General features: G+C 44.2%; 4 protein-coding genes and 2 long non-coding RNA genes across 11 annotated transcripts; 2 read left to right on the forward strand and 4 right to left on the reverse strand.

The window, feature by feature from the left end:
• Positions 1-9009: 9009 nt before the first annotated feature.
• On the forward strand, positions 9010-14395 carry kcnn1b (potassium intermediate/small conductance calcium-activated channel, subfamily N, member 1b). Its single transcript, XM_029695219.1, has 8 exons — positions 9010-9414; positions 9521-9616; positions 9729-10147; positions 10778-10919; positions 12072-12182; positions 13472-13599; positions 13734-13803; positions 13890-14395. The coding sequence occupies exons 1-8, from the start codon at positions 9010-9012 to the stop codon at positions 14169-14171; spliced, it is 1653 nt and encodes a 550-aa protein (XP_029551079.1). The 3' UTR covers positions 14172-14395.
• A 9880-nt stretch (positions 14396-24275) lies between these two features.
• Positions 24276-92178, reverse strand: LOC115151712 (probable cation-transporting ATPase 13A3). 6 transcript variants are annotated; one of them, XM_029695879.1, is made up of 32 exons: positions 91279-91353; positions 91136-91191; positions 56996-57080; positions 56592-56765; positions 55816-55995; positions 55567-55637; positions 55323-55406; positions 44122-44191; positions 42670-42804; positions 42101-42173; positions 41621-41752; positions 41295-41471; positions 40993-41150; positions 40592-40780; positions 40222-40434; positions 39819-39938; positions 39542-39559; positions 39286-39439; positions 35902-36147; positions 34421-34593; positions 33868-33990; positions 33695-33774; positions 33528-33570; positions 33309-33418; positions 32235-32331; positions 32033-32105; positions 31707-31884; positions 31187-31371; positions 30917-31005; positions 30672-30752; positions 27449-27541; positions 24276-26596 (listed from the first exon to the last, which is right to left on the reverse strand). In XM_029695879.1, exons 3-32 carry the CDS (start codon positions 57044-57046, stop codon positions 26384-26386), a joined length of 3783 nt encoding a protein of 1260 aa, XP_029551739.1. In that variant the 5' UTR covers positions 57047-57080; positions 91136-91191; positions 91279-91353; the 3' UTR covers positions 24276-26383. The 6 variants fall into 6 exon arrangements, with proteins under 6 accessions (XP_029551739.1, XP_029551741.1, XP_029551742.1 ...); XM_029695881.1 differs by lacking the exons at positions 91136-91191; positions 91279-91353 and adding an exon at positions 91852-92178; XM_029695882.1 differs by lacking the exons at positions 91136-91191; positions 91279-91353 and adding an exon at positions 91783-91840.
• Positions 92179-104601: 12423 nt separating this feature from the next.
• LOC115151713 (uncharacterized) lies at positions 104602-107618 on the reverse strand. The gene is made up of 2 exons (XR_003867344.1): positions 107092-107618; positions 104602-107048 (listed from the first exon to the last, which is right to left on the reverse strand). It is a non-coding gene; the product is annotated as an uncharacterized LOC115151713 (long non-coding RNA).
• Positions 107619-108969: 1351 nt separating this feature from the next.
• Positions 108970-111180, reverse strand: LOC115151716 (uncharacterized). The gene is made up of 2 exons (XR_003867345.1): positions 109698-111180; positions 108970-109118 (listed from the first exon to the last, which is right to left on the reverse strand). It is a non-coding gene; the product is annotated as an uncharacterized LOC115151716 (long non-coding RNA).
• A 556-nt stretch (positions 111181-111736) lies between these two features.
• Positions 111737-118918, reverse strand: LOC115151714 (large subunit GTPase 1 homolog). Its single transcript, XM_029695884.1, has 14 exons — positions 118706-118918; positions 118326-118452; positions 117787-117907; positions 117399-117485; positions 117163-117249; positions 117005-117065; positions 116596-116772; positions 116039-116407; positions 115541-115642; positions 115284-115427; positions 114873-114996; positions 114674-114753; positions 113723-113893; positions 111737-113573 (listed from the first exon to the last, which is right to left on the reverse strand). The coding sequence occupies exons 1-14, from the start codon at positions 118796-118798 to the stop codon at positions 113382-113384; spliced, it is 1935 nt and encodes a 644-aa protein (XP_029551744.1). The 5' UTR covers positions 118799-118918; the 3' UTR covers positions 111737-113381.
• Positions 118919-121187: 2269 nt separating this feature from the next.
• Positions 121188-123189, forward strand: LOC115151717 (protein FAM43A). The gene has a single exon (XM_029695885.1). The coding sequence runs from the start codon at positions 121430-121432 to the stop codon at positions 122468-122470; it is 1041 nt and encodes a 346-aa protein (XP_029551745.1). The 5' UTR covers positions 121188-121429; the 3' UTR covers positions 122471-123189.
• Positions 123190-144179: the final 20990 nt, after the last annotated feature.

Below are 144179 nucleotides of genomic sequence, written 5' to 3' on the forward strand. Positions count from 1 at the left end.
CCCACCCAAAATTCTAATCTTTACAGGAAAATGCCACGGGCACTATCTGATGTATGGAGACATTTCACTGCAGCTAATGTAGAAAGAAAAGCTGTGTACATTTGCAAATACTGTGCCAAATCATATGTGAAGAATGCAACAAAGATGCAGAATCATCTGGCCAAGTGCATAAAGTTCCCTCAGCGCTCACAACAAGCAAACTCTGACCAAAGTCCCTCTACTTCTATTCGAGGTGAAAATGATGAATCAGACACCTTATCGATAGCAACAGCTCATGGTCCTCCTGGAATCAAGTGTTTTTGACACAATGGAGGAACGTAGTCAGAAATGCTGATGAATGTCTTGCTCAAGCTGTGTATGCAACTGGTTCATCTCTGATGCTCACAAGCCATGTGTATTTGAAGAGATTTCTGAGTGTTCTTCGCCCAGCATACACCCCTCCAACCAGACAGGCTTTATCTACTCATTTGATGGATACAGAGTTCAAGTGAAGGTCAAGCAAATCATAGAGAAAGCAGATGGTATTGTAATCATCTCTGATGGGTGGTCGAATGTTCGTGGGCAAGGAATAATTAACTACATCTCCACCCCTCAACCAGTATTCTACAAGAGCACAGACACAAGGGACAACAGACACACCGGTCTCTACATTGCAGATGAGCTGAAGGCAGTCATCAATGACCTTGGACCACAGAAGGTATTTGCACTGGTGACAGACAATGCTGTGAACATGAATGCTGCTTGGTCTAAAATGGAAGAGTCCTACCCTCACATCACACCCATTGGCTGTGCTGCTCATGCATTGAATCTGCTCCTCAAGGACATCATGGCACTGAAAAGAATGGATACACTCTACAAGAGAGCCAAGGAAATGGTTAGGTATGTGAAGAGTCATCAAGTTATAGCAGCAATCTACCTCACCAAGTAAAGTGAGAAGAATAAGAGCACCACATTGAAGCTTCCCAGCAACACCCGTTGGGGTGGTGTTGTCATCATGTTTGACAGTCTCCTGGAGGGGAAGGAGTCTCTCCAAGAAATGGCCATATCAGTCTGCCATATTGGACAGCCCCATCAAGAGGATCCTCCTGGATGATGTATTTTGGGAGAGAGTGGTAAGCAGCCTGAAACCTATAGCAGTAGCCATTGCATGGATTGAGGGAGACAATGCCATCCTGTCTAATGTTCAGACTCTGCTTGCAGATGTAAGAGAAGAAATCCGTACTGCCCTGCCCACTTCACTGTTGCTCCAAGCAGAGGAAACTGCAGTTCTGAAATGCATCAAAAAGCGTGAAGACTTCTGCCTGAGGCCCATACAAGCCGCAGCGTACATGTTGGACCCTAAGTATGCTGGCAAGTGCATCCTGTCTGGTGCAGAGATCAACAAGGCCTATGGTGTCATCACTACTGTGTCTCGCCACCTTGGGCCTGGATGAGGGCAAGGTTCTCGGCAGTCTGGCAAAGTACACTTCCAAGCAAGGGCTTTGGGATGGAGATGCAATATGGCAGTCGTGCCAGCATATCTCATCAGCCACCTGGTGGAAGGGACTTTGTGGATCTGAGGCTCTTTCCCTTGTTGCCTCCATCCTCCAAATCCCACCAATATCAGCCGCCTCAGAGCGCAACTGGTCCTTGTTTGGGAACACACACACCAAAGCACACAACAGGCTGACCAATACAAGGGTTGAAAAATTGGTGGCCATCCTGGCAAATTTGAGGCTTTTTGAGCCTGACAACGAGCCATCCTCAACAATGTTTTAAAGTGACAGTGAAGATGAGGCATCAAGAGTCTGATGTTCAAGAGGTGGACATTGAGGAGGTCCGGGGAGAAGACATGGAACCCTGAGAGGAAGACAACCAAAGCTTTTGTTTCTAGACTATCATTGAAAATGTTTTTGGGAGATGCAATGGATCATTGGGGTTCATTCAATATTCCCTTTTGTTCAGTGAAACCATCACATGTGAAGTCAATTGTTTGTTTTTTTTCTACTGGAAGGATTTCATCATTTGAAATTGTCTACTTATGACAAACATTTTACCCTGTCTCCATATGATATGCAAAAAAACATCCACATTTAAATGGTATTAATTCCCACAGAAAGATTCTACCTCTGAATTTTCCCCACAATGTGCAACCCTAGGTGTACCTGATCAATACTGTTGTTCCTAATCCTGGTAGCATGCTAAATTAGGTCTGAATTCTGCATCTGCTTGCAGGTTACAGCAAGTAAAGACTTAATATAGACTGAATTGTATGGAGATTGCTTTTCATAAGTGAGATTTGAATAGACTACAAAAAAAGATCTTTCAACTCCAGTGGTCTGTCTAAATTCAAATACCAAGAACATTTTAAATGCTGGTTTACGTACCATTTTCTCACCTTTTTGTTTTCAAGAGACTCCTGTACGGAGTTCCTATTTAGAAAGGCCATCTCATTTATGGAGGCTTAAAGCTCAACACCTCTCTTGTCAGTTGTTTTAGTAGCTGCTGGTAAGTGTCTCTCAAACCCACCACTGTTATGTATCAACAACATGATTCATTTAGCACAAATGGGTATTTAAAATGCACCAATCTAGTGCTTTTAAATGCATGACGGAGTCAATTTATGGGAAAAGGAGAATTGGAACTCATCCATGTGACACCTATCGCTCTGTTCATCTTTGTTTCCCAGTGGCTCCTGAATGTGACACTCATGCTCTAACACTGGATGACAGTCATCTGACTACATTCACATCCTCTCCATTTATACTGAGCAAAAATAAAGTATTGGTTTCATGAGCTGAAATAAAAGATCCCAGAAATGTTTCTTATGCACAAAAAGCTTATTTCTTTCACAGTTTGTGCACAAATGTGTTTTCATCCATGTTAGTGAGCATTTCTCCTTGCCAAGATAATCCATCTACCTGACAGGTGTGGCATATCAAGAATCTGATTAAACAGCATGATCATTAACAGTGCAGTTGTGGCACAACACAATGCCACAGATGTATCAAGTTTTAAGGGAGTGTGCAATTGGCATGCTAACTGCAGGAATGTCCACCAGTTGAATATTCATTTCTTTACCCTAAGCCACCTCCAATGTAATTTGAGTTAATTTGGCAGTGTATCCACGTCAGCCCAGGACCTCCACATCTGGCTTCTTCACCTGCAGGATCTTCTTAGACAAGCCACCCGGACAGCTGATCAAACTGAGGATTATTTCTCTCTTTAATAAAGCCCTTTTGTCGGAAAAAAAACTCATTCTGATTGGCTGGGTCTGGCTCCCCAGTGGGTGGGCCTCTGCCCTCCCAGGCCCACCCAAGGCTGCGCCCCTTCCCAGTCATGTGAAATCCATAGATTAGACCCTAATGAATTTATTTCAATTGACTGATTTCCTTGTATGAACTGTTACTCAGTGAAATTGTTGTATGTTGTTTTTATATTTTTATTCAGCATAGTTAATGAATTGCTTATCTAGAAGACGTCAATGTCATAAATATAAGGTTGTATCGGCTGTTCACGTTTACAGTATTGTTGTAGCCATGCCTTTTACTCTGCTACAGTACTGTTATACATGCCAATATCATACAGGTGTAAGAAAATACTGTTACTGTACAATATAATAGTCAAAACCCTCTGATCCAAATAATTATGCATAGGTAGTGCTCCTTCTTAGTTTCAATGAACGTTGTAACTGAGTCTGACCAATACATTTTCTGTGAAATCAACTGCCTTTTGATGTTATTTATTTGTGTCACAATATTACATTTCACTTGGAACACAATAGACATTAAGCTTTGATGAAGCTTGGCAATTATTTATTTGGCTTATGACAGTGTCCTGTGCTGCCTTTCTCTATAACGTTTTTTTTTACAGCACAGCTACATTCAAATGGTAGCCTGTTGACCAAACACACCAGTCTTTGTAACGTTGCCTGCCACCAGTTTGAAAGTGTGACCACAACGTATTACTAAAAGGAAATGTTTGTAGCTTCATCTCACTGGCTTCTTGAAAGTAGAATTTATTATGATCGTTTAATTATAATAGTGAATATGATTGTTCATTCAAATGTCATAACTCCATGCATGATTTTGAACCTTCAGAGTCTCTTTTGATTGGTGAGAGACTATCACTGGTATCCATTGTGTTAAAGCCCTCAACTCTATAACTACATTAAGCATAATATAACACTTATATTAAGCCCATAGGTGTAATAATGTATACATTAGTCAATGACTGCATTAAGCAGTGTGCATGTTATCAAATGCTTTACAAAAATATAAATGCAACATGCAGCAATTTCAACGATTTTACTGAGTTACAGTTTATATAAGGAAATCAGTAAAAAAAAAAGTGTTTTATTAGGCCCTAATCTATGGATTTCACATGACTGGGTAGGGGCGCAGCCATGGGTGGGCCTAGCTCCCAAGTGGGTGGGCCTATGCCCTCCCTGGCCCACACATGGCCCAGTCATATGGAGGTCCGAGGCTGGCATGGTTACACTTCTTCTGCGTTTGTGAGGCCGGTTGGACGCACTGCCAAATTCTCTAAAATGACATTGGAGGCAGCTTATGGTAGAGAAATTAACATTCAATTCTCTGGCAACAGCTCTGGTGGACATTCCTGCAGTCAGCATGCCAATTGCGTGCTCCCTCAAAACTTGACACATCTGTGGCATTGTGTTGTGTGACAGAAATGCACATTTTAGTGTTACCTTTTATTGTCTCCAGCACAAGGTGCACCTGTGTAATGATCATGCTGTTTAATCAACTTCTTGATATGTCACACCTGTCATGTGGATGGATTCTCTTGGCAAAGGAGAAATGCTCACTAAGATGGATGTAAACAATGTGTGCACAAAATATGAGAGAAATAAGCTTTTTGTGTTTATGGAACATTTCTGGGATCTTTTATTTCAGCCCATGAAACATGGGACCTACACTTTACATGTTACGTTTCTATTTTTGTTCAGTATAGATCAGATGTTTAATGATGACTTGCTGTGGTAAAAGCCAATTTCACTTTTAGACAGTCTGATGCAAGAGCCTTCATTTATCACAGCTGTATATGTGAACAACACATAAGGAAGTAATAGCTGTGTATAGGCTATTCTTACATGAAACAATGCCAGGTAGAGAGAGCTGGGTAAGGGAACCTTCCCCCCCCCATTTTTTATTTATTTATTTAACCTTTATTTAACTAGGCAAGTCAGTTAATAACAAATTCTTATTTACAATGGCGGCCTACCCCGGCCAAACCCTCCCCTAACCTGGACGACGCTGGGCCAATTGATCACGGCCGGTTGTGATATAGCCCAGGATCGAACCAGGGTCTGTAGTGACACCTCTAGCACTGTGATGCAGTGCCTTAGTCTGCTGCGCCACTCGGAAGCTCGATGTGGCCCGACGTATCCGTAAATTATTACGTTGGATTGGAGCAGATAGCTTGGATTATTATTACAAACATACAATCTTCACTGTTTATGATTCAATAATTAATGTTAAACTGTGTTTCTGGAGGATATATAACGTGTCACAGATTTTAGATTTATTATGATGTTCCGGTGGTCTCAATTCGTGTGCAGATAAGACACTGACCCCATTTCAATTTGTCAAGAACAAGATCCTAACCCTGAGTCCTTTTTTCCCAATGTGCTTTGAGAAGGAGAGAGAATGTGAGGAATTGAGGAAAGATGAATAAGAAAAAGGCTTTGTATGGTCTGTCCTTGAGGGAGGAGATAAGAGGCTCTGTGTTGGCCTTTGAACTACAAAGCATCAATGACAAGTTTCTCTGACCGCTAATTGACAATTCTGCTTTGAAGAACCAACAGTTCTTTTAGCTATTTATGGGCCTGCTTTGAGTCCATGTATGTGTGATCTGTGATGTGGTCCTTATTGCTTAGATCCGATGTCACACTCTTTTCTGTATCCTTTTGCTTTGTCCCCATTCTATTTGCATGCCAAGCCTTTAATAAGCCCAGCAGCTGCCCTTTCTTCAATTTGAATCCTAATGATCACTTTCAAAGGAAAGCGGCCCTATCTCAAGTGTAGGAAGAGCCTGTCTAAGAAGAGCCTGTTGTCTGGCTCCCACTTCAGATGCCTTTCGAGCGGTGCCTTTCCCTGGCACTGGCCAAGATTACCTCCAAGTTGTGTCTGGATTTCTACAAGGACAGGGAGAGAAATGTATCTGAAGGAATAAGGTAAGTCTCCAGGCTATGGGGTATGACTACTGGTCTGGTCAGTTGTCTCATGCTATGGGTCGATAGAGCAGAGAAAATGACAAACATGCAATAGTTTTTCTTTTTCCTAAAGGGTCACACGATTGGGTCCATTTTTTTGAGCTAGCAAAGAGAGGGTCGATAATGGTTCAGTTTAAAGGCAATAACTTAAAATGCATTTAACCAGTTCCTTGTGGAGTTTTGAATATTGTGTAGTTGGTTGATAAATTAGACTAGGTTTCTTGTCCTGAAATGCTTTCAAAGGTTATCAGTTATATGTGGAGGGCAAGTATTTGTGGTGCAGTTGTTAAAAGAATGGAAAGCTCACTAAATCAGGAGATGGAAATTATGAAACATGAATAATCTGTGATCTTGATTCTAATCATTTTCTTAAATAAATAGTACTGTGGATGTTTTAGCACAGTTGGCAAATACATAAGCCTACATAACGACAAAAAAGATTAGAGTACAAACAAAACAAAAAGCAATGTAAAAATGTGTAAATAGTGTATTCAACATTGATGCGCCAGTTATTGTTGACAATTTAGGTTTATTTTATTCAAGCCAGCCCTACCTCCTTTCAGTAGCAATGGTGATATCCCTGTTGGAGGAGGATTCATATCAGAGGGGCTCTCATCTGGTTTTGACAGGGGCTCTCCAGTCTCACAAAATGTCTCTGTTAGAAGTCCTATGTTTACTTTAGATCTTTGTTAGCTTTTGCCCTCAACTGTAGTGCACACTACTTTAATTCACTTTAAAAGCCTTTAGAAAATTGTCTTTATGATCAGATATGACACTTTACAACTTTGAGGGAGTTGAGTCAATGTCTTTGTATCGTATTCGTTCATGTTTTCTCTGCTTTCTTGCAGATTATTCTTGTGTTAACGCAACACCCTTTTAGCTGGATGACTGTAATACACCATGCATTGGCAAGTGCACATGGCTACACCAAAATAAGAGGTTGCTTTGGGAAACATTTTTATTAGAATCTGGATTCCTTCCTAGCAAACTCTTTGCAGTTCATCACTGTAAACAGTGTTAAAAGTGACAAGATTTTCCCAACTGACTTTCCAGCACCACAGTATTGAAAAACCTGGACAAAATCACGGGATTATTAATACATTCTTAGTTAACTAACAAAAAGTTGAATAAAAAGACTAAATATGAATCAAATATTCAAAATGTACAGGAGCCAGTAAGTTAAGCTTCAAGCGGATCTGGGGCATCACCCAACTGGGTGCTACACATTAGTAGTGTAGAGGAGTAGTTAGCCAGCTAGCTACAGAGTCCATAAGGAGAGGCTGAGGACAATGAGGTGTGCTAAAGGTTCCGGACCTGTCTCTGACTGACTCTGATATGACCACTGACCTCCCTCGCTGTAACCAAGAGGCTCCCCCCTCCCTCCACCGCTTGGATTGTTCTACTTCCATTCTTGCCTCAACTCCCTGACTTTTACATTTTCTTGAATCACATTTTATTAATTGAAATGTGGTTCCTTGTATGTATTACTGCAATTTAGCTTTTAGCTGCCATAGTACACATGAAATTAAATAAACCATCATCATCATACATTAATTATGAGGCTGGTTCTAGTTAAACCCACCAATGCAACACGTCGGCTTGATTCAACAGGAGACGCTTGCAATGACCGAGACCCCGATCACTGCAACTCAAGATGGCAGTCCCTACCACACAAAGCCCCTGAGGTCATGCAGGATCGCAACTCTGGAACTGCCCTCCACCACCAAACGTTAGTACCAGAGCAGAGCACTAACAGCATGTCCCCTTCCACTTCTTTGCCACTGGCTACTCCGAATGGAGTCGCTCCACCAAGGAAATCTCCACCATTACAAACTACACTTTCACAACTGAGCAATCAAGATCTCCTTCGTTTTTGTAGCCAGGTGGGTGGTACTCTTGAACTGCAGCGCGGAAGCCCACTCATGGCCGAGTGGCATGGGACCACGGTGGAACGTCCTGATGACGACTGTGGCTCTGTTTGCTATTCTCCTAGTACAAAACATGGTTCAGGGGTGGCAGGTTTCCAGCCACGATCAAAGCAGGGCTTCCTGAAGGACTGCCTTTCCACATTTTCCAAGAAGGGAACTCCTTCTTCTCTGCAAGATACTCACTCCTATCCTCAGAACACCCTAGCCTCATCGTCATCCCAGGTTTTCAGGCAGAAACCAAATCAAGCAGATCCCTCAACAGAGACCATTGATCACCAGCAGGATAATTTCAAATCCCGATGCAGAGGAAAAGACTGGCTGAAGGAGTATAGTCAATGGCAGCAGACCTATAATCATTTCAAGCTTAAAGAGCATAACCTACCACCAGTCTTGACTACTGAAAAACCAGAACCTTCACTCAATATACCTATGAATGGCAATGAGTCAAGTGAAGTTAGGCAGCTCTTGGTTTTGTCTCAACCTCAGAACCAGCAGCAACCTCCCATAGAAACGCAACACCAATGGATGTTAAGGAATGGTTTACCTAGCTGCTGTGCGAATGAGGGTGGAGTACATTGTGGGAGCCAACAACCTTCCTTACACCAGCATCTACATCGAGACCCTGAATGGCAGCATTGTTGTGACCATTTTAGCACCCTAAAATGCCATCAGTTTTCTCTCTACCCATCCAGCAGCAGCAGCCCACGAGTGAGGAATTCGTCCGCGGCTACTAGCAACAAAAGCAGTGTTCACTCCTCTTCCGGTTGCCATCGGTGGCCTGAGAATCATAATCTAGTGGGAAAAAGGCAACGACAAAGAGAGCAGCAGGTACATCCTCATACCAAAAAGGTTGGCCATGTTGGATCAATGCCTTCCTTGTCCAAGAGCAGTAGCCCACTCCTTCCCGATACAGTTGTGACCAGCGCTAAATATAGTGGGGATGTTGGGAGACCCCTGAGCAGCCTTGGAGCTTCACCACCAAATCTTTCAGAGCTGGACTCAGAGAGACAAGAGCCCCTTCAGACACTCCAAAGGTCTGTCTTGGAGGAGGTGTTCTCAAAAGGCTTCAGCGAGAACAACAGTAAGGCAAACAGTGAAGGAGGAAGAGACACGCCACAGAAGAGGACCAAGGACATTGGCTATAGATTGAGCCAGCGTAGGGCGCTCTTTGGAAAGCGCAAACAGTTGAGCGACTATGCCTTGATCTTTGGGATGCTTGGGATCGTCATCATGGTGATGGAGACGGAATTGTCCTGGGGGGTTTACACAAAGGTAAGAAATGTCTCTATTGTAGTGGATTAACCTCAAATAATGTAAGCTAGCATTGGTAAGACAAGACGTATTCAAAAGATATCTTAATTGTCTGTCTTCTCTGCAGGAATCCTCATACTCATTCTCTCTGAAATGCCTTATCAGCCTCTCAACTGCTATATTGCTTGGACTAATCGTGATGTACCATGCACGGGAAATACAGGTGATATGCATCCCCATCTCTACAATAATACTATAATGTTCCCACTTGCTCTTATTTCCCCATTGAATAAATCCCCTTGTTCGCCCTACTCTCCTTACACCTACACACATAGCTCTTCATGGTGGATAATGCAGCTGATGACTGGAGGATTGCCATGACGTATGAGCGGATCTTCCTAGTTCTGCTGGAGCTGCTGGTCTGTGCCATCCACCCCATCCCGGGCCAGTATGTCTTCACCTGGACGGCCCGGCTGGCCTTCACCTACATGCCCTCGGTAACTGATGCCGACGTGGATATCGTCCTCTCCATCCCCATGTTCCTCAGGCTCTACCTGATCAGTCGCGTCATGCTGCTGCACAGCAAGCTCTTCACAGACGCCTCGTCGCGCAGCATCGGCGCAATCAACAAGATCAACTTCAACACGCGCTTCGTCATGAAGACTCTCATGACCATCTGCCCCGGCACCGTGCTGCTGGTCTTCAGTGTCTCCTGTTGGATCATCGCGTCATGGACAGTGCGCGTCTGTGAGAGGTACAGGCCCCGCCCCCAACACAGTAGGCTGTTCCACCAGCACTGCATCATTCGTACCCAGTACATTTCACACTGAAGAAGATCTGTATTTGAGATCATGAGAGATTACAGCCTCAAGTTTGATTATGGCTCTACTTTGCCTCTCTGCTTGATATAGTTCATACATTTCTTTATGTTTAATTATATAAGATGTTAATATACTGTAGGAAAAACCCACTGAGCACAGACATCAATTCAATGTCTAGTTTTGATTTTCATTTGGTTGTTATCAATTAACACTACTCAGTACTGGCATCTAAACAGCAACAAAATCACATAGCATTTTGCACTTATAAACACACACACGAAGACACCTTTAACTATGCACTAACCAGGAATTCGTCATGAAATCAACAACAAGAAAAACTTCACCCTGTCATTGGATTTCGGTTAAAGTTGGGTGGAAAAAAGACAAAATTCCATTACGTCAGTGACTTTTTGCAAGTCCAATCAGTTTTCCACGTTGATTTTACGTCATCACACAGGTTTTTTTGGGGGGGGGGAATGAAATGGAAACAACACTGATTCAACCAGTTTTTGCCCAGTGGGTAGATGTGTTTATTACAACAGGTATGTTTCTTGTTCCTCCAGATATCATGACACACAGGAAGTGACCAGTAACTTCCCTGGGGCCATGTGGCTCATCTCTGTCACCTTTCTCTCCATTGGTTATGGAGACATGGTCCCTCACACTTACTGTGGAAAGGGTGTGTGTCTACTGACTGGAATCATGGTATGTTTCCAACACATTCCCCATTGACAAGTGCCAAAAGAGATCTTTGACATTCATGATGAGGTAGCTCTAGGGCAGGGTAATTTTTATTTTATATTGTTGGACAAAAGACTAAAAACACCATCAAATTAGCTCCAATTGACTTTCATTTTGGAAGTCTGTTCCAAAGTAATCCAAATCAAATAAAAAAAAATTAATATACATGTGTTTAGCAGATGTTATTGCGGATGTAGCTCCAACAGTGCAGTAATATCTAAAAATACACACAATCTAAAGTAAAGGAATGGAATTACGCATATATCAATATTTGGACGAGCAATGTCAGAGCGGCATAGACTAAGATACAGTAGAGTAGGATAGAATACAGTATACATGAGATGAGTAATGCAAAATATGTAAACATTATTAAAGTGCCGAATGTTCCATTATTACAGTGGGCAGTGATTTCAAGTCTATGTATATAGGCCAGCAGCTTCTAATGTGCTAGTGATGGCAATATAACAGTCTGAGATAGAAGCTGTTTTTCAGTCTCTCGGTCCCAGCTTTGATGCACCTGTACTGACCTCGCCTTCTGTATGATAGCGGGGTGAACAGGCAGTGGCTTGGGTGGTTGTTGTCCTTGATGATCTTTTTGGCCTTCCTGTGACATTGGGTGCTGTCGGTGTCCTGGAGGGCAGGTAGCTTGCCCCCTGCGTTGGGCAGACCACATCACCCTCTGGAGAGCCCTGCGGTTGCGGACGGTGCAGTTGGTGTACCACGCGGTGATGCAGCCAGACAGGATGCTCTCAATTGTGCATCTGTAAAAGTTTGTGAGGTTTTTAGGTGCCAAAACAAATTTCTTCAGCCTCCTGAGGTTGAAGAGCCGCTGTTGCACCTTCTTCACCACACTGTCTGTGTGGGTGGACCATTTCAGTTTGTCAGCTTTCCACCTTCTCCACTGCTGTCTCATCGATATGGATAGGGGGGTGCTCCCTCTGCTATTTCCTGAATTCCACGATCAGCTCCTTAGTTTTGTTGACTAAAAGAAATGTAAAAATAAATATTTTGTCATACCCAATCAGCTTTCAGGGCTCGAACCACCCAGTTTATGATATTGAATAAATCATATATAACGACTCTTGAAAGTATTAGTGCCTGTGTCTTTCTCTCCAGGGGGCCGGCTGCACTGCCCTGGTGGTTGCTGTAGTTGCCAGGAAGTCAGAGTTGACCAGAGCTGAGAAGCACGTTCACAACTTCATGATGGACACTCAGCTCTACAAACGAGTAAGTGGACATTAGAGGTCTTCATGGCTTTAAAAAATTGTGCCTGACCTGAACCCGTGGATTATTTTATTTGAGTAATTTTACCCCCTTTTTCTCCCCAATTGCGATCTTGTCTCATCGCTGCAACTCCCCAATGGGCTCGGGAGAGTCATGCGTCCTCCAAAACATGACCCGCCAAGCCACGCTTCTTAACACCCGCTCGCTTAACCCAGAAGCCAGCTGCACCAATGTGTCAGAGGAAACACTGTTCAACTGATGACCGAAGTCAGATTGCAGGCGCCCGGCCCGCCACAAGTCGTCGCTAGAGCGCGATGAGCCAAGTAAAGCCCCCCCGCCAAACCCTCCCTTAACCCGGACGACGCTGGGCCAATTGTGCATCGCCCTATGGGACTCCCAGTCATGGCAGGTTGTGACTGGGATCGAACCCCAGGCTGTAGTGACGCGGCAACACTGCGATGCAGTGCCTTCAACCACAGCGCCACTCGGGAGGCGGACCCGTGGATTTACTACCCAAACCTGATACATACCAGATATTTTTTTTTATAAATAGACATTCTAAAAAAATATAATGCCCCCAATCAGCAACCCAATAAGCAAAATGTTGTTGAAAAGGTGTATTTCTCTAATGTTGAAAGCATGTTTAAAGGCCCATTGCAGTCAAAAACGTGATTTTCCTGTGTTTTATATATATTTTCACACTATGAGGTTGGAATAATACTGGGAAATTGTCAAAATGATAATGCCCTTTTAGTGTAAGTGCTGTTTGAAAAGAACGGCTGAAATTTCAGTCTGTTTTGGTGGGATGGAGTATTGGCCTAAATATATTATAATAATCATTCTATTAAATTTAAGTTACTATCCAATTAGTTGAAGGCTTTCAAAGTAGTCAATTTTCTTCTACTACTTCTATGAGTTGGCAAACAAACTGAAAGGGTGCACACTGCCACCAAGAGTGCGTTGTTTGAACAGGTATAAAGCCAAGGTTGGTGATTTACTTCCACCTGCAGTTATGGAATGTTTCCTCACAAGTATAATTAATTGGCTGATCTCTCCCGGTGACCTGGATGGACTTATTTAGTCATCCATTAACCCATAGGAAGCCCCACCCAGTTGCCTACTTCAAAATGGTGAAAGTCCTCAATGGCACTGCCCATGCTAACAGGCTTTTGGGCGTTAGAGTCCATCTATCTCTATGGGCAAGACAAACTCCACTGCTAGGGCAGTCCATTGTGACAGTCTGCCATGTCAGTCAGTCTGTCATGTCTCTGTTTTCTGGAATGTTCCCAAAGGTGAAAAACACAGCTGCCAATGTACTCAGGGAGACATGGCTGATCTACAAACACACGAAATTAGTCAAGAACATCGATCATGCCAGGGTACGGAAACATCAGCGGAAATTCCTGCAAGCCATTCACCAGTAAGTAGTGTGCCTTTTCAAACCGTTGTTAAATAAAGATGAGTTTATTTGTGTGTATCGGTGTATGTTATGCTGCCTAAGTTAACCCTTCCCTTTTTCCCTCCATAAATCTCTCCCTCTCCCACTTCATCTAGATTGCGCAGAGTCAAAATGGAACAGAGGAAACTCATCGACCAGGCTAATACACTTGTGGATCTAGCCAAGGTGACTAAGCACCTTCATCATCTCTAATTGATAGATTTTTTTCTAAACACTGATTATGAAAGTTTGATACCGTTTTTGCTCCACAGACTCAGAACATGATGTACGACCTGGTGTCTGATCTGCAGCGGTGCAGCAAGGAGCTGGATAGGAGGATCGGTAGTCTGGACGACAAACTGGACTCCATCCTAGTCAGTCTGCAGACCCTACCCAGCCTGGTCTCCCAGGCCATCACACAGCAGCACAGGGACTTCCTGGATGGCTTGGCCCCCTGTGTTCAGACAGCCTCGAAGGGCTCCGAGGACAATTGGGTTCCCGACAGGCACAAACGGTCCCCCTACACTAAACCACAGACCATACCTTACAGCTGACAGCCTGCCAGTGCCATCTCCACTGTTGTGACCTCAAATTATGTATTTATTTAATATTGTATTTGATACTAGCCAGGGACATTCTAGCCTCTGTATGAATTTGAGACTGGTTAGATCTCTCCAGCACCACCCCGCAGCTGTTTACCAAAACAACTAACAGGGTGGCCGATTTAAAGGTTTTCAGAATCCCAAATTCCTGCCTGTGTACCTGGGTCATTCTTGAATTGCGGTGGAATTTGGGCATGGCATTTTGGAAAACAATTTACTTAATTTTAGGTTATTTTTTATTTGTATTTATTTGGGTGTCATTGGTGTTATATCTTTTGTAACACCAATGACACCAAATGATCAATGGAATTCTCAAACATAGGATGTGATACTAAAGTGTGATTAGCTAATAATTGTCTTTAACCCCCTAAAGTCTAATTAGTATAGTAAAAACATCCCAATAAAAAAATCTGTCAGTTTAAGCTAGAGATGTGTTTTTGCATTGGATGCGGCTCAATCCACCGCATCCGCCTATGTGGCAATTCCGCATCTGCGGTGAAAGGTAACAGAGCTAGGGCGGTGTTTGTCCAGACCATGAGACGCCCCAAAAATTGGTCATCTCACAAAATAGGTGTTCTCCGTTTTGCTCTACAAGCGTCTTGGGACTTGTCTGAAGTCGATATACAACCGATCTGCCAACTTCTGTCTGTAGTGTCCAAACAGTTTGGGCTACACACTAATATGACTCCTCTGTGGAAACGAACACGTTTTACTCTAGGACGTCCACAGGCCTCACAAGACTTGTCTGAAGATCCCCCGGTACCAGTTGAAATAATGAATGGAAGTACAGTTTGGACACACCTACTCATTCAAGGGTTTTTCTTTATTTGAACTATTTTCTACATTGTAGAATAATAGTGAAAACATCAAAACTATGAAATAACACATATGAAATCATGTAAACAAATCAAAATATATTTTATATTTGAGATTCTTCAAAGTAGCCACCTTTTGCCTTGATGACAGCTTTATTCTTTCAACCAGTTTCACCTGGAATGCTTTTCCAACAGTCGGAGTTTCCACATACACTCAGCACTTGTTGGCTGCTTTTTCTTCACACCGCAGTGCAAATAATCTCAATTGGGTTTAGGTCAGGTGATTGTGGAGGCCAGGTCATCTGAAGCAGCACTCCATCACTCTCCTTCTTGGTCAAATAGCCCTTACACAGCCTGGAAGTGTGTTGGGTCATTGTCCTGTTGAAAAACAAATAAAGAAAAACCCTGTAGACGTCAAATTTTTTATCATAGGTACACTTCAACTGTGAGAGACGGAATCTAAAACAAAAATCCAGAAAATCACATTGTATGATTTTTAAGTAATTCATTTGCATTTTATTGCATGACATAAGTATTTGATCACCGACCAACCAGTAAGAATTCCGGCTCTCACAGACCTGTTAGTTTTTCTTTAAGAAGCCCTCCTGTTCTCCACTCATTACCTGTATTAACTGCACCTGTTGGAACTTGTTACCTGTATAAAAGACACCTGTCCACACACTCAATCAAACAGACTCCAACCTCTCCACAATTGCCAAGACCAGAGAGCTGTGTAAGGACATCAGGGATAAAATTGTAGACCTGCACAAGGCTGGGATGGGCTACAGGACAATAGGCAAGCAGCTTGGTGAGAAGGCAACAACTGTTGGCGCAATTATTAGAAAATGGAAGAAGTTCAAGATGACGGTCAATCACCCTCGGTCTGGGGCTCCATGCAAGATCTCACCTCGTGGGGCATCAATGATCATGAGGAAGGTGAGGGATCAGCCCAGAACTACACGGCAGGACCTGGTCAATGACCTGAAGAGAACTGGGACCACAGTCTCAAAGAAAACCATTAGTAAACACACTATGCCGTCATGGATTAAAATCCTGCAGCGCACGCAAGGTCCCCCTGCTCAAGCCAGCACATGTCCAGGCCTGTCTGAAGTTTGCCAATGACCATCTGGATGATCCAGAGGAGGAATGGGAGAAGGTCATGTGGTCTGATGAGACAAAAATAGAGCTTTTTGGTCTAAACTCCACTCGCCGTGTTTGGAGGAAGAAGGATGAGTACAACCCCAAGAACACCATCCCAACCGTGAAGCATGGAGGTGGAAACATCATTCTTTGGGGATGCTTTTGTGCAAAGGGGACAGGACGACTGTACCGTATTGAGGGGAGGATGGATGGGGCCATGTATCGCGAGATCTTTGCCAACAACCTCCTTCCCTCAGTAAGAGCATTGAAGATGGGTCGTGACTGGGTCTTCCAGCATGACAACGACTCGAAACACACAGCCAGGGCAACTAAGGAGTGGCTCCGTAAGAAGCATCTCAAGGTCCTGGAGTGGCCTAGCCAGTCTCCAGACCTGAACCAAAAAGAAAATCTTTGGAGGGAGCTGAAAGTCCGTATTGCCCAGCGACAGCCCCGAAACCTGAAGGATCTGGAGAAGGTCTGTATGGAGGAGTGGGCCAAAATCCCTGCTGCAGTGTGTGCAAACCTGGTCAAGAACTACAGGAAACGTATGATCTCTGTAATTGCAAACAAAGGTTTCTGTACCAAATATTAAGTTCTGCTTTTCTGATGTATCAAATACTTATGTCATGCAATGAAATGCAAATTAATTACTTAAAAATCATACAATGTGATTTTCTGGATTTTTGTTTTAGATTCCGTCTCCCACCGTTGAAGTGTACCTATGATAAAAATTACAGCCCTCTACATGCTTTGTAAGTTGGAAAACCTGCAAAATCGGCAGTGTATCAAATACTTGTTCTCCCCACTGTATAGGAGACACTTCAGATCAAACTTCCTTTTAATATATTTTTTGGGACTGTTGTTTCATGTAGTGAATTTGTTATTCACCGTGTCTATATGGGCTAATAATAGCAGTAAGGCCAAATAAAACATTTGATCAAATATTTGTTTATATATATTTTTTGTACTTCAAGGGGTCTTAAAATTCCAAATTAAAATAGGAAAATGTTTCTTGGTATGACCTTCTTAAAAAAATTCCCCCTCCCCCAGCTTAGATTTATGGGTTAAGGCCAGGATTCAATCAGATTAGTGGTAACCATGTTAGCCAACAAACGCATAGCTTTCATTGCCTTTGTTTAGATGATATTGGTGGTGTAACTCCATCAGAGACGGTAAAGAAAGCGAGACACCCCACTCCCTAATTTTTTTCATGTCGGGTCGCCACTATGGTCTACCTATTGGCCCCGGGAAGGGTGTGGCAGGGCCGGTGTAATGGGCGGGCCTTAGGGGGCCTGGCCTGCCCTACCGTACCTCCTTGCCCATCCAAATAAAATATTGATCATTTATTTGACCGAGACGCACGCCGACAGAAAGACACATCTCAGTTAAAGCATCTGAGCGAGTAAAACAGCGCCCCTTTGTCTCAGTATGTGTAGAACATGTATCTGATGCTGCCTGGACCAAAAGAGTATGGCATGTCATACTATTTCTGGCCAGACAGCATCAGATACATGGGCTACATATAGAGGGGCGCTGTTTCGCTCGCTCAGATGCTTTCTCCAGTGATATACTGTAGTTTCGGCAGAGAGGAGGAGACGAAGGGAGAGGGCTAACTCTCGTCAAAATCTGTCCAGAATAAGCCCAATGCATTTATATGGGAATAAAATGCAGCCCTAAACTTGTCACCTGCCTTCCCGCCTTTAGGACAAAGACTCCCATTGTTAGGGCAGACATGAGCATCTTGTCATTATAAACAGATCTCTGGATTAAGCCTCTTGCAAATTGGAAAGGAAAGTTGGCCGGGATTCAATCCAATCACGTTTTGTTTCCAAAATGCACCTTTTAAAAAGGCAATGTTAACACATTCACAGAGTCTGCATTCATGGTAAAGGCTGCATGCCTGCTCAATCAGAAATTAACTTTGTCAACAAAGCGTGATTGGATTGAATCCCGGCCTAAAGTTGAAGCGTTAAAGATTCCACGATAGAAATGTAAAGGTAATTTCCAATTAATGCCGAAATATGCAGCATTTACCGTGCAGTCTCCACTAAAACAGGAACATTGTAATTTAAATTTCAGTCACCGATGATGCGGATTGAATAGAGCTCTACATTTCTGCTCTGTTTTTATGGGATGTGCTATTTTCCAGAATTTTGACTACATAATGTAGCCTACTGTTCTCAGCAACTAGGCTAAAATGAATAATATTGATAACATTTAAATATTTTTAGCTCCTGATGTGTTAAATTATTCACTTTGTATTACTAAATCAGACAATATAGCACCAGGGAATTTATGGAAATGTATATTAATACCATAATCCCGCTTGGTTTATCAATGTTAAATCCATGCGAGATATGGTTCTGGGTGCCAACATTATAGTGTGCAACATGCTATGCTGAAAAGAGGTTCCCAACTTTGGCCTCACCCCTGACAGTTTTGTCTGTATGCGTAGCAATTGCCAAAATGGATCTGGGACAATGGCTTGAACAGGCACCTCGACAAGTTCATCATATAGTACTATAGAGAAAGGTGCTTTACACTGTACAAAAATATAAATGCAACAATTTCAAAGATTTTTCTGATGTAACAGTGTTGCTTCCGTCCCTCTCCTCGCCCCAACCTGGGTCTCTCTGAACACATCAACAACTGTCTCCCACGAAGCATCGTTACCTATCGCTCCACAAAATCCTCAGCCCTTGCAGAGTAAGGGAAACAACTACTTCAAGGTCTTAGAGCGAGTGACGTCGTCACTAGCTAGCCATTTCACAGCGGTTACACAGAGTTACACAGTTAAGATGGAAATAAATTCATTAGGCCCTAATCTATTGATTTCACAACTGGGAATACAGATATGCATCTGTTGGTCACAACTTTTTATTTTAAGTAGGGGCATGGGTCAGAAAACCAGTCAGTCTGGTGTGACCACCGCATAGAGTTCATCAGGCCGTTGATTGTGGCCTCTTCAATGGAATTTTGTCCCACTCCTTTTCAATGGCTATGCGAAGTTTCTGGATTTTGACGGGAACTGGAACACACTGACGTACACGTTGATCCAGAGCATCCCAAACGTGTTCGATGGGTGATATGTCTGGTGAGTATGCAGGCCATGGAAGAACTGGGACATTTTCAGCTTCCAGGAATTATGTACAGGTCTGTGTGACACGGGGCCGTGCATTATCATGTTGAACCATGAGGTGATGGCGGCGGATGAACGGCACGACAATGGGCCTCAGGATCTCATCACAGTATCTCTGTGCATTCAAATTGCCATCGATAAAATGCAATTGTGTTCGTAGCTTATACCTGCCCATACCATAACCCCAACACCACAGGGCACTCTGTTCACAACGTTGACATCAGCAAACCGCTCGTCCATAGGATGCCATACACGCGGTCTGTTGAAACCGGGATTTATCCATGAAAAGCACACTTCTCCGGCATGCCAGTGGCCATTTGTCCACTGAAGTCGGTTACGAAGCCAAACTGCAGTCGGATCAAGACCCTGGTGAGGATGACGAGCACGCAGATGAGCTTCCCTGAGACGGTTTCTGACAGTTTGTGCAGAAATTCTTCAGTTGTGCAAACCCACAATTTCATCAGCTGTCCGGGTGACGAGTCTCAGATGATCCCGCAGGTGATGAAGCCGGATGTGGAGGTCCTGGGCTGGCGTGGTTACACATGGTCTGTGGTTGTGAGGCCGGTGGGACGTACTGCCAAATTCTCTAAAACGAAAGAGAAATGTACATTCAATTCTGTTGTAACAGCTCTGGTGGACATTCCTGCAGTCGGCATGCCAATTGCACGCACCCTAAAAACTTGCAACATCTGTGGTACTGTGTTGTGTGACAAAACTGCACATTTTAGTGTGGCCTTTTACTGTCCCCAGCACAAGGTGCATCTGTGTAATGATCATGCTGTTTAATCAGCTTCTTAATATGCCACGCCTGTCAGGTGGATGGATTATCTTGGCAAAGGAGAAATGCTCACGAACAGGGATGTAAACAAATTTGTTAACACAATTTGAGAGAAATAAGCTTTTTGTGCGTTCGCAAAAATGTATGGGATCGTTTATTTAAGCTCATGAAAGATGAGACCAACACTTTACTTTATATTTTTGTTCAGTATACTTTAACCTGAAAAAGTAGTCAAAAAATATGTATTTGACAACCACATTTATTGAAAAGAAAACGAAAGAAATTAGAAACACAATCCTAAGTAAAGAAATACAAATAAATACAAATAAATTACAAGTACAAAAATTTGCTAAGTAATTTACGTTTACAAAAGTTTTTTTTTTTCTTTTCAGAGAAGCCTCTTAGGGGTTGGGAGATTGGATTTGGTAGCACAACAAGCAATCTACATACAATAGAACTGTAATAAAATGTTTACCAACAGGATTGTTTTTAATTCAGTTAGGTAATTAACTTCATTGTATTTCTTGATTCGTTACAAATACACATTTCCCTGAGGAAACAATTCCACTGGAAGTTCAACAGACTCAGTGTCTGATATGTTCTAAATGCCTCTTAATGGTTTGTTTCAAACACTTAAATAAAAAGCAGGTGATTAGAGATGTCAACAGGTGGTATAATGTACCTTAATAACAAAAAAAAAGAATTTCAGCATACACTTAATCGCTTTGATTTATCCAATTCTTTGTAAGTGGAGGGGGAAAAGAGGAAGCATAATAACTACTTGCAGGTTTTAGGGTTATCATTATTGATTGAAAGTTGAAGCATTAAGGTTAGTCTGAATCATTCCCCTAGCAGCAAAATTATCCCTTCTAGACGAGAGAGAGAATACCGGTTGCAATATCCACAGCAATGCACATTCTTCAGCCTGTAACATTGAGATTTTACAAAAAAGTCAGACAGCGTATATAAAACTCAAAGCATGGTTTACATGTTTTAGGTGACAGGTGCTAGTGAAAACGAACATTGAGCTAAAAGGTCAGAATTTTTCTGACCAGAAACAGTGTTTGTGGAGCTGAGGTGCCAATATATTAATAGAATCCCTTATGGTAACCGTTTACAGACAGTACTGAGAAGATATTTCTCACCACTAGATATTGGTCGTAGAGCACAGGCGTCAAAACTCATTTCATGGAGGGCTGAGTGTCTGCATGTTTTCACTCCTTCCTTGTACTTGATTGCTAAATTAAAGTCATTGATTAGTTGGGAACTTCCCTCACCTGGTTGCCTAGGTCTTAATTGGACACAAATTGAAAGGAAAAAACAAAAACCAGAAGACCCTCGGCCCTACATGGAGTGAGTTTGACACCCCTGCTTTAGAGATATAACTAGGTCCCAGTTTTTCCCTGGTTAGGTCACTAGCCCTATAGCAGGGGTATTTAACTTTCACCCTATGACACGTGTCCAACTCATTTCACAGAGGGACGATTGTTTGCAGGTTTTCGCTCCTCCCTTGTACTCGATTTATGAATTAAGGTCACTAACTAATAAAACTCCCCATCACCTGGTTGTCTAGGCCTTAATTGAAAGGAAAAAAACTAAAACCTGCAGACACTAGGCCCTGCATAGACAGTTTGACACCCCTTTCCTATGAGGTCCGGCACCTACTGGTTCTGTTCTACCTGATAATTCATTGCACACACCTAAAATCAGTCCCTGATTAGAGGGGAACAATGGAGAGAAAGAAAGAAAGGGTAACTGGCTTCGAGGTCCAAACTTTAGTTTGAGGGCCCTAGTAGTATCAGACAATTGCACCTCAACATCATTGGCTTAAATAATTATGGAAATGCCCAATGGACTCATGTCTGATTCAGGAAGATAAACACATAGCATCGCTTGTTCCATAACATTGATAGTGACAAAACACTGGAAAGAAATCCAAACATTACAACAAAAACAGTACCGAGAGTAGAAAGCACCACTACAGCCCTTCGATATAAACGCATTATCCATATTTCAAGCACATCTCTAAACAATGTTTTTGAAGGTACATTTAAAAACACATACTGTAAATGCACATTTAAAAAAATACAGCTAGTCCAATTTTCTTTGTATTATTAACATTAAGTCAATAATGTTCCAGTCTGATTTGGAGGTGGGCTTTTTTGAACTTTCTGGAAACATGACTTGTTTACAACCATTTAAAATGTTTTTACTCTATAATCATTCAACAAAAATGACATTTTTTATTTAAATAACTAAATGTAAAATTGAACATTTTGTTCTGAAAATAAAAATCTGCATCTTGTACAGATATTTAGGAAAGATCCCCTCAACATAATTAAACACCAATGTAAATCATTCTTCAGAAACATTCAGTAAATATACCTTTACTAAAAGCAGAACTCTCATGGATTCAATCTAGAGTTGGTTTGCAGAAACAGGTTAATTGTCACAGGAGGATGTACTCTTGTTCCTGGTCATATATTGTCAATGACCAATATTGCTGGATATTCCTGGAGAATGTGCTCTCTAATGTGCATTCTTTATACACCTGTGTCATATTACCAACACTCCAAAATCACCTGTGTCATATTACCAACACTCCAAATATCAGAAACAATATACATTACCGTTCAAAAGTTGAGTCACTTAGAAATGTCCTTGTTTTGAAAGAAAAGCACATTTTTTGTCCATTAAAATAATAGAACAGCGCAAACTCTCTAACCAGAATAGAAAGAGGAGTGGGAGGCCACAACTGAGAAAGAGAACAAGTACATTAGAGTATCTAGTTTGAGAAAGACGCCTCACAAGTCCTCAACTGGCAGCTTCATTAAATAGTATCCGCAAAACACCAGTCTCAATGTCAACAGCGAAGGGGCGACTCCGGGATGCTGACCTTCTAGGCAGAGCTGCAAAGAAAAAGCCATCTCAGACTGGCCAATAAAAAGAAAAGATTAAGATGGGCAAAAGAACACAGAGGAACTCTGCCTAGAAGGCCAGCATCCCGGAGTCGCCTCTTCACTGTTGACGTTGAGACTTGTTTTGCGGGTACTATTTAATGAAGCTGCCAGTTGAAGACTTGTTTGAGAAACGGACGCCTCACAAGACACTAATGTACTTGTCCTCTCGCTCAGTTGTGTACCGGGGCCTCCTACTCTTTCTATTCTGGTTAGAGCCAGTTTGCGCTGTTCTGTGATGGGAGTAGTACACAGCGTTGTACGGGATCTTCAGTTTCTTGGCAATTTATCGCATGGAATATCCTTACGAGTTTCAGAAGAAAGGTTTGTTTCTAGCCATTTTGAGCCTGTAATCGAACCCACAAATGCTGATGCTCCAGATACTTAACTAGTCTAAAGGCCAGTTTAAACGCTAATTTAAAATCAGCACAAGTTTTCAACTGTGCTAACATAATTGCAAAAGGGTTTTCTAATGATCAATTAGCCTTCTAAAATGATAAAAACTTGGATTAGCTAACAATGTGCCATTGGAACACAGGAGTGATAGTCGCTGAAAATGGGCCTCTGTCGATATTCCATTTTTTTTTTTTAAATCAGCTGTTTCCAGCAACAATAGTCATTTACAACATTAACAATGTCTACACTGTGTTTCTGATCAATTTTATGTTATTTTAATGGACAAAAAAAACATGCTTTTCTTTCAAAAACAAGGACATTTCTAAGTGACCCCACACCTTTGAACGGTAGTGTATGTCTAGTAGAGATCTGGAAGGTTTGATCATGTAAATCTAGGACATCTGTTGTTGTCATTCCTGAAATTGAAATGTGAATCTGAAAAATAAAACAAGTAATTTATGCAGAAAAAAATAATAATTTGTTAACACTTTGCCTTAATGGCCCAGTGAAGTCCAAAAGTGATTTTTCTGTGTTTTATATTTTCACACTGAGGTTGGAATAATACTGTGAACTTGTGGAAATGATGACCACTTAGTGTAAGAGCTGTTGGGGTGGAGTTTTGGCGTGCCTGGTGACTCCACCAGGTGGTGAATTAGTTAATAGACCAATAAGAAAGAGGTCAAAACCTCTGCCAATAATAGCCAATTCTCAGTTTTTCCCGCTCCACTCGGACCACTCCCAAACAGTCCCAGCAAAATTGCTATTTGCTTAGAGCTCACATATAGCCTACATGAGATTATTATTATGGACAAAAGAGCAAGACTATTTTTGTCAAACTGCTGTCAAGCATGTATTATGTCACCAAAATAAGACCCTCGAATTAAGCGCATCTACTTGCACTTTCACCACCCTTTGAAGTTCATCATCAATTATTTAGATCTGTAACCTAATAAACTGCATGCTTTCCTGATGAGTATTAGTGGGAGGACCACACATCGCGTGACTCCAAGTTCACTTCGATATGATGGTTACTATATCATAAAAGCTTTTCCCCCGCATAATTCATTTTACCGACAAAAAGATCCCACCTTACCTAGTAGATTTTGTTTTGTCGACATTTGGAAAGTTTACCGAAAAAAATGGTTTCCATCAGGCCTGTTATGACATTTTTTATCCGACATGTACTTTACTCGCATAAAAAGGTTGGATGTAATTGTTACCCAGAAATGATTTGATATTGAGATAAAAACAGCTGCATTGGACCTTTAACACCAAGTAAATACATCATTTTTAAAGATTTGAACTTGCATTCTAGCGATACCTCTCAGTATTGTTTCCGGTAATTCTGACACACATTTTCAATGTCATCAAATAAAATATTTACATCAGATGAACACAAACTAGGATCTCTGACGATATGTGACGACCTGCTACTATGAGGAGAAAGACTGGCTTATGACTGACTGGCAGAAAATATGACATGTACAAGACTGTCAACACATCATGAGGCTGGACAGCAATGCACAATGTACATTTTCTGTAATGAAATAAACTGTTGAGAAAATATATACAGTGACAGAGTGTGTATTGTATCTTTGAGAATTTGGATAACAGTGGTGGCTGGTGGGCGGAGATATAGGAGGACGGACTTGTAGCGGTTGGAATGAAATTAATTCATCTATTCCAGCCATTACAATGAGCACGTCATCCTATATCTCTACACAGCAGCCTCCTCTGATGGACAATGAGTTTTAAGCCCTTTGATTTCTCTTTTGACTGTGCAGTGAGCAATGCTAATACAATACATTCATGCTACTATGGCTTTAGCGGAGTATACATTGGTAGTACAGTATCTTGCCAGTTGCATGGCTGTATGGAGAGAGAGAGAGCGCACGCATACGGCTAGGTAACGAATTTCACAATGCCTCGCCTTTCACCATTATCATACCTCGATTCTTCTTCTAATACAGATAGGATCACATTTTTTTTTCTTTTTTTAAAGACAGACCTTCTCCATGCGGAGCAACGCTAGCCTATGTGAGGCCAGTTTGACATGATTTTGCAAGTCTATTCGCCTTTGGATGGTTTCTACATGCAGGGGGGTGGGTTGCTGCTACCCGTGATTCCAAGCCGTTTGCATGCTGCCTCTTGTTATGCCTTGTTACATAATACAAAAAGGTTCTGGTCCCTGTTCAGCAATATTAATACTACAGTACTGTTGGGTAAGCAGCAGTAGTATTCCAACCACCATATAACAATGGCTATACGGAGCTGGGTTCATGCACATCCATGCTTCAAGTCCCCTGTATGATAACCATGTTAGTGGAGATGGCTGGTGGCTGCTTACAAACAAAAGCAAAAATGAAAGAAGGTCTGGAGCTCCTGGAGGAATCACGGCAACACCAATTACAATTGTAGAAATCATTACCATTTTAAGACTAAGATTGGAGTTTGTCAGTTCGCTGCATAGTTCTGCAAGGGTTAAAAAGCAGTGAGGCAATGATTAAAGTCATAATGACACAGGGGTCTGACTCTGCCACAGGACCCAGCCTGTGGACAACATGGACTCTTGGACTGCAGGTAGACCAGCTGAAGGCGGGGTGGATATAGAGTAGACCATACTGGGGGGTGTATTTGTGTAGTAGACCAACCATTGTATACCAGGGGGTGGTGGCAGGTTGAGGGGTTTGGTTGGTGAGGGTTACGTAGACCAGCCAGGGTCTGAACAGTGTGCTGGATCTGAGCAGCAAAGAGCATGGAGAGATCCACACTACCATTTCTTCACCTCAAAAAATCCTTTTCTACCATCACCCCATCTGTCGCCTTGTTCTTTCCATGCACCACTGTTTCTTTTTGTCCTTTTGGTCTGAGTGTGTGTGTGTGTGTATGTGTGTGTGTGTGTGTGTGTTTGCTTTAGCCAAGTGTGGGGCGAGGGGGTGCTAGGAGTCAGCCATTATCTGGTAGGAGGAGCCATTTTCAGGGGGGTTGCCGGGCAGTGGGGGCTTGGCCTCGGTGGTGGTGGTGGGTTTGGGGGGCCAGTCGGGGTCCACGCTAAGCTCCTGGGCCAGGTGCATGTAGCGCGCCTTGGGTACCTTCCTCTGCCGGCAGCACAGCCACGACAGACACTTGGCTCCCCAGAGGTCGAAGCCCCCCTGGAAACAGCACAATAACAACAACGAGAAAAGGGCAAAGGAAACAGCAAAGAAAACAATTAATATTTCCCCATTCATTCTCTTTCCAATTGATCTCTTTAAATTATATATTTTTCTTTTCATGCCTTTAGACAGTAGAATGACATCACATGCTTATGTCACCACATGCACTATATAACCAAAAGAAGGTAGCGATGGGATTCAGATTGGTTCACTTTATTGCAGAATGCACATTGTTTTATAATGGTTAATAATTGAGACAATTAAATCATTTCCTGGGGAACTTTCCCCTCAACAGAAAATGTTCTTAGGCCATTCAAATTAATGTCCAGCATTGCAATACGTTTTGGGGATTGAAGTTTTTCTGCCAGAGAATTACCTCAAAACAAGCAGACAAGCTAAGATGCTGCAGTTCAGCAAAAAAGGTAATTGTGACTATTTGCAATTGGAAATGGGGGCACATTTTACCTGCTACATATAAAAGGAGGCCAAGAGTGACCATGTGTGGGACATACCAGCTAACCTGCAGTGTAGACATACCTGATCTGCTATTTCCACTCTTAACGGCTTACAGGGAAGCTGTGAGGTACATGCAACGGGGGGGGGGGGGAGCTTACTGGAGCAATATCTGTACTACTGCTGGAGCTTTAGATAGGAGGGAAGACTGGGGTAATCTTGTTCCCAGAGGAGAGTAATAACACAGGAGACCCACCAGGGGGCGAAAGAGGGGCCAGAGCGGAAACAGGTCTGCACATGCAAGGTCTGGGGAGGGTATACAGAAGGAAGGAAAGAAAGGGTGGGCATAGGGGGAGGTGAAAAGCGACGGTGGAAGAGAGTGTCAGATTTCCCAACCTGTGTTGTTGGAGCGGCATGGGTGGTGCCATAGCCGCCCTGCTTGTCTCGGCTGAAGACAAGCTTCCATAAGACGACGTCAAGGACGAGGGTCTATGGAATAATAGGCGCAGTGGGCAGGAAAGAATTACAAAGAGCAGCGTGGCTACTTGATCACACAGCTTCTCCCAAGAAGATTTTGTACATTAGTTTTTTTTGAATAGTCAAACTATTGAAAGGACATTTAGGGTGATTTCAGGGCTGTGCCTTAGTCGTGATAAATGAAAACAAATAAAGTGAGAGAGTGTTAACTTCATCTACAACAGAAGAACGGTGCTTTTTAAAGTGGATTTTGTTGTGATGATTTTGTTTTATGACAGATCCGTTGCTGGTGATTATCCATTGAGCGTCATTGGTTGGGGAGTGAGAGGTTGGCAGCTTTGGAGAGAGCACCATCTTGTCACTGCTTAGCTGTTCTTGGGCTTGTGAGGCTCAAGAGGGGGGATAAGAGCAACACAGTAATATAGAGTGTCTTCTGAAAGTATTCACACCCCTGGACTTATTCCACATGCGTTACAGCCTGAATTTAAAATTGTTTTTTTTTCTCACCCATCTACACACAATACCAAAGTAAAGATATGTTTTTAGAAAATGTTGCACATTTATTGAAAAAGACACACAGAAATATCTATTTTACTTAAGTATTCACACCCTTGAGTCAATACATGTTAGAATCCCCTTTGGCAGTGATTTCAGCTGTGAGTCTTTCTGGGTAGGTCCAAGAGCTGTGCACACCTGGATTGTACAATATTTGCCCATTATTCTTTTCTAAATTCTTCAAGCTCTCCAGTTGTTTTTGATCATGGCTAGACATCCATTTCAGGTCCTGCCATAGATTGTCAAGCAGATTTAAGTCAAAACTGTAACTCGGCCACTCAGGAACATTCACTGTCTTCTTGGTAAGCAACTCCAGTGTAGATTTGGCCTTGTGTTTTATGTTATTGTCCTGCTGAAAGGTGAATTCACCTCCCAGTGTCTGGTGGGAAGCAGACAACCAGGTTTTTGCCTGTGCTTAGTGCCATTCTGGGTTTTTTTATGGTTTTTTTTCTTTCCTTCTTTTACTCCAGTCCTTAACGATTACAAGTATACCCACAAGATGCATCCACCACTATGGTTGGAAAAATGGAGAGTGTATTAGTTTGCCCCAAACATAACACTTTGTATTCAGGACCAAAAGTGAATCGCTTTGCCTCATATTTTGCAGTATTACTTTAGTGCCTTGTTGCAAACAGGATGCATGTTTTGGAATATTCTGTACAAGCTTCCTTTTCACTTTGTCTTTAGTTAGTATTGTGGGGTAAATAAAATGTTGATCCATCCTCAATTTTCTATCACAGCCATTAAATGCAAACTGTTTCAAAGTGACCATTGGCCTAATGGTGAAATCCCTGAGCAGTTTTCTTCCTCCCCTGTAACTGAGTTAGGAAGGACACCTGTATCGTTGTATTGATACACCATCAAAAGTGTAATGAATAACTTCACCATGCTCAAAGGGATATTCAATATCTACTTTTTGTATTTTTACCCATCTACAAATTGGTGCCCTTCTTAGCGAGGCATTGGACAACTGTGGTTAAATCAGTGTTTGAAATGCACTGCTCGACTGAGGGACCTTACAGATACTTGTATGTGTGGGTAGTCATTCAAAAATCATATTAACACAAGTACTACACACAGTGCACTTATTAAACACATTTTTACTCCTGAACTTATTTAGGCTTGCCATAACAAAGACACTGAATACTTATTGACTCAAGACATTTCAGCTTTTCATTTTGGATTAATTAGTAAAAATAAACATAATTCCACTTTGACGTTATGGGGTATTGTGTGTAGGCCAGTGAAATGTTCTCTCTTCTATTTTAAATTCAGACTGTAACAACGTGGAAAAAGTCAAGGGGCGTAAATACTTCCTGAAGGCACTGTAGTGCTACTGTTCTACTGTGCAGGGTAAGCCAGGGGCATTTTCTAAATCACTGGTGAGCCATTATCATTGGGCCACAAAGCTTTAGGTCATCATTTTCTGACAGAGAGAGAAAATGAACTAGGTGTGTAACCAACCACCTATTAGATTGAATGAGTCGTCTACAGTATGGCAGTCACTGTGGTGATTGCAGGTTGTATTTACAGGTAGGAATGATGTGATGAAGGCGATTAAGCCAAAATGTTAAGCCTGTTTTTGTATGTCCCGTCAATGAATGTCAAATCTAGGCAGAAATAGAGTGTTCCTTCTTCCTTATGTTCTTGGATAGTCACCCGTTGAAGTCCTGGGGTAAGGAATGTTTTTTGGGAGGAATTGTGTGTATGTGTTCGCTAAAGGTAGAGTTTCATTGGGTTACATCAATGAAAGACAAGGCCGAATGTCTGGCTTTTTCCATAATGAAAAGGTAGTCAAATGGTATGTCAGACAGACAGACACTGGCTCAACCCTCAGCTTCATCTGTTAATGTTCTGCCACAGTCACTCTCCAGTCGGTCAGTAGGCCACAGTCACTCTCCAGTCGGTCAGTAGGCCACAGTCACTCTCCAGTCGGTCAGTAGGCCACAGTCACTCTCCAGTCGGTCAGTAGGCCACAGTCACTCTCCAGTCGGTCAGTAGGCCACAGTCACTCTCCAGTCGGTCAGTAGGCCACAGTCACTCTCCAGTCGGTCAGTAGGCCACAGTCACTCTCCAGTCGGTCAGTAGGCCACAGTCACTCTCCAGTCGGTCAGTAGGCCACAGTCACTCTCCAGTCGGTCAGTAGGCCACAGTCACTCTCCAGTCGGTCAGTAGGCCACAGTCACTCTCCAGTCGGTCAGTAGGCCACAGTCACTCTCCAGTCGGTCAGTAGGCCACAGTCACTCTCCAGTCGGTCAGTAGGCCACAGTCACTCTCCAGTTGGTCAGTAGGCCACAGTCACTCTCCAGTTGGTCAGTAGGCCACAGTCACTCTCCAGTTGGTCAGTAGGCCACAGTCACTCTCCAGTTGGTCAGTAGGCCACAGTCACTCTCCAGTTGGTCAGTAGGCCACAGTCAACACACAATCCAGCACCACCTGACTGAACCGAAGCGCCACTAACGAAAACATCGCATGACAAAACAAAAATTGTATATGAGAAAATGACCTAAAGAAAGCTCAGAATAATGCAAAATGGACAGCGCACATCTCACTTTGATGTGCGTGCGTTTGTGTGTGTGTGTCTTACCTCCACCAATACAGACACGGCTGCATTGACTATGATGATGAAGAACAGAGTGATTCTCCATTCAAACGGAACACACACAATCTATATAAAAAATATAAAGAGAAACAGGTTCAAAGAGTACATTTAACAGACAGTGGAGCAGTGCCATGTTCAGTCACAATATCACTATTGTAGGACTCAATTCAACCAAAGCTTGAGGCTAATATCTGTATAAAGCTTGTCTCTCATGGTTGACGTCCACTCACCTCTAGGAATTCATCGATAGCAGACACAGGGTAGAACATGATGAAGAACAGAAATATGTACAGGCCAATACATGACACCACAAAAGGCCCTGAAGAAACCGGAAGAGACGATAAAACCAACATGTCAGTCACACAGCAAAAGATACTCACCCCAATGTTGCACTTTCAACAAATCTCAAACCGTCAACTGATTTTTAGAAGCAACACTTAAACCGTTATCTGATTTTCAGGTCGGTATGTGGGAACATTGGTGTAAGTAGTGGTCCTCACAGTTTTTGTAGCTTGGCTGTCTGAAGGGCTTCCCCTTGGAGAAGATGATGGCCACGATGAGGTACTGGAAGGAGGAGACGTAGAACAGGGAGGTGTTCTCGTAGTTCTTGATGTTGTGGTCGTCCCTCTCCTCTGAGGAGTTGTGTTCCGGCCCCAAGTTGGCACGGAGGGACGAGTTGCAGGCACTGGGAGAGGAGAGATACACGGGGCGCACACACACACACACACACACACACACACACAGAGATGTTTAGCAGGAAGCAGCTTTACAAGTCAAAAGCTTACTGGCGACGTCCCTACTCTTTGCGGTAATGACATACAGGAAGACATTCACGGGTAATGTTACTGTGTTTACAGTTGGCTTATTGGTTTGTTTTGGGTCTGGTACAGTTGTCTCATTGGGCCATTGGTGTTTTGTTACAGCTGTCTTATTGGTGATTTTAGATTGATACAGCTATCCTCCAAATAGTGTGTTTTGAATAGGTCCAGTAGTCATCGTGGGGGTTGAACTTGGACTCACTCGGACTGTGGCGTCCAGATGTGGTACCAGGCCTGGTGTCGGACCCAGAGGAAGGCGATGGTCTGGAAGCCCAGACAGATGAGGATCTGAGTCAGCACGGAGAACAGCAGTGGGCCTGAGATCAGACCTGAGGGGGGACGCCTCGACACCAGCTCCTTCCACGCTGGGTTCAGAGACACTGGACAGAGAAGGTGGGAGAGAAAGAGAGAAGTAAGGAACCAGAAGATAGAAAGTTGGTAGTAGATCAAACAAGTAATGTCTGCAGCATCAAAAAAGGGAATTTTGCAATAACATAACGCTCCATCTAACTGATGTTGTTTACTTACTGGTGAAGACTACGAGGAGGATGATTGCGATGTCGATGAAGAGGAACTGGAAGTCTCCCAGGTTACTGAGGATCTGACAAGGTTAGAGGTCAGCTACTGTATACACCAGAGAGTAATATCCATAGAATGACATATTTAATCGGATCTCTGAGGTAATCTCCTGACAGGAGTGCAGAGACTAAGGGAGGGGTACTGTACTCACAGAGTAGAGCAGGGTGACACTGATGTACTGGATGATGCTGTACAGGGCCATGAACTTGAACACACAGAAGGAGGTGATCAGAGCTGCTCGCCCTTCTCTGTGGAGAAAGAGTCATTTTTTTATTGCGGCGCAAACAAGTGAGTCAGCATGCAAGTTCATAAGGCTGACTGATTAGCCATGTTCAGCTTGGCAGTAGGGTGGTGTTAGTTTGTTAGCCATGTTCAGCTTGGCAGTAGGATGGTGTTAGTTTGTTAGCCATGTTCAGCTTGGCAGTAGGGTGGTGTTAGTTTGTTAGCCATGTTCAGCTTGGCAGTAGGATGGTGTTAGTTTGTTTGCCATGCTCTGCTTGGCAGTAGGATGGTGTTAGTTTGTTAGCCATGTTCAGCTTGGCAGTAGGGTGGTGTTAGTTTGTTAGCCATGCTCAGCTTGGCAGTAGGGTGGTGTTAGTTTGTTAGCCATGTTCAGCTTGGCAGTAGGATGGTGTTAGTTTGTTAGCCATGTTCAGCTTGGCAGTAGGGTGGTGTTAGTTTGTTAGCCATGTTCAGCTTGGCAGTAGGATGGTGTTAGTTTGTTTGCCATGCTCTGCTTGGCAGTAGGATGGTGTTAGTTTGTTAGCCATGTTCAGCTTGGCAGTAGGGTGGTGTTAGTTTGTTAGCCATGTTCAACTTGGCAGTAGGATGGTGTTAGTTTGTTAGCCATGTTCAGCTTGGCAGTAGGATGGTGTTAGTTTGTTAGCCATGTTCAGCTTGGCAGTAGGGTGGTGTTAGTTTGTTAGCCATGTTCAGCTTGGCAGTAGGATGGTGTTAGTTTGTTAGCCATGTTCAGCTTGGCAGTAGGGTGGTGTTAGTTTGTTAGCCATGTTCAGCTTGGCAGTAGGGTGGTGTTAGTTTGTTAGCCATGTTCAGCTTGGCAGTAGGGTGGTGTTAGTTTGTTAGCCATGTTCAGCTTGGCAGTAGGGTGGTGTTAGTTTGTTAGCCATGTTCAGCTTGGCAGTAGGGTGGTGTTAGTTTGTTAGCCATGTTCAGCTTGGCAGTAGGGTAGTATTGTGGTGCTGGAGGCCCAGGGCAGGCCTACCTGATGAGGCTAGGCACACAGGAGATGTTGGGGGTCCTGGAGGTGAAGGGAGAGGCTACAGAGGCCTCCAGCTCAGAGAGAGAGATCCCACCGTGAGCCCTCTTCAAAGCCTGGAGAGCGAGGGTGGAGGAGACGGTAGAAAGTCGTCAGAAACAAGAACATTTAAAAGAATGACAGTCTTTACTTCTATTTGCATGCTTTCAAAGAGTCTGTACTTACACCACAATCGTTTGCACCGTCTCCACACATGCCCACAAAATAACTGCAGATGGGGAAAGAGAAGATCATTTGACTGTTGTAAATGTAATTAATGAAATGTTTTTAAAATATTTGAACAGATCTATGAAGAGGGTGAGAGTGTGTACTGAGTCAGTGTTTCTACTCACTCCACACTCTGCAGTGCCTCAATGAGCTCGGTCTTCTGGTCGGGGGCCATTCTGGCAAACACGGTGCCATGCAGCACCAACTACACCAGATAGGTCAACAACAATGCATTAGACACAACCACATCCCAACAGCAGTAGCTATGTGTTTATAGGGGAATGGAGGGGTGGTGGACCTTCTGCAGCAGGTCCTGAAAGTGCTCGGTGATGACAGCAAAGGACTTGCCACTCATAGCAAAGTGGTACTGGTCCTGAGGCTTGTGAGTGTGACGCACATCCTCTAGATTGATCTCTACTTCCTGTTGGGACAGGAAGGGGTGGGGAAAAGCAGGTGCAGGTAAGCAAGGGAAGAGTGACATCTTGTAAATGATTGAATGGTACAACATGGCTTATGTAGATTAACAATCGTTCAAGCTAGAGACAAATAACTTCAGTTTCCATATAAACTGATGTGGAGACCTCGAGGTCTGCCACTAAATATACATATCCCTGATAGCATCTAGACAATCTGACACAATGACTGGCTGGCTGGCTGACCTCTGTGTGTGCCAGTGTCATGAACACAGAACACACACATTCATTTATCCATTCCTGCTGCGTGTGCTCACCGGGCAATTTCTGAGTTCTGATGTTGTCCTGCATGGATCTGAGGAGGATCAGTGTGTGTGTGTGTCTGTGTCTGTCTGTCAGAGCTGTAATGAGCCACACCCACCACCAGGGGTCCCTCACCTCCAGATGCGGGGCTTTGCCCACGTGTTTGCTGGGGTTGTCTGCGTAGCGCCAAGTGATCTTGGCCGCCTGGCCATCTTTAGGGGGCAGCGCGTCGGCGATGATGACCTGGTCCTGAGGGGGAATCATGCCACAGTCCCTAGCCACCGAGATGGCTGTCAACATGTTGTCACCTGGAGGAGAGATGTTTTACACTGAGTATACAAACCATTAAAACACACTGACCAGATTCATCCAGGTGAAAACTATGATCCACTTCAATCAGTGTACATGAAGGGGAGGAGACAGGTTACAGAAGGATTTTTAAGGCATGAGGCTACTGAGACATGGATTGTGTTTGTGTGCCATTGAGGCTGAATGGGAAAGACAGAAGACTTAAGTGCCTTTGAACAGAGTATGGTAATAGGCGCCAGGCGCACCAGTTCGAATGTGTCAAGAATTGCAATGCTGCTGGGTATTTTCACGCTCAACAGTTTCCTGTGTGCTTCAGTAATGGACCACCACCCAATAGATATCCAGCCAACTTGACACAACTGTGGAAAGCATTGGAGTCAACATGGGCCAGCATCCCTGTGGAACGCTTTTAACACTTTGTAGAGTCCATGCCCTGATGAGTTGAGGTTGTTTAACACTTTGTAGAGTCCACGCCCTGATGAGTTGAGGTTGTTTAACACTTTGTAGAGTCCACGCCCTGATGAGTTGAGGTTGTTTAACACTTTGTAGAGTCCACGCCCTGATGAGTTGAGGTTGTTTAACACTTTGTAGAGTCCACACCCTGATGAGTTGAGGTTGTTTAACACTTTGTAGAGTCCATGCCCTGATGAGTTGAGGTTGTTTAACACTTTGTAGAGTCCATGCCCTGATGAGTTGAGGTTGTTTAACACTTTGTAGAGTCCATGCCCTGACGAATTGAGTCTGTTCTGAGGGTGAGGTGTTTCCTAATGTTTGGTATACTCAGTGTGTTGCCCTTAAGCACAAACCTACTCAAAACCATGAGGGGGAACACCAAACAGATCACAAATCATTTCCTAAGAGGGGACTGCATTCTATTCTCTGGAGTGTGAGACAGGGGAATTGTCCTGGCGCTATCCCCATTGTGACACTCCAAACCTGGGTAGGGGTTGTGTGTGGGATCGGGTGGCCTGCGGGTACTGGCTCTGGACCAGCGACCCGCATGAAAGGACTTGGCGGGCGCTCAAATTCTGTCTGATAGTTTGATTACATTTACACTGCTGAAAGCAAGAGAGAAAGAGAGAGCGAAAGAGAGAGCGAGAGAAAGAGAGGGACGGGCTGGACTTGAGCTTTCTGCCCGTTAAGCTGCAAGACCCAGAACTTTCTTCGTCAGGATTCCAGGAATACCTCCATCAAACTTTGAAAACGACAACAAAAAGTAAAGTCTACTGCAGGGAGGAAGGATAGATTTAGTGTGTTACTGAATGTCTGTTAATATGTTAAACATGTTGGTGTGCCAGCTTTCTCACCAGTGACCATGACGGTGCGGATGTGTGCCCTGTGGAGGTCCTGCAGTACCCCGGAGGTCTCAGCCTTCAGCTTGTTCTGCATGATGATCAGCCCCAGGAACTCCATGTTGGCCTCCATCTGATCCCTGTTGACATTCTGGACTTTGTGCCAGGTGAGTTTGGACTCAAGACGGCGGTGGGCCAGGGCGATGACCCGGAAGCCCTGCTTGGTGTAGTCCTCCAGAACCTCTGCAAAGTCTTCTGGAACTATACACACAGAGACAGAGATACAGACACACAGAGAGAGAGAGAGAGAGAGAGAGAGAGAGAGAGAGAGAGAGAGAGAGAGAGAGAAAGACAGACAGACACAGACAGAGAGAGAGAGAGAGAGACAGACACAGACAGAGAGAGAGACAGACAGACACAGACAGACAGAGAGAGAGACAGACACAGACAGACAGAGAGAGAGAGAGACACAGACAGACAGAGAGAGAAAGAGAGAGAAAGACAGACACAGACAGACAGAGAGAGAGACACAGACAGAGAGAGAGAGAGAGAGAGAGAGAGACACAGACAGAGAGAGAGAGAGAGAGAGAGAGAGACAGACAGAGAGACAGACAGACAGAGAGAGACAGAGAGAGAGAGAGAGAGAGAGAGAGAGACACAGACAGAGAGAGAGACAGACACAGACAGACAGAGAGAGAGAGAGACAGACAGACAGACACAGACAGAGAGAGAGACAGACAGACACAGACAGACAGAGAGAGAGACAGACACAGACAGACAGAGAGAGAGACAGACACAGACAGACAGAGAGAGAGAGAGACACAGACAGACAGAGAGAGAAAGAGAGAGAAAGACAGACACAGACAGACAGAGAGAGAGAGAGAGAGAGAGACACACAGACACACAGACAGACAGACAGACAGACAGACAGACAGAATTAGACCCAACCAAATCATGAGAAAACAAAAAGATAATTACTTGACACATTGGAAAGAATTTACCAAAAAACAGAGCAAACTAGAATGCTATTTGGCCCTAAACAGAGAGTACACAGTGGCAGAATACCTGACCACTGTGACTCACCCAAACATAAGGAAAGCTTTGACTATGTACAGACTCAGTGAGCATAGCCTTGCTATTGAGAAAGGCCGCCGAAGGCAGACCTGGCTCTCAAGAGAAGACAGGCTCTGTGCACACTGCCCACAAAATTAGGTGGAAACCTCCTGCCAAATGTATGACCATATTAGAGACACATATTTCCCTCAGATTACACAGACCCACAAAGAATTAAAGAACAAATCCAATTTTGATAAACTCCCATATCTATTGGGTGAAATACCACAGTGTGCCATCACAGCAGATTTGTGACCCATTGCCACAAGAAAAAGGGCAACCAGTGAAGAACAAACACCATTGTAAATACAACCTATATTTATGTTTATTAATTTTCGCTTTTGTACTTTAACTATTTGCACATCATTACAACACTGAATAAACTCAGCAAAAAAAATGAAACGTCCCTTTTTCAGGACACAGTCTTTCAAAAGACAATTCGTAAAAATCCAAATAACTTCACAGATCTTCATTGTAAAGGGTTTAAACACGGTTCCCCATGCTTGTTCAATGAATCATAAACAATTAATGAACATGCACCTGTGGAACGGTCGTTAAGACACTAACAGCTTACAGACGGTAGACAATTAAGGTCAGTTATGAAAACTTAGGACACTAAAGAGGCCTTTCTACTGACTCTGAAAAACCGCAAAAGAAAGATGCCCAGGGTCCCTGCTCATCTGCGTGAACGTGCCTTAGGCATGCTGCAAGGAGGCATGAGGACTGCAGATGTGGCCAGGGCAATAAATTGCAATGTCCGTACTGTGAGACACCTAAGACAGCGCTACAGGGAGACAGGACAGACCACGTGTAACAACACCTGCACAGGATCGGTACATCTGAACATCACACCTGCGGGACAGGTACAGGAAGGCAACAACAACTGCCCGAGTTACACCAGGAACGCACAATCCCTCCATCAGTGGTCAGACTGTCCACAATAGGCTGAGAGAGGCTGGACTGAGGGCTTGTAGGCCTGTTGTAAGGCAGGTCCTCACCAGACATCACCGGCAACAACGTCACCTATGGGCACAAGCCCACGGTTGCTGGACCAGACAGGACTGGCAAAAAGTGCTCTTCACTGACGAGTTGCGGTTTTGTCTCACCAGGGGTGATGGTCGGATTTGTATTTATCGTTGAAGGAATGAGCGTTATACTGAGGCCTGTACTCTGGAGCGGGATCGATTTGGAGGTGGAGGGTCCGTCATGGTCTGGGGCGGTGTGTCACAGCATCATCGGACTGAGCTTGTTGTCATTGCAGGCAATCTCAACGCTGTGCGTTACAGGGAAGACATCCTCCTCCCTCATGTGGTACCCTTCCTGCAGGCTCATCCTGACATGACCCTCCAGCATGACAATGCCACCAGCCATACTGCTCGTTCTGTGCGTGATTTCCTGCAAGACAGGAATGTCAGTGTTCTGCCATGGCCAGCGAAGAGCCCGGATCTCAATCCCATTGAGCACGTCTGGAACCTGTTAGATCGGAGGGTGAGGGCCAGGGCCATTCCCCCCCCAGAAATGTCCGGGAACTTGCAGGTGCCTTGGTGGAAGAGTGGGGTAACATCTCACAGCTAGAACTGGAAAATCTGGTGCAGTCCATGAGGAGGAGATGCACTGCAATACTTAATGCAGCTGGTGGCCACACCAGATACTGACTGTTACTTTTGATTTTGACCCCCCTTTGTTCAGGGACACATTATTCAATTTCTGTTAGTCACATGTCTGTGGAACTTGTTCAGTTTGTCTCAGTTGTTGAATCTTGTTATGGTCATACAAATACTTACACATGTTAAGTTTGCTGAAAATAAACAGTTGACAGAAAATAAACACAGTTGACAGAGGACATTTCTTTTTTTGCTGAGTTTAGACATATGACATTGAAATGTCTATTATTTTGAAACTTTTGTAAGTGTAATGTTCACAGTAAATGTTTTATAGTTTATTATCCATTTCACTTGCTTTGGCAAAGTAAACATTGGTTTCCCATGCCGATAAAGCCCTTAAATAGAAATGTTTTGTGTATGTGAGAGTGAGTGAGAGATGGGTTCCCAAACGTATTGGAACTGAAGGAAAAGACAAGATTCCAGGCAGTAAACCTGCTGGTCTTTGTGATCATGCCACGACACCGCTGACATCAAAGCGGTCGATTATCTCACATGGTTAGACCAAGGGACTAACATTTCAGTAGCAGAGCATTCGTTCGTTACTATACTGACTAACTTCTTCTCAATAGGAGCGTCTGCAAAGTGTATAGGCAAATTATGAGTAAACAGTTAAGAGACCAACCAGTGTCTTTCTTGCAGAGGCTGGCCACCACCTCTGGCGCCCCCTTGAGGTAGGCGTCCATACGCTTCTCCCCCAGCAGACGGGCCACCACACACATCCTCTGCAGTGCCGAGGAGAAGGGGAATTGACGCACGATACCAATCTCATAGGCCGACTGCATGAGGACACAACACACAGAATGACCTTTAACCTCCAGATCTTTCACCTCTACGTAAAGGTACAATAAATATTCAAAACTTGAGATTGCACGACTTACCGACAACTCATACAGCTCCTACAATGTGAAAGAGAAGAAAATAGAGTGAATGTACAATCAAACAGTGCATTTCAAAGAATGCGAGAGGAACATAGAATGTGAACATAGAAAACCCAGATACTATGATTAACATGAACTTAAAGTTTACACATGACCAAGAGCTAACAGCAACAGACCAAATCAACATGTGATGAGGGAGACATGATCAATGCTGAGGGTGGGTGTCCATTGGGGGCAGCACTGAGCCTTGCTCTCAGGAGGGGTAACCTGTTCGTACCATGTCCTGTTCAGGTGACATGACGGGCTCGGGGGGCATCAGTTGCTTGGGGGGCCGCACCACGGTGGGCATGATGCGGTTGTGGAGGGAGGTCTCCTCCTCAGTGGCCTCCTCCAGGATCTGACAGGGAGAGGGAGAGGAGGTAGGAGAGAGGACACCGTCAGGAGAGGAGTCAACATTACAAAATCTAAAGTCAAGATTTCAGCTGACCAGCATCTCAAAATGGATACCGTAAGTGTGATCGGAACAACATTGAAAGTCAGGGAGAAGCAAATATATGTCTGAAAATCTCTCAAAGCAACATATTGAGTCAACATTTCTGAGCATGAAACACATTGTTTGGGTAAAGAAAGAGTGAAGGACACACAGGTCAGAGATTAAGGGTAAAGTTTCAGTCACTCACCCAGCCTGTGGCCTCGAACATCTTCAGATCCAGAGGGTCTCCGGACAGCTTGCCATCGATATTGGTAAGAGAGTGGCAGGTGGCCATGCAGGCTACAAACTGGGACTTAACCAGAGTGTCCTTGTAGGCATTCTCCTCTGACAGGTGGAAAGTCCCCTTCTCCACTCTCTGGACTCCCCACAGGTCTAATCCATCCTCTGTGAGTGTACCTGTCTGAGGACAGAGGCACAAAGTGAATAGGGGAGATATATAGAACTAACTGTTGAGCAGGGCGATTACCATGCCGGATCACCAGACCATGACTAGTTTCCCCAGCACAGCCTCTCCTCTACCAGTGTGTGTGTGTGTGTGTGTGTGTGTGTGTCTCCACCTTGTCGAAGCAGACCAGGTTGAGCTGGCCACAGATGTTGATCCTCTGGGGGCTGATGCAGAAGATGCCGATGCGTTTGAGGCGGCGCTGGGCGTACACGATGCCCGCCGTCATGGCAGCGGGCAGCGCGGGGGGCACGGTGATGGTGATGATGTCCAGGGACTCAATGATGATGGTCTTGGCTGGTACCTGGGTTACAGCAGAGAAGGTAAGGACAAAAATGACAATACAGCAGGGGTTAATGTAGGGATTGAATTGGTTGTGAAGCTAACTAGCCATAATAGTCCACTGTGACATAGAAACCTTCTACAGCCTCTATAGGACTCGTCACTCTCCCTCCCACTCCCTCCCCAGCCCAGCAGTAGCCCAGCCAGAGTATAGTGTACTGTGTGGCCCAGTACCTTGTTCATGACGCTGAGGACGATGGAGTAGACAAAGCCGATGCCAGCTATAGCCACCAGGCACAGCAGGAAGAGGTAGGCGTCGCGGTACAGCTTGAAGTCGGTGGGCTTGGGGTACAGGATGGAGCGCACCAGCTGGCCCTTAGCCGTGCTGAAACCTGGGGGATGGAGGAGGAGCTACAATCACAATATGGTAAACGCTCCTTATTTTCTTATCCAAAATCAGATCATGATCGTACAACAACTTGGAAAGGTATACTGTGTGTGCTGTGAGAACACGAACGGACACACAGACGGCTAACCTGTGCGGACCACCACTGCCTTGACCAGCTCCCCTGAGTAGAAGCGGGTCTGTATGACGTGCGTGCCACAGAAGAGGGTGTGTCTCTTGTGCTCCTCCATGCTGTAAGCCACGTCACCCTCCTTGTCCCCTTCGCCCGGGTTGGGGAGGTTGGTCTTGGTGACTGGCACACTCTCGCCTTGGGGGAGGACGAAGAGCCAGGTATTTACAGAGTGTAGTGTTGTGTGAGGCTTTGCACAAATGTCAAATAAATATATTTTAGAATTTTGTATTTGGCAAGTGACCAGCAGTGACAGAGAGCGAGAAGGCAGAATCTCAAAGTCTCACCTGTCAGCATGCTCTCGTTGACGATGCATGTACCGCTGACCAGCACCGCGTCGCAGGGCATAATGGTCCCGTTGCTAGGGATGACCATGACGTCGCCGGGCACCAGGTCAGTGGACAGGGCCTCCTCGATGTCTATTAGGATTCAACACAGAGGGGAGAGCAGGTGTGGAGAGAAGGGAGAGGGGGAGAGAGGAGGGGAATGCAGGGAAAGTACAGAGGGAGTGAGGAGTGGAAGGAAGGGACGAGGATAAAAGAGGAATTCTGTGCGTCAGAGCCCCAGTCTTGTTCAGAACATCATACATTACTCACACCCTTCTGGGCAGCAGGGGGAAAATGCTGAGGCATCACATGCACAGCCTGAGCCCGCTGTAGGAGCGTGCACACACACACACACACACACACGGATAAGTGTGCCGTTCTACTGGTGAATTGAACACTAGTCAAAGTGCATGAAATCTTAGTGAGGTATATTAGACAAACCGTTACTGGCTCTGCAGACTGAAACTCGGACAATACTGTGTGCTGACACCATGTCATGAAGCGTGACGTATTGCTGAAAAGGAGAGAACAGCCAATAAGCATAACCACACGTCAGGTGCTACAAAAACAGGCTTCTAGTTAATAGATTCTCAATGTCCCTTGAAATTTCCAGAGAAGACTTTGCTTCCCCCTCCCCATCCATCTATCATCCATCCAACCTCTCTCTTTATCTCCCTCTTCCATATGCTGTGTGATTCTAAGGGGGCTTTCTCCTTCTCTTTGTGTAAACCTAGGGCCCCGGGAGAAGCCTCCACCCCTTCACCTCCCTCCATCTCTCTACTTATGCAGTGTGATTGTAAGGGGGTGAACCCAGGGCCCTAGAGTGGGGTGGGGGCTAAAGTCTGTTTTGTCCAGATGAGCCTAGTTCAAGCCAGTTCAGAAAGGCCCCAGACTCACCTTTTGATTACTGAATACATTTTTCCAAATTGTGGAAGGAATAATAAGATTGGGGATGAGAGGGGTTGAGAGAGAGTCAGAAAGGGAAGACCAAGAGGCGGGGACAGACACACCTTTTTGATGGTGTACAGAGAGGTAGCTATGGAAATAACGGACATAAAGACGATGGCTGCGGCATAGTAGTAGTACTCATCAGCGCTCCACAGGATCACACTGAAGAGCTGGAAGATGTAGAAAGGGTTGAGGACCTGCAGGAGGGAGGGAAAGAAAGAGGCATGTCAAACAACAAGCTGCAACAAGACATCCACTTTCACATTCACTAGAATAATGCCTGATTAAGCCCTATAGCAGGCTAACCATAATATCTCATGTTTGGCTCAATAGTGTGAAAAGGGTATAAATGTGAAATATCTCTATTGACACATGGTTCAATTTGTTTCTTTATACAGAGAGTGCAGCAGACAGAGAGAGAGAGAGGGAGACAGACAGAGCACAAAGACATGGAGACTGTCGCAGAGACCGTGAGGTCAAAGAGAGCGAGAGAGACGTCAGAGAGATAGAAAGACAATAAGGAGCTGAGAGGAACCGCGGAGGTGGAAAAGCTGTTTTTACGGCCATTGTTGGCCCTGTTCACAGTGTTCACTCATTAGACAAAAGACAACCTCGCCGCAACAACTCAGAATCTAAATCTGGCCGGTCAGAAAAAAAGCTTAAAGCCAAGTTGGCTTCCATTCAACAGAACTTTCCCATTAGAATGGCAGGCACAGGAGCTCATTATCTTCATCATTATCTCAGATAAATTAGCTATTCATTTCCATTCAACAGAACTTTCCCATTAGAATGGCAGGCACAGGAGCTCATTATCTTCATTATTATCTCAGATAAATTAGCTATTCATTTCCATTCAACAGAACTTTCCCATTAGAATGGCAGGCACAGGAGCTCATTATCTTCATCATTATCTCAGATAAATTAGCTATTCATTTCCATTCAACAGAACTTTCCCATTAGAATGGCAGGCACAGGAGCTCATTATCTTCATTATTATCTCAGATAAATTAGCTATTCATTTCCATTCAACAGAACTTTCCCATTAGAATGGCAGGCACAGGAGCTCATTATCTTCATCATTATCTCAGATAAATTAGCTATTCATTTCCATTCAACAGAACTTTCCCATTAGAATGGCAGGCACAGGAGCTCATTATCTTCATTATTATCTCAGATAAATTAGCTATTCATTTCCATTCAACAGAACTTTCCCATTAGAATGGCAGGCACAGGAGCTCATTATCTTCATTATTATCTCAGATAAATTAGCTATTCATTTCCATTCAACAGAACTTTCCCATTAGAATGGCAGGCACAGGAGCTCATTATCTTCATTATTATCTCAGATAAATTAGCTATTCATTTCGATAGGCACCTTTGGATGTAAATAATTCATATAGACTTATGTTATCAATTAGTTGTCAGAGAAAATGAGCTCTGGTAAGAAAATCAAGCATCCTTTAAGTAGTGGGTATGAACACCTTATTCCCATTTACACCCAACACCTCTCCTACCTCTTTGATTAGCAGCTTGAAAACTGAAGGCACTTTCACTGCAATTTCATTCACTCCGAAAAACAGTCTCCTGTGGGAAAGCACGAGAGAACAAAAGGTTGAGCATTTACAGTTCAAACTAACAACTCATTCAACTTTATAACAAATGTTTGTCTCACACACACAGACACAGTGTGTCTAATAAAACCATTGATAAGGTGCGACACTGACAGCGCTACATTAAGTAGGTCAGAGTAACACATGAACACCCTCTCTCCCTCCCTCTAGATGATGGGTGAGTCACACATGAACACCCTCTCCCTCCCTCTAGATGCTGGGTGAGTCACACATGAACACCCTCTCTCTCCCTCCCTCTAGATGCTGGGTGAGTCACACATGAACACCCTCTCCCTCCCTCTAGATGCTGGGTGAGTCACACATGAACACCCTCTCTCCTCCCTCTAGATGATGAGTGAGTCACACATGAACACCCTCTCTCCCTCCCTCTAGATGATGGGTGAGTCACACATGAACACCCTCTCCCTCCCTCTAGATGCTGGGTGAGTCACACATGAACACCCTCTCTCTCCCTCCCTCTAGATGCTGGGTGAGTCACACATGAACACCCTCTCCCTCCCTCTAGATGCTGGGTGAGTCACACATGAACACCCTCTCTCCTCCCTCTAGATGATGAGTGAGTCACACATGAACACCCTCTCTCCCTCCCTCTAGATGATGGGTGAGTCACACATGAACACCCTCTCTCTCTCCCTCTAGATGCTGGGTGAGTCACACATGAACACCCTCTCTCTCTCCCTCTAGATGCTGGGTGAGTCACACATGAACACCCTTTCTCCCTCCCTCTAGATGCTGGGTGAGTCACATATGAACACCCTCTCTCTCCCTCCCTCTAGATGCTGGGTGAGTCACACATGAACACCCTCTCTCCCTCCCTCTAGATGCTGGGTGAGTCACATGAACACCCTCTCTCTCTCCCTCTAGATTCTGGGTGAGTCACACATGAACACCCTCTCTCCCTCCCTCTAGATGCTGGGTGAGTCACACATGAACACCCTCTCTCTCTCCCTCTAGATGCTGGGTGAGTCACACATGAACACCCTCTCTCTCTCCCTCTAGATGCTGGGTGAGTCACACATGAACACCCTCTCTCCCTCCCTCTAGATGATGGGTGAGTCACACATGAACACCCTCTCTCTCTCCCTCTAGATGCTGGGTGAGTCACACACGAACACCCTCTCTCTCTCCCTCTAGATGCTGGGTGAGTCACACATGAACACCCTCTCTCCCTCCCTCTAGATGATGGGTGAGTCACACATGAACACCCTCTCTCTCTCCCTCTAGATGCTGGGTGAGTCACACATGAACACCCTCTCTCCCTCCCTCTAGATGCTGGGTGAGTCACACATGAACACCCTCTCTCTCCCTCCCTCCCTCTTGATGATGGGTGAGTCACATATGAACACCCTCTCTCCCTCCCTCTAGATGCTGGGTGAGTCACATATGAACACCCTCTCTCTCCCTCCCTCTAGATGCTGGGTGAGTCACACATGAACACCCTCTCTCCCTCCCTCTAGATGCTGGGTGAGTCACACATGAACACCCTCTCTCTCTCCCTCTAGATGCTGGGTGAGTCACACATGAACACCCTCTCTCTCCCTCCCTCTAGATGATGGGTGAGTCACACATGAACACCCTCTCTCCCTCCCTCTAGATGCTGGGTGAGTCACACATGAACACCCTCTCTCTCTCCCTCCCTCCATCTCTCTAGATGCTGGGTGAGTCACACATGAACACCCTCTCTCTCTCCCTCCCTCCCTCTCTCTAGATGCTGGGTGAGTGACACATGAACACCCTCTCTCTCTCCCTCCCTCCCTTTAGATGCTGGGTGAGTCACACATGAACACCCTCTCCCTCTAGATGCTGGGTGAGTCACACATGAACACCCTCTCCCTCTAGATGCTGGGTGAGTCACACATGAACACCCTCTCCCTCTAGATGCTGGGTGAGTCACACATGAACACCCTCTCTCTCTCCCTCCCTCCCTCCCTCCCTCTAGCTGCTGGGTGAGTGACACATGAACACCCTCTCTCACTCCCTCTAGATGCTGGGTGAGTCACACATGAACACCCTCTCTCCATCCGTCTAGATGCTGGGTGAGTCACACATGAACACCCTCTCTCCCTCCCTCTAGATGCTGGGTGAGTCACACATGAACACCCTCTCCCTCTAGATGCTGGGTGAGTCACACATGAACACCCTCTCCCTCTAGATGCTGGGTGAGTCACACATGAACACCCTCTCCCTCTCCCTCTAGATGCTGGGTGAGTCACACATGAACACCCTCTCTCTCCCTCCCTCTAGATGCTGGGTGAGTCACACATGAACACCCTCTCTCTCTCCCTCCCTCCCTCCCTCCCTCTTGATGCTGGGTGAGTGACACATGAACACCCTCTCTCTCTCCCTCTAGATGCTGGGTGAGTCACACATGAACACCCTCTCTCTCCCTCCCTCTAGATGCTGGGTGAGTCACACATGAACACCCTCTCTCTCTCCCTCCCTCCCTCTAGATGCTGGGTGAGTCACACATGAACACCCTCTCTCCCTCCCTCTAGATGCTGGGTGAGTCACACATGAACACCCTCTCTCCCTCCCTTTAGATGCTGGGTGAGTCACACATGAACACCCTCTCTCCCTCCCTCTAGATGCTGGGTGAGTCACACATGAACACCCTCTCTCCCTCCCTCTAGATGCTGGGTGAGTCACACATGAACACCCTCTCTCCCTCCCTCTAGATGCTGGGTGAGTCACACATGAACACCCTCTCTCCCTCCCTTTAGATGCTGGGTGAGTCACACATGAACACCCTCTCTCCCTCCCTCTAGATGCTGGGTGAGTCACACATGAACACCCTCTCTCCCTCCCTCTAGATGCTGGGTGAGTCACACATGAACACCCTCTCTCCCTCCCTCTAGATGCAGGGTGAGTCACACATGAACACCCTCTCTCCCTCCCTCTAGATGCTGGGTGAGTCACACATGAACACCCTCTCCCTCTAGATGCTGGGTGAGTCACACATGAACACCCACCCCCTCTCCCTCTAGATGCTGGGTGAGTCACACATGAACACCCTCTCTCTCTCCCTCTCTCCCTCCCTCCCTCCCTCCCTCTAGATGCTGGGTGAGTCACACATGAACACCCTCTCTCCCTCCCTCTAGATGCTGGGTGAGTCACACATGAACACCCTCTCTAACTCCCTCTAGATGCTGGGTGAGTCACACATGAACACCCTCTCTCACCCTCCCTCCCTCGAGATGCTGGGTGAGTCACACATGAACACCCTCTCCCTCTAGATGCTGGGTGAGTCACACATGAACACCCTCTCCCTCTCCCTCTAGATGCTGGGTGAGTCACACATGAACACCCTCTCTCTCTCCCTCTAGATGCTGGGTGAGTCACATGAACACCCTCTCTCTCTCCCTCCCTCCCTCCCTCTAGATGCTGGGTGAGTGACACATGAACACCCTCTCTCTCTCCCTCTAGATGCTGGGTGAGTCACACATGAACACCCTCCCTCCCTCTAGATGCTGGGTGAGTCACACATGAACACTCTCCCTCCCTCCCTCCCTCCCTCCCTCCCTCTAGATGCTGGGTGAGTCACACATGAACACCCTCTCTCTCTCCCACCCTCCCTCCGTCCCTCCCTCTAGATGCTGGGTGAGTCACACATGAACACACTCTCTCCCTCCCTCTAGATGCTGGGTGAGTCACACATGAACACCCTCTCTCCCTCCCTCTAGATGCTGGGTGAGTCACACATGAACACCCTCTCTCACCCTCCCTCCCTCGAGATGCTGGGTGAGTCACACATGAACACCCTCTCCCTCTAGATGCTGGGTGAGTCACACATGAACACCCTCTCCCTCTCCCTCTAGATGCTGGGTGAGTCACACATGAACACCCTCTCTCTCTCCCTCTAGATGCTGGGTGAGTCACACATGAACACCCTCTCTCTCTCCCTCTAGATGCTGGGTGAGTCACACATGAACACCCTCCCTCCCTCCCGATGCCGGGTGAGTCAAACATGAACTCCCTCTCTCCCTCTCCCTCTCTCCCTCTCCCTCTAGATGCTGGGTGAGTCACACATGAACACCCTCCCTCCCTCCCTCTAGATGCTGGGTGAGTCACACATGAACACCCTCTCTCTCTCCCACCCTCCCTCCGTCCCTCCCTCTAGATGCTGGGTGAGTCACACATGAACACCATCTCTCTCTCTCCCTCCCTCCCTCCCTCTCTCTAGATGCTGAGTGAGTCACACATGAACACCCTCCCTCCCTCCCTCGAGATGCTGGGTGAGTGACACATGAACACCCTCTCTCTCTCCCTCCCTCCCTCCCTCTAGATGCTGGGTGAGTCACACATGAACACCCTCTCTCCCTCCCTCCCTCTAGATGCTGGGTGAGTCAAACATGAACACCCTCTCCCTCTAGATGCTGGGTGAGTCACACATGAACACCCTCTCCCTCTAGATGCTGGGTGAGTCACACATGAACACCCTCTCTCTCTCTCCCTCCCTCCCTCTAGATGCTGGGTGAGTCACACATGAACACCCTCTCCCTCTAGATGCTGGGTTAGTCACACATGAACAGCCTCTCTCTCTCCCTCCCTCTAGATGCTGGGTGAGTGACACATGAACACCCTCTCTCTCTCTCTCTCTCTCTCTCCCTCCCTCTAGATGCTGGGTGGGTCACACATGAACACCCCCTCTCTCTCTCTCTCTCTCTCCCTCCCTCTAGATGCTGGGTGAGTCACACATGAACACCCTCTCTCTCTCTCCCTCCCTCCCTCTAGATGCTGGGTGAGTCACACATGAACACCCTCTCCCTCTAGATGCTGGGTGAGTCACACATGAACACCCTCTCCCTCCAGATGCTGGGTGAGTCACACATGAACACCCTCTCTCTCTCTCTCTAACTCCCTCTAGATGCTGGGTGGGTCACACATCAACACCCCCTCTCTCTCTCCCTCCCTCTAGATGCTGGGTGAGTCACACATGAACACCCTCTCCCTCTCCCTCCCTCCCTCTAGATGCTGGGTGAGTCACACATGAACACCCTCCCTCCCTCTAGATGCTGGGTGAGTCACACATGAACACTCTCCCTCCCTCCCTCCCTCCCTCTAGATGCCGGGTGAGTCACACATGAACACCCTCTCTCTCTCTCCCTCCCTCCCTCTAGATGCTGGGTGAGTCACACATGAACACCCTCTCCCTCTAGATGCTGGGTGAGTCACACATGAACACCCTCTCCCTCTAGATGCTGGGTGAGTCACACATGAACACCCTCTCCCTCTCCCTCCCTCTAGATGCTGGGTGAGTGACACATGAACACCCTCTCTCTCTCCCTCTAGATGCAGGGTGAGTCACACATGAACACCCTCTCTCCCTCCCTCTAGATGCTGGGTGAGTCACACATGAACACCCTCTCCCTCTAGATGCTGGGTGAGTCACACATGAACACCCACCCCCTCTCCCTCTAGATGCTGGGTGAGTCACACATGAACACCCTCTCTCTCTCCCTCTCTCCCTCCCTCCCTCCCTCCCTCTAGATGCTGGGTGAGTCACACATGAACACCCTCTCTCCCTCCCTCTAGATGCTGGGTGAGTCACACATGAACACCCTCTCTAACTCCCTCTAGATGCTGGGTGAGTCACACATGAACACCCTCTCTCACCCTCCCTCCCTCGAGATGCTGGGTGAGTCACACATGAACACCCTCTCCCTCTAGATGCTGGGTGAGTCACACATGAACACCCTCTCCCTCTCCCTCTAGATGCTGGGTGAGTCACACATGAACACCCTCTCTCTCTCCCTCTAGATGCTGGGTGAGTCACATGAACACCCTCTCTCTCTCCCTCCCTCCCTCCCTCTAGATGCTGGGTGAGTGACACATGAACACCCTCTCTCTCTCCCTCTAGATGCTGGGTGAGTCACACATGAACACCCTCCCTCCCTCTAGATGCTGGGTGAGTCACACATGAACACTCTCCCTCCCTCCCTCCCTCCCTCCCTCCCTCTAGATGCTGGGTGAGTCACACATGAACACCCTCTCTCTCTCCCACCCTCCCTCCGTCCCTCCCTCTAGATGCTGGGTGAGTCACACATGAACACACTCTCTCCCTCCCTCTAGATGCTGGGTGAGTCACACATGAACACCCTCTCTCCCTCCCTCTAGATGCTGGGTGAGTCACACATGAACACCCTCTCTCACCCTCCCTCCCTCGAGATGCTGGGTGAGTCACACATGAACACCCTCTCCCTCTAGATGCTGGGTGAGTCACACATGAACACCCTCTCCCTCTCCCTCTAGATGCTGGGTGAGTCACACATGAACACCCTCTCTCTCTCCCTCTAGATGCTGGGTGAGTCACACATGAACACCCTCTCTCTCTCCCTCTAGATGCTGGGTGAGTCACACATGAACACCCTCCCTCCCTCCCGATGCCGGGTGAGTCAAACATGAACTCCCTCTCTCCCTCTCCCTCTCTCCCTCTCCCTCTAGATGCTGGGTGAGTCACACATGAACACCCTCCCTCCCTCCCTCTAGATGCTGGGTGAGTCACACATGAACACCCTCTCTCTCTCCCACCCTCCCTCCGTCCCTCCCTCTAGATGCTGGGTGAGTCACACATGAACACCATCTCTCTCTCTCCCTCCCTCCCTCCCTCTCTCTAGATGCTGAGTGAGTCACACATGAACACCCTCCCTCCCTCCCTCGAGATGCTGGGTGAGTGACACATGAAACACCCTCTCTCTCTCCCTCCCTCCCTCCCTCTAGATGCTGGGTGAGTCACACATGAACACCCTCTCTCCCTCCCTCCCTCTAGATGCTGGGTGAGTCAAACATGAACACCCTCTCCCTCTAGATGCTGGGTGAGTCACACATGAACACCCTCTCCCTCTAGATGCTGGGTGAGTCACACATGAACACCCTCTCTCTCTCTCCCTCCCTCCCTCTAGATGCTGGGTGAGTCACACATGAACACCCTCTCCCTCTAGATGCTGGGTTAGTCACACATGAACAGCCCCTCTCTCTCTCCCTCCCTCTAGATGCTGGGTGAGTGACACATGAACACCCTCTCTCTCTCTCTCTCTCTCTCTCTCCCTCCCTCTAGATGCTGGGTGGGTCACACATGAACACCCCCTCTCTCTCTCTCTCTCTCTCTCCCTCCCTCTAGATGCTGGGTGAGTCACACATGAACACCCTCTCTCTCTCTCCCTCCCTCCCTCTAGATGCTGGGTGAGTCACACATGAACACCCTCTCCCTCTAGATGCTGGGTGAGTCACACATGAACACCCTCTCCCTCCAGATGCTGGGTGAGTCACACATGAACACCCTCTCTCTCTCTCTCTAACTCCCTCTAGATGCTGGGTGGGTCACACATCAACACCCCCTCTCTCTCTCCCTCCCTCTAGATGCTGGGTGAGTCACACATGAACACCCTCTCCCTCTCCCTCCCTCCCTCTAGATGCTGGGTGAGTCACACATGAACACCCTCCCTCCCTCTAGATGCTGGGTGAGTCACACATGAACACTCTCCCTCCCTCCCTCCCTCCCTCTAGATGCCGGGTGAGTCACACATGAACACCCTCTCTCTCTCTCCCTCCCTCCCTCTAGATGCTGGGTGAGTCACACATGAACACCCTCTCCCTCTAGATGCTGGGTGAGTCACACATGAACACCCTCTCCCTCTAGATGCTGGGTGAGTCACACATGAACACCCTCTCCCTCTCCCTCCCTCTAGATGCTGGGTGAGTGACACATGAACACCCTCTCTCTCTCTCTCTCTCTCTCCCTCCCTCTAGATGCTGGGTGGGTCACACATGAACACCCCCTCTCTCTCTCTCTCCCTCCCTCTAGATGCTGGGTGAGTCACACATGAACACCCTCTCTCTCTCCCTCCCTCCCTCTAGATGCTGGGTGAGTCACACATGAACACCCTCTCCCTCTAGATGCTGGGTGAGTCACACATGAACACCCTCTCCCTCCAGATGCTGGGTGAGTCACACATGAACACCCTCTCTCTCTCCCTCCCTCTAGATGCTGGGTGAGTGACACATGAACACCCTCTCTCTCTCTCCCTCTCTCTAACTCCCTCTAGATGCTGGGTGGGTCACACATCAACACCCCCTCTCTCTCTCCCTCCATCTAGATGCCGGGTGAGTCACACATGAATACCCTCTCTCTCTCCCTCCCTCCCTCCCTCTAGATGCTGGGTGAGTCACACATGAACACCCTCCCTCCCTCTAGATGCTGGGTGAGTCACACATGAACACCCTCTCTCTCTCTCTCTCTCTCTCTCTCTCTCCCTCCCTCTAGATGCTGGGTGAGTCACACATGAACACCCTCTCTCTCTCCCTCTAGATGCTGGGTGAGTCACACATGAACACCCTCTCTCTCTCCCACCCTCCCTCCCTCCCTCTAGATGCTGGGTGAGTCACACATGAACACCCTCCCTCCCTCCCTCTAGATGCTGGGTGAGTGACACATGAACACCCTCTCTCTCTCCCTCCCTCTAGATGCTGGGTGAGTCACACATGAACACCCTCTCTCTCTCCCTCCCTTCCTCTAGATGCTGGGTGAGTCACACATGAACACCCTCTCTCCCTCCCTCCCTCCCTCCCTCTAGATGCTGGGTGAGTCACACATGAACACCCTCTCCCTCTAGATGCTGGGTGAGTCACACATGAACACCCTCTCCCTCTCCCTCTAGATGCTGGGTGAGTCACACATGAACACCCTCTCTCTCTCCCTCCCTCCCTCCCTCTAGATGCTGGGTGAGTGACACATGAACACCCTCTCTCCCTCCCTCTAGATGCTGGGTGAGTCACACATGAACACCCTCTCTCCCTCCCTCTAGATGCTGGGTGACTCACACATGAACACCCTCTCTCCCTCCCTCTAGATGCTGGGTGACTCACACATGAACACCCTCTCTCCCTCTCCCTCCCTCCCTCTAGATGCTGGGTGAGTCACACATGAACACCCTCTCCCTCTAGATGCTGGGTGAGTCACACATGAACACCCTCTCTCTCTCCCTCCCTCCCTCTCTCTAGATGCTGGGTGAGTGACACATGAACACCCTCTCTCTCTCCCTCTAGATGCTGGGAGAGTCACACATGAACACCCCCTCTCTCTCTCTCTCTCCCTCCCTCTAGATGCTGGGTGAGTCACACATGAACACCCTCTCTCTCTCTCTCCCTCCCTCTAGATGCTGGGTGAGTGACACATGAACACCCTCTCTCTCTCTCTCTCTCCCTCCCTCCCTCCCTCCCTATAGATGCTGGGTGAGTCACACATGAACACCCTCTCTCTCTCCCTCCCTCCCTCCCTCCCTCTAGATGCTGGGTGAGTGACACATGAACACCCTCTCTCTCTCCCTCTAGATGCTGGGTGAGTCCCACATGAACACCCTCTCTCTCTCCCTCCCTCTAGATGCTGGGTGAGTCACACATGAACACCCTCTCTCTCTCTCTCCCTCTAGATGCTGGGAGAGTCACACATGAACACCCTCTCTCTCTCTCCCTCTAGATGCTGGGTGAGTCACACATGAACACCCCCCCTCTCTCTCTCTCTCTCTCTCTCCCTCCCTCTAGATGCTGGGTGAGTCACACATGAACACCCTCTCTCTCTCTCTCTCTCCCTCCCTCTAGATGCTGGGTGAGTGACACATGAACACCCTCTCTCTCTCTCTCTCTCTCTCTCTCCCTCCCTCTAGATGCTGGGTGAGTCACACGAACACCCTCTCTCTCCCTCTCTCCCTCCCTCTCTCTAGATGCTGGGTGAGTCACACATGAACACTCTCCCTCCCTCCCTCCCTCCCTCTAGATGCTGGGTGAGTCACACGAACACCCTCTCTCTCCCTCTCTCCCTCCCTCTCTCTAGATGCTGGGTGAGTCAAACACCCTCCCTCCCTCCCTCTAGATGCTGGGTGAGTCACACATGAACACTCTCCCTCCCTCCCTCCCTCCCTCTAGATGCTGGGTGAGTCACACATGAACACTCTCCCTCCCTCCCTCCCTCCCTCCCTACCTCTAGATGCTGGGTGAGTCACACGAACACCCTCTCTCTCTCCCTCCCTCCCTCTAGATGCTGGGTGAGTCACACATGAACACCCTCTCTCTCTCTCTCCCCCTCTAGATGCTGGGTGAGTCACACATGAACACCCTCTCTCTCCCTCATTTACATTTAAGTCATTTAGCAGACGCTCTTATCCAGAGCGACTTACAAATTATAATTCCTCCCTCCCTCTAGATGCTGGGTGAGTCACACATGAACACCCTCTCTCTCTCCCTCCCTCCCTCTAGATGTTGGGTGAGTCACACATGAACACCCTCTCTCCCTCCCTCCCTCTAGATGCTGGGTGAGTCACACATGAACACCCTCTCTCTCTCCCTCCCTCCCTCCCTCTAGATGCTGGGTGAGTCACACATGAACACCCTCTCTCTCTCCCTCCCTCCCTCTAGATGCTGGGTGAGTCACACATGAACACCCTCTCTCTCTCCCTCCCTCCCTCTAGATGTTGGGTGAGTCACACATGAACACCCTCCCTCCCTCTCTCTAGATGCTGGGTGAGTGACACATGAACACCCTCTCTCTCTCCCTCCCTCCCTCCCTCTAGATGCTGGGTGAGTCACACATGAACACCCTCTCTCTCTCCCTCCCTCCCTCCCTCCCTCTAGATGCTGGGTGAGTCACACATGAACACCCTCTCTCCCTCCCTCCCTCCCTCTAGATGCTGGGTGAGTCACACATGGGGAACAGAAGGCCAGCTCTGAGCAGACTGACACCCAACAGGGCTATTAGAAAGTGTTGTCAGGGCTTTGTGAGGTGACTGGGCATTGGAAGTCTGGGCGTCTAAGGTGACAGAGAGGCTGCTGTGGCCTGCAGTGGTATAACAGTATCTGCTTTCAACCGTGAAGTCTAGCACTGGGGGATGGGGTAATGAATCTACCGTAGGAAGGGCAGGGTTAAGTGTAATAGAGTAACAATATACATTTTGCGGGTATCAGTACCACCTTTGAGTGACTTCGCTAATGCACCAAAACCAAGCATTCCTATGGGGTGAATTTAACCTCAACACATCACATCGCTCAAACCATCATGGCCTTCCACTCTGTACAAGGTGTTTGGTATAAGTTACCTGTACTCCTGCTGGTTGCTGGTGAGCCCCGCGCTGTGCTCTGAGTGGACGGTGGAACAGGTCACCTCCCGGTCCTCCAGGCCCCTGTGGGGTGTGTGTGTGTGTGTGTGTGTGTGTGTGTGTGTGTGAATGAAAGAAGGGAAACGAGGCCTCCATTAGAACATTTGCTTAGACACGCATTACACAAACCATTTGGAAAATATCCAGGTCACTGGCTAGAATAATAGTCTGTTAAATTGCTTACGTTAATACTTCAAAATTTTGGACCTCGTCGTTCCAGTAGTACTTTGTGCTATGGAGTGTAAAATAGCGAATCTGAAGGGAGAAAAAAATAAGAATGTTATCAAAAATAACTTTGATTTGTGCTTTTCCCCCCATTTCATTGACCATAAAGGTGTATACTTTTGAGCGTAAGCGTATGTGAGAAAGAAACCGGTAAAGAAAGTAAAAAAGACAGACGTGTGTTATTGTGTGTGCCATCGCGTGTTATTACCTGAGTGGGTTGGTACTCTGCGTACTTCCTGATTAACTCCTGGGTGAAGCCGTCCGAGGGGTGGGGGGAGTGTCCATTGGCCATGGGGGCAGTGGTCTGGGTCTCCAGGCTGTCAAAGGGGTCCCTTCCGGGGGCCAGCATCACACGCACCTTGGCCAGGAACCAGCGCTTAAAGTCATCCTGAGACACACACACACCATCAGCAGTGACAGGTTCTCTGGTATTCACGTATTTGGACAGTGAAGCTAAATTTCCTTTGTATGTGAAGAGCCTATGATTCAGTGAAGGACAGTTAGATTTTGATGCATTATACGTGTTTGTACAGGTGGTGCAAAAAGTCAGATTGACACCTTCAACTTCTCTCATATCCTACAGTAGGAAGGAACATTAATATGATTGATAAGTATTTAATGGTGACGTGTGTCCTGAAAGTGGCCATTGTGATTACCATGGAAGTTTCGATACTAATTGTTTACGTCACATTTTTTGTTGAATGTTGGCTGTATTTCATGAACCTACACAAATCCATAGTGTCAGGAAATCCTTATAAACTTTTGCTCATGGGCGTGGAGAGGTGTGGTTATTAAAGATTTCCCAGTAACACATGACTTATGTTTTAATAAGACAACACTTAATTAAGGCCTAATAAATGGCTAATAAGATACTTATAAATACGCTAACGAACTACAAATTGGTGGCTGATACGTCTACTTTAAAATGAAGTGGTATGAAAACATTGATTGGTTGCCGCCGTGGTGAGGAGGACATTGACTTACGGTGGATTGGAGCAGCACCACTTCGGCCTCTCTGACGGTGGTCCGGGTGCAGGTGGCCTTCACACACCACTCTGGCATCCAGTAGAGCAGCAGCAGGAGGAAACCCCCTGTACACAGCACCCCCAGGCTCACCACTGCCACACGCCACCGACACACACGGTACCCCTGGAGCTCCTAGCGGGGGCCAGGGGGGACGGTTAAAACGGCAGTTCATATGGGGTCATCAGGGGAGTTTGAGTCAAGTTAACATGAGTTCGTGTCCCATTTGATTTGAATAAACTATTAGGCGTTGGCATACGTGCAATTCAGAGCGAGAGAGAGAGCAGGAAAGAAAGAGCGTGAGAGAACGGGAAAGAAAGAGTGCAGGAGGGAAAAGAACGAGGAAGTAAAATAAGGAAACACACCATCTCATCCTCCTCATCCTTATTCACGATCTTCAGTTCTTCCTTCTCCATTCTGCAGATAAGTCACCAAGCCCACAGAGCACAGCTTCATTGAAACAAGAACACAATGACACCACTAAATGAGAATGTGAGTCTTCCCCAGTACGAGAGGAAAAGTATATCCCAGAGTATGTGTCCAACCCAGTGCATACCAGAACATGAAATCAACCACACCACTAGTGTAGTGACTGAAACCAGAACCATATACACACACAGATGAATGAATTGAAATGAATGAACTAGAATAGACCGGAGAGGGCTGGGATATTTGGGAGCGAACATTAGGGCTGGGAATTGCCAGGGATCTCACGATACGATATTATCACGATTCTTAGGTGCCAATACAATATGTATTTGATACTGAAATGTTATTGCAATTTGATGTTCCAAACATATTACTCACTATTAGGGTTGCACATTTTGGGGAATATTCAGAGGAATATTCAGAGGTGGAAACTTTCCGTGGGAATTAACGGGAATATATTAATATTAATATCATTTAAAAATGTAGATTTTTTTTTGCATTGGATATATTTACATTATCATATGGAGACAAACATAAACTGTTTACCGTACCATAAATAGACATAATTGCAAATGATTAAATCCTTCCAATAGAAATGCAAAAACAACATAGTTAAGAACTGAACTTTAACTAAATGAGTTGACTCTTCACATGGGATGATTCCACTGAACAACAAAAAAAAGGGAATATTGAATGATCCCCAATGATCCATTGCATCTCCCAAAAACATTATCAACATACATCTGTAAAACTAATTATCTGTAGATGGAATTGTATTTGGGGAAACATTTTTTTCTTCTAATCTTTACAGGAAAATGCCACGGGCACGATCTGATGTGTGGAGACACTTCACTGCAGCTAATGTAGAAGGAAAAGCTGTGTACGTTTTGCAAATACTGTGCCAAATCATGTGTGATGAATGCAACAAAGATGCAGATCATCTGGCCAAGTGCATAAAGTTCCCTCAGCACTCACAACAAGAATCCTCTGACAAACATCCCTCTACTTCTATTCAAGGTGAAAATGATGAATCAGACCCCTTATCGATAGCAACAGCTCAAGGTCTTCCTGGAATCAGAAGTTTTTTTGACTCAATGGAGGAACGTAGTCAGAAATGCTGATGAATGTCTTGCTCGAGCTGTGTATTGCAACTGGTTCACCTCTGATGCTCACAGGCAATGTGTATTGAAAGAGATTTCTGAATGTTCTTTGCCCAGCATACACCCCTCCAACCAGACATGCTTTATCTACTAATTTGCTGGATGCAGAGTTCAACAGAGTTCAAGTGAAGATCAAGCAAATCATAGAGAAAGCAGACTGTTTTGCTATCATCTTTGATGGGCGGTTGAATGTTCATGGGCAAGGAATAATTAACTACATCATCTCCACCCCTCAACCAGTATTCTACAAGAGCACAGACACAAGGGACAACAGACACACCGGTCTCTACATTGCAGATGAGCTGAAGGCAGTCAATGACCTTGGACCACAGAAGGTATTTGCACTGGTGACAGACAATGCTGTGAACACGAAGGCTGCTTGGTCTAAAGTGGAAGAGTCCTACCCTCACATCACACCCATTGACTGTGCTGCTCATGCATTGAATCTGCTCCTCAAGGACATCATGGCACTGAAAACAATGGATACACTCTACAAGAGAGCCAAGGACATGATTAGGTATGTGAAGGGTCATCAAGTTATAGCAGCAATCTACCTCACCAAGCAAAGTGAGAAGAATAAGAGCACCACATTGAAGCTTCCCAGCAACACCTGTTGGGGTGGTGGTATCATCATGTTTGTCAGTCTCCTGGAGGGGAAGGAGTCTCTCCAAGAAATGGTCATATCAGTCTCCCGACATGGACAGCCCCATCAAGAGGATCCTCCTGGATGACATATTTTGGGAGAGAGTGGTAAGCAGCCTGAAACTCCTGAAACCTATAGCAGTAGCCATTGCATGGATTGGGGGAGACCATGCTATCCTGTCTGATGTTCAGACTGTGCTTGCAGATGTAGGAGAAGAAATCCGTACTGCCCTGCCTACTTCACTGTTGCTCCAAGCAGAGGAAACTGCAGTTCTGAAATGCATCAAAAAGCGTGAAGACCTCTGCCTGAAGCCCATACACTCCACAGCGTACATGTTGGACCCCAAGTATGCTGGCAAGAGCATCCTGTCTGGTGTAGAGATCAACAAGGCCTATGGTGTCATCACTACCGTGTCTCGCCCCCTTGGCCTGGATGAGGGCAAGGTTCTTGGCAGTCTGGCAAAGTACACTTCCAAGCAAGGGCTTTGGGATGGAGATGCGATATGGCAGTCGTGTCAACATATCTCATCAGCCACCTGGTGGAAGGGACTTTGTGGATCTGAGGCTCTTTCCCCTGTTGCCTCCATCATCTTCCAAATCCCACCAACATCAGCCGCCTCAGAGCGCAACTGGTCCTTGTTTGGGAACGGGATAGGCGTCCCGCTAGCGGGACAACTTCCAGTGAAACTGGAGGACTTGCAATTCAAATAAATAATCATAAAAATTATGGATATTAAACATTTAGGTACATAAGTGTAATATTGGCTGAAAGCTTAAATTCTTGTTAATCTAACTGCACTGTCCGATTTACAGTAGCTATTACAGCGAAAACATTCTATGCGATTGTTTGAGGACGGCGCCCCACATCAAAATATTTTTACACCAGCACAGGTTTCATACATTCATAAATAACGATTAAATATTCACTTACTTTTTGAAAATTTTCCTCTGATTTGTCATGCAAAGGGTCCCAGCTATAACACGTCGTGTTGTTATGTTTGAAAATCTTCCTCTGATTTGTCATGCAAAGGGTCCCAGCTATAACACGTCGTGTTGTTATGTTAGATAAAATCCTTCTTTATATCCCAAATTGGCACCATCAATTTGAGTAATCCACTCGTTCAACATGCAGAGAAAGGAATCCGAAAATCTACCCCTAAACTTTGTTTCAATAAGTCAAAATACGTTTCTATTTACTCCTCAGATACCGTAAAATGTAATCAAACGATAATATTTCTTATGGAAAGTAGTATGTTCAATAGGAAACCGATTTTAGCAGGTGCATCCTGTCTTCATGGTGCGCGCAAACACGAATATCCAAGACTGTGTCCCTGTACTAAAACTGACTTCTTATTTGTTTTCAATATGACCTTTTACTTGCCTTTCTAAGAGGATTCTCTCTCTCAAAAAAATGTTCTCCTACCATATCTATTGTTATATTCTCCTACATTATTTTAACATTTCTACAAACTTCTAAGTGTTTTCTTTCCAATGGCACCAATTATATGCATATCTTGGCATCAGGGCCTGAGCAACAGGCAGTGTACTTGGGGCACGTCATTCAGACCAAAATTTTGAAAAAAGGGGCCTAGCCCTAAGAAGTCAATTTAAAGGCAATGCTACCAAATACTAATTGAGTGTACGTAAACTTCTGACCCACTGGGAATGTGATGAAAGAAATAAAAGCTGAAATAAATCATTCTCTCTATTATTCTGACATTTCACATTCTTAAAATAAAGTGGTGATCCTAACTGACCTAAAACAGGGATTTTTACTAGGATTAAATGTCAGGAATTGTGAAAAACTGAGTTTAAATGTATTTGGCTAAGGTGAATGTAAACTTCCGACTTAACTGTACATACATTCTAAGTGATTTCAATGGGTCTTTCTCCCTTCTGGTTGTTTTATACTGTTCAATTCAATTTCAACCTAAAATAATTTTCAGCATTCCCTGCACTCATTTGAGATCATTTCCACACTGCCACGTAGGGCTGCACAATATGGGCAAACAATCTAAGCCTTATTTTTTAACAAATGTTGCAATTGCGATTTGACTTGTGATTTAGAGCAAAACACTTGGGTGAACTGTTGGAATCATGGAAATAGAATGATTATTCTAATTCTATAGTTAGAATACAGTGGTGGGCACTTTGAATACAGTGTTTGACATGAAAGCAAATAAATGCCAGGGGAGTTTTTGTGACAAGGCAGGAACCAAAGTGTTGACAAGTGTTTCCTAGGGGACCCTATAATCTTTGGCTACATTGAATGTTTCCTCTTAGCTACTTCATGTAGCTAACATATTCTTGCTTCACTTATGCCTCTGATTTAGAAGATGCTGTTGCTCAAAAAACATTCAGATGTACAGTACCAGTCAAAAGTTTGGACACCTACTCACTCATTCAAGGGTTTTTCTTTATTTTTACTATTTTCTACATTGCACAATAATAGTGGAGACATCAAAACTATGAAATAACACATATGGAATCATGCAGTAACCAACAAGTGTTAAACAAATCTAAATATATTTGAGATTCCAAGCATCAATACCTGTATATCGTAAAATACGGTATACCGCCCAGCCCTAGTCTCACATTCTAAAATGAAGCAGTGTTGCACAGGAACACTCTTATTCTTCTTTCCAAACTAAACTAAGCAACAAAAATGTTTTTCCCTTTTTCAGGACCCTGTCTTTCAAAGATAATTCGTAAAAATCCAAATAACTTCACAGATCTTCATTGTAAAGGGTTTAAACACTGTTTCCCATGCTTGTTCAATGAACCATGAACAATTAATGAACATGCACCTGTGGAACGGTGGTTAAGATACTAACAGCTTTCAGACGGTAGACAATTAAGGTCACATTTATGAAAACTTAGGACACTAGAGAAGCCTACTGACTCTGAAAAACACCCAAAGAAAGATGCCCAGGGTCCCTGCTCATCTGCGTGAACATGCCTTAGGCATGCTATAAGGAGACATGAGGACTGCAGATGTGGCCAGGGCAATAAATTGCAATGTCTAAGACAACGCTACCATGCCTAAGACAACACCTAAGACAACGCTACAGGGAGACAGGACGGACAGCTGAACGTCCTCGCAGTGGCAGACCACATGTAACAACACATGCACAGGATCGGTACATCCGAACATCACACCAGCGGGACAGGTACAGGGTGGAAACAACAACTGCCCAAGTTACACCAGGAACGCACAATCCCTCCATCAGTGCTCAGACTGTCTGCAATAGTCAGAGGCTGGACTGAGGGCTGTTGTAAGGCAGGTCCTCACCAGGCGACATCACCGGCAACAACGTTGCCTATGGGCATAAACCCACCTTTGCTGGACCAGACAGGACTGGCAAAAAGTGCTCTTCACTAACGAGTTGCGGTTTTGTCTCACCTGGGTGATGGTCGGATTCGCATTTGTCGTCGAAGGAATGAGCGTTACATCGAGGCCCATACTCTGGAGCGGGATCGATTTTGAGGTGGAGGGTTCGTCATGGTCTGGGGCGGTGTGTCATAGCATCGTCGGACTGAGCAATCTCAACGCTGTGCGTTACAGGGAAGACATCCTCCTCCCTCATGTGGTAGCCTTCCTGTAGGCTCATCCTGACATGACCCTCCAGCATGACAATGCTACCAGCCATACTGCTTGTTCTGTGTGTGATTTCCTGCAAGACAGGAATGTCAGTGTTCTGCCATGGCCAGTGAAGAGTCCGGATCTCAATCCCATTGAGCCCGTCTGGGACCTGTTGGATTTGGGACCTGTTGGCTAGGGTCATTCCCCCCAGAAATGTCCGGAAACTTGCAGGTGCCTTGACAAATGTATTGAAAATAAACAAATTACATTTTCTTAAGCATTCAGACCCTTAGTACTTTGTTGATGCACCTTTGGCAGCGATTACAGCCTCGAGTCTTCTTGGGTATGACATTACAAGCTTGTCACACCTGTATTCGGGGCGTTTCTCCCGATACTCTCTGCAGATCCTCTCAAGATCTGTCAGGTTGGATGGGGAGCGTCACTGCACAGCTATTTTCAAGTCTCCAGATATATTAGATCGGGTTCAAGTCTGGGCTCTGGCTGGGCCACTCAAGGAGATTCAGAAACTTGTCTCGAAGCCACTCCTACATTGTCTTGGCTGTGTGCTTAGGGTCATTGTCCTTTTGCAAGGTGAACCTTCGTCCCAGTCTGAGGTCCTGAGCGCTCTGGATCAGAATTTCATCAAGGATCACGCTTTACTTTGCTCCGTTCATCTTTCCCTCAATCCTGACTAGTCTCCCAGTCCCTGCCGCTGAAAAACACGCCCACATCATGATGCTGCCACCACCATGCTTCACCGTAGGGATGGTGCCAGATTTCCTCCAGAAGTGATGCTTGGTATTCAGTCCAAAGAGTTCAATCTTGGTTTCATCAGACCAGAGAAACTTGTTTCTCATGGTATGAGAGTCCTTTAGGTGCTTTTTGGCAAATTCCTAGTGGGCTGTCATGTGCCTTATACTGAGGAGTGGGTTCTGTCTGGCCACTACCATAAAGGCCTGATTGGTGGAGTGCTGCAGAGATGGTTGTCCTTCTAGAAGGTTCTCCCATCTCCACAGAGGAGCTCTGTCAGAGTGACCATCAGGTTCATGGTCACCTCCCTGACCAAGGCCCTTCTACCCCGATTGCTCAATTTGGCTGGGCGGCCAGCTCTAGGAAGAGTCTTGCTGGTTCCAAACTTCTTCCATTTAAGAATGATGGAGGCCCCCATGTTTTTGGGGACCTTCAATGCTGCAGAAATGTTTTGGCACCCTTCCCCAGATCTGTGCTTTGACACAATCCTGTCTTGGAGTTCTACAGACAATTCCTTTGACCTCATGGCTTGGTTTTTGCTCTGACATTCACTGTCAACTGTGGGACCTTATAGACAGGTGTGTGTGCGCGCGCCTTTTCAAATCATGTCCAATCAATGTATTTGACCATAGGTGGACTCCAATCAAGTTATAGTAACATCAAGGATGATCAATGGGAACGGGTGTCGGAGCTCAATTTTGAGTCTCACAGCGAACGATCTGAATACTTATGTAAATAAGGCATTTATGTTTTTTCAGTTGTAATAAATTTGCAAAAATTATAAAAACCTGCTTTTGCTTTCTCCTTATGGGGTATTGTGTGTAGATTGATGAGGGGGAAAAAATATGTAATCCATTTTAGAATAAGGCTGTAACGTAGGAAAATGTGGAAAGAGGGAAGGGGTCTGAATACTTTCCGAATGCACTGTATATCGCCGAGGTCATATCTGACTGAGGCATACAAGGGGGTGCTGTATAGTACCTCTCAAAAACAAAGTTGTCAAATCATTATGGTGTCTGCTGCAATGCACTAAACATTCAGATACCGAACACATATTTTAAAGAGTGCAATGATAAGTGTTATTTTTGTTTTGACAGGAATATGAATCCAGTGAAGTCTCAAACTGAAACTTACAAAATGGTCTTCAAAATGGGTCCTCATGTTTTCAGTCTAAAGTCTCTGACACCATACTTTTTGTGATGTTCTTCTTCAGGTCAAACTTTTCAAAGTTCCTTACCACTTGTGCTAACCGCCAGTTGACCTTTAGTATCCCTTGAGTGTGTTTATACATGGTGACAGTATAGAGAAAGGGATCAGTGCCTTTGATAGATGTGTTTAATAGTTACACTCTCCTGTCTGTCTCCCAGGGGTCCAGGTTGCTGTCGTGAGAGCGATCTCCATAGGGGCGTCGTTACCTTTAGAGCACGGGTAACAACGCCTCGATCTCTCTGTCGCAGCGCTCTAGTGTCTGTCATTCTGTCTGGCCATTCAGGCTCTCTGTGTAAACCTGTCTGACCATTGAGACTTTAGTTATGTCACTGAGTTCTTCTGTTTGTACAACTGCCACCCACTCACACACCCTCTCCGAAGTTATGTTTAACCAGACTTGCCAAAGGAGCTTTAAAGGGTAGGTAGCATAAATGTGAAATATGTATTTGAATTAGTATACACATCAAAAGACCCAATGCAAAGTTACACCTCACTTTTCTATTTTGAGTTATAACATAAAACCCATCAGTTTGGCGTAAAATGTTTTTGCGGCATGTGATGTAATATGAGGACCCGGCAAGCCAGCCTATTCCCTGTAACGTAAACTCAAACAGAAATAACTTCAAATTAGGGCTGACCCCATTGGTCGACTGGTCGATTGTTTGGTCGACCGAGATTTCTTTAGTCGAGCAGTATCAAAAAATAAATAATTCTGTACAAGACACCTGTCTGATTCACGCCTGTCTGAGTGGACTGATCCATTGTGGAGGCCGTGGGGATGGCACAGTCCATCAGTCTAAGACGTGTTACTGAAATTGTATATGGTTATATTATGTAAGAACAATGGTGCAACACATTTTATAACAAATGCACGCGTTGAATAGTGGTCGCTGTCTGTGGTTCTGAAACACATCAGTGCGCTGTTAAATTGCACCTTTTCCTAGACCATGTTGCTTTGTGCATAATAGCAAAGTTAACCAGCAGATTGCTGTTTAAAACAATGCGGAGGCAGCAGCGGCTTTGGGAGATGAGAAAACAGCCTTTGCCTTAATTGTCTAAGAAAAGTGACGAGGAAACCCCAACTTAATTAGGTCTATAATCAATAGCCTAACGGTTGAATGTGCCTGGTTTTATAAATCATCCATATATATCTACAGAAATAAAACAGATCCTGCTTCATTAGCCCTATAGTCTGCTAATGTTAAGTTAGCACTGCATGAGTCAGCCAGTTGCTATCAACACCGAGCTTACAGCTACTGTACATTTAAAGTAAACCAAAGTTTTGGAAAAGCATAATGCCATCTAACCAGTTATCAAATAAGGTTCCCTGTATATGCTGTTATCTTAGCCATCAAGCCAGATAGTTATTTTAGCCTGCTAACTAACCTAGTTAGTCAACCACCACGTTCGACATAGCTAAGTAGTAAGCCAGAGAACAACAGCGACGAGTCTAGTATAGGAAGAAACCCACCGAACACAAAAAGCCCGCAGATATAAAGTAGACAGAGCGGAGAATTATCGATTAGCGGCTGAGTTGGCTGCCATAGGGAGAGGATGTTTAACCGGTCAGGGAAGAGTCAACAGGCACCAGGCAGATAGAAATGAAACAGTCAGCTACTGAAGCGTACTAGTACTAAGCCAAGGTTGAAAAACTCTGGTTGACGGAGATCATGCGCCCCCGCATGTGTGTGGAATCTGATTGGTGGGTTATAGCTCACCACTGCCAACACTAGAACTGCATGGCTTGTGACTAACATTAGCCAGCTCGAGCTTACTAATGCAGAGTAGATTGTGGGTAGTTTAGAACATATCTGCAAATAAGCTATTAATAATGTAAAAAAATGAACATGAGTGCCTTCTGAAAGTATTCATACCCCTTGATTTATTCCATATTTTGTTACAGCTTGAATTCAAAATGAATGGAATAGATTTTTTTCTTATCCATTTACATACCACCCCTTAAAATATTTTTACTGAAGTATTTACACCCCTTTGCTATGACACTCCAAATTGAGCTGATGCATCTAATTTCCTTTGATCATCCTTGAGATGTCACTACAATGTGATTGGAGTCCACCTGTGGCCAATACAATTGTTTGAACATGATTTAGAAACACCTGTCTCTATATTCAGTCCCACATTTGACCTATATCTTGGAAAGGTTATACAACTATTTCTAGAGTATTGAAAGTTTCCAAGAGCACAGTGGTCTCCATCATTGAGAAATTGAAAAGATATGGAACAACCCAGACTCTGCCTAGAGCTGGTCATCCGACCAAACTGAGTAACCAGGCAAGAAGGACCTTGGTCAGGGAGGTGACCAAGAACCCAATGACCACTCTGACAGAACTACAGAGTTCCATGGCTGAGATGGGAGAACCTGCCAGAAGGACAAGTCTACAGCACTTCACCAATCTGAGCTTTATGGGAGAGTGGCCAGACGGAAGCCAATCCTGAGAAAAAGGGACATGGCAGCATGCCTGGAGTTTGCAAAAAGACACTTGAAAGACAGCATAAGGCAAAATATTCTGGAACTCTTTGGCCTGAATGCAAAGCGCTATGTCTGGAGAGAACCAGGCACCGCTCATCACCCGTCTAACACCATCCCTACTGTGAAGCATGGTGGTGGCATGCTGGAGGAATGCTTTTCAGTGGCAGTGACTGGGAGACTGGTAAGGATAGGGGGAACAATGAATGGAGCCAAATGCAGGCAAATCCTTGATCAGAACCTGCTTCAGAGTTCAAACGACCTTGGAAGGTTAATCTGCGCCCCAGTCTAACAGGACAATGACCCCAAGCATACAGCCAAAGCATCGCTGGAATGGCTTCAGAACAAGAATGTGAAAGACATTGAGTGGCCCAGCCAAAGCCCAGAGTTGAATCCCATCAAAAATCTGTGGAAAGACTTGAAGATTGCTGTTCACCGCCGCTCCCCATCAAACTTAACAGAGCTTGAAAAAATCCCCAAATTCAGATGTGCAAAGCTGATACACATGCCCAAGACGACTCAAAGCTGTTATCGCCGCCAAAGATGCTTCTGTAAAGTATTGACTCGGGTTTGAATACTTATGTAAATTAGACTTCTATATTTTCAATAAAAGTGCAAAAATGTCGAAACGTTTTCACTTTGTCATTATTGGGTATTGTGTGTAGGTAGGTGGGTGAGAAAATACATCTATTTAATCCATTTTTAATTCATATCTGTAACAAAACAACATCTGGAATAAGTCAAGGGGGTATGAGTACTTTCTGAAGGCACTGTATAGGAAACCAGATCATGTCTACAACTCAGTTACTAAGTCTTTGACCCCATTGTGTGTTACTTTGATGAGCGAAAACTGATGCTTCCTTCCCTTTAACTGTTCTACTTCTGTTTAGCGGGACTGAAAAGGTGAGGTATTGATGTTTTGGTCACAAGATGAGAAACCTGTTGGATTGATCAGACTGTAGCCAGGACTCTGTTTTACTAGTGCTTAAATATAGATCAAATACTTACCAAGGGTAAGAATGGCTGTATCTGCTCTTTATCCAGATGGATAATCCCCAAGTTATATGGCCGTTAGTAAAAATAATAATAGCAATAATAATAATTATATATAACAAATCCAATGGATGATGCTGCCTCAAATTATCTCAGTGCTCTGCTTTGTGCATTGACTTCAGTGCCAACCATCCAGCAATGTTTAACAATGAATGGCCTCAAAAGTCCCATACGGGTATACTGTCGACACTTGGGGTGTCCAACTAACTTTGCCCTGGGGGCTGCATTTGGTCTTCAATGAGGTCCGGAAGGCCGCACTGGAAATTGGTTATATTTCCTTGCGGTCAAAATTAGCAAAAAATTGTGCTCTATTCATCGTTTTTGGAATTTCCGATGCTCACTAACTGTTTAGCTTTATTTAGATGATTATTAGCGAGCAGGACACAGTCAAGAAACTAAGTCATTTTAAAGTATCTTGAGTTCGTCCACGTCCCCCAAACTACCAGCGGGCCGGCTTGGACCCGCTCTCGGGCTGGATCCATACGTTTGACACCCCTGGTATAAACTGTTATGAAATGCCTACTTGTCTTTAATACACCGCCCATGTCATTTCAACACACTAGAGGGTGACCTGCCCAGTGCCCCGCCGCCTGCCCCGGGATCCTGACCTGCTGTTAAATAGTAGGAAGGGCTTGGTCCCAAGAAAAATATCCCGCTGTGTGCCAGGGGAAGAAAGGGCCAGAGAGCTGGGGGCAGATAAGATCAGGGCTGGGGGCCAGTGGCACAGGCACGTTGCAGAGGGACGGCCCAACACCCAACCCACTGCTCCAGCGCCCGGCCCCGACAGTCAGCCAGGGTCAGTCCCTCTACTGGGCCCCTGTTCTTTTTGCCCCCCCCCCATCTCTTTTCCCTTGCGTCGCTCCATTGTTTATACGATGGCATGTTCTGCCAAGTCTTTTAAAACGCTGCCGGCCGGCCTCCCTCAGGCGTCTTTTTTTTCTTCACCTTTGGGCCTTGAGAAAATACAGTCCCTTGAGAACACAGGCAGTGTCTGCTCAGAGGCCTTGTTGGGGTTGGAATAGTCTCTGTAGCCTGTACCATAGAGTGACCTACACTGTGTATGTGGAAGCAGGAGGCACCTGCTGTGTGCAATGCTTCAATGGGGCTCGACCTATATGTTGCTGCACAACTACGGAACCTGTTTGATGTGTTTTTAGTGGACACCTAATAAAAGTTGAGGCTTTGATGATTATAATAACCACTGGCAGCATTGATGGCCAAAAAGCTTGTCGGTTTCCAATGTTAACTGGCAAGCTTAATCCTGTAAGAGCGACAGAGTTGGAGCCTTTTGTCCTTATGAGTGCTGTGTGTGTGCACAGCCCCCGCTACAGATATACATGAACTCATCGGGATTCTCTCCAGCATGATATGACACCAGCCCAGTGATGATAAAACCCACCCTGTTTATGTTGGGGGTGTGTGTTTAAACGTGTATCTCCCTTGCTAAATCACAGACATGCACAGGCTAGCCTATTTCCTCCCTTAGCCCCCCTCTCAGCAATTAGCCCAGATAAATAATCTGGCCTTCCAGCACCACACTACCGGCACATGTACATGGAGAGGATGGACCTCCCTCTGGGTCAACCAGGCTTGCTATTGTAAAAAATGTATATTTTAAAAGTGTTTTTTTTATTTATATTTTCATTGCTACCCTTTTAAATGTGGGGGCCTTCAACCTTCTGCCGCCATACTCTGGTGGGCATCATGAAGTCTGACGCGGTCATCCATCGGGAAGCCTTCTGTAGTGACTTCCTGGTCCCTTGCTTTGGGCATCGTTCCTATCATGTTGTCAGGATATGCGATAAAACATTCCATGGGATATTCAGTTGGATTTCAGTCTGGGGCTGATATTGGAAGTTTTGATTGAAAGAAGACGATGTAAGGGAATGCAGTCACTTCACGACCAAAATACTGGGGAAGTTTTAGAGTGGAGCAATCATGCCCGTGGGAGGTTAGCTAATTGTTTTGAAACAGACTGTTGCTGCAGACACTACACATATTGTTGATTGAATAGATGTTTATTTAGCCAGCTGCACGTTCTGTAGCGTCTCTTGGTGCATCTCGGATTCCCCTTTTATTGTTGGCTGTACTGGTTTATTCCAACTGCCCGTTGACCTTTTTGACCCTGACATTCCCCTTCAACACCGTCCTCTCTGGTACAGAGGCCTAGGTCAGGTTAAACTCATACAGGTGGCAGGAGCCTTCAAGATCATTGCAGAACACACACACAGAGACTCCTGAGTCATCAGAAGGGTATTACTCAATGCCCCCCATGCCTCTTCTCTCTCCCTCTCAGCTGTCCTACAGGGCTGGCCAGCAGTTGGGAAAGGAGCTTGTCTGTGGGAGTGTTCCATACTGGGTGTCACAGCTGCGCCACTCAGGTGCTCTCAGGTCAACCGGCTGTCTGTGCCTGTAGGACACCGCATAGGCAAGCCCAGTCATACGCAAGCCCACTGTCATACAGTAGGGATACATAGACTGTCGGAGCTGGAAACACGAGCAGTTTGCTACACCCGCAATAACATCTGCTAAACACGTGTATGTGACCAATAAAATTAGATTGGATTTTACTTCGTTTGGCAAACTTGAGTAGGACAGTGTGTTTGCTTGTGATGGGATGGGGAGGGGGGGGAATGATAGTTGCGTATCCCCATGTTATTTTGAACAATATTATATAGATACTTTGACTGCAAGTAGGGTTGCACATTTTGGGGAATATTCAGAGGTGAACACTTTCCGTGGGATTTAACGGGAATATATGCAAATTCATATTAATACCATTTAAAATGTAGATGTTTTTTGCATTGGACATATTTACCATATCATATAGAGACAGAAACATAAAGGTAAAAGGTTTATCATAAGTAGACATAATTGCAAATGATTAAATCCTTCCAACAGAAATGTAAAAAACGATTTCATTACGAATAGAACTTTAATTAAATGAGTTGACTCTTCACATGGGATTATTTCACTGAACAACAAAAGAAAGGGAATATTGAATGATCCCCAATGATCCATCACATCTCCCAAAAACATTATCAACATACATCTGTAAAATTATAGTCTAGAAACTAAAGCTTTGGTTGTCTTCCTCTCAGGGTTCCATGTCTTCACCCCGGACCTCCTCAATGTCCACCTCTTGAACATCAGACTCTTGATGCCTCATCTTCACTGTCACTTTCCAACATTGTTGAGGATGGCTCGTTGTCAGGCTCAAAAAGCCTCAAATTTGCCCGGATGGCCACCAATTTTTCAACCCTTGTATTGGTCAGCCTGTTGCGTGCTTTGGTGTGTGCGTGTTCCCAAACAAGGACCAGTTGCGCTCTGAGGCGGCTGATGTTGGTGGGATTTGGAGGATGATGGAGGCGACAGGGGAAAGAGCCTCAGATCCACAAAGTCCCTTCCACCAGGTGGCTGATGAGATATGTTGACACGACTGCCATATCGCATCTCCATCCCAAAGCCCTTGCTTGGAAGTGTACTTTGCCAGACTGCCAAGAACCTTGCCCTCATCCAGGCCAAGGTGGCGAGACACGGTAGTGATGACACCATAGACCTTGTTGACCTCTGCGCCAGACAGGATCACATGAAATGTATTTATATAGCCCTTCTTACATCAGCTGATATCTCAAAGTGCTGTACAGAAACCCAGCCTAAAACCCCAAACAGCAAGTAATGCAGGTGTAGAAGCATGGCCCCAGGATGCTTTTGCCAGCATACTCTTGCCAGCATACTTGGAGTCCAACATGTATGCTGCGGCGAGTATGGGCCTCAGGCAGAAGTCGTCACACTTTTTGATGTATTTCATAACTGCAGTTTCCTCTGCTTGGAGCAACAGTGAAGTGGGCAGGGAAGTACGGATTTCTTCTCTTACATCTGCAAGCAGAGTCTGAACATCAGACAGGATGGCATGGTCTCCCTCAATCCGTGCAATGGCTACAGCTATAGGTTTCAGGAGCTTCAGGCTGCTTACCACTCTCTCCCAAAATACATCATCCAGGAGGATCCTCTTGATGGGGCTGTCCATGTCGGCAGACTGTGATAAGGCCATTTCTTGGAAAGACTCCTTCCCCTCCAGGAGACTGTCAAACATGATGATACCACCACCCCAACGGGTGTTGCTGGGAAGCTTCAATGTGGTGCTCTTATTCTTCTCACTTTGCTTGGTGAGGTAGATTGCAGCTGTAACTTGATGACCCTTCACATACCTAACCATTTCCTTGGCTCTCTTGTAGTGTATCCATTGTTTTCAGTGCCATGTCGTCCTTGAGGAGCAGATTCAATGCATGAGCAGCACAGTCAATGGGTGTGATGTGAGGGTAGGACTCCTCCACTTTAGACCAAGCAGCCTTCATGTTCACAGCATTGTCTGTCACCAGTGCAAATACCTTCTGTGGTCCAAGGTCATTGATGACTGCCTTCAGCTCATCTGCAATGTAGAGACCGGTGTGTCTGTTGTCCCTTGTGTCTGTGCTCTTGTAGAATACTGGTTGAGGGGTGGAGATGTAGTTAATTATTCCTTGCCCACGAACATTCGACCACCCATCAGAGATTATTGCAATACAGTCTGCTATCTCTATGATTTGCTTGACCTTCACTTGAACTCTGTTGAACTCTGCATCCAGAAAATGAGTAAATAAAGCATGTCTGGTCAGATGGGTGTATGCTGGGTGAAGAACATTCAGAAATCTCTTCCAATACACATTGTCTGTGAGCATCAGCGATTAACCAGTTGCATACACAGCTCGGGCAAGACATTCATCAGCATTTCTCTGACTACGTTCCTCCATTGTGTCAAAAACCCTTGATTCCAGGAGGACCATGAGCTGTTGCTATCGAAGGTGTCCGATTCATCATTTTCACCTTGAACAGAAGTACAGGGACTTTTGTCAGAGGTTTCTTGTTGTGAGTGCTAAGGGAACTTTATGCACTTGGCCAGATGATTCTACATCTTTGTTGCATTCTTCACATATAATTTGTCACAGTATTTGCAAAACGTACACAGCTTTTCCTTCTACATTAGCTGCAGTGAAGTGTCTCTACACATCAGATCGTGCCCGTGGCATTTTCCTGTAAAGATTAGGGAAAAAAAGTAGTAAAAAAATTCAATCCAACTCCATGTACAGATAAATAGTTAAGCAGTTAGATTAAACAACTCCTTTGTAAGATAACTGTTTTTAAATTAAACATGAATGGAAACAGGTGAATTAACACTCAGTTAACACGCTCAAGCAAGCTAAAACCCACATGGTAGCAAAAACTAACTAGCAGAAATTGTTAAGGTTAGAAATGATTTAAACACTTTGCTGTAGGCTACTATTTACTAGTTGACAAAAAATCATGTATGTCACAGAAAATATACTGCTCAAAAAAATAAAGGGAACACTTAAACAACACATCCTAGATCTGAATGAAAGAAATAATCTTATTAAATACTTTTTTCTTTACATAGTTGAATGTGCTGACAACAAAATCACACAAAATAATCCATGGAAATCCAATTTATCAACCCATGGAGGTCTGGATTTGGAGTCACACTCAAAATTAAAGTGGAAAACCACACTACAGGCTGATCCAACTTTGATGTAATGTCCTTAAAACAAGTCAAAATGAGGCTCAGTAGTGTGTGTGGCCTCCACGTGCCTGTATGACCTCCCTACATGCTCCTGATGAGGTGGCGGATGGTCTCCTGAGGGATCTCCTCCCAGACCTGGACTAAAGCATCCGCCAACTCCTGGACAGTCTGTGGTGCAACGTGGCGTTGGTGGATGGAGCGAGACATGATGTCCCAGATGTGCTCAATTGGATTCAGGTCTGGGGAACAGGCGGGCCAGTCCATAGTGTCAATGCCTTCCTCTTGCAGGAACTGCTGACACACTCCAGCCACATGAGGTCTAGCATTGTCTTGCATTAGGAGGAACCCAGGGCCAACCGCACCAGCATATGGTCTCACAAGGGGTCTGAGGATCTCATCTCGGTACCTAATGGCAGTCAGGCTACCTCTGGCGAGCACATGGAGGGCTGTGCGGCCCCCCCAAAGAAATGCCACCCCACACCATGACTGACCCACCGCCAAACCGGTCATTCTGGAGGATGTTGCAGGCAGCAGAACGTTCTCCACAGCGTCTCCAGACTCTGTCACGTGTTCAGTGTGAACCTGCTTTCATCTGTGAAGTGCACAGGGCGCCAGTGGCGAATTTGCCAATCTTGGTGTTCTCTGGCAAATGCCAAACGTCCTGCACGGTGTTGGGCTGTAAGCACAACCCCCACCTGTGGACGTCGGGCCCTCATACCACCCTCATGGAGTCTGTTTCTGACCGTTTGAGCAGACACGTGCACATTTGTGGCCTGCTGGAGGTCATTTTGCAGGGCCTTGGCAGTGCTTCTCCTGCTCCTCCTTGCACAAAGGCAGAGGTAGCAGTCCTGCTGCTGGGTTGTTGCCCTCCTACGGCCTCCTCCACGTCTCCTGATGTACTGGCCTGTCTCCTGGTAGCGCCTCCATGCTCTGGACACTACGCTGACACAGCAAACCTTCTTGCCACAGCTCGCATTGATGTGCCATCCTGGATGAGCTGCACTACCTGAGCCACTTGTGTGGGTTGTAGACTCCATCTCATGCTACCACTAGAGTGAAAGCACCGCCAGCATTCAAAAGTGACCAAAACATCAGCTAGGAAGCATAGGAACTGAGAAGTGGTCACCACCTGCAGAACCACTCCTTTATTGGGGGTGTCTTGCTAATTACCTATAATTTCCACCTGTTGTCTATTCCATTTGCACAACAGCATGTGAAATGTATTGTCAAATCAGTGTTGCTTCCTAAGTGGACAGTTTGATTTCACAGAAGTGTGATTGACTTGGAGTTACATTGTGTTGTTTAAGTGTTCCCTTTATTTTTTTGAGCAGTGTATATTCACCCCACCCAGTATTGTAATCAAAACTTACCAGAAAGTATGTAGTCCTTGGCTCAGACAGTGTAGTAGTGTGGGCTCAATAGCATCTCATTAGTGTGCAAGATCTTGAGAATCAGCTGTACATGTGATTGAAGAGTGCACTGCACATGTGATGGAAAAATGCACTGTGCATGCAGAGGGTTGCAATTCCATTGAATTGGGGATAGTTTCACAAAACAATATCCAACAAGACCTAGAATTGCCTTGTGTGTACAAAACCACAAAAAAGGTTCACTGTTATAAGCTAACTTTCCCGGGCTTAACTTCCCATGGAAAATTTCCAGAAATTTACCGGGAAAGTTTCCGACCCTTTGCAACCCTAAAAGGAATTTGCGCACATCACGGACAAACCCACACCACCGCCCATGTTTAAAACAGGCTAACTGCCACACAGTTCCACAGGCAGTTTGTAGTCGTACTTCATGTAGACTTTTCTACAAGTGACTCAAACAAAGCTTGGTTTTCTAACAACGTTCTGAGTGAAATCAGTTCAATACTTTCAAATAGGGCTGGGCGATATGACGATATATATCATGTGACAATAGAAAAACATCTAATGTTTCATATTATGCTCTATCGTTTATTTAGATGTGTTGCAAATCACACTTTACAGCAATATATTTTGTCAATAGGACAACGCTTTGCGCTCTTACACAAGTGCTGTGTGGAAGGAAATTTGCAACACAAAAAAAACATTGAGTGAACGTGACACAGAGCTCGTACCTAAAAGAGGGGCTACTTCGGGTCGCATGGAGGTTGTTTTGGGTATGAAAAGTCTGACACGGACCAGAAAACCGTCCTCTGCAAAATATGCCGCAGGCCGGTCCCGACAACCGGTTCAAACACCACTAACCTACGCAAGAATCATGTGAAACAGTACGGAGAGAGTCTACGGATGAGACGCAAAAAAGTACAGTACAGTGCTCAAAACAAACCCCCGACTCAGACGTTGAAAGAGGCTTTTGCCCGCGGCACACCATATGGCAAAGAATCACGAAGATGGAAGGAGATAACAGCTGCCGTTACAACTTACATCTGCAAAGACAAGGCCCCAATTTACACGGTCGAGAAACGGTGGTTTCATGAGTTGGTGCTTTCGTGACTTGGTGCTAACACTCGACCCAAGGTACCAAATGCAAATTGATATGTGACAAAATAACATGCAAAACGGGCAAGTCCCCAAACATATATATTTTAGGCCTATATTTATTTTGTTTGCAACTATAGTTGGTTTTTCTATTTACCTTTTTAGATTTTATACATTAATATATTTTGTTACATGCTTAATTGAAAATTTGCTCAAAGGTTATAAATAAAAGGAGAAATAATCAAATATGAGTAAGTACCTTTTATTTGTTGAGTATAATTCAAAATGTAATAAGAAATAGGCCTTTACATGTGGTCATTTTATATAAACGATTTACTCACTGAATTTACAGAAAATGTGCCATATCGTGATATGTATCGTTATCGGGATATGAAATGACCTATATCGGGATATGAGATTTCGGCCACATCGCCCAGCCCTACTTTCAAATGTGCTGAGGTGTACTGAGATACTTGTTTACCAACATCATCAGATGTATATATTCATATGTATAGCCTATGTGGCTGATAGATCACAACCATCCGGCCCCTCCAACCTGATTAGCCACACTCATGTGATTCATCCACAGACTGGGACTCTGTTCAGTCTTTACCCAGCAGGTTTTTTTTGTATTCTTTAACATTTTTGTCCTAAATGTCACGAGCAAGTTTGTTCTCAGGATGAAAACAGTTGTGATGGCAGCCGGGCAGATTTGTACACGCCACTCTATGGTTGAGCACTCTCTGTCATCAAGGAGGCTTTTCTTAGACAGCAGCAACAATTCAGCCACCCACACCGGCTGCATACATTTCAAAACAACCTGAATGAAAGGCTTGACTTCAGGGAAACCAAGCCTTCAAAAACCAGTAACTCAGCAATTTGGATGGCTCAGAAGAGACAGACGCCAGTCCTTCTCTTGTTTTCCCTCTCCTGTTCTTGGACACTGGGAGAGAATAGCTAACAATAAGCCCTGACCCAATGACGGCAGTCATAATTCATGGAAGCATTTGGAGGAAAAGTGTTTTGTTGCAGTCATGCTCTCAACTCAATACGCTTTCTTTATCACTTCCCCTCCTAATCACAGGGCTTTGTTCCCAGCCGTGCTAACATTCAGTGGTATATCACCCCCCGCCAGTGGCCTTGGGCTTGGTCACCTGCTCTCAGATCAGCTCTGGCCAGGACCCTGGACCCCCTGCCTCGATTCACAGGTCAGCTCTGCCTTGGCTTTTGTTCTAGTGTGAACCCCCCTCCTGATAGAGCCTCTACTGAGCCAAGTACCAGACAAGGTACTGTGAAATCCATGGTTGCAATTCATGTGTCCCTCTCTCGACTGTACATTTTGTGGTATGAGATTAATTCAAAGAGCAATAATTTCTGTTAAACAGGTGCAATTAAAGTTGAATTGAACTGGAGTGATTGTATACAAGTTTAAAATGTATCTTAGCTGTCTAGAGGTGAAGTATAAACATGTTTTACAACCAATGCAAATGGCAGGAGTATTAAAAAGGTTAACGTTTTATCAGAAACTAAAGAGCACCGGCCTTTTTGCAAATGTATATGCAGTGCTGAACTCAATCCCAACCTGTCAAAACAACATGACTCACCTAGTCAAACTCACCTTAAGATGCAGTAGGAGTCCCTAACTCTAAGCCATAGCCCAAAGTAGTAGTCAAGTCTCACTCAATCTTATTAGTGTCAAGATGAGGGACTCAAGTAATCCTAGGTGGAGACCGCTCAAACTTTATATTTCAAAACAGACAAGACCATGGAGCTAATGTTAGAGATGGCATTCATACACCAACCAGGACGGGGAAAAAATGTAAAATACATTTCTTTAAATCAAGAGATGAGATCAGGGAGTGAGGTTAAAATGGTCCAATGCAGCCATTATCGCAATATCAAATAGTTTCTGGGTACAAGTACCTTACTCTGTTTCCAATTAAAATGGACAAAAATAAAACAAAAATTGCTTTTTAGCTAAGAGCAATTTCATAAAGGCAAGAATTTTCCTGGGAGTGGTATGAGTGGAGATGAGAAAAATGAAAACTAGATGTTATTGGCAGAGGTTTGGAACCCTTTCTTATTGGTCTATTAACTAATTTATCGCCTGGGGCAGGCCAAAATTCCATCCCACCAGGCAGAAATTTTAGGCAGTCTTCAAAACAGGGCAGTGCGGAAGTATGGAAATATATAAAAACACAGAAAAATCTCGTTTTTGACTGCACTGGGCCTTAAAGGAGAATCCTGAGATGACACCCTGGTAAGAGGTATGTGTAGGTCAGGAGAGAGGAACCCATAGAGGAGAAGAGAAAAACAAAACGTAGACATCAAACGGCTGTGGAGCCCTAAATCAGGCCACATGCTCCTGGATTAGCCGTGGCATGGCCCTACAGCCTAGGAAAAACTGCTGATTAGACCCTCAGAGATTAAGCAATATTTTTACATAAGAGACACGCTTCTTGGCACAGAATATCCCTCGGGACGGCAAGTGTAGGTCCTCGGAACAAACCGAGGAACTCTTTATGAATGAATTTTGTAATACAAAAAAACATGAGAGAGGGGTAATGACTTCCCTCTGATCCTGAACTAACTAGCTAGATCTCTAGCAAAGTGCCTTCCAAGGAGAGACACGCTTGATAAGCACTTCAAAGTGGAAGGAGGTCCACATATCACAAGTCTATGTCCACATGCAACAGTGAGGCTATAAAACCCACTGGGCTTAGTGAGTATACATGTGAGGACTCAGCCCTCGGGATATCGTTTCAGCGTGCCATAACATCTCACTTCAATGTTCAGTCCTTGAGGGCACAAGTTTGGACTCCTCGTTTTAGCAGAAAAGCTTGTCTCTCTGGTTCACGCTGCAGCGCAAAATTTCACAGTTGTTTCTATTTTAAATCGAAAGCTCTTAATCACGCTTCCAGTGAATGGGGTTGCTGGTTTGTCTTGTTGGAGGTAAACCGCAGGGCCGGGACTAGAAAGCCCTCCCTATCTGCAACGCGGCCCGGGGGCTCGGAGTGCAAACAGTGCCGGGCTGCTGAAGGGACTTGCATCATGTCAGAATATTTCTCGCCCCAACTCCAGACCAACATTGGCAGACCTTCTGTCATAGGCTGCTGTATTTCAGCTCACCTGTGAAAAGTACACAGGCCTCGGCTGAAAGGCCTAGGGGAGATTGGCGCCGCGCTTCCCAAGCCTTCACTAACCACCTCCAAATCTCCAGTTTGGCCAGGACATGCTGTATGCATTTGAACTTTCCAGAAAGCAGGGAGTTCAGTGGTCAACTGGGCAAGGTCAATAAGAGGCATTTCTAACCGTGATCCTGAACCCTGCAGCCAGACGCAGAAAAAGCAACAAGGTACTGGTCTTTACATCCTGAGAATTAAATATACATTATCAATGGGATACAAATCAAGGCAAAAAATTATGCTGAAGAGCCTTGCATCAAGATTTCCTCTGCAGTTGGAGCATTCATGAGGAAACTGAGGTGAAAACTTAGGATGCCAAGAGGAGACTGTCAAGTGTTAACTTACACTAAAGCTGATACAGCCAGGCTAATCTCCTATTATCAAAGATTTAGCCTACCTCCAAGATGCTCCTGATCACAGAAAATAAATATAGGCTAATAGAAAGCATTATTCCTCCCAAGCAGTTTAGTTATTTTTTCAAATAAACATATTTCCTGTTCACTTTTATCCTAAGGTTTACTCAAGTTCCCTGATCAGGGTAAGCCCTAATTTCCTTAAGGGCCTAGTTGGCACACCAAGTGAAAGCCAGAAATGACTCAAGGAGTAAACACTCCGGGGAGAGAGAGGTCTCATGATGATGTGTCATTTCAAAGAGTGACTCATCCTTCCCAATTGAAGAATGATTGTGACAATGATATCATAATCATAGTATCATATCCCTGAAAGGGAATAGTGAATCAGTCAGTAGTAAAAACACGCTATGGGTCAACAGAACCTACTGCATCATATTTAGTTTGGCCAGTCTTGGCCATGACCAGTGAACCACCACAGGAAAGGTCAGACTTATACTTAAAGCCACACAAACAATGGGTTAATCATTGGCATGACAGCACCTCTGGACAGTTAGAGGAGAAATACCATTAAAACCTGTTGAGGACAGGCGTTCCGCTAGCGCCTAGCCAACATCCAATGGAACAGCAGGGCGCGAAATACAAAACATCAAAAATCTAATAATTTACATTTCTCAAACATACGACTATTTTACACCATTTTAAAAATACACTTCTCCTTAATGTAACCACATTGTCCGATTTCAAAAAGGCTTTACAGCGAAAGCAAAACATTAGATTATGTTAGGGGAGTACATAGACAAAAATAACCACACAGCCATTTTCCAAGCAAGGAGATGTCACAAAAACACAAAATACAGCTAAATGAAGCACTAACCTTTGACGATCTTCCTCAGATGACACTCCTAGGACATCATGTTACAATACATGTATGTTTTGTTCGATAAAGTTCATTTTTATATCCAAAAACAGCATTTTACATTGGTGCGTGATGTTCAGAAAATGTATTCCCACCAAAAACCTCCGGTGAATGAGCACATCAATTTACAAAAATAATCATAAACATTGACAAAATACATAATTATTTAAAGAATTATAGATACACTACTCCTTGATGCAACCGCTGTGTCAGATTTTAAAATAGCTTTACGGAGAAAGCCCATTTTTCAATATTCTGAGTACATAGCTCGCCATCAAAGCAAGCTATACAGACACCCGCCAAGTTCTGGGGTCAACTGAACTCAGAATTAGTATTATAAATATTCTCTTACCTTTGCTGATCTTCGTCAGAATGCACTCCCAGGACTGCTACTTCCACAAGAAATGCTATTTTTGTTTGAAATAATCCATATTTATGTCCAAATACCCCCGTTTTGTTTGTTCGTTCAGGTCACTATCCAAAGGCATAATGCGTGAGCGTAATTCGAGACACGAAAAGTCAAAATGTTCCATTACCGTTCGTAGGAACATGTAAAACGTTGTTTACAATCAATCTTTATGGTATTTTTAACGTAAAAATGCGTTAATATTCCAACCGGACAATAGCGTATTCATTCCAGGAGAAAAAGAAGCAACGGCGCACTCGCGGGATCGCGTATCACCAAGCCCTTTGTCCTCAGGCAGTCCACTCATTGACTGAGCTACTATTCTCTGCCCAATAACAGGAGAATGATGAGAAAACTTTCTGAAGGCTGTTGACAGCCAATGGAAGCCTTAGGAAGTGCAACGTGACCCAACAGACCCCACATAGTTTCGGTAGGGATTCAAAAGAAAAACTACAATTCTCAGATCTCCCACTTCCTGGTTGGATTTTTCTCCGGTTTTTGCCTGCCATATGAGTTCTGTTATACTCACAGACATCATTCAAACATTTTTAGAAACTTCAGAGTGTTTTCTATCCAAATCCACTAATAATATGCATATTCTAGTTTCTGGGCCCGAGTAGTAACCAGTTTAATTTGGGTACGTTTTTCATCCGGCCGTGAAAATACTGCCCCCCACACAACAGGTTTAACAAGATCTGCCTTAGTTAGGCTAGACTTAAACCATATTTCTAAAATGACAAACTAGGAAACGGGCAAAAGCAGTGAGGGAGGAGCGCCCTTCTTAAAGCTAACATTAAATCTGCGCTGCTCAGTTGTGTTGTCAAACATAGAACATCTCTTTCGATAAAACATGTTTGAAATGTCAAATTAGTCTTTATCTGCCTTCCCAATAAAAACTATCACTTTTGAATTTGAAAACACAGAATCCTACTCATTACTCTGCATGCTTTTGTTTTGAGTAGACAACACAATCGGCTAAAACAGGCCACCTAGCTCACGCCCGGGAGGCAGCCGGGTTCCAAAATAAGGTTATGCCATGTAGCCACACATTATCTAAGGATATTGATACTGTATGCCTACTAATACAGAGAGCAAAAACAAATTAAGGAATCGGAAAGAAAGTTGCACATATTATATTTGTGCAGAGTTCCATATAGTTATCCACTTCCTTCTTGGTCTTTCTATTCAACCTTCATTCATTGATCATATCTACTAGAAAAACACCCACAAATTTCTATACACTCATGGATAATGTTTATTCTCAAGCCCTGAAAAGCATTTCAATGGACAAAAGAAAATATGCTATGTCACAAAACATGACCACTACATCACTTCCACAGAAGTAGAATGTGGTTTAGTCAACTAGAACAATAAGCTAGCCTACTTAACTAGAAACAACTGTTGGCTTTAATTGATTTTTCATTATCATTCAATTTGAATAAGAATCCACATTCAACAATGAATGAATGTCCCACAAAATGTGAACTAATTTTTAAAAGAGAGTAATGTATGACAGAAAAATGCAGATCATTTCCAAACCAAGCTGTAGCAGTCTTAAAAATCTAAATACAATTCAACCATCAAAATCATGGGAAGAAATGATTTACCAATGATGTCTAACCTGCATCAAACCAGTGTGCAGTACGGAGTAACTATCGCTGTAACAAAAATGGAGAAAGCATAGCATACACTACAGAAGGAAACATTGATATGACTAACTGGCACTTTGACTATCATCCAATCAAAAACAAAATACTATAATGAACATTGGGGTTCAGTGTTTGGGTAGTGTCAACTGTCATACAAATAGCTGGCCATCAGTTGTGAAAGCTATAGCTAGCTGACTGACTTGACAGGTAGCTGAGCTGGCAAGTTCACTTGCTTACAGCTGAGAGAGAAAACTGCCAGAAGACATCTAACAATCACGTTTACCTCCCCATTCTCCATCTGACAACTTTCGAGTTACATTGTTGAATGATTTCTAGTGCTCCCACTGAGTCAGTCAGGACATGGCAAGAGAATAACGTTGGTCACACTTACTTCTAATCATTATTTAAAATCACTTATTCACATCCTGGGCCGTGTGATGTTGCGCTGACTGTGTATGACCCATCTTGTGGCAAATCCTAATCATTCTGCGATGATGGAATGCACATGTACACCGGCCAGTGAGCCAGACAGCGATGATACGGTGCATTTGGAAAGTATTCAGACTCCTTACATTTTGTCACGTTACAGCCTTATTCTAAAATGGATTAAATAGTTTTTCTCCCCCTCAATCTACACACAATACCCCATAATGACAAAGCAAAAACAGGTTTTTAGAAAGTTTTGCAAATGTATATAAAAAAAAAAAAAGGAAATCACATTTATATAAGTACACAGATCCATTAATCAGTAATTTGTTGAAGCACCTTCGGCAGCAATTACAGCCTCGATTCTTCTTGCGTATGACGCTACAAGCTTGGCAAACCAGTATTTGGGGAGTGTATCCCATTCTTCTCTGCAGAACCTAGCTGCACCATCGAGAGCATCCTGACGGGTTGCATGAGTGCCTGGTATGGCAACTGCTCAGCCTCCAACCGCAAGGCACTACAGAGGGTAGTGCGTACAGCCCAGTACATCACTGGGGCCAAGCTTTCTGCCATCCAGGACCTCTATACCAGGGGGTGTCAGAGGAAGGCCCTAATAATTGTCAGACTCCAGCCGCCCTAGTCACAGACTGTTCTCTCTGCTACCGCATGGCAAGCGGAACGGGGCCCCAAGTCTAGGTCCAAAGGGCTTCCAGACTAATTGCTTTGCCCCCCCCCCCCCTTTACGCCGCTTTTACTGTTATTATCTATGCATAGTCAGTTTAATAACTTCACCTACATGTACATATTACCGCAATTACCTTGACTAACCAGTTTCCCCGCACATTGACTCTGTACCGGTAGCCCCTGTATATAGCCTCGCTAGTGTTATTTTACTGCTGCTCTAAGTATTTCTTACTTTTATTTCTAACAACTGCATTGTTGGTTAAGGGCTTGTAAGTAAGCATTTCACTGTAAGATCTACACCCGTTGTATTCGGCGCGTGTGACAAATAAAATTTGATTTTCAGATCCTCAAGCTCTGTCAGGTTGGATGGGGAGCGTTGTTGCACAGCTATTTCCAGGTCTCTCCAGAGATGTTCGATCAGGTTCAAGTCCGGGCTCTGGTTGGGCCACTTCAGAAACTTGCCCCGAAGCCACTCCTACATTGTCTTGGCTGTGTGTTTAGGGTCGTTGTCCTGCTGGAAGGTGAACCGTCGCCCTAGTCTGAGGTCCTGAGTTCTCTGGAGCAGGTTTTCAATAAGGATCTCTGTACTTTGCTCCCTTCATCTTTCCCTCGATCCTGACTAGCTCCCAGTCCCCGCCGCAGATAAACATGCCCACAGCATGATGCTGCCACCACGCTTCACCGTAGGGAAGGTATTGGCCAGACGATGAGCGGTTCCTAGTTTCCTCCAGATGTGACGCTTGGCATTCAGGCCAAAGAGTTCAATCTTGGTTTCATCAGATCAGAGAGTCTTGTTTCTCATGGTCTGAGAGTCCTTTAGGTGCCTTTTGGCAAACTCCAAGAAGGCGGTCATGTAGCTTTTACTGAGTGGCTTCATCTTGCACTCTACAATAAAAGGCCTGATTGGTGGAGTGCTGCAGAGATGATTGTCCTTCCTTCTGGAATGTTCTCCCATTTCCACAGAGGAACTCGGGTTCTTGGTCACCACCCTGACCAAGATCCTACTCCCGATTGCTCAGTTTGGCCTGGCGGCCAGCTTTAGGAAGAGTCTCGGTGGTTCAAAACTTCTTCCATTTAAGAATGATGGAGGCCACTGTGTTCTTAGAGCCCTTCAATGCTGACGAAATGTTTTGGTACCCTTCCCCGGAACTGTTCCTCAACACAATTCTGTCACGGAGCTCTACGGACAATTCCTTCAACCTCGTGGCTTGGTTTTCACTCTTGACATACACTGTCAACTGTCAAACTGTCAAACCTTATATAGACAGGTGTGTGCCTTTCCAAATCATGTCCAATCAATTGAAATTACCACAGGTGGACTCCAATCAAGTTGTAGAAACATCTCAAGGATGATCAATGGAAACAGGATACACCCGAGCTCAATTTCAAGTCTCATTACAAAAGGGTCTAAATACTTATGTAAACGTAAAATTTGATTTATTATAACTTTTTTGTACCTGTTTTTTCCTTTGTCATTATGGGATAGTGTGTAGATTGACGGGAAAAAGGGGTCTGAACACTTTCCGAATGCACTGTATATCCACACACACACACACACACACACACACCTCGTCCTAATATTTATACATCTCTTAATTTCATTATTTTACTTTTAGATGTGTGTATTGCCTGATATCACTGCACTGTTGCAGCTAGGAACACAAGTATTTCGCTACACCCGCAATAAAATCTGCAAAATAAACTCAGCAAAAAAAGTAAATGTCCCTTTTTCAGGACCCTGTCTTTCAAAGATAATTCGTAAAAATCCAAATAACTTCACAGATCTTCATTGTAAAGTGTTTAAAACAATGTTTCCTATGCTTGTTCAATGAACCATAAACAATGAACATGCACCTGTGGAACGGTCGTTAAGACGGTAGGCAATTAAGGTCACAGTTATGAAAACTTAGGACACTAGTGAGGCCTTTCTACTGACTCTGAAAAACACCCAAAGAAAGATGCCCAGTGTCCCTGCTCACCTGCGTGAAAATGCCTTAGGCATGCTGCAAGGGGGCATGAGGACTGCAGATGTGACCAGGGCAAAATACTGCAATGTTCGTATTGTGAGAAAAACTAAGACAGCGCTACAGGGAGACAGGACGGACAGCTGATCGTCCTCGCAGTGGCAGACCACGTGTAACAACACCTGCACAGGATCGGTACATCCGAACAGCACACCTGCGGGACAGGTACATGATGGCAACAACAACAGCCCGAGTTACACCAGGAATGTACAATCCCACCATCAGTGCTCAGAATGTCCGCAATAGGCTGAGAGAGGCTGGACTGAGGGCTTGTAGGCCTGTTGTAAGGCAGGTCTTCACCAGACATCACCGGCAACAACGTCGCCTATGGGCACAAACCTACTGTCACTGTCACTGGACCAGATATGACTGGCAAAAAGTGCTCTTCACTGACAAGTTGCAGTTTTGTCTCACCAGGGGTGATGGTCGGAGTCGCGTTTATCGTCGAAGGAACGAGCGTTACACTGAGACATGTACTCTGGAGCGGGATCGATTTGGAGGTGGAGGGTTCGTCATGTTCTGGGGCGGTGTGTCACAGCATCATCGGACTGAGCTTGTTGTCATTGCAGGCAATCTCAACGCTGTGCGTTACAGGCAAGACATCCTCCTCCCTCATGTGGTACCCTTCCTGCAGGCTCATCCTGACATGACCCTCGAGCATGACAATGCCACCAGCCATACTACTCGTTCTGTACGTGATTTCCTACAAGACAGGAATGTCTGTGTTCTGCCATGGCCAGCGAAGAGCCCAGATCTCAATCCCATTGAGCACATCTGAGACCTGTTGGATCGGAGGGTGAGGGCCAGGGCCATTCCCCCCAGAAATGTCCAGGAACTTGCAGGTGCCTTGGTGGAAGAGTGGGGTAACATCTCACAGCAAGAACTGGCAAATCTGGTGCAGTCCATGAGGAGATGCACTGCAGTACTTAATGCAACTGGTGGCCACACCAGATAGTGATTGTTACTTTGGATTTTGACCCCCCCTTTGTTCAGGGACACATCATTCCATTTCTGTTAGTCACATGTCTGTGGAACTTGTTCAGTTTATGTCTCAGTTGTTGAATCTCATGTTCATATAAATATTTACACATGTTAAGTTTGCTGAAAATAAAACGCAGTTGACAGAGGACATTTCTTTTTTTGCTGAGTTTATGTGACCAATAACATTTTATTTGATTTATCCTGGCCACATTCTTAACAGTTTAGCCTGTCAATCCATCCCTGTGAGTGGGATTGTCAGGGTGGAGCAGGGTATTTAAGAGAGTCAGAGTTGGTAGGGTTTCAGACTAAACGTCGACCGATTATGAGTTTTAAACGCCGATACCGATTAATTCGGCCGATTTATTTATTTGTAATAATGACCCTTACAACAATACTGAATGAACACTTATTTTAACTTATTATAATACATCAATAAAATACATTTAGCCTCAAATAAATAATGAAACATGTTCAATTTGGTTTAAATAATGCAAAAACAAAGTGTTGGAGAAGAAAGTAAAAGTGCAATCAATATGTGCCATGTAAAAAAGATAACGTTTAAGTTCCTTGCTCAGAACATATGGTGGTTCCTTTTAACATGAGTCTTCAATATTCCCAGGTAAGAAGTTTTAGGTTGTAGTTATTATAGGACTATTTCTCTCTATACCATTTGTATTTCATATACCTTTGACTATTGGATGTTCTTATAGGCACTATAGTATTGCCAGTGTAACAGTATAGCTTCCGTCCCTCTCCTCACCCCTACCTGGGCTCGAACCAGGAACACATCGACAACAGCCACCCTCGAAGCACCGTTACCCATCGCTCCACAAAAGCCGCGGCACTTGCAGAGCAAGGGGAACAACTACTTCAAGGTCTCAGAGCGAGTGACGTCACCGATTGAAACGCTATTAGTGCGTACCCCGCGAACTAGCTAGCCATTTCAAATCGGTTACACCAGCCTAATCTCAGGAGTTGATAGGCTTGAAGTCATAAACAGCTCAATGCTTGAAGCACAGCGAAGAGCTGCTGGCAAATGCAGGAAAGTGCTGTTTGAATGAATGCTTACGAGCCTGCTGCTGCCTACCACCGCTCAGTCAGATTGCTCTACCAAATATCAAATCATAGACTTAATTATAACATAATAACACACAGAAATATGAGCCTTAGGTCATTAATATGGTCAAATCCGGAAATGATCATTTAGAAAACAAAACGTTTATTCTTTCAGTGAAATACGGAACCGTTCCGTATCTTATCTAATGGGTGGCATCCCTAAGTCTAAATATTGCTGTGACATTGCACAACCTTCAATGTTATAATTATGTCATAATTATGTACAATTCTGGCAAATTAATTACGGTCTTTGTTAGGAATAAATTGTCTTCACACAGTTCGCAACGAGCCAGGCAGCCCAAACTGCTGCATATACCCTGACTCTGCTTGCACGGAACGCAAGAGAAGTGACACAATTTCCCTAGTTAAGAGAAATTCATGTTAGTAGGCAATATTAACTAAATATGCAGGTTTAAACATATATACTTGTGTATTGATTTTAAAGAAAGGCATTGATGTTTATGGTTAGGTACACATTGGTGCAACGACAGTGCTTTTTTCACGAATGTGCTTGTTAAATCATCACCCGTTTGGCGAAGTAGGCTGTGATTCGATTAGAAATTAACAAGCACCGCATCGATTATATGCAACGCAGGATAAGCTAGATAAACTAGTAATATCATCAACCATGTGTAGTTAACTAGTGATTATGTTAAGATTAATTGTTTTTTATAAGATAAGTTTAATGCTAGCTAGCAACTTACCTTGACTTCTTGCTGCACTCGCATAACAGGTAGTCAGCCTGCCACGCAGTCTCCTCGTGGAGTGCAATGTAATCGGCGTCCCAAAATGCCAATTACTGATTGTTATGAAAACTTGAAATCGGCCCTAATTAAAATCGGCCATTTCGATTAATCGGCCGACCTCTATTTCAGACCTATCAATCGATCACTATGGGTGGGATTTTCAGGGAAGGGATGTTTGAGAGTCACAGGGTTGTTAGGGTTTCAGACCTGTTAATTATTTGGGGTGGGATTTCGGGGGAAGGGAATAGGTTAGTAATCTAGTCATTTAAACACGTTTTCCCCCAATAGGCTTGGGTGGTAACGAGACTGTCATACCAGGATATTCGGTAATACTGGCACTGAACACAAGGGGCGCTGTTATCAAACCCCACTAATATTCTGTAATCCGAAGGTTAGCAATGCTAACAAGTATACTGAACAAAAACATGAAACAATTTTAAAGATTTTACTGAGTTACAGTTCCTATGAGGAAATCAGTCAATTGAAATAAATTCATTAGGCCCTAATCTATGTTATCACATGATTGGGAATACAGACCTGATCAAAATGGGCCTCAAAATGGACCTCAGGATCACGTCACAGTATTTTTGTGCATTCAAATTGCCACCGATAAAATGCAATTTTGTTTGTTGTCCGAAGCTCATGCCTGCCCATACCATAACCTCACAGCCACCATGGGGCTCTCTGTTCACAACATTGACATCAGCAAACCTCTCACCCACAAAACGCCATACACATGGTCTGCGGTTGTGAGGCCAGTTGGATGTACTGACAAATTATGGTAGAGAAATAAACATTGAATTCTCTGGCAAAAGCTCTGTTGGGCATTCCAGGAGTCAGCATGCCAATTGCACGCTCCCTCAAAACTTGAGACACCTGTGGCATTGTGTTGTGTGACAAAACTGCACATTTTAGAGTGGCCTTTTAGGTGCGCCTGTGTAATGATCATGCCGTTTAATCAGCTCCTTGATATGCCACACCTGTCAGGTAGATGGATTATCTTAGCAAAGGAGTAATGCTCATTAACAGGGATGGAAACACATTCGGTCACCAAATTTGAGAGAAATAAGCATTGTTCGTATGGAACATTTCTGCGATCTTTTATTTCAGTTCATGAGACCAACCATTTCCATGTTGCGTTTATATTTTTGTTCAGTGTACAAGTAAAATTCCATAGAGAACGCTAACTAAATGCTAATGAGCGCATTGCAAACATTTGTAGAGCTTCTGACCTAAACTATACAAGTATATGTAAATAAGAATGTTCTTGAATGTTTTTCCCAAATTTAAATAAAAAAATGTATAATAAGTTACTCAAAAATGCTACTCACAGTTTGCTGCACGTGCAAAACAAATAATAGGCAGCAAGGCTCTTGATCTACGAGAGGATTCTACTGTTACCAAGCAAATGTTTGATTTAGGACATAGCTAACCACTTAGCTAGTTCACTATCTAGTTACTAAATTAGCAAACAAAAACAAAAACAACTGCAGAACATTTGGCACATTTTAGATAGTTAACTTTAATAGTTATAAGATATCTAGCTGGCAAAAATGTAGCTGTGAATTCCTTACTGTAATTAGATCACCTGGCGCATGCTGCACAACAGTGAGTGACTCACAAGGCTCCGGACAAACACCACGTGACATGTGACTACCGTAAGCTTCATAATACTGTGACAAGTGAAGTTTAGAACGCAATGTTCTTTACCTCCTAACGTATTGTCGCAAGTTAACTGCAGGTATTCATATTTATAAAAATAGTTTCAATGGTATTGAAAAACCATCCTGTGGCTTTTTCCAAATATCTCGGTATACAGTATATACGGTTTATCACCAAAGCCTATTTTCCAATATAATTTGTGGCTAAACCTAAGAAAAATAGTTGTGTTCCGTTCATAAATATGGATTCCCCGTTAAGAAACGGTGTTGAAATGTTTACACTCAAATTTTCTGGGGGGACACACTCCCTCCCAAGCTTTTGCACCCCCACTTTCAGACAAAGTTAGGCACCCATGCATTACCTACCCAGTTAGTAACAAAAGCAAATGCTTGTGTTATTTAATGTTAGTCATCTTAGTGACTTTAGACAGACAACGCAGTGATGAACTGCATACAATAGCAGCTAAAACATTATCTCGCTAGCTAACCAAGTAACCTTAACTAGCTAATGTTCTCAGATAATAGGGAGACGGGGACCAATATGACAGAGTAACAAAGCTAGCTCGCTCATAGAAATTAAATGAGCTCGATGAATATCTACCTTAAGACACTCGTTCTAGTTTAGCTGTCAATGTGAATCACAGGAGAGACAGCAAACGGACTGGAGAAATCCCCATTTCGTGATACACAAGAACTGGCTACACTACTATGGTATGGCTGATCATGACTGACACTGTGGCTAGTTGCTAACGTTAGCGTTCTTAGGCTGCGTTTAGACAGGCAGCCCAATTCAGATTTTTTTTATCACTAATTTGTCTTTAGACTAAACAGATCAGTTCTGAAAAAGAACTAATGTGATTGGTCAAAAGAACAATTAGTGTAAAAAATATCAGAATTGGACTGCCTGTTTAAACGCTGCCTTTTAGCTCGCTAGCAAGCAAGCAAGCAATCTCCAACACATGGGGTGATATGGAGAGCTTAAATTAAATAAAGACACTTACCAGAACCACCTGGACTCTTTGACGATCACCTGAGAGTCATAGTAAGACGAGAGCAGCTGTTTTCAAAAAGAAAAACGTTGTTGCAGAGAAGTATAGCTAGATAGCTGGCTATATATATATTATATCGAATGTAGTCGCCTCACAATTAAATGTTGACAGCTCAGTGAAACAACGAATGAGGGGTCGGATTAACTGCCTGAAACTTCCTCACTTACCAAGAGGAAGTGAGGGCGTGAGGCACAGGATATGAGATCACGAAAGAACATACGCGGTTAGAAACTCCGTGGTCAAATAGCGCACATATTTCTGCCTTATATTATCATCACAATATCTTCATTCACCTCGCTGGGGTCACATTTGTTGTATTTAAACATTACAATCTACATGTCATACATGCTTGTACGCCGGTATGCATACCCACAGCATGGAAGGGTGTTTTCCATTCATGATTCCATCTGACTAGGTGTGTTCCTCTTGCATGAAATATTATTGTATAAATAACATGGATACATTCAAGACCAGACAATATAGCTTAATTGCTTTAACAAGGCAATTTCTTGTATTTTACTCTGGGTGGCAGAACATTATGAGATCTATTGAAACTACCGAGAACAGTATGTCATAGCATATGACGAGCAAAAACTCACAGCTTAGACCGGCTATAATACATCCCACGTCTCTCTTTCCTCAGAGCGAGCGACCAATGACGTACTCACCAATCCTAAAGAAAAACAAGAAAGCTCATTCAGGACTGCTGCTTCAGATGTTCTAATCCTTGCTCCCAGTCAGTTGTGCAAACAGAATTCCAACTATTTATATGGAAGGACAGTCTCAGAAGGGAAAATGATCAACCTCAGGCCCTGGCACCTCACAGCCCAGAGGCTGGGCAATGCCAGCTCAGCATTCAGACTACATCAGAACACACATATCAGAACACAAGGCACTGGCAGTGACTGAGCTTCAGGATCTGCATGTACTCTGTATGTGTGCTGTGCTGTCTCTGTTTTCAGCATGTCAAAGGAGCTTGAGACAAATATGGTAATAAGCCTTTATAGATGTGCAATATAAAACAAAATGTCATGAGGACACTGACATTCATTGTCACGAGAATTCATGTTGATGTAGTCGAGAGGTTTTAAATTAATGGCAAATGCCTACTGTTTATCAGCAATTGCTTGGCTAGCCCTCGTTCTTATCACAGACCAATGTCTTCAGCAGACATTTCACCAAAGGAAATGTAATGTGGTGGAGAAGAATGTGCTTCACAACTTTGCTCTAATCTATGTATTGTCCTATAATCAGAACCCAGGGAAGTCACTTGAATGCCCATCAGTTAAAACAAGTCTCTGACTCTGACACTGTACTACCGAGCCGCCAGTTCGAGAAACAGACCAGACAGGCAGGGGAGTGGGAGCTACTGGGAAGGACGGAGGAGCCCATTCCGTCTAGTCTGGTCCTTATCAGGTTTGCTGGGCCTTTTCCAGTTCAGCCCTGATAACCCGGCCTTACTAGTAAAATACAGGAAGTGAACCCTTGACCTTGCGAGGCGGCCAGGGAGTGACACTGGCCGCCTCGCAAGGGGAGGTCTACTGTGACACATCCCTAATGGGTCTTGTTAGTTAGTGCAGCCTGTTAGTGCAGCCTGTTAGTTAGTGCAGCCCATGCAAAAGCCACGCTGATAAGGAGTTTGGGTGTCATCCGTTTAATGAGCGGTGCAAACCCATAACAGGCAAGCTGTCTGCAAGGCCACCTGAGCATCTGAGGAGCGTTAACAGCATTTGTAGTCGACACACTGACAAAGAGAATAACAAGACAGATACACGGCCATATAATGTGTCTATCAGCCATTTAACCCAGTCATTCAATATTTCATGAAACAAACTGCTGGATCAATGTCCAAATTGTTATGTAAACTCCACAGGACACTTATGATGGCAAACCAATAACTTATATGACCCCCAATGAAAACATGAGACATGACAATAAAAACACAAAGTTTGATGACAGATACATTTTTTGCACTTTTATTACCTTATATAGTTACAATCCAAAACACAGATCTGACACAATGTGATATAATGAGGAACTATTACCAGGTCATTCACCAGTGTTTGAAATGATCATGCCACTCCAGTCACCACTCTGCTTGATATGCTCTTTATAGTCTGTCCAATGATGCCACAGATGCAGACACCAGTGGGTTTAGGGCTTCGGTTCTTTGGTCATTCTTGCAGGGGAAACTGATACATTTTCTCTTGCTCTTTTGCCAGTTTTTTCCACTCTGCATTTGCTTTTTCAAAATCCCACTGGAAAGAAGACCGTTGTTTTGTTATAGGGCAGAGATACTGTTTATCTATTATGCATATTCACTATGAATGACATGTTGTTTATGTCTACATTTTAATCACATTATTGTGTTCTTGTTCTCTAGGGAAATATTCTACACTGAAATAAAAACACAACAATGTTCATTTTTTCACTCCAACCTGCAAACTGTGATACTCAATGATGTCACATGTTCAACCAATCAACTCCTCAGTCCTTGTAGAGCAGTGTACAAAATGTTGAGCCAAGCCCCTGACCAGCAGGCATCCCACAGGAGACTGTAAACAGCTCCCAAAATATCAGAGCCAAGTGACGAATCCCCTATAGACTAGGCAACCATTTTGCTTGCTTCCGAGGCAGACTGGCCCTGCCTCAGTCTTTAATCAAAGATCTTTAACAGCAGAACAATCGGGCCACAATGCAAATCTTGAACAATTCAACCCCTCCGCCTCACCCCTACCCCGCTAGAACGAGCACTCAGCAGAAATGAGCGAGAAACACAATACAAAGCAAATTCCAAAAAGCTTTCTTGTGGCTGGGGTTGTTTTTAGAGTACGAAGAAACAGAGCCAGAGTCCTGTGGTGAGATTATGCAGCTGGCAAATTGCAAAAAGGCCTTATTTCCTCATGGGATTTCAAAGCAAAAGCAATTAGTGAAATGCAAAACGACCTAAATTATTTCAGTTAACTTCATGATTTATGCAAATTATTTTAAAATCATTCAGTTGTAAAACAAAATACTTTAAATCCTTAGCCCATTTGTTCTCCAAATAAGATCAAACAACTTTACAGCTCTATGGCCTAGCCTAAAGTTTAGTATTATAAAATATAAAGGTACACTACCGTTCCAAAATTTGGGGTCGCTTACAGTTGAAGTCGGAAGTTTACATACACTTAGGTTGGAGTCATTAAAACTCCTTTTTCAACCACTCCACAAATTTCTTGTTAACAAACTACAGTTTTGGCAAGTCAGTTAGGACATCTACTTTGCAGAACTCAAGTAATTTTTCCAACAATTGTTTACAGACAGATTATTTCACTTATAATTCACTGTATCACAATTCCAGTGGGTCAGAAGTTTACATACACTAAGTTGACTGTGCCAGCTTGGAAAATTCCAGAAAATGATGTCATGGCAGTAGAAGCTTTTGATAGACTAATTTACATAATTTGAGTCAATTGGAGGTGTACCTGTGGATGTATTTCAAGGCCAACCTTCAAACTCAGTGCCTCTTTGCTTGACATCATGGGAAAATCAAAATAAATCAACCAAGACCTAAGAAAATAAATGGTAGACGTCCACAAGTCTGGTTCATCCTTGGGAGCAATTTCCAATCCCCTGAAGGTACCACGTTCATCTGTACAAACAATAGCACGCAAGTATAAACACCATGGGACCATGCAGGCGTCATACCGCTCAGGAAGGAGACTCGTTCTGTCTCCTAGAGATGAACGTACTTTGGTGCGAAAAGTGCAAGTCAATCCCAGAACAAGAGCAAAGGACCTTGTGAAGATGCTTGAGGAAACAGGTACAAATGTATCTATGTCCATAGTAAAACTAATCCTATATCGACATAACCTGAAAGGCCGCTCAGCAAGGAAGAAGCCACTGCTCCAAAACCACCATAAAAAAGCTAGACTACGGTTTGCAACTGCACATGGGGACAAAGATTGTACTTTTTGGAGAAATGTCCTCTGGTCTGATGAAACAAAAATATAACTGTTTGGCCATAATGACCATCGTTATGTTTGGAGGAAAAAGGGGGACACTTGCAAGCCGAAGAACACCATCCCAACCGTGAAGCACGGGGGTGGCAGCATCATGTTGTGGGGGTGCTTTGCTGCAAGAGGGACTGGTGCACTTCACAAAATAGATGACATCATGAGGAAGAAAATTATGTGGCTATATTGAAGCAACATCTTAAGACATCAAACCTGACTCAGTTACACAAGCTCTGTCAGGAGGAATGAGCCAAAATTCACCCAACTTATTGTGGGAAGCTTATGGAAGGCTACCCGAAACGTTTGACCCAAGTTAAACAGTTTAAAGGCAATGCTACCAAATACTAATTGAGTGTATGTACATTTCTGACCCACTGGGAATGTGATGAAAGAAATAAAAGCTGAAATAAATCATTCACTCTACTATTATTCTGACATTACTCAAAATTAAAATAAGTGGTGATCCTAACTGGTCTAAGACAGGGCTTTTTTACTCGTGTTAAATTACAGGAATTGTGAAAAACTGAGTTTAAATGTATTTGGCTCACTTCTGACATCTGTAAATTAAACTGTACATTTTCTTGTTTTTGAAAGAAAAGCTACAATTTTGTCCATTAAAATAACATCAAATTGATCAGAAATATAGTGTAGACATTGTTAATGTTGGAAATGACTATTGTATCTGGAAACGGAAGATTTTTTTTATGGAATATCTACGTAGGCGTACAGAGGCCCATTATCAGGAACCATCACTCCTGTGTTCCAATGGCACATTGTGTTAGCTAATCCAGATTCATAATTTTAAAAGGCTAATTGATCATTAGAAAACCCTTTTGCAATTATGTTAGCACAGCTGAAAACTGTTGTTCTGATTAAAGAAACAATAAAACTGGCCTTCTTTAGACTAGTTGAGTATCTGGAGCATCAGCATTTGTGGGTTCGATTACAGGCTTAAAATGGCCAGAAACAAATATGTTTTTTCTGAAACTTGTCAGCCTATTCTTGTTCTGAGAAATGAAGGCTATTCCATGTTATAAATTGCCAAGAAACTGAAGATCTCGTACAACGCTGTGTACTACTCCCTTCACAGAACAGTGCAAACTGTCTCTAACCAGAATAGAAAGAGGAGTGGGAGGCCCCGGTGCACAACTGAGCAAGAGGACAAGTACATTAGAGTGTCTAGTTTGAGAAACAGACGCCTCACAAGTCCTCAACTGGCAACTTCATTGTATAGTACCCGCAAAACATCAGTCTCAACGTCAACAATGAAGAGGCGACTCCGGGATGCTGGCCTTTTAGGTAAAGTTGCAAAGAAAAAGCCCTATCTCAGACTGGCCAATAAAAATAAAAGATTAAGATGGGCAAAAGAACACAGACACTAGACATAGGAAGATTGGAATAAAGTGTTATGGACAGACTAATCTAAGTTTGAGGTGTTCGGATCACAAAGAACGTCATTCGTGAGATGCAGAAAAAATGAAAAGATGCTGGAGGAGTGCTTGACGCCATCTGTCAAGCATTGTGGAGACAATGTGATGGTCTGGGGGTGCTTTGGTGTTGGTTAAGTGGGAGATTTATACAGGGTAAAAGGGATAATGAAGAAGGAAGCCTGTCATTCCATTTTGCAACACCATGCCATACCCTGTGGACGGCATTTAATTGGAGACATTCTTCCTACAACAGGACAATGACCCACAGCACAGCTCCAAACTATGCAAGAACTATTTAGGGAAGAAGCAGTCAACTGGTATTCTGTCTATAATGGAGTGACCAGCACAGTCACCGGATCTCAACCCTATTGAGCTGTTGTGGGAGCAGCTTGACCGTATGGTACGTAAGAAGTGCCCATCAAGCCAATCCAACTTGTGGGAGGTGCTTCAGGAAGCATGGGGTGAAATCTCTTCAGATTACCTCAACAAATTGACAACTAGAATGCCAAAGGTCTGCAAGGCTGTAATTGCTGCAAATTGAGGATTCTTTGACGAAAGAAAAGTTTGAAGGACAATTCTTATTTAAATTAAAAATCATTATTTATAACCTTGTCAACTTCTTGACTATATTTCCTCTTAATTTTGCAACTCATTTCATGTATGTTTTCATGGAAAACAAGGACATTTCTAAGTGACCCTAAACTGTTGAACGGTAGTGTAGGTAGAGGCACAGCAATAAGAATAGCACTTCTCAGACCTATAGGAACACATTTGGCAGGCTGCCAGCCCATCCCCATTTATAGATGATTTGTCAGTGTTAGTGATTGAAGATTATGCAATATGTGTGGATGGAACTGAGCGGGAGTCGTTCCCCCGCCATATTACTAAGTAATTGGACGTCTGACCTTTGTCAGACCTTGGTAAATTCTAACCAGAGGGAAAGAATAACATTTGAAATGTTAAGTAATTGGATGAAAAAGACCTCAAATACTTGCATGCCACTGCTGACAAAATGGCAATGGCTCAATTCAAAGCCATGTTAACTACAATATGTTCTGAACCCCTGTTTGGGCCCTACTGCTCTTTGACATACTTAGCCAGGGGAGGTTCGCATCATTAGCTTTTTCCTGTTTGGTGAATAGTATAAAGTTCCAATTGTTTTCACTCACACCATTTGCAATTGTTTCAGATTAAATGACATCCTCCATGACTTTGCTTTCAGCGGAGCCACAGAGAGCTCCATTATTCTAAAGATGTGAGGGACAAAAGGGTGCCAATAGAAAATGTATTTTCCACAAGGCACTAAAGACTTCGCACAATCACCACCCTAACAATTCTAAACTCTTTTCCTAATTATGAGGTTGACAGGTTGCTTATGAGTCGTTCCACATGATTTCACTCCCTTTCTGACAGCACCCCTTTCATACATGTTTGCCCGTGGTAGAAGTGATCCGAAATTGACTTTTTTAACCTGAATGCCAAAACATTCACAAGATCGAGGTGCTCAAAATTGATCCACTTTGCATATCATACCATTAGACATCTGTCTTCATTACTGAAAAAGAGAAACGGTTGAGTTTGATATAATTTGAATGCTTTGTCAAACCAGGGTTGATTAAACTATTTCATACATTTCTTGAAAACAGATTTTTACCTTTAATGTCAGTATCTAAAAATGCATACACTTTTTCTCATGTTCATATACAGTATGTTGAAGCTTAGAACCTATTTTACATCAGAGGTGTTTGTTGTGCCCACCATCGGTTGACACTAAGCATGCTCTTGAATACAGGGTGGACGTCATGTTTTGGCTGATAAATGTACTAACGTGAATACAATTCAACTTCAACTTTCAAATGGTACCATAAAGACGGTTGAAGATTCACACATCAGAAAATGTTGAATTGGAAACCTATTAAAATCATAGAAATATAGATACTAGAATAGACATTCCCATTAAAGTTAACATTTGACTGTGGGTGGACCAGCAGCCATATTTTTGGTTGTAATTGGAAGTAAAAATGTAAATTCACAAAAAAAAGAATTCAATGGTGTACCAGCTAAATTGCAGTTGTCTCAAGTGATAAGTCCATTCTATGAATGATGTTTCTATGATTGAAGTGACACCCTGTATAGAAGAGTATGCTGTGTCTGGCACAACACAAACGCACAGGGCCGGCTCCAGCATTTTGTGGTTCCTAAGTGAGATATGGTTGTGGGGCCCTCCCACCTCGCAGCAAAACATATAAGGGACCCCCCTCTTGACATTTAAAATATATATAAACAGCTCTGGAAAAGATTAAGAGACCAATGCAAAATTATAAGTTTCTCTGGTTTTACTATTTATAGGTATGTGTTTGGGTAAAATTAACATTTATGTTTTATTCTATGAACTACTGACAACATTTCTCCTAAATTCCAAATAAAAATAGTCGTTGAGAGCATTTAATTGCAGAAAATGACAACTGGTCAAAATAACAAAAAAGCTGCAGTGTTGTCAGACCTCGAATAATGCTAAGAAAATAAGTTCAAATTCATTTTTAAACACAATACTAATGTTTTAACTTAGGAAGAGTTCAGAAATCAATATTTGGTGGAATAACCCTGATTTTCAATCACAGCTTTCATGAGTCTTGGCATGCCCTCCACCAGTCTTTCACATTGATGTTGGGTGACTTTATGCCACTCCTGGCGCAAAAATTCAAGCAGCTTGGCTTTGATTGCTTGTGACCATCCATCTTCCTTTTGATCACATTCCAGAGGTTTTCAATGGGGTTCAGGTCTGGAGATTGGGCTGACCATGACAGGGTCTTGATCTGGTGGTCCTCCATCCACACCTTGATTGACCTGGCTGTGTGGCATGGAGCATTGTCCTGCTGGAAAAAACAATCTTGAGTTGGGGAACATTGTCAGAGCAGAATGAAGCAAATTTTCTTCCAGGACAACCTTGTACGTGGCTTGATTCATGCGTCCTTCACAAAGACAAATCTGCTCGATTCCAGCCTTGTTGAAGCACCCCCAGATCATCACTGATCCTCCACCAAATTTCACTGTGGGTGCGAGACCTGAAGAGACCTACAAGCCAGTGTATCGCACCTACTGTGAATTTTGGTGGAGGATTGGTTGATTTGTCTTTGTGAAGGATGCATGAATCAAGCCACGTACAAGGTTGTCCTGGAATAAAACAAATTAAATGAATTAGGCCTTAATCTATGGATTTCACATGACTGGGAATACAGATATGCATCGGTTGGTCATAGATACTTAAAAAAAAGGTGGGGGCGTGGATCAGAAAACCAGTCAACATCTTGTGTGACCAGCATTTGCCTCATGCAGCGTGACACATCTCCTCAGCATAGAGTTGATCAGGCTGTTGATTTGGGCCTGTTGAGTGTTGTCCCACTCCTCTTCAATGGCTGTGCGAAGTTGCTAGATATTGGCGGGAACTGGAACATGCTGTCGTACACGTCGATCCAGAGGATCCCAAACATGCTCAATGGGTGACATGTCTGGTGAGTATGCAGGCCATGGAAGAACTGGGACATTTTCAGCTCCCAGCAATTGTGTACAGATCCTTGCAATATGGGGCCGTGCATTATCATGGTATCATGCATTCAAATTGCCATAGATAAAATGCAATTGTGTTAATTGTCAGTAGCTTATGCCTGCCTGCCCATACCATAACCCCACTGCCAACATGGGGCAATCTGTTAACAACATTGACATCAGCAAACTGCTCGCCCACACAATGCCATACAATACGAATGCCCGGTACAGTTGAAACCGGGATTCAGCCAGTGAAGAGCACACTTCCCCAGTGTGCCAATGGCCATCATTTGCCCACTGAAGTCAGTTATGATGCCTGTTACGCACACCTCTTGGAGGAGGGAACACAACACCCTGCTACACTCAACTCCCCATGAAGTGAAAGTTATGTGACTGTAGGTGCGGGTAAGGATGACTGAGACAGAGAATTTTATCATTAACAGGGAATGTATTCCTTCACACGGTCATTTTGAGAAAAAGGGGCTGAACGGAACCAAAGCAAAGAAAGTTAAAGTTAAAGAGCCCCCTCTCCTACCTTACCTGCCTACCCACAACTTACCTAACTAGCACCACCTGGCGCATTAACCAAAATGCAGGGGATGGTCCGCCCAGGTCTTACCTAGTGTGCATAGACAGAGCATATACTACGGGTATATGTATGCCCGCAGGCCTCTTGCCAAGGTGCCTTCCCCTTCCCCCCTGGGAACAAAAACAGAATAATACAAACAATTTCAATAATCAAAACAGTCCTTTTGACATAAAAATACCTCCGCAGGACCAGCTACCGGTCAGCTCCAATCTGTAATGGGGCCGACCAATCAGCTGCTTGGGGGAATCCAGGAAGCCATTTCCTGAAATACATACACATACATACAAACCCACAACACAGAAACTGGGGAACGTAACAACGCCAAACTACAGTCAGGTCAAGACCCTGGTGAGAATGATGAGCACATGAGCTTCCCTGAGACAGTGCAGAACTTCTTTGGTTGTGCAAACCAAGTTTCATCAGCTGTTCGGGTGGCTGTTCTCAGATGATCCCGCAGCTGAAGAAGCCTGATGTGGAGGTCCTGGGCTGGCGTGGTTACACGTGGTCTGCGGTTGTGAGGCCGGTTGGACGCACTGCCAAATTCTCTATACCAACATTGGAGGCAGTTTATGGTAGAGAAATTAAGTAGCCTCCAAACACTGTTTTAGAGAATTTGGCAGTACGTCCAACCGCAGACCACGTGAATGGCGTCGTGTGGGCGAGATCTTTGCTGATGTCAACATTGTGAACAGAATGCCCCATGGTGGTGGTGGGGTTATGGTATGGGCAGGCATAAGCTATGGACAATGAACAGAATTGCATTTTATCTATTCCAATTTGAATGCACAAAAATACCGTGATGAGATCCTGAGGCCCATTTTTTTTAAGGTATCTGTGACCAACAGATACTTATCTGTATTCCCAGTCATGTGAAATCCATTTGAATGCACAGTGATACCGTGACGAGATCCTGAGGTCCATTGTCGTCCCATTCATCCGCCACCATCACCTCATGTTTCAGCATGAAAATGCACAGCCCCATGTAGCAAGGATCTGTACACAATTCCTGGAAGTTGAAAATGTCCCAGTTCTTTCACGGCCTGCATACTTTTTCTTAGTCTTCCCTCTGGGGTTGTGCTGAGTGGGGGAGAGAAGCCCCCCAGGAGACTGTGTCTGGAGAACCCCTTCCTGGCTGCTGCTGAGTGGTACTCTTCCTGCACCAGGACAGGAACACAATCTGACCACAGAGTCAAGACAGTAATGACAACACGGTTAGTGTTCAATTCAATTAGAAGTTCTATTCACATATTCATTAAATCTCGCCCACCAGCTAGCTCTCTCGAGGCTGGGGACGAGGCTACATATTCATAAGCTGGAGAAGGATACAGCAAGATCCAGGGTTGCACAGAACGTTGATGCCAGTAGCCACTGCATGGCTCTCAGTACAAACTCATCCTGAGTGTCGTAAAGCAATATGGTCGAGGAGTATAGGCTAAAAGATGAAGAGGTTCAAGTGCTAAGAGCATTATTATGTCATGTTGTGTTGCAGGTTTTCACTACATAACACTTGACTTTGAGGGACTGTTGTGACAATCCATCCAAGGACGGCAACTCAGACATGAACGGAAGTGAACTACGATGGGATGTCACTTACTGCTCTGGAGAAAGCACAGAACTTGGAGGTCCAGAGCAAACCAATAACATAACCCAGGACATCAGTGCTGTCCTGCCCAAGGACACAGCATAGCAGTCAGTTAGCCACTGAAAACAGGCTACTAGTGTGGAGGTGATTTCATAAGAGAATCTCCCACTTAAATGGAGGAGGTCTGTGAGAAGTTCTTCTCCCTGTTAGAGGCCTGTCTACAGGCCCTGGGCTGGTCCTGGATGTCAGGTAGCTCCCTCCACCAACAGCAGAGAAACAGCCATGAGGTTCTGCCTCCTCCTCCTCTTCATCATCCTCAGTCTATTATCTGATGGAGAAGGTAAAGGGGTGAGGGTTGAGAATTGCAGTTCTGCTAACTGAATGTTATCCATTGAAATATTGAAAAAAGTATTTCACAAGGACCTCTCTTCAGCCTCATTTCTTTTGCATTTATTGGCTTTATAGAACAGACTTTTCTTTATTGTTTTTCCTATACACAGTGCAAGCGTATTGTTTGTGTTGATAACAGACTGTAGAACCGCATACAACTAACATGCTCTGCCTAAAGGGTGACTGTGAGCAGCTCTGCCAAAAAAAGGGATAATTGAGAAATGTGTAGAAGGAAAGTGAGCATTTCTCATTTGCCAAGATAATTCACCCACTTGACAGGTGTGGCATATCAAGAAGCTGATTAAACACCATGATCGTTACACAGGACAATAAAAGGCCACTTTAAAATGTGCAGTTGTCACACAATGCCACAAATGTCTCAAGTTTTGAGGGACTGCAATTGGCATGCTGACTGCAAGAATGCCCAACAGAGCTGTTGCCAGAGAATTGAATGTTCATTTCTCTGCCAGAAGATGCCTCCAAAGTCATTTTAGAGAATTTGTCCAACTGGCCTCACAACCGCAGACCACGTGTATGGCGTAGTGTGGGCGAGCGGTTTGCTGATGTCAACGTTGTGAACAGAGTGCCTCATGGTGGCGGTGGGGTTAAGGTAATGAACAGAACTGCATCTTATCTATGGCAATTTGAATGCACAGAGATACTGACAAGATCTTGGGGCCCATTGATCTTGAGGCCATTCATCCGTCGCCATCACCTCATGTTTCAGCATGATAATGCACGGCCCCATATCGCAAGGATCTGTACACAATTCCTGGAAGCTGAAAATGTCCCAGTTCTTCCATGGCCTGCATACTCACCAGACATGTCACACATTGAGCATGTTTGGGATTCTCTGGACTGACGTGTACGACAGCGTGGTCCAGTTCCCGCCCATATCCAGCAACTTCGCACAGCCATTGAAGAGGAGTGGGACAACATTCCACAGGCCACAATCAACAGCTTGATCAACTCTATGCGAAGGAGATGCGTCATGCTGCATGAGGCAAATGGTGGTCACACCAGAAACTGACTGGTTTTCTAATCCACGCCATTGCCTGTTTTGAAGGCATCTGTGAAAAACAGATACATATCTGTATTCCCAGTCATGTGAAATCTATAGATTAGGACCTAATGAATTTATTTCAATTGACTGATTTCCTTATATGAACTGTAACTCAGCAAAAAATTTGAAATTGTTGCATATATATATTTGTGTACATCATAGATTGTTGTCTTGTCACCAGAAGAGCCAGCTGACTGGAGAGAAAGGCCCCAACAGTGCTGCACAAATGGCCAAGGAAACAGAGAGTACAGGCTGCCTCCTCGCCTGAATTCCTGCCCAACACTCTGCATCTCCGACATACCAGCCGAGAATAAGTGTTGCCAATAAAAGTTAAGTAAAAGTAAAACAACTATAGGTAGCCTGAACATGGCATTTACATTTTAGTAATTTAGCAGATGCTCTTATCCAGAGCGACTTACAGTAGTGAATGCATAAATTTCATGCATTATATATATATAAATATATATCTTTTGTACTGGCCCCCCGTGGGAATCGAACCCACAACGCTGGCGTTGCACACACCATGCTGGCGTTACACACACCATACTCTACCAACTGAGCCACAGGGAAGACAGTGCTTGACTTGGGAGCTGAATCACTGGAGCTGAATACCGGCACCTCAAATGTTGTTCTGCTTAAGCTCCTGCACCTCTTATTGAATATTAGTTAAAAAATATTATGGAGCTCCTGCACCTACATTTGCTAGAAGATACTAACTCTACGAGCTGCACTGGGGTCAGAACGCAATCATGGTTACAATAAGACACTGTGGAGCCAGTGTAACGGTTCTCATTTGCTTGAATGACAAAGGACAGTGCTGTTCTCCTTCAAAGTTTATTATGCAGACACACACAAACTTTGCTAAATGCATATTTACAATATCCATCATTACATCTATAACAACATGACTACAGATATATAATGACTCTATATGATGGCCATAACACAGCACGTGTAGAGCAACAGAACATTGTTCCATAACAGTTTGGGAGCGCATACCTGCAGACACACACACACACACACACACACTGTGTAAACTTCAGAGCAACTGCAAATCAGTCAAAATCTGAGTGACATTAAATAAAAATACATCTATACTTCACAAGGTGACAAACCTCATTAGCAAGGAAAGTACAGGACGGATGCTAGCTAGCCTATAGCGTACAGCATGCTAACTTTGTAAATGTCCATAAAATTGCAATACAGGACACAACTCTGTCACTCTATCACATAACATGTCAACATCGATAGTGATTATAAAACAATATCATTTTCAGCCTAGCACACAGATATCATTTTAAAAGTGAAAACACCGGGTGCAGCATCGATCACGATACATACCTCCAAAGTTTAATAACAACTCTTTTGCTGGATCTTGGGTGATCATGCGCACATATATGCACAGATACAGTTACACAAATAATACAGCAGGTGGCTCCACAACTACATGACCTGGCTGCTTAATTATGGCAAAATTCATACAACCAAGGATGTCTATTTCAACCCTGTTACACCAGCGTGAGATATGGGTTAGAAAACATGTCTCAAGGCAGGGATGGAATATGCCACTGGGTGTTATTGAGTTCGATGCTATTGAGTTTGTGCTATTAGTACATAAAAACATTGTGCTTATTTGTACATATCATACATAGCTAGAGACTCGGTTGGCTACTGTACTCCAAATTGTACCTTTATCTACACTGCTCCATCAGTATTTAAATACTTCTAGTTTTCCTGGAAAACTCCTTTTCGACCTCATGCTAAATAATAGAATGGCACATAGCTTTGAACAACAAAGGAGCTGATTGGCTGACACTGCCATTCCAAAATTGCTGCCGTGGCTACAACTAGCTAGCTAAAGGGCTCTCTAGTTAATAGTCCCTATTAGACATCAGATGTACTTTTACAGAATGTTCATTATGACTATAACTTTTCCCAAAGTTGGTTTATAATCCTTTTTTAATTATGCAATGTTACCAAATGAAAATAAATTTGAGGTGCCTTCTGCCCTGATGAAGGTAGGCTAGTCTTCTCCAGGACCCATTGTTGTTCAAGACAGTTACAGTCATTCATGACATTCTTATTGGACTCACATACACTCTTAGAGAAAAAGGTTCCAAAAGTGTCCTTCTGCTTTCCACATAGGATAACCCTTTTTGGTTCCAGGTATAACCCTTTGGGGAAAATGGTATACATGGAACCCAATAGGGTTCTACTTGGAACCAAAAGGGTTCTACCTGGAACCAAAAAGGGTACAACCTGGAACCAAAAAGGGTTCTCCTATGGGGACAGCCGGAGAACCCTTTTAAGTAGAGTTCTTTCTAAGAGTAGAGTTGGCCTGGGCTACAGTTTATTGATATAGTCATAGACTGAATTGTACTGTTTCAAGGCATTATTAATGATGGTTGATGAGTATTACAATATAATTAGTAGAGCATAATAAACAGTAATGAGGTAGCTATATGAGTAGATATAATATGTGGGTGGAATTCAAGTTACACACAATATTGATAATTATTTGGAATTATATTTTAGATTCTTGGCGACAGGGGACTCCTACAGGACCATTGGATTCAACTTCCGAGTTGGACGGTCCACGGTGGCAGGCATTGTCCCCTCTGTGGCACAAGCCATTTGGGACTGTCTGGTTGGTGAATACATGCCTGTCCCCAAGGAGGAAGACTGGAGGGCCATCGCTGCTGAGTTCCTGGAGAGGTGGAATTTCCCCAACTGTCTTGGCTCCATTGACGGAAAACATGTTGTAATCCAGGCTCCACCTTGCTCAGGTTCGCAATTCTACAACTACAAGGGTACATACTCAGTTGTACTCTTGGCTGTAGTAGATGCCATCTACTATTTCCGTGTTGTCGATGTTGGTGCTTACGGCAAGGGAAGTGATGGTGGGACCCTCCGGGACTTTGCCTTCGGCCAGGCACTTCAGGATGGCACCCTGGAGATTCCACCACCTGCATCACTCCCTTGGGCTGAAGACCTGGGACCTGTTCCCACCTGCATCACTCCCTGGGGCTGAAGACCTGGGACCTGTTCCCACCTGCATCACTCCCTGGGGCTGAAGACCTGGGACCTGTTCCCACCTGCATGACTCCCTGGGGCTGAAGACCTGGGACCTGTTCCCACCTGCATGACTCCCTGGGGCTGAAGACCTGGGACCTGTTCCCACCTGCATGACTCCCTGGGGCTGAAGACCTGGGACCTGTTCCCACCTGCATCACTCCCTGGGGCTGAAGACCTGGGACCTGTTCCCACCTGCATGACTCCCTGGGGCTGAAGACCTGGGACCTGTTCCCACCTGCATCACTCCCTGGGGCTGAAGACCTGGAACCTGTTCCCCACGTTTTCGTCGGCGACGAGGCCTTCCCTTTGAGACCCAACCTCATGAGGCCCTACGCTGCACGCCAGCTGCCATTGCCAAAGCCTGTAAGGATCTTTAACAAACGACTGTCCAGGGCAAGGTTAGTTGTTGAATGCGCCTTTGGGATTCTGGCAGCCCGGTGGAGAATGTATCGGAGTGTGCTTGGTCTCAGCCCCTCAAATGTCGATGCCTGCGTGAAGGCCACATGTGTTCTCTACAACTACCTGCGGAGGTCATTCCAGGAGCCGCTCAGGATGGAGATGAGCACGCCAAATGGTCATCTACCTGATGTCACCAGGGAAGGTGCCAACAACACCCCCAGACAGGCACTCCAGGTGAGGGAGAAGCTGACCACCTACTTCACATCGCCAGCAGGTGAAGTCCCATGGTGTCACGACTTCCGCCGAAGTCGGTCCCTCTCCTTCTTCGGACTACTCATAAAGCCTAGACGTAGTAGGGGAACTTCAGACAGATACAGGGACTACTCATAAAGCCTAGACGTAGTAGGGGAACTGCAGACAGATAGAGGGACTACTCATAAAGCCTAGACGTAGTAGGGGAACTTCAGACAGATACAGGGACTACTCATAAAGCCTAGACGTAGTAGGGGAACTGCAGACAGATACAGGGACTACTCATAAAGCCTAGACGTAGTAGGGGAACTTCAGACAGATACAGGGACTACTCATAAAGCCTAGACGTAGTAGGGGAACTGCAGACAGATACAGGGACTACTCATAAAGCCTAGACGTAGTAGGGGAACTTCAGACAGATACAGGGACTACTCATAAAGCCTAGACGTAGTAGGGAAACTGCAGACAGATACAGGGACTACTCATAAAGCCTAGACGTAGCAGGGGAACTGCAGACAGATACAGGGACTACTCATAAAGCCTAGACGTAGTAGGGGAACTGCAGACAGATACAGGGTCTACTCATAAAGCCTAGACGTAGTAGGGGAACTGCAGACAGATACAGGGACTCTACTCATAAAGCCTAGACGTAGTAGGGGAACTGCAGACAGATACAGGGACTACTCATAAAGCCTAGACGTAGTAGGGGAACTTCAGACAGATACAGGGACTACTCATAAAGCCTAGACGTAGTAGGGGAACTGCAGACAGATACAGGGACTACTCATAAAGCCTAGACGTAGTAGGGGAACTTCAGACAGATACAGGGATTACTCATAAAGCCTGACGTAGTAGGGGAACTTCAGACAGATACAGGGACTCTACTCATAAAGCCTAGACGTAGTAGGGGAACTTCAGACAGATACAGGGACTACTCATAAAGCCTAGACGTAGTAGGGGAACTGCAGACAGATACAGGGACTACTCATAAAGCCTAGACGTAGTAGGGGAACTTCAGACAGATACAGGGACTACTCATAATGCCTAGACGTAGTAGGGGAACTGCAGACAGATACAGGGACTCTACTCATAAAGCCTAGACGTAGTAGGGGAACTGCAGACAGATACAGGGACTACTCATAAAGCCTAGACGTAGCAGGGGAACTTCAGACATGGCCATAAAGAGCGAGAGGGCAGGGCACTGGAGATCTGAGGTACTGAGAGGAGTGGAGAAGACGTGTGTGTGTGTGTGTCTCTGTCTCTGAAAAAAAGAAAATAATGTGTAGCCATAACACAGCTAAACAAACAAATGGCCTGGTTTTCAAGTGGTTTTAAATGAAAGAAATATATTCACCTTTAGTCTCGTAAGAGACCAACAAGAGCATCTGTGAATTCTCCAGTATGAGTTTCAATTCTGTCAATTCAGAAATCTATGTAACACTAATAATGAATGCTATCCTAAGACTTTATAAACAAATTACTTTATGAATTGACTGAATTTAAACGGAACTGACGTGTGTGAAAAGAAAGGTACAATTAGGGAGGTCAAAACAACAACCAGACAACTCCTCTCCTCTTCCTGTGAGCTGATCGGCTAAATTGACTCCATTTCTGAAAGGGAAGAGAAAAACAACACATACATTTTACATTTTAGTCATTTAGCAGACGCTCTTATCCAGAGCGACTTACAGTAGTGAATGCATACATTTCATTAAAAAAAAAAAATATTTTTTCCCCCCCCGTACTGGTCCCCTGTGGGAATCGAACCCACAACCCTGGCGTTGCAAACACCATGCTCTACCAACTGAGCCACACGGGACCACATACAAGCTTAACATAACATAAATCTCACCTTTATGGTGTTATATTAACTAAATACTGCTTGTACAGTGTAGTTAGTGGCATAAATATTGGAACAGTGTGGTAAAGTTGGTAATACTTGCTGTTTACTCATGGAATTTGTATTTCAGATCAAAAGATGAATATGACAGGCAAATATTTAGACAGCAAACTGTTGTTTTAGGATATTTTCTAACCCAGAAACAACGGCTATACATTTGCCTCATATTAATACTTTGATCTGAAATACCAATTAGCCTACATGACTATACTGTAAAAATGACCGACTTTACTTCACTGTCGCAACACTTATGACACTACCTGTGATGTGGAGAAAAAAAAAAAACGTACCATTGAACTCGGCTTCGAAAAGCAGCTGATACATTTTATCCTTGACTGCTGCTTTTCTTTGCTGAGGCAGCCTCTTCAGTGTTGGCACCAGGCTCATGGCATCCTCCTTCCTGTGAGCATCAGGTTGGGCTGCATCCCTCAACGGCTTGGAGGGGCCTCTGCTGAAATGAGTTGAGAATATGGGGGCTGGTACCTCCGATGACACCTGGTGTGACGTTGTTCCTCTTCGTTTCTCTCCACGGCCACATCCTGTTCAACGAGGTCCTCAGTGGTCACTTCCGTGAGGTTCATAATAATCTCAGGTGGTCCTAGATCCAGAGGTGCTTCCTCCATTTCATCATCTTCCATAGCTGCATCGGTGGTGGTCATACTTGATGATGTAGACGTTGTAAGAGGGTCTCACTGCACCGGTGGAGGCGATGGTCACACTTGTAGATGACGTTGAGGGTCTCGCTGCACCGGTGGAGGCGATGGTCACACTTGTAGATGACGTTGAGGGTCTTGATGCACCGGTGGCGACAACACTTGTGGATGACGTAGTAGAGGGTCTGGCTGTAAAATTGCCACTCGTTGCCATAGGCACAATAAATGGATCCAGAAAATAAAGAATGTGTCAGAAGCGCAAAGGCTGCTGGCCTGAAGCTGCTGACCCAGACCTCTTCTTCTCTTTCTCTGCCCTTCTCTCTCTCTGATACCTGTCCCTGAGTCCTCTCCACTTCCTCCTACATAGACATGAACATGATAAGCCAAATCATTACCTAGCATAACTATAGTCATTAGATAGCTATCATGGACATGTCACCTACTGTACACACAGACACACGATTATCTGACCAAATTATCAGGGGTACAGTAGTATCTACCATTTCTATTACTATTTATCTGACATACACACTCACTCTTTCAAACATGATTATTTGGTAAAGTTATCAGGGGTAGTAACTAACGTTAGCATAATTGAGTTGACTATTTCTTTCACACACACACACCTCGTTGGCTAGGTTAGCAAGCTAGGTTAGCTAGCTAACTAGCCACATCTAGCACATGCTCACTACTAAACTGACCTGGCAATCCTACTATCGTGGACACTTGTCTCCAAGCAGCATTTTTTGTGTTTATGTCCCTGTAGCTATCAGTAGTTGTGTCAAAAAGACACGGTTTTGAGGATACTGCGAAAATTATTCTCTCCTCCATGTGTCCAACCGCATGCGACCATCTGCAAAAGACATCTGCATCAGTTGCCTAGCTGCGCAAAATGTTATGCAGCAGTGATGCCATGACACAGTCGGTGTATTCGAAGCGTTAATGTAACCATGATTGCATTCCGACCACAGTGCAGCTCAGTGTAAACAATCGTAATGGTACGGTCGTAATCTTCTGGCAACACTTAAATATAAACATTACCGGCACACGAAATGAGTACAGGCAGTTATTGCAGTCCAAGTAAATCACTAGACATGCAATTCCTCCATGTTTAAATGCGTAATTACCCACAGGCCTACTCACATAAAACATGCTATTATAAAAAGCACCGCCAAACAGATGAGTCAGATCGGGATGCAAACTTTGTCGGTTTGAAAAACAGGTTTATATGTCGGGCACTACCAAGACATCAAACCAAAGGCTTTCTGCTCTGTTCATTTGTGACACTATGCGTCCCCTCCAATGTCGCTAAACTGTGCCAAAATTGTCTTAAAGAAAATATTTGGAATAGCATTGGCAAATACGCCCAGTGGGATGGAGCTGCGTCAGTGGTGCACAGCACAGGTATGTAATCTTGTCAGTGCTATTCGGGGTTCTTGGGACGTCCCTACCCTATTTATTTTATTTATCCCTAAACCCTTACCTAACCATTTCAAATTTCACCTTAAATGGGGGTAGTGTCATCCCGATAATCACGGATAACACGGACCTATGAAAAAGGTGTGGGAAATTGTGCCCCAATAGTATGCAAATTTACTTCATAAAAGCGCTGCCTGGTTATTCAAATGTGTATACATTTCCCTGTAGATTAGAGAATGACAGCGAGATTTACATTATTTTGCCAGGGCATGGTGATGCCCTTACTCAGTTGTTATTTTATTTGACCAAATTTGAGTTATAAATAAACAACGCTCGAGCTGGGCCAATTAAATTTTTATTAATGATAGTCACATTTTAAATAATTTATTAGGCCCATTTTATGTACTTTTCTTTGGACATAATGCCCTGATTTAGCGCACCAGTCATGTGCAACAAACCAAATAATACCTTTCCTAAGTTCTGCTGTAGCCCTACACTGAAAGATCAAGGGAATTTCTGAGAGAAAATGTAGGTCAGCTTCAAGTAGGCCTAGCTCATTGAAGCCTCTGGTGGCAGTTTGAGGGTACATTGGGCACATAATCAGGGCAAATATTAGAAACACTCATATGAGAGAGCCAGAAACACCTCAAAGTAACGTTTGAAAACCATCTGAAATATATAATTATTTAATCAGGGATATTACTCAATTGTTATTGCTTCAGACATTTATCGCAGAGTAGCAGTTGGTTCTAAATCTTAGGGAATCCAACTACTGCCAAAATAATGGAAACACCTGAGTAAATGGACACAAAGTATATTGAAAGCAGGTGCTTCCACACAGGTGTGGTTCCTGAGTTAATTAAGCAATTAACATCCCATCATGCTTAAAGTAAAGTATAGAACTGCTGGGCAGGCTATTTATTATTTTGGCTACCATGGCCCCATAGGGTGACAATGCCCCCATACACATGAGAGAGGACTCGAGTGGTCACTGAATGGTTTGATGACCAGATCTCAACCCAATTGAACACTTATGGGAGATTCTGGAGCAGCATTTTCTACCACCATCAACAAACACCACATAATGTAATTTCTTGTGGAAGAATGGTGTAGCATCCTTCCAATAGTTTCAGACACTTGTAAAATCTATGCCAAAATGCATTGAAGCTGTTCTTGCTCGTGGTGGCCCCACTCCCTATTAAGACACTTTGTTGTTTCCTTTATTTCGGCAGTTACCTGTAGTTCATTATCTCTGTAAAGTACAAGTCTGAACTTTCTGTATATGTAACAAACACATAACCAAATAAATCTTGATTGATTGATCTCCTTAGCAATTACTTCTCTCTGGTTCAGAGTAAGGCTCAATTTGATGACATTTCTGAAATTCCTGGAATTTAGTTGACCCCCTACTCTGCTCTTGTTGCTACACTCATAACTTTGAGATTTGTTGCACAACTCAATCATAATCAAATGGTGGAATGTATCGTCACTGCAATGCATGATAATTCAGAATGTTTTTATATCAAAAGGCAACCTTGAGTGACAGGTAGCCTAGTGGTTAGAGCATTGGGCCAGTAAACGAAAGGTTGCTAGATCAAATCCCCGAGCTGACAAGGTAAAAGTCTGTTGTTATGCCCCTGAACAAGGCAGTTAACCCACTGTTCCTAGGCCGTCATTGTAAATAAGAATTTGTTCTTAACTGACTTGCCTAGTTAAATAAACATTAAATAAAAAAATCCCTGGTTCTCAATATTGCAAAATGCAATGGAGGTTACTGTTGGCCAGTATCTACGTACAACAAAAGCACCAATTCCTGTGGAATTGTATTGAAAAGTCCTTTGTGGGTTAACACTCCATTCCACTTTAAACTATCAGCAATTTCTAACAGTTTATAGATGTTCTTCAGGCATCCAGGTGCTTGGTGAGTCGGCGCACTTTCTCTTTCTTGTTTCTATTGCCATGCTTCTTCCAGGGTTTGACCACAGGCTGTTCCGTGCCAAGTTGACCTTGACCTATCTGTTCACGCTGGCCTATGCTGCCTAGCTTGTAGCCCATATAAGACTGGACCCCCTTGTTGAGTGCTCGAACATTCTCCTGGAAACAAAATGCACAACAATGTGGTTAGTATAGGAATTCTCCCATTTCGTTCCAACCAATGGCTGTGAGGTAATGTGCCTAGACTGGCATCAATCTCTGCCAGTGTCATTTGAATGTAATTTCTGTGGAGTTGCCTTCTATTGTACCTGATGGAAGAAGTTCTTGTCCACCAGATTCTCATGTCTCTTGACTTTGCTCTGTTTGTGGCCTGTCTTCGAGTCTTTACCGTCTGCATCTCCGGACTGGAACTTGCTGTGCTGGGGCTGGAAGTCTGCTGCACTGATGTGGGGAGGAGGATGGCAGTAAAGCAGTTTCCCCTGGGGACGGTCAGAAAGAGCCTGTTAGTGGTGCTTCCTCTGCCATTACTACTACTGAATTTCTATTGAACAAAAATATAAACGCAACATGCAACAATTTCAAAGACTTTGCTGAGTTACAGTTCATATAAGGAAATCAGTCAATTGAAATACATTTATTAGGCCCTAATCTACAGATTTCACATGACTGGGCAGGGGTGCAGCCAGGGGTGGGCCTGGGAGGGCATAGGCCCATGCACTTGGTAGTCAGCCCCCCACAATCCCAAATGTGAAGAAGCTGGATGTGGAGATCCTGGGCTGGCATGGTTACATTTGGCCTGATGTGAGGCGGGTTGGACGTACTGCCAAATTCTCTAAAATGACATTGGAGGCAGCTTATGGTAGAGAAATTAACTTTCTATTATCTGGCAACAGCTCTGGTGGACATTCCTGTAGTCAGCATGCAAATTGCACACTCGACATCTGTGGCATTGTGTTATGTGACAAAACTGCGCATTTTACAGTGGCCTTTTATTGTCCCCAGCACATGGTACACCTGTGTAATGATCATGCTGTTTAATCAGCTTCTTGATATGCTGTACCTGTCAGGTGGATGGATTTTTTACCAAGGATACAATGCTCACTAACAGGGATGTAAACAAATTTGTGCACAACATTCTTGAGAAATTATATTTTTGTTCAGTGTAGGTATACAGACTAAACAATATTTAGACTACTCTGCCTAATAAACCATACTTTTACATCAAGAGGATGGTGGCGGAAGGAGGAGGGTTAACTTACAACAACGTAGTCCTTGAGGACGTAGCGGGCTGATCTCGACTGGTCAGGCTGTCCGTGTGTTGTCATGAAGCCCCTCATGTCTGACAGAGAACAGGACAGTGTCAACAGCTTGCTCTGACTCCATCACTATCATATGGCTTATGTTGTGCTGTGTCTATTGTTCTACACTACTATATAAGGACAGGGTTTATGTTCTCACATCCGTAGGCCATCAGTAGCTCCTCATAGTTGGGTATGCGGTCGGGGTCCTCGTCCTCTCGCGGGCGGATGATGTTTATGCCATAGGTGCCCTCTAGCACATCCCGAGGAATAGTCTGACACACGTGAGCAGTCTGTTAAGGCCTTAACCATACTAAACACCCAATCAAACATCTGAAAAATCCTTTACCCGAGTGAAACGATTAGGCCTCTGAATTTAGCTGTATGTTTGTAATGTGAAATTATAACATAGTATGCAGCTCCACTTTGGTCCTACTGAAAAAAACAGAATTAAAATGGATTTTAGAAGAAAAAAAATTCACTCCAGTATCTACTGATAGGGACAATAAATATGACTTGTACACCCATAAGTTAACAAAAGCAGTTTGTAGGGTTGGTAAGTGAAGGATATGAGGGAGATGGCAGGCACGTGGTCTCTTATCTGGTCGATGGGCAGGATCCCACAGCAGATCATCTCAGCTTTAGTGGCCACAAAGGAGGGCATGACCAGGCCGGGGCAGTCACACAGACACAGACCTGGCTCCACGTACAGCGTCTGGAACACACACATACTTTAATTCTTTATTTGACTCTACAAGAAAAAGTTATTGTAACTAAGGCACACAGTTTTAGAGGTCAAGTAGGCTACATCAGAGAGCAGTGCTTTACCTGAAAGTGCTTGGTGTGCCCAGGCGTGACTGAGACGGACACCTTCTTATTTCTCAGAATAGTGTTGATGGTGGAACTTTTTCCCACATTGGGATACCCCACCTGTTTAGAGAGCAGATAGAAGAATTGAGATCACTCCAAACACAAGACCTGATCTCCTACTTCGTAAATGACTTCCTATAGTAATATAAAGTGTATTATAAACTGGGTGGTTCAAGCACTGAATGCTGATTGGCTGAAAACTGTGGTATATCAGACAGTATACCACATGTATGACAAAACATTTATTAATGTTCTAATTACATTGGCAACCAGTTTATAATAGCAATAAGGCACCTTGGGTAAGGGCTGTATCCATGCACTCCACGTTGCGTTGTGCATAAGAACAGCTCTTAGCCGTGGTATATTGGCCATATACTACACCCCCTTGTGCCTTATTGCTTAAACACGGCCTAATATTTAAGCCGACTGATATCCAGTGTGTGTATCTGTTCTCACCAGCCCCACTGTGAGCTCGCCCTTTTTCAACGTTGGCCCATCGTGAGCAGCCTTAAATATGGCCAGCAGCTCGTCTTTGGTCAGCAGGCGACTGGAGTTGTGGAAGGAGGAGGAGTTGTGGGTGGAGCCGTCTATACTCTCTTCGTCGTCTGCTTCCTCACCCTCTGATGCCTCTGAGCAGGTCTGCCAGTCTCCCTCTGCTACACAGTCTTCAAACTGCTCCCCTCTCTGCTGCTCCTCATCTTCCTCCTCCTTCTCCCTGTTATCCTCTACCTCCTGTCTTCGGCTCACATTGTCGTTGTCTGGCATTCCCTCGTCTTCATTTTCTGTGTCGCTCTGTTCATCTTCCTGCTCCTCCACTTCCATTCCCTTTGGAGAATGAACAAGGGAAGGTATCACTGAGGTCTGAAGAGGAGAAGCCTAACAACTTGTCTTTCATCAGTCAAAAAAGTATACCAGACCTAAGTTAAACAATGGTGAGCATAGCATTCAGCCTGGTTTAACCAGGCCATCTAAGACCAGCCCTTCCAATTAAAATGTGAATGACTCCTCCTCACCTTCTCCTCTGCCTCCAGCCTCTCATTCTCCACCAGTGCAGACCAGAAAACAGCATGGAGGCCCTCTCTCTGGAAATATCTGGCCCAGATCCTCCGCTGCTCCCGGGTAAGCAGGTCAGCCTTGTTCACCAGCAGCAAGTTCACCTTGTCCCGGGACACTTCCTTGACATAGCACTCCTACAGGAACCATGAAGGTCAATGGGTGAAATGCCACAGTGTTTCCCCACCTATCAGTTTGGTTTGGCGGATTCCCCCACCTGGCAATGCCATCCCCCATCCAAGAAAAATGAGCCTCAATTATTTGATGACAGCCTTTGGCCAGACTGATCTGTAGAGAACGGACACTAAATTAGAAAGGTGGATTAAATCAATGGGCTAGTTTGGCTGCGCACTTCGGCACTGTACTTACCAGGTCAGGGCAACGAAACAGCAATGGGTTTCTGGCATCAACGATCTGAACAACGATGTCACTGCGTAGGAAAATTCACATTTCCATCATCATACAAGGCACTGAAAGGCTGAAACAGGACACAATTAGTCCTGAGACACAGCAGCTCTGATTCCTACCTCCTCTCAATCACTCGCCAGAGCTGTCTCCAGAAATCCAAATTCCTTTCAAAAGGGGTGAGAATCATTTTCTGCTCTTCTTCAAGTCTATGAAACAAAATTGGTAAACTTTAGGGCACTGCTGAAAGAAAACCATGTTACTAAAGGCACACAATCTATAAACATCAAAACAATGAGATCCTATTCAATTGATGGGGGAGGGGGGGGGAGTGTTGTGATTGTAGTGGGTTTCATACAGTGCCAGTTCTCGTCTCCACTCCAAGAAGCTGTCTCTCTCTGTCTGCTGGAGGACCTCTGGACTGGTGCTCTCATCCCAGTGAGGCCTGCAACATGACAAGACAAAGAAGAGACAGTAATGGAACATCAGAGGCAACACAATATCAGCACAATCCCTACTACTAAGACAACTAGAAATAGGACATGAAATAACATGTGGAAGTAATATCTTTGGAGTCACTGTGCTTACTGCACCGTTAGCACTATCCGGAGTCCTTGGGACGTCCCTACCCTAAACCCTAATCTTAACCCTTACCCTAAGGTAAGGGTTAAGATGTCAACTTCAATAGGACAATGTCGGAATTGGGACTTCCCAAGGATCCCCGATAGCAAGGACCCTTACTGCACCTTCGTGGAATTCTGAGGAGTTGTTTGTTCTTTTCGTGCAGCGTTTTCAACTTTGCCATCTCCTCGGCTGTCAGTAATCCTGCCCGAGCTTCAGCTGGCACAAACTTGATGTTGAGCTTTTCTGGGGAAACATTTCATCCATCAGTTGCATCCTGGCAATCCAGTACAAAGAGGCAGGTACTGGTGTGTATTCATTAGTCAGATTCCATTGCAAAACATTTGGTCTGTTACAAAAACTCTAAGAACCAAACAGAAGTAAATGGAACGAAACAGGGAAGGACCTATCTGATTTTGTCCAATAAACTAGTTTTCGTTGCAAAATGTTTTCCGTTTAGAGTAAACGGGTTTCCGTTGCAAACGTTTTGCAACTGAATCCAAATAATGAATATACCACTGGGGACAAATTATGGTAGGTCCCTCCCCGTTACGTTAGCGTCCGTTTAAGAAACGTTTTGCAAAATAATTGGCAGAATGAATACACCCCTGGTAGAGGACAGTTTAAAAGATCACTTGTCGGGTCAATGCAATGGAGTATTTACCTGCAACAAACTCAGTCCCTGCCATTTCTGCAGTTGCAAGGAAGTCATCCATAGAACTCTGCTCAGTCACTGACTGCAGGTTGAGACGACCCCAATCGTAGCCATCGTTCAGTTCACTGGTGTGGAGCTGGCAATGTGATATCACGTTAAATCATCAGCAAGGTAGTTAGCTAACAAGACAGACAACCATTAAAACAATATTATTTTCAGGAGAGCAGTATTCACCAAATCCTGGTTTTCCCGAAATGTTTTACTTTACTCTGCTAACTAACTAGCTAGAAGTTAGAACAGGCTAGAACCCTTGGAGGTAGGTCTAGCTATAGGTTAAGCTAGCTAGCTAAATAACTATAGTTAAATAACGTAGCGTTAATGAACGTTACCCAAGTATCGCCCCTCTTGTTGCCTCGGCCTGCGTTGAGTCTCTCCTTTATCAACGATCTCCCGAGCCCCATGGCAGACTTCTTCTTACCCATTTTAGGTTTAGTCTTACTTGTTACCACAAATTACTTTTTGTCAATTTCATTAGATTACGTTGGTATAGCGAGTAGAACAGCCCAGCAAGCAGGACCCCATGTGAAGTGAATTGTTGTCGCATGAGGAGGAAGTGAAACGGAACATACCAACTTAGTTAATATTATTAGTAATTTATTCAGCTATCAAGATTGATCTCTAGTGTATACATCGCTGGAAGTAACTGAACCAGATTCGGTGTTTATGTTTGTTGCGTAAAGTGTAATTGTATCATGAATTACTGTAATGATTTGTGTATTGACTTTGGTTTTGTGGTACATTCCAAAAGATGTGTCCAACACTCAAATACGCATTGAAGGAAACACACTCAGCCAAATAACATTTCCGCCAAGGACACGTTCTAAAATATAAACTTTTTGTGACAGGTGCTATCATCTAAATGTCGATACACAATTGTACACATTTCTAAATACTTAATACTAAATATATTTATAATTATATAACTTTTAGTGGAGCAACCACTGTACATGATTCCATATGTCTTATTTCATAGTTTTGATGTCTTCACTATTATTCTACAATGTAGAAAATAGTAAAAATAAAGAAAAACCCTGGAATGAGTAGGTGTGTCCAAACTTTTGACTGGTACTGTGTATGACATTTGTGGTGCTACAATTAATGAAGCTTTGGATTTTGTATTCTTTATCTGTTCTTGGGTGGTAAAAAACTTTAGTATTGGTCATACTGTCACAATGTACACATTGGCCACACTTGTAATTGCCATTGGGTGCTCCTGGGAGCCAAGTGTCATGCTTCTTGAGCAGCTGCATGCTGTGCGTAACGGAACGGCTAGTTTTCTCGCACGGTGAAAACAGTGTTTCAGTACAATGGATTTGATGCGGCCGGCACATGGGCTGTACTCTGTGGGGGAGTTTTTTCTTTCTTCTGTTACACTCACGCAGACTAACATTCAAGTCGGAAAATGTAATACAGTTTGTTGTTATTTGTTTTCCGTTATTCCATGTCCAATTTTGACACAATAAATGACAAAACAAATCGATTTCAAATTTTTGTTTTTCAAATTCAGAAACCGAAATCGAAAACGAGCTGTTTTCCATTTTTACAGGTTGTTTAAAAAAATCGAATGTTTGGGGTGTTTCATGAAGAGAAAATTATACTATAGCCTAATTATATGCATAGCCTACTTATTATTATTAACAATATGAATATTATTAATGTTATTATTGGATTTTAAGCTTGTTACAGACTAAATAGCCCAACCGGCCGCCAGATGGCACTATTATTGCTTTTAAGTCGTTTGTAAAAGGAATAATAGTGCCATCTGATGGTGGGTTGGGCTACAGACTAAGAGGCTTGGAAGCATGTTATTAGTAAAGGAGGCAACTCGTTCTTGCCAATAGATGGCAGAATAAACCGAAGGATGGTTTGCAAGACATTTATTTTTGGTGCGTTGCCATGCATGGAAAGATTGACAGCAAACCAGCTTTTCTTTGTATTATTCGCTTGATATACTGAAACTATAGGTATTTATAGGTTCTACTGTTATCCATCTTGTATTTAATTTTGTTTTCAAACTAACTATATGCAGACTCGTTATATCAAATCGAATCAAATTTTATTGGTCACATACGCATGGTTAGCAGATGTTATTGCGAGTGTAGCGAAATGCTTGTGCTTCTAGTTCCAACAGTGCAGTAATATCCAACAATTCCACAACAACTACCTAATACACACAAATCTAAGTAAAGGGATGGAATAAGAATATATACATATAAATTTATGGATGAGCGATGACTGAGCGCCATAGGCAAGATGCAATAGATGGTATAAAAATACAGTATGTACATATGGGATGAGTAATGCGAGATATGTAGCTCAGTTGGTAGAGCATGGTGTTTGCAACGCCAGGGTTGTGGGTTCGATTCCCACGGGGGCCAGCACAGAAAAAAAAGGATGTATGAAATGTATGCATTCACTACTGTAAGTTGCTCTGGATAAGAGTGTCTGCTAAATGACTAAAATGTAAATTATTTAAGTGACTAGTGATTTATTTATTAAAGTTGCCAATGATTTAAAAATCTATCAGTTCTGCTCTGAGTGAGTATATGTGCAATGGAAGTATTGTTGGAATTTACAGGTCAATGTATATAAGCGGTTATATCAGTTTGTATATTAGCCTATTATTTCCAAATTCTTCTTATTTCACTTCAGTAAATGAACCTCGGCAAGAGCACCCTGAGTGCCAATTGCATCCTCAAGGTAGAGCTGTTTGACTTTGGTCTCTCTCATAATGGTTCCATCCATCCCTCCCTCTATGTTCCCCTACAGAGACACTGTAATGGTTCAACCCAGTATATAGCCAATGTAGACCATCCAATTCTCAGCAGACCCAACCTTTGTCAGACAGACAGCGACCATAGAATGGGAGAGCGCAATTGTGGTTATGGAGAAGTCTTGAGAGGATGAACAAATTAAGTACAGGATAACTTGAACGTTTGTTGTATTGGAGTCGCTAATACATCATAAAGGTCAGTAAAAATATACGATTTAGTTGCAGTAAAACGTTCGCTATAGTGTACGTTATATTGCTGTGGACGTGACACGACCATATAATGCTGCCTTGGAAGAAGAATAAGTTCGACTTGATTGAGGAAGATAAACAGTCGAAGCAGAAGGGTTATGCCGTGAGTTTGAACTACTCTGCCCTGACCTCCTTTGCCAAGTCTTGTCCGGAGAGTGCTTTGAACAGGGTTGGAAGCATGTTCAAGACAAAAAGGAAAAAGGTTAAAATTACCAGTGAGGACCCCACCTACACTGTCCTCTACCTGGGTAATGCCACCACCATCCAGTCGAAAGGAGAAGGCTGTACAGACGTGGCTGTGAGCAAAATTTGGGGCAAGAGCGAAATGGGCAAAAATGGCACGAAGATGAAACTGACCATCAGCTCGCAGGGTATCCGAATGGTGCACGTGGACGACAAGGCGAGGAGACCGGGACATTTGTATTTATTGCACCGGATAACCTATTGCGTTGCGGACCCAAGGCTACCCAAAATTTTCGCTTGGATATACAGACATGAGATGAAGCACAAGGCAGTGATGCTGCGGTGCCATGCGGTGCTGGTGTCCAAGCCGGAGAAGGCAAAGGCCATGGCACTACTTTTGTACCAGACCTCGGCGACAGCGCTTTCTGAATTTAAAAGACTTAAAAGGAGGGACGATGCAAGGCACCAGCAACAGCAGCTGATAGGGGAACAAACCATACCCCTTGTGCCCCTCCGGAAGCTTCTAAACGGACAGTGTTATTACAAACCGCCGGTGGAGCGCAGCAGGAGCGCGCCCAAATTGGGCTCTATCACAGAGGACTTGATCGGAGAGGAGGAAGAGGAGAAAGCGATGCACTTTGAGTGTGAGGACATTTTAGACACGGATGACGATTGTGTGGGCAATGGTAAACAGGAGCTGTCCCAGATCATCAGTGACCTTGGAGAGATGAGCATAGGAAACGACGTACAAACACTAAAAGCGGACCTTAGGGTTACACGACTCCTCTCTGGGGAGAGCACGGGCAGCGAGTCGTCAATAGAAAGCAACCAGGAGCCAATTTCTGTCTCAAACGGATTCGAGGAGGGGAAGATGCAGGAAATATCATGAAGTCTACGTTTTCCTGGAGCCAAAATTCCCTCCACTAGGATAAGAACAATTTCATTTTCTGTTTATTTTATGCTGTCGGCTGTGAGTGTAGCCTATGCCTGTAGTATTGTATCCCCTCGCCGACTTGAAAGGATATAGAGGGGTAGCCTATGTTATAGTTATTGAATGATATTTTGGCGAACATTGATAGCCTACAGAAAAGGGGCAGGACTGCATGCTGAGACTGAACCCCGAAGTCACCGTGCGGACCAGGAGAGTGATGCACCGCTGATTCACACTTTAATAAGATGCTTTGTATTAGAACTTGTTTACCCAACCCATTTCCCGCGTGGAAATGCAATTTTTCTTGCACAACATTGTCCAGAAATATGTAGCCTAACATTCCATTTTGAAAGAACGTTTCCTTTTTGTCGCAATGGGTTAAATTAGAAGTCCCTCACTCTCCTTTCAGGACGCTTTTCTACAATTATGTTTTTGCACTGTTGTGAAATTCAGTCGAGTATTACGTTTATTATGTGTATAATATCGTTTTCTCGTATATGTTATCAGAAACATAAATGTCATATTTTTGCTGTGCAAAAGAACAATACCCTAATGTATTAAGATGTACATAGTAAATGCATTATGTGTATAAAAATATCCGTTATTTTTTAAAGGAGAAAAATGTGGTTTGTTTATGTGAACCTAAAAAAAATACCAATAAAATGAACAAAATAACATGCAGGCGTTTGTATAGTTAATGCACTCATTTGGAACATTATTTGTTCAAGTCAGGTATCATCTCCATCAAGTGCACCTTGTAATTTGATGGCTCTTAACTTTCTGCCTCCAAATGAAGTCCAGATACTGATAATATCCATCACTGGGTTTAGAATTTCGACGAGTTAATGGAAACATTAATGTCAGCATTCACACTTCAAAATTTGAAGGCCTGCTTTTTGTTGTTGCATAGCTCCATAACTGATTGATGACCGATCCATTTACTGACATGACACCCCTCATCCTTGGGAATCACATCATTTTGGGGAAATTGTTTTGATACAGGGTGGCATGCTCTCACAGACATTCTGCATTGCTCAGTTTATTTTGGTCACTGTTTCAAGATGCTACATATAGTAGATGTATTAGGCTACTTGTTGAGTCGACAAGCCACACCTCTCCAACACCTCTATTTCCTCTCCTGCTCTGTGTGCCTACAGTATTGCAGTCCCCATGGGAATGATGGAATTACTAGAAATGCTTCATGATTGTTATGGTTGCAGTCATAGAACCTTACGGGCAGGCCAGGCCCAGCTAAACCACAACAACACAAGGTGCTCAAGTCATGAAGGATAGAGCATTGTGTTACATCAAACAAATACTTAATGGAAGACCAAGGAGTCTTTTTTATAGTAGTTACTAAACTAAATGTTATTCATCTATTATTACAACTTAGTTACTGCATAATTTGGTACAGATTTAAGTACCTTAAGTATATCTGGAATAGCTATGTGTATCAGTATGTCATGTCTGTATGTTAGTCCAAATGTCATCTTGACAGGTTTGATATTTGAAATCTTGCTTACAGCCTGGGTTGTCTCGTCTGAACAAAATAAGGTCTTAGGCTATGTAAGGTCTTAGGCTATGTGCATTCACAGACTGCCACCACACTCTACTTTAGCTGCTTTTCTATAAGTGAAAGAATTGGCACGGCTACTTCCCTCCCATGCACTACCAAGCCCGCTTAGCACCAGGCCCACATGGATTCCACCAAATGTATACAGTTCCTGTCTGAGTGGTATTAATAACTCAGTAGTGCCACTGTGGTCACAGCAGTGTTCTGTCGGGGGCTGGGGCTGTCACACTAAGCATTTTTCATATTATTTTTCATGAGAAGAGTTGAGGAGAGTCACCACTCTCTGTGGCTGTCTGTCTGGGGGGACTACTGTATTGATGTGGACATTAGTATTCTAGTCAGGTATAGTGCAGTGCAGCTCCAGCCCAGCATTAGCCTCAGTCTATCTGCCAGTGCTTTACCTCAGAGACCTCTACTGGACGCAGAGTTGCTGCTTCAGAGGCAGCCACTTCTACCTCTGCTGCTGCTGCTGCTCAGTAGCGAATAGGAACTGAATTAGAGATTAGGGGAGAAAGGTGAGCTTGTTCCCTGTTTAGTACCCAGGTGATGTGTGGATGTGTCTTGTTATATGAACAGCGCCTCATTCAACCTAGGCTGTCTCCAGACTTCTACAACACTTCATGTATAGCCAGGATGGCCTACCACGGTTCTAAAAATGGCAAGTCAGTGCTTTGGGCCAATGACTGCCCATGGGTCCTATAAAAAGCAAAACTTCTCATTTTAAATTGATGCAGTGGTGCTCAATAGGACACGGTAACACAAAACTTCACTACTGGGCTGTGTCACTCACTTCACTTTCCTTTTTTCTGTCAGGAAGCGTATGAAGCTGTACCGAAATAGCAAGCGCGTCAAAACCCACACAGTTTCCCACAGTTTCCCTTCTCGATGTGGTGCTGCCCCAGCTGCTGTCTCACTGAAGCCTCCCGTACAATAATTACACCACAGACAGTACGACATCAGCCCACGCCCACCCCTAAAGCAGCAGGATGTGCTATTAGTGGACAACTGCAAACTAGAGCTATAAACCTCTCATAAAGACAGTGAAACTGTCCATTAGTATACTATTTAAAGCTCCCCTTTGCAATCACTAGACAGTTTGGCCCTTGTGCAGCAGTGACCTGTATATTTTCACTCCGTGCCAGCAAGCTCCATTTAGATGCTCTATTACAGGGCCGTCAAACATCACACGTTGTTCCTGCCTCTCTTGTTTCTCAGGGTAACCTGGATATCCTCTCGATGTGTATTGACTGCGTGTGATTAAAAGTAGGATACGACGTGTTGACATTTGGTGCATGTGAACATATGGTAATTTAAACCTCCTGGGTAAAGAGCCGACGTTGTCTCTCCCTCTGTGTTGATAATTCTAATAAAACAGGCTTTTAATTTGAACCTTTATTTAACTAGGCAAGTCAGTTAAGAACAAATTCTTATTTACATTGACAGCCTACCCCAGCCAATTGTGCGCCACCCTATGGGACTCCCAATCACAGCCGATTGTAATACAGCCTGGAATCGAACCAGGGTGTCTGTAGTCACGCCTCTTGCACTGATATGCAGTGCCTTAGACCGCTGCGCCCTCAGGAACCCCTATAATGTTCAAAGTTCACCTACAATTTCCCCTTGAAGGTCCCACAGTCATCCTATTTCCCAAATAAAAGTAGCCAATGAATGGCCAAAACATCACCCATAATATTTTTGAGTGGGTGGAGAGGTTATATTCATGAGCTCGCCTTGACTGACAGCTCTTTGAAACACCCTTGTGGTTGTTGCCAGGAAACAAGGCAAATAATGGGCCACATGTCATTGATGACCAGTTAATGGGCCACATGTCATTCCGAGCCTAAATAGTAAGCCTCAACCCATTTCTCTGCAAAATGCTCTCATGGTCAACAGAGCTGATCATGGACTGTTGGATATCAGACAAACAGCAGCAATACACAACTGCATTTCTATTGTTTTGTAACTAATTGCAGAATACAATTCGCTGATACACTTCTTCACAATAATTAGTCAAACCTGAATCACCTTAGAACCTTAAACATAAGGGAATGCACATGAAAACAGCATACATTAAGTGTATTGGACAATTTATTGATGCCTCTGCATTAGCATTATAAATGACAATGTTCAGAATTGTGTGTATTGATCAGACATTTATTTAATAATTTACAAAAAGGCCAGCATAGCTGACATATTAATAAACATGAACACAAATGAGAAATACAGGTGAGAAATAGTGAGACATCATTTGACATAAAACAAATAATAAAATAAGCCTAATATAGGCACCAGACTCCCCTACAGTCTGGATGGACCCCATTGATTTGTCCAATTTGTAACACTCATCTTCCATCTGAATGCTTGGAAAAACAACAATACAAAGTAACAAAGTGTGACATATCACGTAAAAGTGAATTATTTAGGCTTTAGGAAATGCAACCAACTACAGAGATTGTCAGGGAGGGGGGTGGGAGAGGAGGGTTACCGATGTACCTGGCTTCAATCAAGCAGGTTTCAATTACCCACGTGGCTTCAGTCACCCCCAAGATTGGAGCGGGAGACAAATCCAGCTATGGCCTCTCACACTGGGCAGACAGGGATCCTGGGATGGACAGCTTCCCCACATACGGTGCTGGATCAAGGGTGACTGTAATGGTTTTCTTAGAGAAGTGGAGGAGTCAGGCGCAGGACACAGGGATAAAGGTAAACAAACGTGTTTACTAAAAATATCAATAAATCTTCTCATAGAAAAATACATTGTTTGGAGAAACACCTCCAACTACACAAAACAGACAAACAATCACCGACAAGACACACAGGAAATGCAGAGGTTAAATAATGAACATGATTAGCGAAATGAAAAACAGGTGTACACAATAAAGACAAAACCAAACGAACAGTGAAACATCGATAGGTGGCAACTAGTAAGCCGGTGACGTCGACCGCCGAACGCCGCCCGAACAAGGAGAGGGGCCGACTTCGGCGGGAGTCGTGACAGTGACCTCGTTGAGAGGATATCCAGGAGCCTGTCTACGTTGTCTGTGATGTTTTTGAAAAGGGAAATGTTTGTTAAATGGGTAGTATATTTTGTTTCCTTTTATTTACTGTTCTGAGTTATGATTCTATCAAATGATCTACTCATTCTACAATGTTTTCTGGTCTTTTTGAAGTATTCAATTTTAAATATGCAATATTTGGTTGAGCACTTTTTTGTGAAACTTTTCAATGTTTATATTTTGAATTTTGGTGTGCCTGAAATGCACAATTGATTTGAAATGAATAACTATGACTTACAGGATGTTGGGTCTGTCTTCAAAGGCTTCACAGCATATTCCCCTTCTTTGGTCTGTCTTCACAGGCTTCACAGCATATTCCCCTTCTTTGGTCTGTCTTCACAGGCTTCACAGCATATCCCCCATTCTTTGCCCAGGGAAAGCTGATTTTGTATCACTGCATTCCTGCTGTGGTGGTTGCCTAAGAAGCTGTGCAGACAGAGTAGATGTTTAATTTTCTAAAATGTCCATCATTACAAGTTGATAGGAAAGACAAAAGGAGGTGGAAAGTAAAATAATAATTTTCAGTGTAGCCTGTCCACCAGAAATGAAAAGCAGCCACTGCTGTTGGATTCCTTCATTCTTCAGAAAAACTTTAAATTAGCACTATGGCATCCAGTTACAACACAGTGTGCTTTTTCCTGGCATACTGGTAACTAGTTTGCTAGCTAAAAGTCACAACAAAGATGAAAAGGGGTAAGTTACCAGTATCTTTCTGCTTGAGTTATCTTATGGTTTGCGCACATGTGATGACGGTTTTAAGGCGTTACGTATTTAAATTAGTTAAAATTATAGGATCCTACCATTGGTGTATAACATTTCCAGCTTTACGTGACATTGCATGAAGCCGAAAGTAATTCCTGCTTCCTGAATCCAAACTTTTCACATGGGGGAAGGGGACCATCTATGTACCAACTACAGTCATTTTTCATACTTTGGTCTACCTACCATGAACTGGTTTCATCCAAATATCATCCAATTAGATTTAAAAAACCACATGATTTTCACCGTGATTTTCACCGATGATTTTAAACAAACAGCTTAATGTTTGTAAGGTACGTATATGACGCAACAGGAGATAAATAGTGCACCACTTAAGTTTCAACAAGACAACATGCTAACCTGTCAAGCATTTAATATAGATTTAATAATACACATTGAACATGTTTTTTTTAACACAGGCCCATTTTCCCAAAGCATTTATGTGTACATTATAATAATTTAGTCCATGCCTTTAGACAGACTGACTGAAAGTGCGTACAAAACCATCTCAGAGTGCCTGATGCCTCTTCTCCTGTAGTGTGGTGTGTATATACACTGAGTGTATAAAACATTATTACTCTTTCCATTACATAAACCACGTTTCCATCCACAGTTTTTATGCAAGTAAAGTCAAACAGTATAAAGAAATGTCACGACAGCTGTGATGGAAACAGGAAGTTTCAGTACAATTGTTTAAATGCCGGCAGATAATTTGTTTGTTTGACATGGTGGGATCTTTTTGTGTCTGTTATAATTATAATGCGAGAAATGACAGTGGAAACGCCTTTATGCTCAAATATTGATATAATAACCATCATATGGAAGTAAACTTGGAGTCACGTGTGACATGGTGTGTGGTCCTCCCACTACGACTTGGGAAACCATGCAATTTATTAGGCTACAGATTAAATAAATTATGATGAACTGCACAGGGTGGTGAAAGTACACAGTATGAGCTAGATGCGCCTTTCCAATAAATGTTGAGGGTCTTATTCAGGTGACATGATGATTGATGCTTGACTGCAGTTTGACAAATATTCTTATCGTGTAGACTAACCTACCTGCTATCACGCTCGATATAAGAATTGTCGGACCAAAGCGCAGCATGGCATGGTTCCATCATCTTTTATTTGAGAAGTGAAACACACAGAAAACAATAAAGCACAAAAAAAACTAAACGTGAAGCTACGTAGTGCTCACAGGCAACTACACATAGACAAGATCCCACAATCACAGGTGGGAAAAGGGCTGCCTAAGTATGATCCCCAATCAGAGACAACGATAGACAGCTGCCTCTGATTGGGGACCATACCCGGCCAAACAAAGAAATAAGAAAACTAGATTACCCACCCAAATCACACCCTGATCTGACCAAACAGAGAAATAGAAGGCTCTCTATGGTCAGGGTGTGACACCTGCAGAGCCTACCCGCACTGTATCTGTAAATTGTTGGAGCGCAGTTGCCAAGACCAGAATAGGCACATTTGCTATTTAACCTCTTATGGCTAGGGGGCAGTATTTTCACGGCTGGATAAAAAACGTACCCGATTTAATCTGATTATTAGTCCTGCCCAGGAACTAGAATATGCATATAATTATTAGCTTTGGATAGAAAACACTCCAAAGTTTCTAAAACTGTTTGAATGGTGTCTGTGAGTATAACAGAACTCATTTGGCAGGCCAAAACATGAGAAGATTCTGTTCAGGAAGTACCCTGTCTGACCATTTCTTCCCCTTGTTGATTCTCTCTATCTATTACAAGGGATCTCTGCTGTTACGTGACACTTCCCACGTCTCCAATGGGCTCTCAGAGCCCGGGAAAAACCTGAATGACGTAATTCAAAGCCCTGGCTGAAACACAGGAGGGCTTTTGCTAAGTGGTCTATCAGCAGACAAAAGACTTAGGCGCTGGCACTGCCCGCCCCCGCCTTTCTGTTTTTCCCTCTGTTTACAGACACGCAGATTCCCGGTCGGAATATTATCGCTTTTCTACGAGATAAATGGCATAAAAATTGATTTTAAACAGCGGTTGACATGCTTCGAAGTACGGTAATGGAATATTTTGAATTTTTTTGTCACGTTATGCACCATGCGCACGACCGTGATTTACCATTCTGATAGTGTCTAGAATGCATGAACAAAACGTCGCTGATGGAACATAACGATGGATTATTTGGGACCAAACCTACATTTGTTATTGAAGTAGAAGTCCTGGGAGTGCATTCTGACGAAGAACAGGAAAGGTAAGACCATTTTTCTGATAGGAAATGTGATTTTGGTGAAGGCTAAACTGGGTGGGTGTCTAAATAGCTAGCCCGTGATGGCTGGGCTATGTACTTAGAATATTGCAAAATGTGCTTCATCCGAAAAGCTATTTTAAAATCGGACATATCGAGTGCATAGAGGAGTTCTGTATCTATAATTCTTAAAATAATTGTTATGCTTTTTGTGAACGTTTATCGTGAGTAATTTAGTAAATTGTTAGTAAATTCCCCGGAAGTTTGCGGGGGGTATGCTACTTCTGAACGTCACATGCTAATGTAAAAAGCTGGTTTTTGATATAAATATGAACTTGATTGAACAGACATGCATGTATTGTATAACATAATGTCCTAGGTGTGTCATCTGATGAAGATCATCAAAGGTTAGTGCTGCATTTAGCTGTCTTCTGGGTTTTTGTGACATTATATGCTAGCTTGAAAAATGGGTGTCTGATTATTTCTGGCTGGGTACTCTGCTGACATAATCTAATGTTTTGCTTTCGCTGTAAAGCCTTTTTGAAATCGGACAGTGTGGTTAGATTAACGAGAGTCTTGTCTTTTAAATAGCTGTAAAATAGTCATATGTTTGAAAAATGGAAGTTTTCGGATTTTAGAGGAATTTGTATTTCGCGCCACGCCCATCATTGGATATTGGAGCAGACATCTAGATGTAAGAGGTTAACATGCTACCCTCCAGTCCCTCGACTTCTTGGCGCTGACGGAAACATGGATTACCACAGATAACACTGCTACTCCTACTGCTCTCTCCTCGTCTGCCCACGTGTTCTCACACACCCCGAGAGCTTCTGGTCAGCGGGGTGGTGGCACTGGGATCCTCATCTCTCCCAAGTGGACATTCTCTCTTTCTCCCCTGACCCATCTGTCTATCGCCTCCTTTGAATCCCATGCTGTCACAGTTACCAGCCCTTTCAAGCTTAACATCCTTATCATTTATCGCCCTCCAGGTTCCCTTGGAGAGTTCATCAATGAGCTTGACGCCTTGATAAGTTCCTTTCCTGAGGATGGCTCACCTCTCACAGCTTGACCTCATCTTTACTAGATGCTGTTCTTCCACTAATCTCATTGCAACTCCCCTCCAAGTCTCCGACCACTACCTTGTATCCTTTTCCCTCTCGCTCTCATCCAACACTTCTCACTCTGCCCCTACTCGGATGGTATTGCGCCGTCCCAACCTTCGCTCTCTCTCTCCCGCTAATCTCTCCTCTTCCATCCTATCATCTCTTCCCTCTGCTCAAACCTTCTCCAACCTATCTCCTGATTCTGCCTCCTCAACCCTCCTCTCCTCCCTTTCTGCATCCTTTGACTCTCTATGTCCCCTATCCTCCAGGCCGGCTCGGTCCTCCCCTCCCCTCCTGCTCCGTGGCTCGACGACTCATTGCGAGCTCACAGAACAGGGCTCCGGGCAGCCGAGCGGAAATGGAGGAAAACTCGCCTCCCTGCGGACCTGGCATCCTTTCACTCCCTCCTCTCTACATTTTCCTCTTCTGTCTCTGCTGCTAAAGCCACTTTCTACCACTCTAAATTCCAAGCATCTGCCTCCTATGGTTATAGGAAGCTCTTAGCCACCTTCTCCTCCCTCCTGGATCCTCCCCCCCCCCCTCCTCCCTCTCTGCGGATGACTTCGTCAACCATTTTGAAAAGAAGGTCGACGACATCCAATCCTCGTTTGCTAAGTCAAACGACACCGCTGGTCCTGCTCACACTGCCCTACCCTGTGCTTTGACCTCTTTCTCCCCTCTCTCTCCAGATGAAATCTCGCGTCTTGTGACGGCCGGCCGCCCAACAACCTGCCCGATTGACCCTATCCCCTCCTCTCTTCTCCAGACCATTTCCGGAGACCTTCTCCCTTACCTCACCTCGCTCATCAACTCATCCTTGACCGCTGGCTACGTCCCTTCCGTCTTCAAGAGAGCGAGAGTTGCACCCCTTCTGAAAAAACCTACACTCGATCCCTCCGATGTCAACAACTACAGACCAGTATCCCTTCTTTCTTTTCTCTCCAAAACTCTTGAACGTGCCGTCCTTGGCCAGCTCTCCTGCTATCTCTCTCAGAATGACCTTCTTGATCCAAATCAGTCAGGTTTCAAGACTGGTCATTCAACTGAGACTGCTCTTCTCTGTGTAATGGGGGCTCTCCGCACTGCTAAAGCTAACTCTCTCTCCTCTGCTCTCATCCTTCTAGACCTATCTGCTGCCTTTGATACTGTGAACCATCAGATCCTCCTCTCCACCCTCTCCGAGTTGGGCATCTCCGGCGCGGCCCACGCTTGGATTGCGTCCTACCTGACAGGTCGCTCCTACCAGGTGGCGTGGCGAGAATCTGTCTCCGCACCACGTGCTCTCACCACTGGTGTCCCCCAGGGCTCTGTTCTAGGCCCTCTCCTATTCTCGCTATACACCAAGTCACTTGGCTCTGTCATATCCTCACATGGTCTCTCCTATCATTGCTCTGCAGAGGACACACAATTAATCTTCTCCTTTCCCTCTTCTGATAACCAGGTGACAAATCGCATCTCTGCATGTCTGGCAGACATATCAGTGTGGATGACGGATCACCACCTCAAGCTGAACCTCGGCAAGACGGAGCTGCTCTTCCTCCCGGGGAAGGACTGCCCATTCCATGACCTCGCCATCACAGTTGACAACTCCATTGTGTCCTCCCAGAGTGCTAAGAACCTTGGCGTGACCCTGGACAATACCCTGTCGTTCTCCACTAACATCAAGGTGGTGACCCGATCCTGTAGGTTCATGCTCTACAACATTCGCAGAGTACGACCCTGCCTCACACAGGAAGCGGCGCAGGTCCTAATCCAGGCACTTGTCATCTCCCGTCTGGATTACTGCAACTCGCTGTTGGCTGGGCTCCCTGCCTGTGCCATTAAACCCCTACAACTCATCCAGAACGCCGCAGCCCGTCTGGTGTTCAACCTTCCCAAGTTCTCTCACATCACCCCGCTCCTCCGCTCTCTCCACTGGCTTCCAGTTGAAGCTCGCATCCGCTACAAGACCATGGTGCTTGCCTACGGAGCTGTGAGGGGAACGGCACCTCCGTACCTTCAGGCTCTGATCAGGCCCTACACCCAAAGAAGGGCACTGCGTTCATCCACCTCTGGCCTGCTCGCCTCCCTATCTCTGAGGAAGCACAGTTCTCGCTCAGCCCAGTCAAATCTGTTCGCTGCTCTGGCACCCCAATGGTGGAACAAGCTCCCTCACGACGCCAGGACAGCGGAGTCAATCACCACCTTCCGGAGACACCTGAAACCCCACCTCTTTAAGGAATAGGATACTGTTAGGGACTGGGGTACTGTTAGGGCCTGCGGTACTGTTAGGGCCTGGGGCAGTGTTCCACAAGCAGATTATTAGCAACCCTCTTATGATTCAAGCAAGCAGTATTTATCGAGATCTTCCATGGAGCCACACTAATATTTGTTTTTTGAATCGCTGACTGCAGTGATGATTGCAACATGGCAATACAACTTCAGTAAAAGACATGTGATTCTATTCAAACATGAAAAGTGTTGAGATCTACACTGAGTGTACAAAACATAAGAAAAACCTTCCTAATATTGAGTTGCACCCCCCTTTGCCCTGAGAACAGACTCAATTCATCGGGGCATGGACTCTACAAGGTGTTGAAAGCATTCCACAGGGATGCTGGCCCATGTTGACTCTAATGCTTCCCACAGTTCTGTCAAGTTGGCTGGACGTCTTTTGGGTAGTGGACAGTTGTTGAAACACACAGGAAACTGTTGAGCATGAAAAACTCAGCAGCACTGCAGTTCTTGACACAGTCAAACCAGTGCGCCTGGCACCCACTACCATACTCCGTTCAAAGGAACAAGTCTTTTGTCCTTCCCATTCACCCTCTGAATGGCACACGTACACAATCCATGTCTCAATTGTCTCAAGGTTTAAAAACCTTCTTTAACCTTTCTCCTCCCCATTATCTACACTGATTGAAGAGGATTTAACAGATGACATCAATAAGGGATCATAGCATTCACCTGGATTAATCTGGCCAGTGAGTAGCTAGTTTTCATCCAATTGGCAACAGATTGTCATGTGAATATTCTAAAATCTGAATAAAGAACACACAGTTGAAGTCGGAAGTTTACATATACTTAGGTTGGAGTCAGTAAAACTTGTTTTTCAACCACTCCACACATTTCTTGTTAACAAACTATAGTTTTGGCAATTCGGTTAGGACATGTATTTTGTGCATGACACATAAGTTTTCCAACAATTATTTACAGACAGATTATTTCACTTGTAATTCACTGAATCACAATTCCAGTTGGTCAGAAGTTTACATACTCTAAGTTGACTGTGCCTTTAAACAGCTTGTAAAATGCCAGAAAATGATGTTATGGCTTTAGAAGCTTCTGATAGGCTAATTCACATAATTTGAGTCAATTGGAGGTGTACCTGTGGATGTATTTCAAGCCCTACCTTCAAACTCAGTGCCTCTTTGCGTGACATCATGGGAAAATCAATAGAAATCAGCTAAGACCTCAGAAAAGAAATTGTAGACCTCCACAACTCTTGTTCATCCTTGGGAGCAATTTCCAAACGCCTGAAGGTACCACGTTCATCTGTACAAACAATAGTACGCAAGTATAAACACCATGGGACCACGATGCCGTCATACCGCTCAGGAAGGAGACGCGTTCTGTCTCCTAGAGTTGAACATACTTTGGTGCAAAAAGTGCAAATCAATCCCAGAACAACAGCAAAGGACCTTGTGAAGATGCTGGAGGAAACAGGTACAAAATAATCCATATCCACAGTAAAACGAGTCCTATATCGACATAACCTGAAAGGCCGCTCAGCAAGGAAGAAGCCACTGCTCCAAAACTGCCATAAAAAAGCCAGACTACGGTTTGCAACTGCACATGGGGACAAAGATCATACTTTTTGGAGAAATGTCCTCTGGTCTGATGAAACAAAAATAGAACTGTTTGTCCATAATGACTATTGTTATGTTTGGAGGAAAAAGGGGGAGGCTTGCATGCCTAAGAACATCATCCCAACCGTGAAGCATGGGGTGGCAGCATCATGTTGTGGGGGTGCTTTGCTGCGGGAGGGACTGGTGCACTTCACAAAATAGATGGCATCATGAGGCAGGACAATTATGTGGATATATTGAAGCAACATCTCAAGACATCAGTCATGAAGTTAAAGCTTGGTCGCAATGGGTCTTCCAAATGGACAATGATCCCAAGCATACTTCCAAAGTTGTGGCAAAATGGCTTAAGGACAACAAAGTCAAGGTATTGGAGTGGCCATCACAAAGCCCTGACCTCAATCCTATAGAACATTTGTGGGCAGAACTGAAAAAGTGTGTGCGAGCTAGGAGGCCTACAAACCTGACTCAGTTACACCAGCTCTGTCAGGAGGAATGGGCCAAAATTCACCCAACTTATTGTGGGAAGCTTGTGGAAGGCTACCCAAATGTTTGACCCAATTAAACAACTTAAAGGCAATGCTACCAAATACTAATTGAGTGTATGTAAACTTCTGACCCACTGGGAATGTTATGAAAGAAATAAAAGCTGAAAGAAATAATTCTCTCTACTATTATTCTGACATTTCACATTCTTAAAATAAAGTGGTGATCCTAACTTACCTAAGACAGGGAATTTTTACTAGGATTAAATGTCAGGAATTGTGAAAAACTGAGTTTAAATGTATTTGGTTAAGGTGTATGTAAATTTCTGACTTCAACTGTAGTTGTTTTGGAGTCTGATTTGGAATCTGGAGGCATACAGTACCAGTTGAAAGTTCGGATACACCTACTCATTCAAGGCTTTTTCTTTATTTTGACTATTTTCTACATTGTAGAATAATAGGGAATACATCAACACTATGAAATAACACATATGGAATCATGTAGTGACCAAAAAAGGGTTAAACAAATCAAATTATATTTTACATTTGAGATTCTTCAAAGAAGCCACACCTTTCCTTGAGGACAGCTTTGCACACTCTATGCATTCTCTCAACCAGCTTCACAATGAATGCTTTTCCCAACAGTCTTGAAGGAGTTCCTACATATGCTGAGCAATTGTTGGCTGCTTTTCTCTGACTTTGCTTTCCAACTCACCCTAAACCATCTTAACTGGATTTAGGTCGGGTGATTGTGGAGGCAAGGTCATCTGATGCAGCACTCCATCACTCTCCTTCTTGGTCAAATAGCCCTTACACTTCCTGGAGGTGTTTTGGGTCATTGTCCTGTTGAAAAACAAATGATAGTCCCACAAAGCGCAAACCAGATGGGATGGCGTATCGCTGCAGAATACTGTGGTGGCCATGCTGGTTAAGTGTGCCTTGAATTCGAAATAAATCACAGACAGTGTCATCTGTTCACCTACTCTGCATCTCACAAAGACCTGGCGGTTGGAACCAAAAATCTCAAATTTGGACTCATCAGACCAAAGGGCAGATTTCCACCGGTCTAATGTTCATTGCTCTCTTCTTTTTATTGGTGTCCTTTATTAGTGGTTTCTTTGCAGCAATTCGACCATGAAAGCCTGATTTACGCAGTCTCCTCTGAACAGTTAATGTTGAGATGTGTCTGTTACTTGAACTCTGTGAAGCATTTATTTGGGCTGCAATCTGAGGTACGGTTAACTCTAATGAACTTATCTTCTTCAGCAGAGGTAACTCTGGGTCTTCCTTTCCCGTGACTGTCTTCATGAGAGCCAGTTTCATTATAGTGCTTGATGGTTTTTGCAACCGCTCTTGAAGAAACTTTAAATGTTCTTGAAATGTCTTAAAGTAATGATGGACTGTCGTTTCTCTTTGCTTATTTGAGCTGTTCTTGCCATAGTATGGACTTGGTCTTTTACCAAAAAGGGCTATCTTTTGTATACCATCCCGACCTTGTCATAACAGAAATGATTGGCTCAAACACATTAAGAAGGAAAAAAATTCAACAAATTAACATTTAACAAGGCACACCTGTTACTTGAAATGCATTCCAGGTGACCACCTCATGAAGCTGGTTGATATACTGCCAAGAGTGTGCAAAGCTGTCATCAAGGCAAAGGGTGGCTACTTTGAAGAATCTCAACTATAAAATGTATTTTCATTTGTTTAACACTTTTTTGGTTACTACATGATTCCATATGTGTTATTTCATAGTTTTGATGTCTTCACTATTATTTTACAATGTAGAAAATAGTCAAAATAAAGAAAAAACCTGGAATGAGTAGGTGTGTCCAAACTTTTGACCGGTACTGTATAATCAAACTGAGCTTCAATTACAGTAATCAACTCTTGGATTTTGTTTACAGGTCCTCCCACAGCTCAAACAAGGCTGCTATTATAGTGCATTTGAGGTACCCAGTACGTATAGGCTAGATTCAAATCAAGGCAAACTTTGGTTGTATTGACTCAATGTTATCTGTATACCCGTGGCTCCCGTCCCTGGCAGTGGCATAATATATCTGGGTGCTCTGGTTTAGTAACATGGCAGGTGTCAAAGACAAAGACAATCATTTCTGACACTCCCCATTACATTCCTAGGTTGTGTGAGGGAAGGTAAGCTCTGAGAGACATCAGCCTGGACATTAGTGTGAGGTTCCACCACAATGCCAGCCACAACTCTCATTTGTTTGGCTGTGACAGCTTACCTTCAGGAGTGTAGGCGTGTAGGAGTTGGTGTGCGTGTGTGTCCGTGCGTGTTCGTCTGTGGTACTGAGACACTTTCATGTCGACACACTTGTAGGAATGTTTGTTCAGAGGTGTCTCTGGAATTTTGGCATCAAAGGAACAAGAACTTGTTATTAAGCTATTCTGGTAGCGAAAGAAAACAGACACATCAATGATGTGACAAATATTCACATTTATTCAATTAAGGTCATCTGAAGAAGCACACAGCAAGAAAGGCCAATCTGATTTCAGCATCAGCTGGAAATATATATTCTTGGCCAGTGGTTCCTAACCTTTTTCGCTTACTGTACCACCAGCTGAATTTTGCTCTGCCAGGAGTACCCCTGAAGTACCCCCTCATGAGCATTATTTAACTAGAACAAATTCTTAACTGGTTGGGAACCACTGCTCAGTCAATTGCCTCTTGAGTATGCACCAGGCTCACACAACTTCTACATTATGGATATGTCACTTTTTAGTCTGAGACACAGGGAGGTTCTCATGGAGAGGCATATCTTGTCCTTTCCCCATAATGGCCACCTGGTAATGAGCCATGAAACACTAGAGCCCCTAGAGCCCCCAGAGCACCACTCTGCGGCCAGTAGCTCTTGTTTTTCAGAGTTTCTGACACAAAAGGTTTCCCCCAGGAAAATCAAAGATTTCACCATGGTTATTTGCGTCCTTCCGTTAGCAGCGAGGAAATGAAATAATAACAGGAGGAAAGTAGGGAAATCACGCGTCTGGCTGACGGATAGACTACCTGTCTGTATGGCTTGGGAGATCTCATCGAAACGGAATCCGTCCACGGCCATTTTCAGAACAGGATACTTATCATTATTGAAAATATAAGAGGTCATTTTGTGATTGTGTGGGAAGACATGGCGGCTATGTTAATTTCCCAAAATACTACCTGGTCATTCATGTGGAAACAGTGGACTCAGTGGGAATATTACAATATGTACAGTATCTTCTTATCGTATTACAGTACTTCCCCCGAAACTCTAGATGATCTCTTAGATTCTTAGAAAATGTGCTAATGCACTCTCTAGATTAATTCCTCCAGTAGCTTTATTATGTTTATGACCAGGAGACAGAAGCAGGGGTTACAAGACTAGAGTCTCTCTGCTCTGCTCTCCCAGAGGGACTGAGTTCATTGTTTGATGAGGACTCAACCTCGTCTCAGAGCATTCCGTATTATTCTGTACGTAATTCCGAAACAGTCCACTCAGTATGATATGTTACATTTCGTATGGTATGTATTGATTTGTGGACATCCATCACCCATTTCATATGATGTGTTACGAATTACAATTCGTATTATATGTTACAAATTTGCAAAATGTACAATATGTTATGAATTTGCGAAATGTATGATATGTTACGAAGTCTAGCTAGGTGGCTAATGTTACCCAGCTGGCTAATGTTAGCTAGGCTAAGGGTTAGGGGTTAGGGTTAAGGTTAGGGTTAAGTTTAGGAGTTAGCTAAAAGGGTTAAGGTTAGGGGAAGGGTTAGCTAACATGCTAAGTAGTTGCAAAGTAGATAAAGAGTAGTAAATATTTAAAAAGTTGCTAATTAGCTAAAATGCTAAAGTTGTCCGTGATGAGATTCGATCTCACAACCTTTAGGTTGACTCAATTCGTCAGGGCATGGACTCTACAAGGTGTCGAAAGCGTTCCACAGGGATGCTGGCCCATGTTGACTCCTGCTGGCCCATGTTGACTCCAATGCTTCCCACAGTTGTGTCAAGTTGGCTGGAAGTCCTTTGGGTGGTGGACCATTGGGAAACTGTTGAGCATGAAAATATCCAGCAGCGTTGCAGTTCTTGACACACTCAAACTGTTGCGCCTGGCACCTACTATACCATACCTCGTTCAAAGGCACTTAAATCTTTTGTCTTGCCCATTCACCCTCTGAATGGCACACACACACAATCCATGTCTCAATTGTCTCAAGGCTTAAAAATATTTTCAACCTGTCTCTTCCCCTTCATCTACACTGATTGAAGTGGATTTAACAAGTGACATCAATAAAGGATTTATTAAAAAAAATATATATAATTTCACCTTTATTTAACCAGGTAGGCCAGTTGAGAACAAGTTCTCATTTACAACTGTGACCTGGCCAAGATAAAGCAAAGCAGTGTGACAAACAACAACAACACAGAGTTACACATGGGATAAACAAAAGTACAGTCAATAACACAATAGAAACATCTATATACAGTGTGTGCAAACGGAGTAAGGAGGTAAGGCAATAAATAGGCCATAGTGGCGAAGTAATTACAATTTAGCAATTAACACTGGAGTGATAGATGTGCAGATGATGATGTGCAGGGAACATAGCTTTCACCTGGATTCACCTCGCCAGTCTATGTTATGGAAAGAGCATGTGTTCCTAATGTTTTGTACACTCAGTGTAGATTTCTTTGTTTCTATTTAGAGGTCTATCTTTTGGCTGGCTGCAAAATGTAACAAAACAGTACAGTGCCCTCTTATTTAACATTAGTGGAAATCATAAACTCACTACTGTTGTGAACAGATATGGGAATCTTGTTCGGTGCCAACCTCTACACTTTGACCCAGTGGTGCACTTTGTGACGAAGGTGAGGTCCATCACTCATCAGTTTCTGTGTGATGATGAAAACATGCCACCATATCTTTATGGACTGTACAGTCTGGGTATACCACTATGGGCAGGTTCCGCGGACCCAGATTAAGCCTAGTCCTGGACTACAAATCATTCTCAATGGAGAATTTCCACTGAAAGTGCATTTTTGTCCAGGACTAGGCTTAATCTGGGTCTGGGAAACTGGCCCCAAGTGTTCTTCACTATGGAATTCTGTTTTGTAACATGGGATTCTGTTTTGTAACTATGGGATTCTGTTTTGTAACTATGAGATTCTGTTTTGTAACTATGGGATTCTGTTTTGCAACTATGGGATTCTGTTTTGCAACTATGGGATTCTGTTTTGCGACTATGGGATTCTGTTTTGCAACTATGGGATTCTGTTTTGCAACTATGGGATTCTGTTTTATAACTATGGAATTCTGTTTTCTAACTATGGGATGTTGTTTTCTAACTATGGGATTCTGTTTTGTAACTATGGGATTCTAGGAACTCTCATTATTGATGAGATAATATGGAACCCGAGCTGAGTGTTCCATGGGCAATAGCTTATAATAGACAGGTCATATTTTTGATAGGCCAGTGTGACTACACTGTATATAGATCAGCCAAGAAGAGGACATGGTGTACAGTCAGGCCACAGTGCAGTATTGACACACGGTTATGTACTACTGTGTTGGCTGGTGAGCACTGTCTGGGTGGTGTCATCGATCTGTGCTATTTCACTGACGTACGTGTTTCTCACACTGGGTTCTGACATGGTTCTCACAATTCCTCAATGGGAATGACTAGATACAATAACCCCTTCAAATCAGAGGATTCGTTTTTTTACCTGCTTACCCATATCAGTCCTTCACAGGAATCTCACTGTCTAGGTGGATTAAATATATCATCAGAAAATTCATACCATAATGAGTTTTCTCAGAAAACATCACACAAATGACCTTACACTACTTAAAAATAATTTTTATGAATTGCAAAAAGTGCTATGTAATTTCATGCAGGGCAGTTTTGATTGAATTCCACTGAACAGCCATAAGAGACCATAACTCAGTACTAGACTGTGTGCTGCTGGACCATTCCATGCATTGTCTGAGACAAGAATGTAAAAAAAAGGGGCCTTTGGTCCACAGACATCCCAGCAATGTTTATCCTGCGGCCTGCAGCCTCAGCCTAAAAAGCAGACAGCTGCAAACCGGATGTCTTCTAGGCCTCTTCTATACGTCTGTTGAGTTTACAATGACATGTATCAATCTCAAGGTTGGAGAAGTATAGTATAGCCTTATGAACTAAAGTAGTGTGTAAAACTTGAACCCATGAACCTTAGAAACCCCAGTTAATCAGAAGGCTACATACAGACTGGTAAATGGTTAGGCTAACTGGTTCAGCTGGTTCCTTACTACCCTAGGGCATTAGAGGAGATGATGACAAAGCAGGTGGAGGATGTTTTGACAGGTCGTCATTGTAAATAAAAATGTGTTCTTAATTGACTTAAATAATGGTGAAATACAAAAAATATACTTTTTTTTAAAAATGTGTGCAATTGGATGATTTCCACAACAGATATACTCTAAGCAGTTATGTAAACAGCCACCATGAATAACAAGAAGTGCCATCAGATTGATCACGCATCTTGCTTGATTGTGCATCAGCAAATAAAAGGACGAGCATTTACTGGAACAGAGTGGAACAGAATAAAGTCAAATGCAATAGGTATTAGTTTGGTTCTACGGGGACTAATCTCCCAGATACACAGAAGGACCCTGTCCAGAACATTGAGACAGATGGTCGCCTGGTCGGTACCCACTCAAAGCCTCTTAGAGACTCTTAGGACTGAGGCCAATATCCTCTGGACACAACAAGGCCATAGTACACTACCAATACTATCTAATGGTGTACTATTTACTGTAATCTCTTACCACTTCATGCTGTCTCGAGTCTTAATTAGTGTGATGTCTCAATTACCTCCCTACACAATATGTTTTCTAGGATGAACAATTGCTCACACAAAAAATAAGTTATGCATCTTGTGTGGTGTACAGTCAGGCCACAGTGCAGTATTGACACATGGTTATGTACTACAGTCTTCTGTAACACGCACACACACACACACACACACACACACACACACACACACACACACACACACACACACACACACACACACACACACACACACACACACACACACACACACACACAGGCACATCAAAAACATTTTTTGTTCCCATAGCCGCAGGAAGTAGGTGTGCTGAGGTTGCTGCAGCACCCCCTGAAAAAGCAAAAAAAATGTAAACAATTAAAAAGTTTATCAAAAAAGTAGTGCGCTAGACCTTTACTAGTATTAGCAGACCGATATAAACATCTGTAGCGCGGACCCAAATTATTTTTCAGCATTTCTGCTTTGTCAAAAAAAGGTAATTAAGAACAGTATCTTGAAGGATTCAATAGTTGGAATTATAAGAGTTGTTTCTCTGTCCCTTTTTCTGAGATTGTCATTCCAATGGCATCCAGAAATAACAAAACCCTGTCTTCAAACATATACATGAAACGGGGAAAATTATGGGCACAGACACAAAACATCCACATCAAATTAAATATTTAAGTATTCATTTACCATCCTTACAAACCACTTAATGTAAATGTACATTACTGTATTGTACATAGGTTGGTCATCTAGGGTTGTACCTGTAGACTTTCTATCACCATGAAGAAAAACAATGACCAATACAGTAATTGAGTACAATGAGACATCAAGTGGTTTGTGATAACGTGATGATGTGGCTCAGTTGGTAGAGCATGGCACTTGCAATTCTTGGTTGTGGGTTTGATTCCAACGGGGGAACAGTATGACTGTAACGGCCGTCTGAAAGAGTAGACCAAGGCGCAGCGTGGTTAGTGCTCATCATGACATTTATTTGAATGAACACTGAATCAAAAAACCAAAGTGCAACAGCTAAACAGTTCTGTCAGGTAACAAATGACTAAACAGAAAATAACCACCCACAAAAACCCAAAGGAAAACAGGCTGCCTAAGTATGGCTCCCAATCAGCAACAACAATATACAGCTGTCCCTGATTGAGAGCCATACCCGGCCGAAACAAAGAAATACCAAACATAGAAAAAAGGACATAGAATGCCCACCCCAACTCACGCCCTGACCAACCAAAATAAAGACATAAAAGGATCTCCGAGGTCAGGGCATGACAGTACCCCCCCCCCCAAAGGTGCGGACTCCGGCCACAAAACCTAAACCTATAGGGGAGGGTCCGGGTGGGCATCTACCCATGGTGGCAGCTCAGGAGCAGGACGCAGACCCCGCTCCACCGCTGGCTCACCCCACTTAAATGGCTCCCCTAGAGCGTGGTCTCTTGCCACCGACCACGGACTGGGGACCCTCGCAGCGGGACCCGGACTGGAGGGCGACTCTGGGAGCTCCGGACTGGAGGGTGACTCTAGGAGCTCCGGACTGGAGGGCGACTCTGTCGGTTCCGGACTGTGGGCCGTCTCTGTCGGTTCCGGACTGTGGGCCGTCTCTGTCGGTTCCGGACTGTGGGACGTCTCTGTCGGCTCCGGACTGTGGGCCGTCTCTGCCGGCTCCGGACTGTGGGCCGTCTCTGCTGGCTCCGGACTGTGGGCCATCTCTAGACGGGGAACTATCGCCGGAAGCTCTGGACGGGACACTGTTGCCGGACACTCTGGACGGGGCACTGTTGCT

Source organism: Salmo trutta, chromosome 17, assembly GCF_901001165.1.
Source record: "Salmo trutta chromosome 17, fSalTru1.1, whole genome shotgun sequence".
Taxonomy (NCBI): Eukaryota; Metazoa; Chordata; class Actinopteri; order Salmoniformes; family Salmonidae; genus Salmo; species Salmo trutta.

What these genes read in the sequence shown, in the direction of transcription:
- kcnn1b (XM_029695219.1), top strand. Translation starts at nt 9,010, where the DNA reads ATGCCTTCCTTGTCCAAGAGCAGTAGCCCACTCCTTCCCGATACAGTT. An exon ending in ACACTCAGCTCTACAAACGA is followed by an intron (nt 12,183 to 13,471) that starts GTAAGTGGACAT and finishes ATGTTCCCAAAG; the next exon opens with GTGAAAAACACAGCTGCCAA. An exon ending in TTCCTGCAAGCCATTCACCA is followed by an intron (nt 13,600 to 13,733) that starts GTAAGTAGTGTG and finishes CACTTCATCTAG; the next exon opens with ATTGCGCAGAGTCAAAATGG.
- LOC115151714 (XM_029695884.1), bottom strand. Translation starts at nt 118,798, where the DNA reads ATGGGTAAGAAGAAGTCTGCCATGGGGCTCGGGAGATCGTTGATAAAG. An exon ending in GGCACACCAAGCACTTTCAG is followed by an intron (nt 115,428 to 115,540) that starts GTAAAGCACTGC and finishes TGTGTGTTCCAG; the next exon opens with ACGCTGTACGTGGAGCCAGG. An exon ending in ACGTGCCTGCCATCTCCCTC is followed by an intron (nt 114,997 to 115,283) that starts ATATCCTTCACT and finishes CAGACTGCTCAC; the next exon opens with GTGTGTCAGACTATTCCTCG.
- LOC115151717 (XM_029695885.1), top strand. Translation starts at nt 121,430, where the DNA reads ATGCTGCCTTGGAAGAAGAATAAGTTCGACTTGATTGAGGAAGATAAA.
- LOC115151712 (XM_029695881.1), bottom strand. Translation starts at nt 57,046, where the DNA reads ATGGAGAAGGAAGAACTGAAGATCGTGAATAAGGATGAGGAGGATGAG. An exon ending in GCAAAGCCCCGCATCTGGAG is followed by an intron (nt 33,991 to 34,420) that starts GTGAGGGACCCC and finishes CTGTCCCAACAG; the next exon opens with GAAGTAGAGATCAATCTAGA. An exon ending in GTGTCACCCTGCTCTACTCT is followed by an intron (nt 32,106 to 32,234) that starts GTGAGTACAGTA and finishes TAACCTTGTCAG; the next exon opens with ATCCTCAGTAACCTGGGAGA.